This window comes from Chamaea fasciata, unplaced genomic scaffold (genome assembly GCF_029207755.1).
Source record: "Chamaea fasciata isolate MVZ Bird 193981 ecotype frontalis unplaced genomic scaffold, bChaFas1.0.hap1 SCAF_220, whole genome shotgun sequence".
In the NCBI taxonomy this organism is placed as follows: Eukaryota; Metazoa; Chordata; class Aves; order Passeriformes; family Sylviidae; genus Chamaea; species Chamaea fasciata.
The window spans coordinates 6,430-130,145 of NW_027094305.1; the positions used below are offsets into that span (position 1 = coordinate 6,430).

General features: G+C 50.0%; 3 protein-coding genes across 6 annotated transcripts; 2 read left to right on the top strand and 1 right to left on the bottom strand.

The window, feature by feature from the left end:
• The first annotated feature begins 14,660 nt into the window (after nucleotides 1–14,660).
• LOC136304923 (elongator complex protein 3) lies at nucleotides 14,661–73,286 on the top strand. Its single transcript, XM_066208341.1, has 8 exons — nucleotides 14,661–15,427; nucleotides 22,055–22,181; nucleotides 42,784–42,977; nucleotides 49,920–50,010; nucleotides 52,733–52,798; nucleotides 55,317–55,544; nucleotides 58,687–58,768; nucleotides 72,808–73,286. The coding sequence occupies exons 1-8, from the start codon at nucleotides 15,186–15,188 to the stop codon at nucleotides 72,882–72,884; spliced, it is 1,107 nt and encodes a 368-aa protein (XP_066064438.1). The 5' UTR covers nucleotides 14,661–15,185; the 3' UTR covers nucleotides 72,885–73,286.
• A 10,086-nt stretch (nucleotides 73,287–83,372) lies between these two features.
• LOC136304925 (serine/threonine-protein kinase pdik1l-B-like) lies at nucleotides 83,373–91,525 on the bottom strand. Of its 2 annotated transcripts, XM_066208346.1 has the most exons (5): nucleotides 91,345–91,525; nucleotides 88,095–88,662; nucleotides 87,091–87,307; nucleotides 85,848–86,092; nucleotides 83,847–83,929 (listed from the first exon to the last, which is right to left on the bottom strand). In XM_066208346.1, the coding sequence occupies exons 2-4, from the start codon at nucleotides 88,626–88,628 to the stop codon at nucleotides 85,857–85,859; spliced, it is 987 nt and encodes a 328-aa protein (XP_066064443.1). In that variant the 5' UTR covers nucleotides 88,629–88,662; nucleotides 91,345–91,525; the 3' UTR covers nucleotides 83,847–83,929; nucleotides 85,848–85,856. The 2 variants fall into 2 exon arrangements, with proteins under 2 accessions (XP_066064442.1, XP_066064443.1); XM_066208345.1 differs by lacking the exons at nucleotides 85,848–86,092; nucleotides 91,345–91,525 and having other exon boundaries at nucleotides 83,373–83,929; nucleotides 88,095–88,764.
• Nucleotides 91,526–100,142: 8,617 nt separating this feature from the next.
• On the top strand, nucleotides 100,143–121,366 carry PNOC (prepronociceptin). 3 transcript variants are annotated; one of them, XR_010724891.1, is made up of 5 exons: nucleotides 100,143–100,215; nucleotides 106,604–106,728; nucleotides 113,898–114,234; nucleotides 118,939–119,654; nucleotides 119,737–119,753. XR_010724891.1 is itself a non-coding variant. In XM_066208342.1 (4 exons), the coding sequence occupies exons 2-4, from the start codon at nucleotides 106,606–106,608 to the stop codon at nucleotides 119,190–119,192; spliced, it is 714 nt and encodes a 237-aa protein (XP_066064439.1). In that variant the 5' UTR covers nucleotides 100,143–100,215; nucleotides 106,604–106,605; the 3' UTR covers nucleotides 119,193–121,366. The 3 variants fall into 3 exon arrangements, 2 of the variants coding, with proteins under 2 accessions (XP_066064439.1, XP_066064440.1); XM_066208342.1 differs by having other exon boundaries at nucleotides 118,939–121,366; XM_066208343.1 differs by lacking the exons at nucleotides 118,939–119,654; nucleotides 119,737–119,753 and having other exon boundaries at nucleotides 113,898–114,469.
• Nucleotides 121,367–123,716: the final 2,350 nt, after the last annotated feature.

Here is a 123,716-nt window from a genome sequence, read left to right on the forward strand (position 1 = left end):
TTTACCCCGGAGCTGGTCTGGTCTCTGTTGCCTGGGGTGCTGCTCATTTCCTGCTGCATTTTCCAACTTGTAACTGCTGGAGTTGATGTTACTTGGAAGCTCTGTGAGCAAAAAAAGTCATTTAATCAGATCTTAATCTCGTGGCAGGGGAGCTTTCCGTTTTCTTTCCTTCCTCAGCCATGGAATGGGATTGCTTATCCCGTTATCTGCCCCGTGACCGTTCCTCCTGCACGCGACACGCTCCAGCTTGGAACGAAACGCACGGGGAAGCCAAACCCACGCCGCCTTGGCCGCGTGGGTTTGGGTTTTTCCAAGGGGGATGCTGGAACCAAACCCACCTCCCTCCGAGGATTCCGAAGCGTTTGCTCGGCAATCGGAGCCGCCCCCCCCCCCCCCCCCCCCCGAAAACCGGCGGAATTTGTGGATCCGCGTTTTACCCGGCGCTGGTGGAGAACAGCGTCGCGGCCTCAGCGGTCATGACATTGTCAGAGCTGAATAATGAATTTCCCCTGCTCTTTCCTGGACGTTTTCAGCAAATTACTGCTGAACACCTGCCAGAGGGAATACTCTGCTCGTTCCTGCCGCTCCGCCGCTGCGCCCGGGTAATTTGGCGAGGCACGACAAGTTCTCCGGTGACCCGCGCTAAAATGTTAATGGTGGGATGGGATCCGAGCGGCCAGCTGGGGTTGGTGGCTGGAGATGGAGCTCTTGGGTTTTTTTTTCAAGGCTTGGCCACCTGTGTGAGTTTGAACCCGGCCCCGGTGATTACACGGTTTCGATTCCGGTTGTGCCGGTGACCCAGAGGTGATGTCACGGAGAGAACGGGGTGCTGTGCGTGGATAAGATTTTTTGGGGGGTTAATTCCTTCGTCGTTCACACCATCCTTGGGTTAATCTCCTCGTCTTTTACACCATCCTGCGGCCTGCAGGAGCAGTCGCTGTTCTATTCTGACTTTCCAAGCAGGCACAAACTCAAATGATCAGAAATGATTTCCCCGAGCTGCGGGAGGACGGGAGCGATCCAAACCGATTCCCTCCCGCGCCCCGCGGCGCTGACAGGGGACCCGCGCTCCCCGTTTTTCCCCTGCCTGGCTTTCAGCAGAGATTGCTCTGCAGCCCGGCTGACAATGAGCTGGTGAGACGGGGAGATGGGGTTTATGGTTCCCTCAGCTGCGCTCTGCTCGCCTCATTGACGCTCTAAACCCGCCGCCGCCGCCTTTTCAACGGCGCTAAATTAATTCGAAAGAAAACTCATTTTCTGGTGACATGGTGGGTGCAGTCGGCGCGGAACGGGGGGAAAAAAGGGAAAAGAAAAAAAGAAAAAGAAGGAAAAAAGCTTAATTTTCATACTTTTCCAGGAGGGTGTCGAGCAGGGGTTTGGGGAGCTCTGTGCCAGGCAGAGCAGGGGCTGTTTGCTTTGAAATACGCCTGCGCTTTCCGTGGCTCGGAAGTTCGGGAAGTTGGATGCTCGGAAAAGCTGGGAACGCACAGCTGGGGGTGGGCGTTGGTGCAGCCTCGATTTGCTCACCCTCTGTCCGGGCCTTGGGCTGTGCAACGAGCTGGTTTTTTAACTCTCTCCGCACGACCTTGGCCTGCCCCGTCTCCGGAGACGGTTCTTGCGCCGCTCTGAAAACTTCGGGAATCGGTGGGAAATTTCTTCCGTGGGTAAAAAATAACCTCCCCCCCCCTTTTTTTTTTTTTTTTTCTTTCCCCCTCTGGCAGCTCTGGGGTGAGCTGTGGGTTCAGCTGGCGGGTTCAGAGCTCAGCTCAGATGTTCTGGCTGCCTGACGAGCCCTTGCAGGGGGTGAAATCAGCGGGGAGGGATCCAGCTCCTGCTCTGACCGCCGCGGGTGGTGAGAGGATCCCACCCTGAGAGCCTCGGCTCCCTCGAGGGCTGGGACAGGAGGAGTTTCCACCTCCACCTCCCGTTTCTAGCTCCTTGAGCTCCTGCCGATCCTCGCTTTATGGAAGGTGCTCCTGTGTCTCCCGGTGTTGGGTTCCATTCTCTTTTTCCAGGTCGTGGAATCGTGGAATAATTAAGCGTAGAGAGGACCTTTAAGGTCATCGAGGTCCAGCCGTCAACCAGCTAGCCCTAAAACCACGTCCCCCAAGTGCCACATCCGTGTTTTGGAGCACTTCCAGGCATGGTGACTCCACCACCGCCCTGGGCAGCTTGTTCCAACCCTTCTAGGGATGGAATTATTCCTAAGACTCGACCTAAGCCACCCGTCGAGGCCGTTCCCTGTCGTCCCTGTCACTCGTTCCTCGGGAGGAGAGGCCCAACACCCTCAACCTCTGCTTTTCCCCACCTCTGGGAAGGTCACTCACCTTCGGCTGTCTCCTCCCCGTGTATTTCTGATTAAAATCCGGGCTGTGACATTTGACGAAGGGGGGGTTTTTAGCCATGAGAGGAAACATTTCCCCTCGGCCCGCCGTCCCAGGAAGTTGCTCCTTGGGACAGCACATCGTCCCTGGAGCTGTGAGGGATGGATGGATGGATGGATGGATGGATGGATGGATGGATGGATGGATGCATGGATGGCTGTGCCCCAGGATGATGCCGTTCCGAGCGACTGCAGCAGCGGCTAAAAGCTGAAATCGTTTTCCAAACAGTGACTCAACCACCATTAAAAGTTGAATAAAATCATAAAAGTCGGCTTGGCCGGGGCTTTAAGGATCTCGTTCCAAGCCCGTGCCGTGGAGGAGGAGCTGTGGGCACCTTGGAGCTGCAGGAGGGAGCAAAAACGAGCTGGGGCACCCGGAGTTCCTGGAGCTGCTGCGGCAAACCCAGGAGCGTTTTTTGTGGGGAAAACGAGGGGTTTGACATTTTCCGCTTTCTTGAGCGCGATCCTATCGCAGCTTTATAGGTGAGGGGCTAGAGATCGGGACGAGCTGAGCCACGGCTCTCCACTGGCACTTCTGGCTGATGGCTGCTTTTTATTATCTCTCTTTATAATTTTATGGATACAATTCCTTCGTTTCCTCAGAGCAGCAATCAAGCTGTTTTCCTTCCTCGAGCTAAATGTTTTCCCCGGCGGAGTCAGACGGGGACGAGCTCAATCTCATTTTAAGAGGTGGATAAAGAAGCTAAAAAGCCAAAGGGCTGGGCTGGACGCTTTCTCCGTGCAGCAGCACTTTGAGGGAGTTGAGTTTGTGGGTGTTTTTCCCTCGGGAACGGCTGAGAAGTGGTTGTTCCTAAGGATATGCAGCTTCCCTCAGGCCGCAGCGGGTCGATATCAGGGCTGAGGTTGGAGCTGGGCGTTTGGAGAGCCCGTGCCAGTCTCACCCAGCGCCGTCTCCCTCGTCAAGGAGAAAAAACTCGAATCTCAGGGCGGATTTAATAAAAGAGGCTGTCTTGCCGTTTCATCCGTAATTTTAGATGTAAGGAAATTTTTTTTGGGTTTGTTTTTTTTTTTTTCCCTTCCTCTGCATCCTTTGTTAGCCCACGCCTGCAACTCGGTATTGACTCTTCCCTGGGAAACTTGTCTTTGTAATTATGACCTAATGGTTGATTGTATTGATTCGGCAACAGGCGGCCGAATGGGTTTTTTCTTTCAAGTTTTCTTCCTGAAGTAATTGCATGGCAAAGATGAGAAAAGCCAAGGACGAGTCTTGGGCATCTCCTCGTGGAAGTTTTCCACCAGGATTTGGGGTGGTTTTTGGTTTTTTTTTAGTGGCTGGGCAGGCTGAGAGTGCTCCACGTGTGGTGAGGAGCTGGCAAAAGCTCCTTTTCATTTTGAGACCAAAAAGAAAAACTGGCTAAATGCTGCCCAAACCTCCTGCTTTTCACTCCCTGAAAGGAGATGCTTAAAGCAGAGGGACACTCGTGTTTATCCTGCGCAGGAATTACTCCTTGGATGGAGTGAGGATGCCCTGGCGCCGTTTTCCCACAGAAACTGTGGCTGCCTCATCCCTAAAAAGTGTTCCAGGTCAGGTTGTTCAGGACTCGGAGCAGCCTGGGGTAGTGGAAGGTGTCCCCGCCCGTGGCAGAGGGTGGGGACAATTTGCTCTTTAAGGTCCCTTCCGACCCAAAACCTCTCCGCGACTGTGGGATTCTGTGAAATCCCCGAATGGTTCCTGAGAAAACGCGTTCGGTTCTTTCTGAAACACTCCCAAAGCATCTCCAATTTTCTCCCTTTGTGCTGGCCGTCATCGCTTTGTTCCCGGCTTGCCTTCTGCATCACGAGCCAGAAAAAAAAAGGGTTTGGAAAATCATCCTGGTTGGGGTTATTATCCCTCACAAATGGGATTTTTTTTTTTTTTAATTCCCTCCGGTTGGGCGTGGGTTTGGTAGCCTGGCGGGGCTGGTCATTACTTTTAAAAAGAAATCGGGATGGGTGCTGGGCTTGGCAGTGCTGGGTGCACTTAAAGGGCTTTTCCAAGCTTGGTGAATTCCTGATTCTCTGATTCCGGGCTGGAGGTTGGCACAGGGAACCTCCTGCTCGTCTGTAGCAGGCCGAGATCTTCCCAGGGCTCTCAAACTTCTGGTGCTCTGAGCCATTCCTTCCTTTTTCACGTGTCTCTGTCACGTCTTTCAGGATGACTTTTTGTGGCTTCGTCTCTTTGGGTGTCACTTTGCCGAGTGCCGTCAGCGGGAATTGAAGGAGGTGGGAAACCTCTGGGAGCAAGGACGGGAGCTTTGGGACGTCTGGTTGAAACCATCCCGTGGTTTCATCCGTGAGCTCTCTGTGCTGGCAGCAGGAAACCCCGGCTGGGATGATGGGTGGTGTGCTGGATCTCCCGAATCTGAGATGAATCGTTGGGGTTTTGTTTTTCTTTTGCTGACATTCACATACTGATCCGAGATTTAAACTCCCTGGCTCGCGGGGAAGCGAAGCGCGAGCCCTCCTCACCTGATGAATTGAATGTGGGGACGTTTTACAAGCCCTTTGTGCCCTTTTTCCTCTTCCAGACATGTTGCAAAACGTGTTTTGCTGACGTGCCGGGCCTCGGTCGCATTTATCAGGACAAGATTTTGTTTTCTTCGGCTGCTGAAACCCCAGAGCGCCTCCCTCCTTTACGTAGATGGAGTACAGAGAGGTTCTTGTTTCCGCAGAGCTCGTTCCCGTCGTGTGGCAGATGAATTCCTGCCCTCTGGCTACAAGAAATGCTTTCAACAACACATTCGGGTTGTAGCTTTCTCTGGAGCACTTTGACAAATCTCCGTGACTTTGCCTGGGTTTCTAAAAACCCTTCAGCCGGGTTGTGGGGATGACGGCGGAGGTTTTGCACGCAGAAATTGCTGAAAGGTATTAAGAGGTGGATTAAATGATGAATTAACACAAGAGGGAGGTCATTAGGGGTGTCCCCTGGCTGGGGCAGGTTGTTTTGACCTGTTGTGAAAGGGGCAGAGGGGGGAAAAAAAAAAAATTCAGTTTAGATATAAAGCATTGTTTATAATAAAGAGATTTTCCCCCGTTTTTACTACAGAGCAACGATCTCCAAGTTGGCTGATGCCACTCGGGAATAAGATGTTCAAGTTTTGGTTGATGACTGTGAGAAACGCAGCCCTGGCGCTTGGTATTAGTTAAGAAACCAGCTCAGTGTGAGGAATTACAGTGATGGGAATGGAGAGAAAACTGGGAGATGGTGTCTCGGAGCCGCCTCGTTCACAGCTTGAACCTTGCTCGTTCCTTCCCTTTTAAAAATCAGGGAGGGAGGAAAACGACGCTGCGGAAGCGGGGAAAAGATATTTGAGGGAGATGTAATAGAGATTTATGAGGTCCTGGGTGGCACAGAGAAGAGAAGGATGAATGTTGGTTTTTCTCTGGCGCGACAGGAGCTGGGGATATCTGGTGAAATGGGAATTAATTCCAAAGGACCGATTTCCATGTGCAGGCCGTGCTCGCGCTGAGAGTGGCCAAACAACGTTCTTGGGGAAAAACACGCAGTGGGAGCTGCCTGAGCGTGAAACGACCACTGAAAACATCAGGGGGTGCAATTAAAGATTCAGGTCTCCCCTTAATTTCAGCGTCAGGAATCTGGGACCTCGTGCCGCTGCTTTTCTGCTGGGAGGAACGTGAAGCCGTAATTTCCAAGCTCTAATTTGGCTCTGCTCACCGGGAGAAGCATAAGGGAGGAGGAGATAAGCACTGTTTTGCCTAAATTAGCCTTGTTTTGGTTTTGTTTCGGTTTTTTTGGGTTTTTTTTTTTTTTCCCCCTCTAAACATTTATTTTTTATGGGGGTGGTTAAAAAAGAAAAAAAAAAAAAAAGGTGTTGCGACCCAACTCCCGTTCCAGCCACGCATTTTCCTTGTCGGAAATGTTTCCCTCCAGCATATGCTAATTCATCCCGGTGTTTGCAGTTACAGCTGGCTAATAATTTGTTGCTGCCAAAGAAAGACGACCGAGAAAAAGTTCTCCGGATTGCCGTTGCCGTGAACTTGATGGATGGGGGAGCTCAGAAAACGCCGCGGGCTTGAAAAACCCGGCAGCCTGAGAAGGTCTTGTCAGGGTTTTTCTGTTCAGTGTCTCCTTTTTTTTTTGTGTTTTGTTTTGCTTCCTGAGCTAAGACAGAGCTCTCAGGACCCGCTCGGATGTCTCTGAGAGCACGCAGTGATTATGGCTTTTGGGATAATTGCGCATTTAGCGGCTCAGCGTGGCAGCGTGGCTCCGGCCCGCTTGTCAGGAGTGGCAGGAACCCTCCAGACCTTGCCCAGAGGTCCTTCGATGGAAGCTGGGAGGGAAATAAAAACCAAACCGAACCGCTCTTCCCTTCTCCTGCGGCCGCCGTTGCTGCCCCTCGTTACGGCCGGCTTGTTAATTAGTCCGTGCAAACACAGTCCTGCTTGGATTAGGCCTGAAGCGGCTCTTAATTGAGCCGCGCCTGCTCGTGGCATGCCGTTCTTTCGGTGGAATTCTGGGTGGCGGAGCCATTCCTTGGGGTTAAAATGTGATAAAAACGTTGAGAAAGAGGAAATAACTGGTGTGTTTTAGGGATTTTTACCTCAGGATGGATTATGTCTGACGTGTCTCTGAACGGTTTAGGCCTGAGGTGATCCATAGCTGAGCCACTTGTGCTCGAGCTGTGCCTTTTCTTCTTGCGAGGGATTTTTGGGTGGTGGAGCCATTCCTTGGGGTTAAATTGTGATAAAAACATTGAGAAAGAGGAAATAACTGGTGTGTTTTTTAGGGTTTTTACCTCAGGATGGATTAGGCCAGAAGTGTCTCATAACTGAACCATTTCTGCTCGTGTTGTGCCGTTTTTCCAGAGGGATTTTGGGTGGCGGAGCCATTCCTTGGGGTTAAATTGTGATAAAAACGTTGAGAAAGAGGAAATAACTGGTGTGTTTTAGGGTTTTTACCTCAGGATGGATTAGGCCTGAAGTGTCTGATAACTGAGCCACGTGTGCTCGTGCTGTGCCGGGTTTTTCCAGAGGAATTCTGGGTGGTAAAACCATTCCTTTGGGGATTAAAACGTGATAAAAACGTTGAAAAAGAGGAGAAAACGGGGCTGTTGTGGGGTTTTTACCTCAGGATGGATTAGGCCAGAAGTGTCTCATAACTGAACCATTTCTGCTCGTGCTGTGCCGTTTTTCCAGAGGGATTTTGGGTGGCGGAGCCATTCCTTGGGGTTAAAACGTGATAAAAACGTTGAGAAAGAGGAAATAACTGGTGTGTTTTAGGGGTTTTTATCTCAGGATGGATTATGTCTGACGTGTCTCATAACTGAGCCATTTCTTCGCGTGCTGTGCCGTTTTTCCAGAGGGATTTTGGGTGGCGGAGCCATTCCTTTGGGTTAAAACGTGATAAAAACATTGAGAAAAAGAAGAAGATGGGTGCGTTTTAGTTTTGTTTCGTTTTGTTTTCTTGCCTCAGAAAGGATCCCATTTTGGATTTTGAACCAAATGGCACACAGCAGGAGGGAGCACAATTAACCCGTCGGTGGCGTCTCATGGAGAAAAAAGTTGTTCTCCCTTATCTTCTAGCGGGCGTAGATCCTGTTACGTTATCGAAATCGGTGTGTGGTGTTTTAGTCGATAAATGGGGTTATTTTTAGTAACTTCCTTCAGGATTTGAAAGCTTGAGCCTCGGGAAGCTGATGCTGCTAAGAAACCAAGCTGCTCTGCCCTGGCGCCGGCGACAAAGCGAGCGCTGAAACGTCGTAATGAAAACGTTGCCATAAAAGAGGGAGCAGCGGCAAGTCAAAGAATCGGCATTTGAGCGCTCCGAAATGCCTGCTCTGGGCAATCGTCTCACCTTCGGCTCTTGAAACGTGTCAGCTGAGCAAGATGCCGCCCGCCTTGTCAGGATGTCCCCCGGTTCTGGGTTTGTCCGCGGGGAGTTGCGGACGCTGGATGAATTCTCGCTGGCTCCGTTTCGCGGGCTGCCCCGCGGTAAAGCAGAGCTGTTAAAGATCGGCGTCAGGGGAGGCGATTTAAGGAAGGGTTGAGGATGTGGTCCGTGAGATCCTCGTGGGTGGTAGTGAGTTTCCTCTTCAGAACGCCTGCGGGGTCGTTTTTGGACTTAATTCTACAAGTGCGGACGTCACTGAGCGGTGTCACTGTGCTGCTGGTGCAGGGCACCAGAAGGGATTTATTTATGACGCGTTAAATGTGTTTGAGGTGCCGGGTGTTCCCCGGCTTTGCTCTTCCCCAAGTTCAGACCAGGAGCTTCCCCTGGCCCAGGGCTCCTTAAAATTTCTTCGTTTTTCTCACCCAACCCTCCAAACATTCCAGTCTTTCCACAAGACTCTGAGGGTCTTTTCTAAGGACGCTTCTGTCCGTCCCCACCCCTCCAGAAGGACGTGGAGGGGCTGGAGCGTGTCCAGGGAAGGGTTTGGAGCACCAGGAGCAGCTGAGGGAGCTGGGAAAGGGGCTCAGCCTGGAGAAAAGAAGGCTCAGGATGGAATTGTCCTCTCTGCAATTCCCTGACAGGAGGCGACAGCCGCGTGGAATTGGGATTTCTCCCAGGGAACAGGATCAAAGTGAGAGGAAATGGCCTCAGGCTGTGCCAGGCCACGTTCAGGTTGAATATTGGGAACAATTCCTGCCTGGAAAGAGTTGTCCATCCCCGGGCAAGCAGGGCAGCGGTGGAGTCCCCATCCCTGGAGGGATTAAAAAATCCCTGTGGATGTGGCACTTGGGGACACGGATCGATGGTGGCCTTGGCAGTGCTGGGGGATGGCCGGACTCCACGATGCTGGGGGTGTTTTCAGAGTGAATTAATCCTGTGCTTCTGAGTTTGCAGACGTTTGCCGGTTCGTTTTTGTCCGGGGTTTTTCTGGGATGAGCGTCGGGGCCTTCTCCTGCCCGGCTGTGAGCACTCACCGTGCTGGATTTTGGGTTTGGAGCACCGCTTTTTTTTTTTTTTTTACGGGGAATGGAACCCAAAGCGTTAGCGTTGCAAACATTTGCGTCATTTATTCCGTCTTTGCCGCCACATAACGATGGGATGGTTTGGGCGGGAAGGGAGCTTAAAGCCCACTCCCTGCCACGGGCGGGGACACCTTCCACTGGACCAGGTGGAAGCCCAGCCCGGCCTTGGACACTTCCAGGGATGGAGCAATGCTGGAATATCCAGCAGGCAATTTTTTTGAGTTGGTTTAGATCCTTCTTTCCTAAACATTTTCTGGCGGTCGCTTCTCTTTGCTTCGCCCTTTCAGCCTCTTCTTCTTGCAGCTTGTGCTGCTTGCTGCACCTCTTCCTTCTCTTATTTTTCGGGTGTTTTTCTGTTCTCTGCCTCTCCAAAACGAGCAAATTGTTTTCCGGGTGTGATATTCGCCTGCTTGAGTTCCGTGCGCTGCTCCGGCGCCGCCTTGGCTCCCGTCCATCCCCATCCCGCCTGGGGATTTGGGAAGCTGCCCCGGCTCCGGCTGTCAATAATTGAGTCTTTGATCTTGGGATCTCTCAGCTGACGAGGCTTTTGTCCGGAGAGCAGAGTTTAATGGAGAGGCTTTCTTAACGGAGCTGGTTTGGTTTTTCTTTTTCCTCTTGAGGGAGAAAGAGTTCGGGACCCCGTGTCTGGCAGAGGAGTAGCTGCCTTCTAGATTCTAAAAAACAAAAAAAGAGTTTATTTAAGAGGCGGGTTCTGATCTGAGGCTCTGTGTAATGCGGCGGCGTTCTCCGCAGATCCGCTGGAAATAATTCATTACCTCACCTTTATCTCTGGCCGTAATCACCGAAATCTGCCTGCGCGGATCTTTTAAGGCTTTCTGTGGATCCTCATTTGCATGGCTTAGCAGCTGCCTCGTTTGCATAATGAACCTCGGTGGTCAGCCCGTTATTAAAATTGGCCCTCGCTCATCTCGTGCCCTTCTCTCCTCTCCATGCCTGATTATCCCCGGGGAGGATGCGCGGGATCCTCAGCGGCGCCAAGTACCGAATCATTCCCTCTGCCAGGGGAGCAGGAGGAGAAATATTCCAAGGGAGTTTGCCGGGGTTTGAGAAGGGGAAAATTGGTCTCCTCTGGAGCCGGGTTGGGAGAGCTGGGAATGTTCGCGTGGAGAAGGATCCGGGGAATCCTCGGAGCCCCTTCCCGAGCCGCAAGGGGCTCCAGGAGAGCTGGGGTTTGGGATAAAGGGCTGGGGGGCAGGGAATGGAATTCCCACTGGGAAAGGGGAGCTCGGGCTGGGATCTCGGGAAGGAATTCCTGGCTGGAATCCCTGGGAGCGTCCCTGCGTGGATTTGGATCACCCCGGGATCGTGGGAAGTGTCCCTGGGATGGGATTGAAGGTCCGGGGATCCCAAACCGTCCCGGGATTCTGGGATCCAGGACACTCAGGATCCATCCCGAGGGGTTTTTATGGAATTCAGGGATGAAAAAAGGGAAGGAAAAACCTTCCTGGAGTCCCCAATTCCCAGTGAAGCCCCTGGATCCCAAAATTCCCTCCTAGAGAGGAGCTGGGGCGGGGCTGGATCCATCCCAGGCTGGGAGAGCTGGGAATGTGCAGCTGGATCAGGGAGGGATCCAGGGAAATCTTGGAGCCTTTTCCAGAGGGAAAGGAGAGCTGGAGAGGGACTTGGGAAAGGGCTGGTGGCTCAGGAGGCAGGGAATGGAATTCCCACAGGGAAAGGGGAGCTGGGGAAGGAATTCCTGGCTGGGCTGGAATTCCCAGAGAATCCCTGGGGGTGTCCAGGGAAAGGTCGGAGCATCCTGGGATCATGGGAGGTGTCGGGGTGGGAATGGGCTGGGATTGAAGGTCCCTTCCCACCCCAAGCAGTCTGGAATTGCAGGATTCCATGGGCTGGGAAGCCACCAGGGAGGATGGAACCCCTGGGGGCAGGAATTGCTTTTCCAGGGGGAATCCTTCCCTTTGGGATAGCGGAAACATTCCGTGCCCGTGGAAGGGCTTGGAACGGGAGGAGCTCTGAGGTCCCTGAAGGAGGGGAGGGAAGAATTCCCACCCCAAATCCTTCCCTTCCCGACCTTTTCCCAGCACAGGGATGAAGCCCCGGAGGGAAAAGCGGGATTTGCACGGGGGGGGAAAAGCTCCTCTCCAGATTTTGGGGGAAAAATCCCAACTTAGCTGGGAAAGGGGAGCTTGGGAAGGAACTCCTGGCTGGGCTGGAATTCCCAGAGAATCCCTGGGAGTGCCCGAGGAAAGCTTGGAGCGCTCTGGGCCCGTGGGAGGTCTCGGGGTTGGAATGGGATGGGATTGAAGGTCCGTGGATCCCAAACCATTCCAGCATTCCACGATATCCCTGGCCATGGCTGGAGCTCTCAACTCGGGTCCGTCGAATCTCTCCGGGTTTTCTCTGCCCAATCAGTCGAGTTCCATCAGGAATTCTTCGAGTTCCGTCAGGAATTCTCCGTCAAGCCTTGACCTTTTGTGCGCGTGTATCCTCAAGTCCCTCCCTTCAGAGCTCTCCGTGTCCGCTTCCCAGATTTTCCTGCTCGGAAAGAGGCAATTCCCTCTTCCTAAAAGCACGGGATTACTGAGACGGGCAGAAACGTGGAATATCCCTAAAATTCTGCGGATTTGACCCGGAGCAGATGTCAGACACCAAAAAAAAAACCCAAAAAAAACCCCAACCAAGAGTCCGGGGCAATCCATGGATTTCCAGAGCAGGAAATGATTGTCACTGACCCCGCTGGTTTCTAATGGGATTCTGCTGTTCCTGCCCCCTGGGCTTGTGTTTAAAATTGTGTTCAAACCCTCATTTCTCAGGGCTGGCAGCATCCATCCATCCTGGAGCCGGGGAGAGCTCAGGGACAAATCCTGGGTGTTCTTTGGCAAACTGCAACGGGATGGGAGCGGGGGGAAAAAAAAAAACAAAAAAAAAAAACATCCGGAGGTTTTTCTAGGAACGGGGCAGGATTCTATTCCGAGCAGCGCCGAAATCTCTGGAAAAAAAACAAAAAACAAAACCCAACAAAACAACAACAAAATAAATAAAATATTTCGCGTTGAAGTCACAGAATCATGAGCTTTCTTGTATGATTCAGCCGCCAAATTACCCCGGGCTGCATAAATAGTGGGAAATTGGATGGGAATAGGCAAATCGTGTCCCAGCTGGATGCGGTGACGGCGCGGCTGCGGGGCCGGGCGGCTTTTTTTGGTAGCAGAAGGCCACAAAAAAAAACCTGGAGGAGAGCTGAGAATAGGGCTGGGGATGATGCAAGAATTCCCATCGGAGAGAGTTTTCGGGATGTGGGGTCGGGACGGGATGAGCTTTTAAGGACCCTCCCAACCCAAGCCTTCCCCGGGGTTTTGGGAATGATTGACGGCCAGGAGACAAAACTCCTTGGATCTGACTCCTTGATTCCTCCATGGCAGCACAGCCTGAACTTCAGGAGATTCCTGGAGGGGGTTTTGGTGGATTCTTGGCTCATGCGGAGAACTGGAGAGGGACAAGAGGGGGGGGAATGGCTTCCCACTGGGAAAGGGGAGGTTTGGGTGGGATATTGGGAAGGAATTCCTCCCTGTGAGGGTGGGGAGGCCCTGGAATGGAATTCTCAAGGAATTCGTGGCTGCCTCATCCCTGCGAGTGTCCAAGGCCAAGGTTGGAGCCACCTGGGATGGTGGAAAGTGTCTGAAAAGACCTTTAAAGGTCCCTTCCAACCCAAACCATTCTGGAATTTTTGGGATCCAGCTTTTCCCGCTGCTCGAGGTGTTGCTCCTAAGCACGCATCAGTTTTCCTGTGGGTTGGTTTGGGTTGGTTTTTTTTTTCCCCCCTGCTGTCTTGGATCTGGACGCGCTTTAAACTTAAGAGATCCTCACAATTTAGTTAAAAAAAAAAACCAAAAAAAACCCCCAAACCTTTAAATCCCATCCCGTCCTGATGTAAATCCGTGTTTAGGAGTTGCTCCTCGTCCGGCGTTACCTGCCCTTCCGAGCTCCGTTTCGCAGCTCACCCCTGGCGCTGGGGGAAATGTGGAAAACCGAATGTAAAACGGCGTCAGATTCTCTTTTTAAAATAAAAATATCGGATGTAATTTGGTCGTCTAATGCAGCTTTGTGCTGGGTGATAATACCCAGTTCAGCTTTCACGGGCGCTCCGGGATAATTCCCTGCAGAAAATGGCAGGTTATGTAAATCCTCTAAAGCTTTTAATTCGTGGCCGCTTCGGATGTTTCTTGTGTTTGGCCTCTGAACCGATGAGATCCCGGCCTTTGGCAGCGGGTTTTGAACGAAACGGGTTTTTCCTTTGGAAACAGGAGAGAACGTTGAAGATCCAAGTGAACCTTTCAGGTGGGCGAGCGGAGAAAAGACACCAAAAAAAAAATAATAAATCGAATTTCTCTTTCTTTCTTCTGCAAACCACGGCGATTTAATTATTTTTAGCTCCCCTCTGTATTTCTACCCCGATTTTTGGTGTTAATAGGAGCGGGTTCCTTTTGTCCCGAGTTATCTGAAGACTTTTTTTTTTTTTTTCTTTCTTCCCCCTCCCCGTTCTCTCTTTCGCTCCGATTTCTCTCTCTTTAATTTTTGCAACTCACGTCTTCCAAAGCGGGTGTTTGGGAGTCTGCCGTTAATGAATCACACTTTGGCAGTGGTTGCCCTGACGTGATAAACAATCGGTGCCGTTGGGCTGTCAGATTAGTGAGCCACAAACTTGGAAATGTTTTCACGTAGTTTTTATTGGGGGGGGGGGGTTTTTTGGGGGTTTGGTTTTTTTTTAATAAACGCTTCTCCTGACAGCCCGTCCCCCCAAATATCTCGATCTTTAAATAGATTTGAACACTTTGAAGGGAGTTAATATTTTTTTAATGAGTCTGAGCCCGCTTGGGGAATTTGTTTTGGAGGTTTGAAGGATTTTGATCGGGATTTTTTTGGTTTTTTTTTTGAAGAGGAGAACTGTGCTCCGTGCTGCTCTGAGAGCTTTTATTTCCATTCGGAAATTTCCAGCCGTGGGATGATGAATCTTCCCAGACTCCTAATAAAGAGCTGAACTTAGTCATCCTTTCGATTTGGCCGTGCAGGTTTGGGAGTAACATCCCTCTCTCCCTCAAGGTGTCCCCTTTTTTTTTTCGGCAGCATTTCCCGTCAACACCCAAAAATCATCGTTTTGGGACCATCAAAGAGACTGATGTCCCCTGGAATATCCTGGCTCGGGACTTATCCGGGTTCTCTCTGCGGTTCCTAAAGAATCTCCCCCTCCTCCTGCTGTAAATTTGTGCTGCGGTTTTCTTACAGAACCACCTTAAAGTTCAGGAGAAATGCTCCGGGGAATCGATTCCCCTGTGGAAAGGGATTTTTCTCCTCCCTGGTGGGGATCGATGGTTTCCTTTTCTGAACTTCAGTTCGGGTTCTTTTTTTCTTGTTTCTTTATTTTTCTTCTTTCCCCCCTCTCTCCCAGGGCAGTGACTTCCCATTTGTCATCGAGAGGGGAGCAGGGTTTTTTTTTTTACCAGCTGGAGTAATTAGTCTTCGTTAGACCTCCAGTGATAAAGGGCACAAAAGGAGAAAAAAAATCTAAAACAACGAATTCTGCTCCTGTTGGATTCCCTCAGCGAGGCCGGGAACTGCTCGCTCCCCGCGGGATTTTTGTGGGATTTTTTTTTTTTTTCTGGCGCTTCTCCTTGTGCATCCCCCCTCCAGGCTGCCACAGACCCGAAACAACCCCCAGACCGTATTAATTACAACCCCAATTAATTACCACAACCCAGATTGTATCGATGTGTGTTTTCACGCCAGAACACCGCGGCGAATTTTAACCTTTTGAAAAACCCTCCCCTGGAAGATGCCGGAAACTTTGAACCGGCTCGCTTTGAACCCAAAACCCGGTGGATTTTGAGCCAGGATGAGATTTTTTATTTTTTATTTTTTATTTTTTATTTTTTATTTTTTATTTTTTATTTTTTATTTTTTATTCCCTTGCAGGTACTCGGAGAGGAGCCTGACCAAGTGCGTGGGGATCACCATCGAGACGCGGCCGGATTACTGCCTGCGGCAGCACCTCAGCGCCATGCTGAGCTACGGCTGCACCCGCCTGGAGATCGGCGTGCAGAGCGTCTACGAGGACGTGGCCAGGGACACCAACAGGTCAGGGGACACCGGCAGGGGCAGGGACGTCAACGGGGGACACCACCAACAGGGCAGGGACATCAATAGGGGCAGGGACATCAACGGGACACCACCAACAGGGCAGGGACATCAACGGGGCAGGGACATCAATAGGGGCAGGGACATCAACGGGACACCACCAACAGGGCAGGGACATCAATAGGGGCAGGGACATCAACGGGGCAGGGACATCAACGGGACACCACCAACAGGGACAGGGACATCAGCAGGGGCAGGGACATCAGCAGGGGACACCACCAACAGGGACAGGGACACCAGCAGGGGCAGGGACATCAGCAGGGGACACCACCAACAGGGACAGGGACACCAGCAGGGGCAGGGACATCAGCAGGGGACACCAGCAACAGGGCAGGGACATCAGCAGGGGCAGGGAGATCAACAGGGGCAGGGACATCAATAGGGGCAGGGACACCAACGGGGCAGAGGACATCAGCGGGACACCACCAACAGGACACGGACACCAGTAGAGGCAGGGACATCAATAGGTGCAGGGACATCAACAGGGGACACCACCAACAGGGCAGGGACATCAGCAGGGGCAGGGAGATCAATAGGGGCAGGGACATCAACGGGACAGGGACATCAACATGGCAGGGACACCAACAGGTCAGGGGACACCAACAGGGCAGGGGACATCAATAGGGCAGGGACACCTGCAGGTCAGGGGCACCAATAGGGGCAGGGACATCAACACGGCGGGGGCATCAATAGGACAGGGACACCAACAGGGACAGGGGACACCAACAGGGACAGGGACACCAACAGGGACAGGGACATCAACAGGGACAGGGACACCAACAGGTCAGGGACACCAACAGGTCAGGGGACACCAACAGGTCAGGGACACCAACAGGTCAGGGACACCAACAGGGACAGGGACACCAACAGGGACAGGGGACACCAACAGGGACAGGGACACCAACAGGTCAGGGACACCAACAGGGACAGGGACATCAACAGGGACAGGGACACCAACAGGTCAGGGACACCAACAGGTCAGGGGACACCAACAGGTCAGGGACACCAACAGGGACAGGGACACCAACAGGGACAGGGGACACCAGCAGGTCAGGGACACCAACAGGTCAGGGGACACCAACAGGGACAGGGGACACCAACAGGGACAGGGGACACCAACAGGTCAGGGGACACCAACAGGGACAGGGACACCAACAGGTCAGGGACACCAACAGGTCAGGGGACACCAACAGGGACAGGGACACCAACAGGGACAGGGGACACCAACAGGTCAGGGGACACCAACAGGGACAGGGACACCAGCAGGGACAGGGACACCAACAGGGGCAGGGAACGAGGGCACTGCCGCAGCGGAGCACGAAGCGAAGGCGCCTGACTCCGGTGAGGAGGCGGCAGGAGTCAGAAGGGTTCGTTTCCAATTCCTTCGGCCCTTTTTACGACACGCTGGGCTAAAAAGTCACTTCCTCGGTCCCTAGGGCTGGCACCTCTCCCCTCGGCTCAGCAACGGAAATGGCAAACAACTCCTGCTGTCGTGTGGGAAAGGAACGTTGCTTGCGCAAGGTTGTTTTGGGAGAAAGAAAAACTGTTGAAAAGTTTCCCTTGAGAGGAGCTAGCTCTTCTCAAGCTCCGAAAATATCGGGTCCGCAGGGCAAAATTCCCGGGAATCCCGGCTGGGATGCACCTCAGATCCCAGCCTGTTCCAACCCTGCTGCCTCTCAGGTTGATCCAAGCCACGCCCAGGCCTTTCCTCGGGCACTCCCAGGGATTCTCTGGGAATTCCAGCCCAGCCAGGAGTTCCTTCCCAAGCTCCCCTTTACCAGCTAAGTTGGGATTTTTCCCCCAAAACCTGGAGAGGAGCTTTTCCCCCCCCGTGCAAATCCCGCTTTTCCCTCCGGGGCTTCATCCCTGTGCTGGGAAAAGGTCAGGAAGGGAAGGATTTGGGGTGGGAATTCTTCCCTCCCCTCCTTCAGGGACCTCAGAGCTCCTCCCGTTCCAAGCCCTTCCACGGGCACGGAATGTTTCCGCTATCCCAAAGGGAAGGATTCCCCCTGGAAAAGCAATTCCTGCCCCCGGGGGTTCCATCCTCCCTGGTGGCTTCCCAGCCCATGGAATCCTGCAATTCCAGACTGCTTGGGGTGGGAAGGGACCTTCAATCCCAGCCCATTCCCACCCCGACACCTCCCATGATCCCAGGATGCTCCGACCTTTCCCTGGACACCCCCAGGGATTCTCTGGGAATTCCAGCCCAGCCAGGAATTCCTTCCCCAGCTCCCCTTTCCCTGTGGGAATTCCATTCCCTGCCTCCTGAGCCACCAGCCCTTTCCCAAGTCCCTCTCCAGCTCTCCTTTCCCTCTGGAAAAGGCTCCAAGATTTCCCTGGATCCCTCCCTGATCCAGCTGCACATTCCCAGCTCTCCCAGCCTGGGATTGGATCCAGCCCCGCCCCAGCTCCTCTCTAGGAGGGAATTTTGGGATCCAGGGGCTTCACTGGGAATTGGGGACTCCAGGAAGGTTTTTCCTTCCCTTTTTTCATCCCTGAATTCCATAAAAACCCCTCGGGATGGATCCTGAGTGTCCTGGATCCCAGAATCCCGGAACGGTTTGGGATCCCCGGACCTTCAATCCCACCCCAGGGACACTTCCCACGATCCCGGGGTGATCCAAATCCACGCAGGGACGCTCCCAGGGATTCCAGCCAGGAATTCCTTCCCGAGATCCCAGCCCGAGCTCCCCTTTCCCAGTGGGAATTCCATTCCCTGCCCCCCAGCCCTTTATCCCAAACCCCAGCTCTCCTGGAGCCCCTTGAGCCTTTGGGCTTCATTTGGGCCGTTTCGGGGGCGAAAAGTGGGATTTTGTGGGTTCCCTTCCTCAGCCGGGGGAAATGGAATTGTGGTGCTTTCGCTGAGAGCCGGATCCTTTCCTTGGATTGCACATTTGGCCTTTTTAATCTGGTTGGGTTTTTCCAGCATTGTCCATCTCTCTCTTTTGCTTTTTTTTATTTTTTAAATATATCTCTTCTTTCCCTTTTGTCCGCTCTTTGTTTTGTTTTTTTTTTTCTTTAATTTAATAATTCTTTCCGTGTTTTACGCTTTTTTTTTTTTTTTTTTTTTAATGTATCCCTTCTTTCCCTGTGTTGAGCACCTCTTTTCCTAATGACGCCATCAATAAAATTCCATTTCGGGCGGTAGAACATTTGCCCAGGGAGAGCCTGCAGTTTCCTGTCCCACGTAAATCACAAACGTGTCATTTTTGGGAGCGTTTTCCACCTTTTTCCCCTCCTCCAGGTGCCTTTTTTTTGTTGTTTTTGGGGGAACAGGAGAGGTGGAACTGACTGAGAGATTCCCCAAAGTCATTCCAGGCATACAGAACCCTTCGGGATTGGGGAAAACGCATTTCCAGGAGGAAACGTGATTGGTTCCTCGTCGTTTTGAAGGGAAACGCGGGATATTTCCTTCACCCCACACCCTCCCCAAACAAACCAACCAATCCCAATATTTATTTATTTCAAGCCTGATCATTCTGAGATTTAAAAAAACAAAAAGAAAGAAAAAGCTTTTTTCTTTTATTTCCTCCTTTTTTTATTTCCTCCTTTTTTATTTCCTCCTTTTTTATTTCCTCCTTTTTTATTTCCTCCTTTTTTTAATTTCCTCCTTTTTTTTATTTCCTCCTTTTTTTTATTATTTCCTCCTTTTTTTTTTATTATTTCCTCCTTTTTTTTTTCCCCCCCCCAACTCCTGGCACTGGCTCCAGCTGTTCCTTCCAGCTGCACATTCCAGTGGCTTCCCAAGGCTTTTTAATCACCACAATCACAGGTAGTGGCAGGGAGATTCTGGCTGGGTGGGCAGAGCACGGTTTTGTTCATCCCCACCTCAAAGGCACCGAGGCAAAGCCAAAAAACCTTGGGCGTTTTCCTCTCAGAGGCTCCCAGGAGGAATCCCAAAGGATCCGACCGTCAGGATGTCACTGCCGTGGTCCCAAAAATCCCCCCCGCAAAAAATTAATTCATTAATTCATTCATTTCTTTATTAAATTCATTTATTCATTTATTTATTTGAAGCTGCCGTCTCGAGGTGGTTTCCTCCCCTTGGATGTCGGAGGATCCCCACAAGGAACGTGGCAGGGTCTTATTCCGAATTATTACACCTGTCCATTTAACAGTGAATCCCTCATCACCTCCTAAAATCTTCTCTTTCCTTTCGTTTCGTGTTTTGCCCCGCCTCAAATTCCATTTTTAAAGGCTCTTCCCGGGAGCTCCTTGCCGGATTCCTAAAAGGCTCCTCAACTTCTCCCGATTTTTAGAGCACCCAAAAAAACACCCCAAAAAAAAAAGAAAACACTTTAAGGAAAGGGCAGATTCCATTTTTTTCCCCCTGTGGAAACAACCTCGTTTTGCTCCCGTTCTTTGCTTTTTTTTTTTTGCCTGGCGGGCGAGGGGTGCGGTGGGATGTGGTTTTTTGGGGCTGGGAACTTTTTGATATTTTCGCCGGTAGCGAAATGTCAGATTACAACCAATTAGGGTAACTGCTTGGAAATGACTTTCTATTATGTTCCATAAGTCATTAGCGAGGTTTCTGAGCGCTTTTTTTCGGCGGCTGCGAGGCAGAAAAATATTCAAGAGCGGGAGCGAGGCGTCAAATAATCAAGTTATTGATGCGGCTCGGATTCCGCTTCTAATAAGAAAATAATTTTTATTTATGAAGCGAAGCTCCCGTTTGCTTCCCCCTCAGGCTGCTCGGGGTTCTTGAGTGATGCCGTCCTTGAACAGTCTCAGGAAAACGCTGTGAAAAACTCCTGGGGAAAGGGGGGGAAAAAAAAAAAAGGAATCATAAATAAAACCGGATTGAATCCTCTGGCAGAGAGAGAGAGAGGAAAAGATCCTTAAAAAAAAATTGGGAAGCAGCTGGTTTGGTTGTTGTGAGGGTCAGGATTCAGGGTGAATGAACACGTGGAGGGAGTTGGATTTTTTTTTTTTTTTCAATTTTTAATCCAGAGGGATTTATTCGGAGGAGAGGGAAAAAAAAAATCACCTGCAGAGCTCATCTGGGTGCCAGGAATTCCAGGAGTTGGGAGGAGAGCAAGGGGTTTGCTCCAGACCTGCGGGAAATTCAGCCCTTTTTAGGGCTCCAAACCCCAACCCAAGCTCCTGCAGCTCCAGGGCTGAAGAATCCTCCTGGAATCCCAATCCAGCCCCTCCCCGAAGTCGGGGAAATTCTGCGTTTCTCCCGAAGGAACTTTGCGGGTGATTTTCGCGTTGGCTGCTTTTCCTCGCTCCCGTGCCTTCTGTTTCCCTGCTGCTTTTATTCCCTGTTTATCCTGAGGGACGCAGCCCGTCCCTCTGCTGTGACACCGAGCTGGATTTCCAAACTCTGGGTTCCAGCAGCTCTCCCAAGTTTCCCCTCTCTGTGTCTGGAAAACCCGGAGCCTCGATGCCTGTGGAATGAACCATTATCAAATATTGAACCAAGCCCTTTTAGGTCCGATTTTCCCTCCAGACTCATCCTCCAAGGGGGATAATCCCAATTAAAGGTGGAAAAAAAATGCCTTTTCCTGCCTTTTCCTGCCTTTTCCTGATCCTTTTTCACTCCTTTCCCAGGGGTCACACTGTGAGAGCCGTGTGCTCCTTTCCTATGGAATGAACAATTTCAATATTTAAAAAACCCCATTTTAGGCCCAGTTTTCCCTCCAAACTCATCCTCCAAGGGGGATAATCCCAATTAAACGTGGCAAAATTTGCTTTTCCTGCCTTTTCCTGCCTTTTCCTGCCTTTTCCTGACCCGTGTTCCCTCTTTTTCCCAGGGGTCACACGGTGAGAACCGTGTGCTCCTTTCCCATGGAATGAACAATTTCAATATTTAACAAACCCCATTTTCGGCCCAGTTTTCCCTCCAAACTCATCCTCCAAGGAGGATAATCCCAATTAAATGTGGTAAAAATACCTTTTCCTGCATTTTTCCTGCCTTTTCCTGACCCTTGTTCCCTCTTTTCCCAGGGGTCACACGGTGAGGGCCGTGTGCTCCTTTCCTATGGAATGAACAATTATCAAATATTGAACCAAGCCCTTTTCGGCCCAGTTTTCCCTCCAAACTCATCCTCCACGGGGGATAATCCCAATTAAATGTGGCAAAAATGCCTTTTCCTGCCTTTTCCTGCCTTTTCCTGCCTTTTCCTGCCTTTTCCTGCCTTTTCCTGCCTTTTCCTGATCCTTTTTCGCTCCTTTCCCAGGGGTCACACCGTTAGGGCCGTGTGCTCCTTTCCTATGGAATGAACAATTTCAGTATTTAACAAACCCCATTTTCGGCCCAGTTTTCCCTCCAAACTCATCCTCCAAGGGGGCTAATCCCAATTAAATGTGGCAAAAATGCCTTTTCCTGCCTTTTCCTGATCCTTTTCCTGATCCTTTTTCGCTCCTTTCCCAGGGGTCACACTGTGAGAGCCGTGTGCTCCTTTCCCATGGAATAAACAATTTAAATGTTTCACAAACCCCTTTTAGGCCCAGTTTTCCCTCCAAACTCATCCTCCAAGGCTGAAAATCCAAATTAAACGTGGCAAAATTTGCTTTCCCTGCCTTTTCCTGCCTTTCCCTGACCCTCGTTCCCTCTTTTCCCAGGGGTCACACGGTGAAGGCCGTGTGTGAGTCCTTCCACCTGGCCAAGGACGCCGGGTTCAAGGTGGTGGCCCACATGATGCCGGACCTGCCCAACATGGGGCTGGAAAGGGACATGGACCAGTTTTATGTGAGTATTCCTTCAAAAAAACCTGTCAATTCCCACTTTTTTTTTTTTTTCCCCCGTGGAAAACTTCCTTTTTGGTTTGTTTGTTTGGGGTTTTTTTTGGTTTGTTTTTTTATGTTTGCTCAATTACCAGATTTCTTTCCAAAGGACAATTTAAAACTATTATTATTTTTCTTTTGAGAAGGTGAAAAAAAAACAAACCGGGGAGAGAGAGAGAGAGATTTGTTGAATTGTTGAACTACTTCATCCAGAAAATTACATCCCTGTCTCATGCAAGCCTGAGTCACTCGGGTCCCCGTGGAAAACAGCTCTTCCCCCTGTTTCCTGGGGCTCCTGCTTTTTTTTTTTTCCAAGGTGGTTTTCCCTCTTGGGTTTAGAGTAGGCCACAATTCCAAGTTGAAAAGATCCTCTCTGGAAGGTAATTAATTGCAAAATTAAGAGTGTTTGTGCGCGCGCGTGTGTGTGTGTGTGTTACAAAGCGTTTTGGCGCCGTTCAATTTCTTTGTCAGCGATCGAGCAGGAAATATCCAAAATTATTCCCGGGGAAAACTGGAATGAGAGGAATAAAGAGCAAATGGTGAACAGATTTTCAGGTTTGTTTTTTTTTTTTTTTTTCCTCCCGAGTCAAAATTAGGTGGTGGGTTTTTTTTTTGGTTTGGTTTGGTTTTTTTTTTGTTTAAAACAGTTCAGAAATTGGAGTCGTGACAGAGGAATTCCCGGGAGGATTCCTGGGGGAGGTTGGGCTGGGTGCTGTCTGGCGTTAAAAAATAGCGGTGTAATGAAATCTATCGATGAAAAATACAGGCGGAAAGCAAAAAAAGGCACATCTGGGGGGGGGGAAAAATAAAACCAAACTGGGAAATGCAGCTGGAAAGGAATGCTGAAACCTGGGGTAGGAACCTTTTTTCTTTTGAGGGGTTCTGTGCAGAATTCCTGGAGTTTTTCCCTAAGTGAAATCTCTCGGTTCTTGGCCGTGGTGAGAGACTGGAAGTGCTGAGCACAAAACTCCAAATTCCTGCTCCAGGTTCTGCTCCTGGATTATTATTTTTTTTTTTTTTTTCCATGTTTTGGGCAGCAGAGTGTGGACGTGACACTGGATTTCCATGGAATTGTTCCACGGCAAAACCTTCAATCCTTCCCTGGGTGTCTGGTGGAATTGCGGCTGGGCTTCTGTGGGATTGGGCTGGAATTCGTGGTGGAAAAATGGGAATAATGATCCCCCCCCACCCCCCAAAAAAAAAAAAATGGAAAGAGACCAGCCTGGGCAGGTTCAAAGAAAGACAACAAAATCCAAAGTATTTTCAAGGTGGAAAAGTGAGGAGGGAGGAATTAATTCTAAGTTTTCGTAACGAATTAAATTAATGATTATCCTTCGCTGCTAATTGGCAGTGAACGGTGACAAATCACGGAAAATTTGGGAATCTGTCGGGAAAATTTAATTCCTGGGCCGTGAGGGGAAGGGTGATGCCGTCCTGGGTTCCATCCCTGCGTGAATGGCAGTTCTCCCCGAAACTGGAGAGGCAGGAGGCGAAGTTTTGGGGATTGGGAGGCAGGAATGAGGCTGGAATTGGGAGGGGAGGAATTCAAATGAAGGTGGGGAGGAGAGCTGGGGAGCAGGAGGAGAAAGGCTCATTGCCCCTTTCTCATCCTCATTTAAATGCTTTATAATTCATTTTTTTTTTTTTTTAAATCTTTTTCAATCCCAGAGGATAAAACACCAAACCGAATTTATTGATCAGTTTCCCAGAGCCCCTCCTTGAACGTAGCAGAAATATCCAGACGGACTCCTAAAAAAAAAAAAAAAATTTAAAAATTCCCTTCATTCCCAAAGGTTCGGCTGGAGAGTTCGGTTCTCTGCTCCCTGCCTGAACGTTTTCCATCCTGGTTTGGGGTTGGGAAAACAACTTCTTGTTGTTACAAACCGGTGTTGGGCTGTGCAAACGTTGGTCCGGGCTGGTAAATATTTAAACATTCCTGCTGCAGCCAATTAACCGGGGATGGAGGGGAGGCGTCTTCCGGCAATCCTGGAATCCTGGAATGGTTCGGGATGGGATTCGTGGGTCTCCCATCCCATTCCAACCCCACGGTCTCGGGGTGCTCCAGCTTTTCCTCGGACACTGCCAGGGATCCAGGGGTTCTCTGGGAATTCCAGCCCAGCCAGGAGTGAGTTCCCAAGATCCCCCACCCCAAGCTCCCCTTTCCCAGGGAATTCCCTCCATTCCCAGCTCTCCCAGCCTGGGATTGGATCTATCCCCATCCCAAGTCCTACACCAGGAAGGAATTTCGGGAATTCCCTGGGAATTCAGGACTCCAGGAAGGGTCTCCCTTCCCTTTTCCATCCCCGAATTCCATAAAAACCCCTCGGGATGGATCCTGAGTGTCCTGGATCCCAGAATCCCGGAATGGTTTGGGACGGGATCCACGGACCTTCAATCCCATCCCATTCCAACCCCGACACCTCACCCAGGGTGCTCCATGCTCCATCCAGCCTTTCTTTGGACACTCCCAGGGATCCAGGGATTCTCTGGGAATTCTCTTCCAGCTCCTCCCCGGCCTCCCCGTCAGGAATTCCTTCCCAAGATCCCCCACCCCAAGCTCCCCTTTCCCAGGAAATTCCCTCCATTCCCAGCTCTCCCAGCCTGGGATTGGATCTATCCCCATCCCAAGTCCTACACCAGGAAGGAATTTCGGGAATTCCCTGGGAATTCAGGACTCCAGGAAGGGTCTCCCTTCCCTTTTCCATCCCCAAATTCCATAAAAACCCCTCGGGATGGATCCTGAGTGTCCTGGATCCCAGAATCCCGGAACGGTTTGGGATGGGATCCACGGACCTTCAATCCCATCCCATTCCAACCCCGACACCTCACCCAGGGTGCTCCATGCTCCATCCAGCCTTTCTTTGGACACTCCCAGGGATCCAGGGGTTCTCTGGGAATTCCAGCCCAGCCAGGAATTCCTTCCCAAGATCCCACCCCAAGCCCCCCTTTCCCAATGGGAATTCCATTCCCTGCGTGCTGTCCCTCCATCCCTTGTCCCCAGTCCCTCTCCAGCTCTCCTGGAGCCTCCTGAGGCTCCGGAAAAGGGCTCTGAGCTCTCCCTGGATCCTTCCCTTCTCCAGGTGAGCAGCCCCAGCTCTCCAATTCTTTCTTTTCTTGGCACAACAGGCCCGGGGCTTTCCAGGCATCTTCACAAACCTTCGATTTTGAGGTGGTTTGGACCAAACTATCCCCATTCCCTGCGAGTCCTCCTCCTCTCCGGCCGCATTCCGGCTCGGGGAAAGGTCGGGCACAAAGGAGGCCGGCTGACTTTCGGAGTCCTGAGCACCTTCGGCAGCGGTTAGAAATCATAAATCCCGAGGCTTCTCCTGGGAAGGGAATAAGTGCTGATGGTGCTGACCTTGTCCCGAAAACTGCTGGGCGGGTGATGGCAGCGCCGGGAGGGACGTTCCTCCCCGTCCCCGGCGACCTATCGATCTCCCCGCTTTTCCCGCTGCTCCCACCTCCCAGCAGTGACTCTGGCGGGCCGTGCGGGCTCAGCAGCTGGTGCCGTTGGCGATAATTCAAAACCTTGTGATAGGTAAGGGTGAAGGTGTTGTCTGGAATTTATTTTTTATTTGTTTTTTTAATTGTTGTTATTGGGTTGGTTTGGGTTTTTTTTTTTCGCCCGGAGAGGTTGTGGATTCCGTCCCTGTGGATTCCGTCCCTGGAAGTGTCTCTGCCCAGGGCTTGGAGCAGGCTGGGATGGTGGAAGGTGTCCCTGCCCATGGCAGTGGGATGAGCTTTAAGATCCCTTCCAAACCAAGTCATTCTGGGATTCTCCAATTCCATGACTTTTTTTTTTGTTCCCAGAGAGTGGCTTTTTTTCCCTGCCCTCCAGTGTGAAATCTTCCCTTTTTTCGCCCTGATCCCGTGTCCCAGTTCCACTCTGCTTTTTTCCCCCACCTCCTCCCCCCTGCTTATCGATCCTTTTTATATCCTCGGAGGATTTCCCTCCCTCCTCCGGGTCTTTTCCACCCCCATTCCACAGGCGAGGAAAACACCGCGGGAAACATCCCCGGAAAACACCAACGGACGCAAACCCTTAAAAAAAAAAAACCCTCCAAAAAAGCCAAAAAACCCAACAAACTCCTCTTCCCCAAAGCCAGAGAGAGCCTGACGAGGCAGGTGGTCGGAGCAAATAATTAGAATAATGGTCAGGGATAAATCAAAGGCTCAGCGGGAATAATGGAATTGTTACCGGAGCGGACACCTCATCCCGCGGAACGCGACGAGCGCTCGGCTCCGCCGCTGCCCCCCGGGAGAGAGGGATGAGGTGGCTCAGGGAGCCAGGAGAAGGGAGGGGGGGAAATGCTTGGGAGGGTTCGTGAATCACATTTGCCGAGCAGAACTTGGGATTGGAGCAGGAAAACAAAAAATAATTTAAAAAAAAAAAAACAAACTAAACAAAAACCTCCAAAACTTCGTGAGGCTGGAGAACTCCCGGGGTTGCCGGTGTTAATTCCTCACTCGGTGGCAGTTGGAGGATCCCAGCTTTGGGCTGCTCTGGGGTGAATGTTCCTAATAGTGCTTGAGGATACGCGCGTATCTGTTATTTATGACGTATTTTTATACGTTACGAATAGCAGATTTATCAGCGGAGAGGGAACGTTGCTGTGTCCGCCTTTATTTTATTTTTATGGGGTTGGCTTGAGTGTGGTTTATTGGTGCTCGTCCTCCTGGCTCGGCGCCCACCTCGAACAGATCCCTCCGGGGTGAAAGAAATCGGGGAAAAAGGGAAAAACAGGAAAGGGAGGCAGAAGATTGGGAGTTTCGAGGTGTCACAGGAGCCGCTGTGGCTCTGGTGGACCATCAGGTGGACCCTCAGTTGATAAAAAAGTTCTTTTTTTCTTTTTTTCCCCCCTGAGGAGATCCCCGTGTGTCCGTCTAGAGTGTCACAGAAATAAAATCACGACGGCAAAAACCCAGGCAGGGCCGGTTTGCTGGGGGCCGAGTATTCATCTGAGGAGGTTGTTTCGATCCCCATCTGCAGAGCCGCTCCTGCTTGCTTTAAATAAAACACAATCGCTGAATGAGTTCAGCCTGAAAATTCCTTCTCTTAGTCATGTGTCAAGATGGGGAATTTTTTTTTTTTTTTTTTTTAAATTTTAAATATATTTCTGGAGGAATTGCAAAATAAGCAATTTTCTCAGAAAATGAGCTAATTTTAGTGCCGGGCCTGATGCATCTGGGATCCGGGTGATGCGGAACGGGAGGGGGGGGGGAAAATGAGGGTGAAATGATCAGAGAGGGGAATGAGGGTGGAATAGTCTGGGGGAAAAAAAAAAGGTGGAATAATCTGAGGGGGAATAATGAGGGTGAAAGGATCTAAGGGGGGAAAATGAGGATGAAATGATTTTAGGGGAAAAATGAGGGTGAAATGATCAGGGAGAAAATGAGGGTGGAATAGTCTGGGGGAAAAAAAAGGTGGAATAATCTGAAGGGGAATAATGAGGATGAAAGGATTTTAGGGGAAAAATGGAGATAATCTGAAGGGGAAAATGAGGGTGGAATAATCGGAGGGGAAATAATGAGAGTGAAAGGATCTTAGGGGAAAAATGAGGATGAAATGATCAGGGAGGAGAATGAGGGTGGAATAGTCTGGGGGAAAAATAAAGGTGGAATAATCTGAGGGAAAAAGAAAGGTGGAATAATCTGAGGGGAATAATGAGGATGAAATAATCTAAGGGGGAAAATGAGAATGAAATTATTTTAGGGGAAAAATGAGGATGAAATGATCAGGGAGGAGAATGAGGGTGGAATAATCTGGGGGAAAATAAAGGTGGAATAATCTGAGGGGAATAATGAAGATGAAAGGATTTTAGGGGAAAAATGAAGATTAAATAATCTGAGGGGGAAAATGAGGGTGGAATAATCGGAGGGGAAATAATGAGAGTGAAAGGATCTTAGGGGAAAAATGAGGATGAAATGATTTTAGGGGAAAAAGGAGGGTGAAATGATCTGAGGGGGAAAATTAGGGTGAAATAATCTGAGAGAAAATGAGGGTGGAATAATCTGGGGGGAAAATTGAGGGTGAAATGATCAGAGAGGGGAATGAGGGTGGAATAGTCTGGGGGAAAAAAAAGGTGGAATAATCTGAGGGGGAATAATGAGGGTGAAATAATCTAAGGGGGAAAATGAGGATGAAATAGTCTGGTGGGATAAACGAGGGTGAAACGATCCGAGGGGGGAAAAATGAGGCTGGAATAATCTGAGAGGAAAATGAGGGCGAAACACTCCGAAGGTGAAACCATCGGAAGGAAAATGAGCGTGGAATTATTTGAGGGGGGAAAATGAAGATGAAGGGATTTTGGGGGGGAAAATGACGGCGAAATAATCCGAGGGAAAATGTGGGCGGAATGATCGGGAGAAAACGAAATTATCCGGAGGTGGAATTATCAGTGGGGAGAATGAGGAGGAAGGAATCAGAGGGGGCAAAATGAGAGTGAAATAATTTGAGGGGGAAAATGAGGATGAAATAATCGTAGGGGGAAAAACGAAGATTAAATAATCTCAGGGAAAATGAGGGTGGAATAATCAGGGGAAGGTGAAATTATCCGAAGGTGAAACAACCTGAGGGAGAAAATGAAGAGGAAATGATCCGAGGGGAAAAATGAGGGTGAAATGATCTGTGGGGAAAACGAGGATAAAATAATGAGAGGGGAAAATGAGGCTGGAATAATCTGAGAGGGGAAAAAAATCAAGGGGTAAAATGAGGGTGAAATGATCCGAGGGGAAAAATGAGGGTGAAATAATCTGAGCCTGGAATAATCTGAGGGGAAAACGAAGGCGGAATAATCTCAGGGCGGAATAATCTGAGGGGCAGATGAGGGTGGAACGATCTGAGCGTCGGTTTGTTTTTACGGAGCGGGTGAGGTTCCCTCAAAAACCTCAAATCTTTCCGGCTGTAAATATCGCTTTTTCCTGCGGGCTCTGGTTTTTTTTTCTCGCGGAGATGAAACCCGTAACGAAACTAAAATATTGCACCTCTACCAGGGGCTTTTAATAACTGTAATAAAAGACGGTTAAAGCGCTGATCTGCATTGATTTTTATTTTTTTTTTTTTTTTGCTCCTCTGGGAAGCCGGTTCCCGGTGTTTTTAAAATAGAGCTCTGAAGTGTTTGGTGGGCTAAACGATTTTCCTTTCAGCTCCTTCTAAACATCTCGGTGAAAAGCCGCGATTTGCGGGCGGTTTTGCCTCTTTTTAAATTTTATTTTTTTTTCCGCTGGGCACATGCCTGAGAGGGTGTTTAATGCTCCGTCCTGCAGTTCCCTCGAGCTTCTTTCTCCCGGAATCTTCAGGAAATATTCAAAAAGCCTGCCGGGCTTCGGGAGCAACGAGGGGCTCCGTGTGCTGTGACCCCGAGGCCGGGGTAATTTTTACGTTAACGAGGAGGAGCTGGGCTGTTTCTGGAAAACTCTTTTTTCTCATGTTTCTGTGGATAAAACACCCACAGAAAGAAGTCCCCCCGCCCCGGTCTGTGCCCACTTCTGCAGAACTGTGGGCTCAGAAACTTTTTAGGGTCCGGGTTTAAATCAGGAAAAGGCCGAGGGTGGGGTTTTGGTGGTAGAGAGGTATTTTTTGACGGTGCACGGAAGAGGAGAAATTTGGGATATCGTGGGCAGAGCAGGCTGGGAGAGCTGGGGATGTCCAGCTGGAGAAGGGAAGGATCCAGGGAATCCTTGGAGCAGCTTCCAGAGCCTAAAGGGGCTCCAGGAGAGCTGGGGTTTGGGAAGAGGGCCAGGATCCAGGAGATGGCTTCAAATGGGAGAAGGGGGAATTGGGGCGGGATATTAAGGAGGAATTCTTCCCCGGTGAGGCTTGTGAGGGATCGGGTAGGAATTCCCAGAGAAGCTGCGGCTGCCCTTGGATCCCTGGGAAGCATCCAAGGCCAGGCTGGAGCAACCTGGACAAAGCATTTGGGATTGCAATGGGATCGTCTTCCCACCCAAACCATTCCAAAAGCTCCGTGGCAGAGTGGGAGAAGCCGCCTTTGGTCCCTAAAAAAAATCAGGATTTGTTTTTCCTCCCCCCCCCCCCCGCACCCATTTTCCTGCGGCGCGCAGAGCCACGATAACGCCAGCCGCGGCCTGCCAGCAGCCTCCCATTCACAAAAAGCTCCTGCTCAGTAAAAAAAGAAAAAAAAAAGAGCAGTTCTGACCCTTTTTCCGCCTGAACCGAGCGATGATTTCACTTTGCAGCCCCCCCGAGACCCCGTGGGTCGCCGAGGCTCCTACATCCACTCTCTGCTCTGCGGCTTTTTTACACCAGAAAGAGCCAGATTTCTTTTCTTTTTTTATTTATTTATTTACTTCTTTTTAAACCATTCAGAAATTGTTCTCTCTCTTTTTTTTTTTTTTGGCTGAGGCCCCTTGCTGCTGAAGTCGATAACAAACATATGGCTGGGAACGGGCAGCCAAAAATAAAGGAACAGAGTGACAGAGAGTGCAAATTCCCCGGGCAGTTAGGCAAAGGGAGCATCGCTCAGTGAAACGCTCATTTTCGCGCAGATCACCGTCAGCGGCTGGGTGGTGACGCCACGAGGGCCAAATCGCATTTCTGAGGCCTTGATTGTGGTTTTGTGGGGGTTTGTAGCTTTGTTTTTTTAGATTTAAAAAAAAAGCAGAATGGTTTTGCTGTGAGCATTTTGGGGGGTGGGGAGGGCTGAGTGAAGTGGTGGGGGAGCAGAGCACGAGGTTGTTCTGATCCTCCTGATGAAGGAGGATTGGGTTGTCAAAACCAGGATGGAGCTGCTGGGTTTGGTTTTTTTTTTTTGGGGAGAGGAGGTGAAGAGGAGATTTTTGAGGGATCCAAGACAATGGAAAACGCTCCATTTCCCCGTGCTGAGCCCGAGGGCGACGCTGACCCTCCCGAAAAAAAGAAAACCAAAACAAAAAAAAAAAACAAAAACAAAAAAAAAAAGGCAAAGGGTGAGTCGTGCGCTGAGGAAAAAGCGAAGGTGGAACCGGAGAGCAGATTGATGGAGGAATTCTCCCGGGTTTTTTCCGGGATGGATGGATGGAGGCTGGCTCGGAGCACCTGCACCGCCGGTGCAGATGGGGCTGCTCGGGGCACTGAGCACAATCTGGAGAGATCTGTCTGGCCCTCCAAGGTCAGCCCGCTCCTGCTCCAGGAGCTTTTCCAAGAGTTCCCGCGTCTCTCCTGATCGTTGGGATTGCGTCCCAGCGGGGCCAGCATCTCCCGGGTTCGGAGAGAAGTGCTGGCCACCGTGGATCCCGATATTCCGGTGGGGGAACAAACCGTGGGAGGGCTGGGATGGGAGGCAGGAGCTGAACTGTTCCTGGGTTTAATGTGGAAAAACGTTCCGAATCTGGTGAGGATTCACCCCGGTGAGGATTCGCTTGGAAAAGCTCCCCTGGTTCCGAGGATTTGAGGATTTCGAGGCTGCTGGGGAAAGGAGGAGGTGGAGAAGCTTCCTGCAGCTCCAGGGTTTTCTCCTCTGACGCTCAAAACGTGGGAAATTCCAGAACGATCCGCGGGGTTTTGGGTGCCGGTGGCCCTCAGAGGGCTGAGCCTCTTCTGTCACTTCTTTCCTTGGCTTGGTGGTCTCCGTAACGGGGAATTTGGCAGCTTGGACGTGCCAGGAGGTCAAAGGGTTTCGCTTTGTGGCTGTGGACGGTCGGGAAAGCTGCAGCAATTCCCTGGAATGTCGTCCTCCCTCCCTTGGTCACGGGATATTTTACAGGAGGTGGAAATTTTTGGGGGTCTTTAGGAGTTTCTCCCCTCGGTCACATCCGTGGGAGGTTTTGCTGTGAGCGCAGACGTCAGGAGGAAGCGGTTTGGGATTGGTGAGGTTGGAAAAGCCCCCTGGAGATCGTTGAATCCAACCATTCCCAGCACTGCCAAACCCATGGATTTTTTATCCACGCCAAGGATCCGTGGATTTCCTACCCCTGCGGGATTGGAGACTCCGCTTCATCCACGTCCCCCCCAAATCCACATGGATTGAAATCCCTGCAGGGATGGGGACTCCACCATGGATCCATGGATTGAAATCCCACAGGGATGGGAACTCCACCATGGATCCATGAATCCCCAAATCCACATGGATTGAAATCCCTGCAGGGATGGGAACTCCACCATGGATCCTCAATCCCCCAAATCCACATGGATTGAAATCCCTGCAGGGATGGGGCCTCCACCATGGATCCATGGATTTAAATCCCTGCAGGGATGGGGCCTCCACCATGGATCCATGAATCCCCAAATCCACATGGATTTAAATCCCTGCAGGGATGGGAACTCCACCACGGATCCATGAATCCCCAAATCCACATGGATTGAAATCCCACAGGGATGGGGCCTCCACCATGGATCCTCAATCCCCCAAATCCACATGGATTGAAATCCCTGCAGGGATGGGGACTCCACCATGGATCCATGAATCCCCAAATCCACATGGATTGAAATCCCACAGGGATGGGGCCTCCACCACGGATCCATGGATTTAAATCCCACAGGGATGGAGACTCCACCATGGATCCATGGATTTAAATCCCACAGGGATGGGAACTCCACCATGGATCCATGGATTTAAATCCCACAGGGATGGGGCCTCCACCATGGATCCATGGATTGAAATCCCACAGGGATGGGGAGTCCGACACGGATCCACGAATCCCCAAGGCTCCACCAAAAGCCCTTCCAAGGAGGAATTGCTCCCAATATCCAACCTCAACCTCTCCGTGTGTATCTTGAGGCTTTTCCCCCTCTTGAGTCGCGCTCCTCGAGGGATTATTACCAGAAGCGTTGGAAAGGGGCAGGAAGCCTCGCTCCTGGAGGACGGAAATAAAGATAAAATAGTACAAAATCGACTTCCCGCCTCCTTAACAACCTGCCAGATAAATCCCCTGCCCTCTGCTCTGAAAACACCGCGTCTGAGGTCTTGAAAGATCCCGGCGTTTATGCGACTTTTTTGGGTTTTTAATGCCCATTTTCATCCTGCCAGGTGCCCGAGCGCTGCGCCGGGCCGTGGGTGTTCCCAAGCTGCTCCAAAGGCACGGCAAAGGCACCCTGGAATCCGCATTTCTCGGTCACCGGGCCATTGTCTGCACCCTCCTATCGCTGGGGGTTTTAATTAGCCCGGCGTTGACGGGAGGGAGGGAAGGAAGAAGAGGGGAAGGGAGGAAAGGGGAAAAAAAAAAAAAAAAATGCAAATCGGGGGGAGGGAAAAATGAAGCCGCTGGTTTTTTTTGGTGGTTTTTTTCTTTTTGGAGGCGCGAGCTGCCGTTAATGCAACGTAATTAAAGCGCTAAGTGATTGTTCCTTCCCCGCGGAGCTGGAAGTGTCACTCAAGGCAGGAGCTTTCAAGTGCCACCGGCATTCACGGCTATAAATAATCCCGCTGATGGAGATAAGGGATGGAGTATGGAGGGCTCAGATAATGCTCGTCTTATTCGGAATTGGAATTTAATCATCTCTTTCTCGCGGGGTGGAGGGAGGGGGGCCGCGGGCGAAGGAGCCGATTCAAGGGGCACGGCCCGGCTGCGGCCGCGGTGGTCGTTGAAAAAAAAAAAAACGGGTTTTTGTGACCTTCGCTCAGAACAAATCCCCACGTTTTTAGGAAATTGCTTTCAAAAAAATCGCCTCTGCTTTTTTTTATCCATCCCCGAGCCGGTATCTCCTGCGGCAGTCGGACGCCCGGAGAGCCGAGGAGATTAAAGGTGGCTGTGAAGTGTTCAAGTGGAATCCCATGAAATCACCTTGTGGGGTTGTTTTTATTTTTCTCTCCCCTTTTGGCTTTTTTTTGGGGGGTGTTTCTAAAGCAGGTTTCCCGTTCGCTGCGTGCCGAGCGCGGCGGGGAAAATCCGATTAAAACCTCCAGGTGGGAGCTTGGAACGTTGGCTGATGCTGAATTTGGGGATGGGGCCGTGGGGATCCCAAATCCTCAGGCCTTTCCCGTGGGTCGCTCGGGATTTTTGTGATTTAAAAGGTTTTTCGCAAGGGCGCAGGGACGGGAAAATATTCAAACTCGGAGGCGTCACCCTCCCGATTCCATCTCCCGTTACCTCCTTGGAATGGGAGGGTCTTTTCCCAAATCAAACCATTCCGCGATTCTGGGGATGATATCCTGGTCCAACCGAGGTTGGCTTTTGGTTTCCTGTAATCCCAATTTTCCTGGGCAACAGTTGCGATGTCACTGAAAGCTTTTGGTGGGAGTTGAAAAAAAAAAAATAAAAGTATTTACTGCGCAGAAATCCTCAGGATTTCTCTAATATCCCATAAATTAGTGAATGTTATGGGAAATGTTATTTTAAGGTAGGGAGGAGTCCATAGGAACCACCAAGTTTGAGTTTCGGCTGAGCTGAGCCGACTTTTTTTTTTTTTTTTAACTTTAATTACATTTAAATTTCGATTTTTGCTTTGAATAAATCGCTGCAATAATCTCTGCCCGTTGGCCGCGCCCCCAGATTTACATTTTCCTTCAGCATCCATCCACCTTCATCGTCTAAAACCTGCAAGATGCCCCGAGGGGAGAAAACTTCAAGGGGGATTGGTTTAGCAGCTTTCGAGTTGGTCGTGCTTCCAGTTTGGAATATTCTGCATCCTCGGGGCATTCAGAAACTTGGGATCTGCCCTCCCTGGGTCGTCTTTAACCTCTTCTCCCTGCGGAGCAGACGTGGATTAGCCCTGACTCAGCCTGGAGCCGATGGAAAACCTCCGGAGCTGCTATGGATGGTGGCCTCTGGAACAAACATTTTCGGGATTCAATTTGTCTTGGCAGGAAACCGGCTCGGAGGGGTTTTTATCAGCCCGAGACACCTTTTAAGGCGCCTAATTAAAAAAAGGAAAAAAAAAAAATTAAATTTAAAAAAAAAAACACCCCACCACAAGAAAAGGCTACAATTCCCCCTGAAGCTTGGCACGTGTTGGCATTTTCTACTCCCTTTGTTCCAGGAGAAACTTAATCAAAAGCTGTTTGTGAATGGGGAAAGGTTAAGCCGTTAAATATTGGGATTCGCGGGGCGGGGGAAGAACGGGCGCCGGCGCTCCCTTATCTCGTTGGAAATTAATTACTCGGGGAATCAGCTCGGGAGCGTTTTGGGGAAGAGCCTGAGGAATTAACGGGGAGATCTGTGGATTTCTGGAGGGGGCCAGCGGCGAGCGGAATTATCGGTTCTGACGTCAGGGGTGCGGAGGGAGGGGGGTGAAGGGACGGGATCCGCGGTGGGGCGAGCAACCTCCAGCGGTGACCTTGGCTTCGCCGCCTGCCCGGGGGAAAACAAATGGGAACGCTGGTGAATCATTCCCGCTTCGGCATTCGGGAATGACGGGAAATGTATGAACCAGGGAAATATTAACCCAGGAGTGGTTTATTTCTCCTGCCTGGAGTGGTTTGTTCATGCCCGTCCTCGCCGGAACGCCTGCCCCGCCTCACATCTCCTTCCTTCCTTCCTTCCTTCTCCGCGTTTTCCATCAACCTCCCGCAAAAGGTGGGAATTCTGCCCCTTTTGGGTCAGCCTGGATGGTTTTCCTGGCCCTTCGGGTCACAGCCCCTCCTCCTGCAGGGAGTTGGGTTTTTCCTCTCTCCCTTCTTCGCATCTGGAGCCGTCAGGGGCTCGCTCCAAGGAAATTGAATCGATCCGTAAATCCAGCGGAAGCCTTGGAGCCGCCCCTGGATCCCTGGAAGTGTCCAAGGCCGGGTCGGACGGGGCTTGGAGCAGCCTTGGGATGCTGTTGGGGTTGGAATGGGATGAGCTTTGAGATCCCTTCCCACCCAAACCGCTCTGATCCCACGTCCTGGTCCTCGCTCCAGACCTCGTTTTGTCTCCCAGACTGACTCCAGGCTGTGTCTGAGTGACTCTGGAACCTGGAGAACCATTTCCCAGCTTCCATTTTCCAGCTCTTGTTTCCCTGGAGCTCTCCAGGAGCGTGGATGCTCCAGGCTGGATCCAGCCCTGGCTTAGGCAGGGAATCAGCCGGGAAAAAAAACCCTGGATTATTGTGATCCCGGACTTTCTTCCCACCCTGGTGCCGGATCTGGTGTGCCTTGGAGCTGAGCTGATCCGTTCGGGGGGGGGGGTTTGTCCTGGAGAAGTTTGGGGTTGGGAAGCACAGGGAGCTGCTGGGAGAGCTGGGAATGTCCACCTGGAGAAAGGAAGGATCCAGGGAGAGCTCCGAGCCCTTTTCCGGAGCCTCAGGAGGCTCCAGGAGAGCTGGAGAGGGACTGGGGACAAGGGATGGAGGGACAGCACGCAGGGAATGGAATTCCCACTGGGAAAGAGGAGCTTGGGGGTGGGATCTTGGGAAGGAATTCCTGGCTGGGCTGGAATCCCCAGAGAACCCCTGGATCCCTGGCAGTGTCCCAGGAAAGGCTGGAGCACGCTGGGAGGTGTCGAGGTTGGAATGGGATGGGATTTAATGTCCCTTCCCACCCAAAGCATCGTTCGAATCAATTTCGTCGTCATTTAAATCCATTCAATCCTTGCTTGGCTCAGGGTGCCTTGCCCGGCTCCTCGATTTTACTTCTCCCGTGTCGGAACGATTTTATTTCAGCCGTCATTCCCCGAAAAATTGAGTCCGGGGGAAACCCAACCTGGGTGCTCCGTGTGGGATTCGGGCAGGGAAACCAGAGCTGTTCTCTGGGCTGAGGGCGGAGAATAACACAGAAAAACGGAATTCATTCGATCTCCTGTTTTCCCAACATTTGCGTTCCCTGGGTTCCTTGTGGAGCAGCCGCTCGGGAACTCGCGGGGAAATTCTGGGATCTGGCTCTCGGCTCTGCCGCATTCCGAGGAAAGGATTTTATTTCCTCATTTTTCCACCTCCCCGTCATCGGAGTGAGAGGAAAATCCATAAAAACACCAGGAAAAAAAAAAAATCCGTTTTTTCTCCGTTGCCGTGTCCCGGACACGTTGGTTAATCTGGGAACACTCACCCCTATTGTTCCAATTCCTCGCAGAGCCTGGGACAATGAACGGTGCGATATCCATGGAATTCATGCTGGAAAACATAAGGGAAGTGCAGATTTGCCTCCTCCTGGTGCTGCCTGGGGTTTTTTTTTTTTCCCCTCCCGTGGCCTGCTCTTCAAACCTAGAACGGAGTTTTCATTCCCCAAAAACGCCCTAAACCCGTAAATACTCACAGCTCACCCTGAGCCAGGAATTCCCAGGAATTCTCACATGCACAAACCCCTCTGGAAACGAGTTCAGCCGCGCCTCCCAACCCTTGGAAACGTTCGGGTTTCCCTTTTTTTTTTTTTCCCCAACTTTTTTTGGGCTCTTTTTGATTCGACTCTTTCTTGATTCGACTCTTTCATTCGACTCTTTTTGATTCGACTCTTTCTTGATTCGACTCTTTTTGATTCGACTCTTTTTTGATTCGACTCTTTTTGATTCGACTCTTTTTGATTCGACTCTTTCTTGATTCGACTCGTTCTTGATTCGACTCTTTCATTCGACTCTTTTTGATTCGACTCTTTTTGATTCGACTCTTTCTTGATTCGACTCTTTTTGATTCGACTCTTTTTGATTCGACTCTTTTTGATTCGACTCTTTTTGATTCGACTCTTTCTTGATTCGACTCTTTTTTGATTCGACTCTTTCTTGATTCGACTCTTTTTGATTCGACTCTTTTTGATTCGACTCTTGATTCGACTCTGATTCGACTCTTTTTGATTCGACTCTTTTTTGATTCGACTCTTTTTTGATTCGACTCTTTTTGATTCGACTCTTTTTGATTCGACTCTTGATTCGACTCTGATTCGACTCTTTTTTGATTCGACTCTTTTTTGATTCGACTCTTTTTTGATTCGACTCTGATTCGACTCTTTTTGATTCGACTCTTTGATTCGACTCTTTCTTGATTCGACTCTTTTTGATTCGACTCTTTCTGATTCGACTCTTTTTGATTCGACTCTTTCTTGATTCGACTCTTTTTTGATTCGACTCTTTTTGATTCGACTCTTTCTTGATTCGACTCTTTTTGATTCGACTCTTTTTGATTCGACTCTTTGATTCAACTCTTTTTGATTCGACTCTTTGATTCGCCTCTTTTTGATTTGACTCTTTTTGATTCGACTCTTTGATTCAACTCTTTTTGATTTGACTCTTTTTGATTTGACTCTTTTTGATTTGACTCTTTTTGATTCGACTCTTTTTGATTCGACTCTTTCTTGATTCGACTCTTTCTTGATTCGACTCTTTTTGATTCGACTCTTTTTTGATTCGACTCTTTTTTGATTCGACTCTTTTTGATTCGACTCTTTTTGATTCGACTCTTTGATTCGACTCTTTTTTGATTCGACTCTTTTTTGATTCGACTCTTTTTGATTCGACTCTTTTTGATTCGACTCTTTTTGATTCGACTCTTTTTGATTCGACTCTTTCTGATTCGACTCTTTCTTGATTCGACTCTTTCTGATTCGACTCTTTGATTCGACTCTTTCTTGATTCGACTCTTTCTTGATTCGACTCTTTTTGATTCGACTCTTTTTGATTCGACTCTTTGATTCGACTCTTTCTTGATTCGACTCTTTTTGTTTCGACTCTTTCTTGATTCGACTCTTTCTGATTCGACTCTTTTTGATTCGACTCTTTCTTGATTCGACTCTTTTTGATTCGACTCTTTTTGATTCGACTCTTTCTTGATTTGACTCTTTTTGATTCGACTCTTTTTGATTCGACTCTTTTTGATTCGACTCTTTGATTTGACTCTTTTTGATTCGACTCTTTGATTCAACTCTTTTTGATTTGACTCTTTTTGATTCGACTCTTTTTGATTCGACTCTTTTTTGATTCGACTCTTTTTGATTCGACTCTTTTTTGATTCGACTCTTTTTGATTCGACTCTTTTTGATTCGACTCTTTTTGATTCGACTCTGATTCGACTCTTTCTTGATTCGACTCTTTTTGATTCGACTCTTTTTTGATTTGACTCTTTTTTGATTCGACTCTTTTTGATTCGACTCTTTGATTCGCCTCTTTTTGATTTGACTCTTTTTGATTCGACTCTTTTTGATTCGACTCTTTCTTGATTCGACTCTTTTTTGATTCGACTCTTTTTGATTCGACTCTTTTTGATTCGACTCTTTTTGATTCGACTCTTTTTGATTCGACTCTGATTCAACTCTTTTTGATTCGACTCTTTCTTGATTCGACTCTGATTCGACTCTTTCTTGATTCGACTCTTTTTGATTCGACTCTTTTTTGATTTGACTCTTTTTTGATTCGACTCTTTGATTCGACTCTTTTTTGATTCGACTCTTTTTTGATTCGACTCTTTTTTGATTCGACTCTGATTCGACTCTTTTTGATTCGACTCTTTTTGATTCGACTCTTTCTGATTCGACTCTTTTTGATTCGACTCTTTCTTGATTCGACTCTTTTTGATTCGACTCTTTCTTGATTCGACTCTTTTTGATTCGACTCTTTTTGATTCGACTCTTTCTTGATTTGACTCTTTTTGATTCGACTCTTTTTGATTCGACTCTTTTTGATTCGACTCTTTGATTTGACTCTTTTTGATTCGACTCTTTGATTCGCCTCTTTTTGATTTGACTCTTTTTGATTCGACTCTTTGATTCAACTCTTTTTGATTTGACTCTTTTTGATTCGACTCTTTTTGATTCGACTCTTTCTTGATTCGACTCTTTCTTGATTCGACTCTTTGATTCGACTCTTTTTTGATTCGACTCTTTTTGATTCGACTCTGATTCGACTCTTTTTTGATTCGACTCTTTTTTGATTCGACTCTTTTTGATTCGACTCTTTTTGATTCGACTCTTTTTGATTCGACTCTTTCTTGATTCGACTCTGATTCAACTCTTTTTGATTCGACTCTTTCTGATTCGACTCTTTTTGATTCGACTCTTTTTGATTCGACTCTTTTTTGATTCGACTCTTTTTGATTCGACTCTTTGATTTGACTCTTTTTGATTCGACTCTTTGATTCAACTCTTTTTGATTTGACTCTTTTTGATTCGACTCTTTTTGATTCGACTCTTTCTTGATTCGACTCTTTCTTGATTCGACTCTTTGATTCGACTCTTTTTTGATTCGACTCTTTTTGATTCGACTCTGATTCGACTCTTTTTTGATTCGACTCTTTTTTGATTCGACTCTTTTTGATTCGACTCTTTTTGATTCGACTCTTTTTGATTCGACTCTTTCTTGATTCGACTCTGATTCAACTCTTTTTGATTCGACTCTTTCTGATTCGACTCTTTTTGATTCGACTCTTTTTGATTCGACTCTTTTTTGATTCGACTCTTTTTGATTCGACTCTTTGATTTGACTCTTTTTGATTCGACTCTTTGATTCAACTCTTTTTGATTTGACTCTTTTTGATTCGACTCTTTTTGATTCGACTCTTTCTTGATTCGACTCTTTTTGATTCGACTCTTTGATTCGACTCTTTCTTGATTCGACTCTTTTTGATTCGACTCTTTGATTCGACTCTTCTTGATTCGACTCTTTCTTGATTCGACTCTTTCTTGATTCGACTCTTTTTGATTCGACTCTTTTTTGATTCGACTCTTTTTGATTCGACTCTTTCTTGATTCGACTCTTTTTGATTCGACTCTTTTTGATTCGACTCTTTCTTGATTCGACTCTTTCTTGATTCGACTCTTTCTTGATTCGACTCTTTCTTGATTCGACTCTTTTTTGATTCGACTCTTTTTGATTCGACTCTTTTTGATTCGACTCTTTTTGATTCGACTCTTTTTTGATTCGACTCTTTTTGATTCAACTCTTTTTGATTCGACTCTTTTTGATTCAACTCTTTTTGATTCGACTCTTTTTGATTCGACTCTTTTTTGATTCGACTCTTTTTGATTCGACTCTTTTTTGATTCGACTCTTTTTGATTCGACTCTTTTTGATTCGACTCTTTTTGATTCGACTCTGATTCGACTCTTTCTTGATTCGACTCTTTTTGATTCGACTCTTTTTTGATTTGACTCTTTTTTGATTCGACTCTTTTTGATTCGACTCTTTGATTCGCCTCTTTTTGATTTGACTCTTTTTGATTCGACTCTTTTTGATTCGACTCTTTCTTGATTCGACTCTTTTTTGATTCGACTCTTTTTGATTCGACTCTTTTTGATTCGACTCTTTTTGATTCGACTCTGATTCAACTCTTTTTGATTCGACTCTTTCTTGATTCGACTCTGATTCGACTCTTTCTTGATTCGACTCTTTTTGATTCGACTCTTTTTTGATTTGACTCTTTTTTGATTCGACTCTTTGATTCGACTCTTTTTTGATTCGACTCTTTTTTGATTCGACTCTTTTTTGATTCGACTCTGATTCGACTCTTTTTGATTCGACTCTTTCTGATTCGACTCTTTCTGATTCGACTCTTTTTGATTCGACTCTTTCTTGATTCGACTCTTTTTGATTCGACTCTTTCTTGATTCGACTCTTTTTGATTCGACTCTTTTTGATTCGACTCTTTCTTGATTTGACTCTTTTTGATTCGACTCTTTTTGATTCGACTCTTTGATTTGACTCTTTTTGATTCGACTCTTTGATTCGCCTCTTTTTGATTTGACTCTTTTTGATTCGACTCTTTGATTCAACTCTTTTTGATTCGACTCTTTCTTGATTCGACTCTTTTTGATTCGACTCTTTCTTGATTCGACTCTTTTTTGATTCGACTCTTTCTTGATTCGACTCTTTCTTGATTCGACTCTTTGATTCGACTCTTTTTTGATTCGACTCTTTTTGATTCGACTCTGATTCGACTCTTTTTTGATTCGACTCTTTTTTGATTCGACTCTTTTTGATTCGACTCTTTTTGATTCGACTCTTTCTTGATTCGACTCTGATTCAACTCTTTTTGATTCGACTCTTTCTGATTCGACTCTTTTTGATTCGACTCTTTTTGATTCGACTCTTTCTTGATTCGACTCTTTTTGATTCGACTCTTTGATTCGACTCTTTTTTGATTCGACTCTTTTTGATTCGACTCTGATTCGACTCTTTTTGATTCGACTCTTTCTTGATTCGACTCTGATTCGACTCTTTCTTGATTCGACTCTTTTTGATTCGACTCTTTGATTCGACTCTTCTTGATTCGACTCTTTCTTGATTCGACTCTTTCTTGATTCGACTCTTTTTGATTCGACTCTTTTTTGATTCGACTCTTTTTGATTCGACTCTTTCTTGATTCGACTCTTTTTGATTCGACTCTTTTTGATTCGACTCTTTCTTGATTCGACTCTTTCTTGATTCGACTCTTTCTTGATTCGACTCTTTCTTGATTCGACTCTTTTTTGATTCGACTCTTTTTGATTCGACTCTTTTTGATTCGACTCTTTTTGATTCGACTCTTTTTTGATTCGACTCTTTTTGATTCAACTCTTTTTGATTCGACTCTTTTTGATTCAACTCTTTTTGATTCGACTCTTTGATTTGACTCTTTTTGATTCAACTCTTTTTGATTCGACTCTTTTTGATTCGACTCTTTTTTGATTCGACTCTTTTTGATTCGACTCTTTTTGATTCGACTCTTTTTTGATTCGACTCTTTTTGATTTGACTCTTTTTGATTCGACTCTTTTCTCCCCCACCGCCCCCTCACCCTTTTTCAATCTGGTTTCTCCAGGAGTTTTTTGAGAACCCCGCGTTCCGCCCCGACGGCATGAAGCTCTACCCGACGCTGGTGATCCGCGGCACGGGGCTCTACGAGCTCTGGAAAACCGGGAGATACCGGAGTTACCCCCCCAGCACCCTGGTGGATCTGGTGGCCAGGATCCTGGCCCTGGTGCCGCCCTGGACGCGCGTGTACCGTGTCCAGAGGTAAGTAATTCCCTCCTGGAATCATCTCCTCGCTGCCCCCGGGATGGGTTCTGGCTTTAATTCTTTAATTGCGGCCCAGGCTTACTCAGCCTTCGTTATCTCCTGGCCTTAATTGTTAATTAGGCGAAGGTCTTGAAGCTGCTGCCTCTCGGTTCAGGTGGGAAAGGCCAAGAGGGATGAGGAGCTTGGGAAGTGGGAAATTCCCAGGAATTTCTGGAGGTGCCGCTTCCGCCGGGGGCAGCACCCAGGGCTGGGGGGATCCGGAGGGATGATGGGGTGGATCCCATGGTGGGTAATTAATTGGATGGGTCCCACGGCAGATAATTAATCGGGTGCATCCCATGGTGCTTAATTGGGATGAATGCCATGGTGGATAATTGGATGGGTCGTGTAATGGGTAGTGGGATGGATTCGATGATGGATAATTAATTGGGTGGATCCCATGGTGGGTAATGAATTGGGGTGATCCCAAGATGGATGATGGGGTGGATCCCGTGATGAATAATTTATTGGATGGGTCCCCTGGTGGATAATTAATTGGGTGCATCCCGTGATGAACTGTGGGATGGATCCTTTGATGGGTAAATAATACGATGGATCCCATGGTGGATAATTAATTGGGTGGATCCCAAGATGGATAATGGGATGGATCCCGTTATGGGTAATTAATTGGATGGATCCCATGGTGGATAATTAATTGGGTGGATCCTGTAATGGGTAATGGGTTGGATCCTGTACTAGGTAATGGGATGGATTCAATGATGGATAATGGGATGGATCCTGTGATGGATAATTTATTGGATGGATCCCACGGTGGATAATTAATTGGGTGGATCCCGTGATGAATTATGGGATGGATCCCATGGTGGCTAATTAATTGGATGGATCCCGTGGTGGATAATTAACTGGGTGGATCCCAAGGTAGATAATGGGATGGATCCTGAAATGGGTAGTGGGATGGATTTGATGGTGGATAATGGGATGGATCCTGTGATGGATAATTTATTGGATGGATCCCACGGTGGATAATTAATTGGGTGGATCCCGTGATGAATTATGGGATGGATCCCATGGCGGCTAATTAATTGGATGGATCCCGTGGTGGATAATTAACTGGGTGGATCCCAAGGTGGATAATGTGATGGATCCTGAAATGGGTAATGGGATGGATTTGATGGTAGATAATGGGATGGATGGCGTGATGGATCATTAATTGGATGGATCCCACGGTGGGTAATTAATTGGATGGATCCCAAGATGGATAATGGGATGGATCCTGTACTGGGTAATAGGATGGATTCGATGGTGGATAATGGGATGGATCCCGTGATGGATAATTAATTGGATGGATCCCATGGTGGATAATTAATTGGGTGGATCCTGAAATGGGTAATGGGATGAATTCGATATTGGATAATGGGATGGATCCCGTGATGGATCATTAATTGGACGGATCCCACAGTGGATAATTAATTGGGTGGATCCCAAGATGGACGATGGGATGGATCCTGTACTGGGTAATGGGATGGATTCGATGGTGGATAATGGGATGGATCCCGTGATGGACAATTAATTGGATGGATCCCACGGTGGGTAATCAATTGCATGGATCCCGTGCTGCATGGTGAATTGGGTAGATCCCTTGATGGATAATGGGATGGATCCCATGATAGATAATTAATTGGATGAGTCCAGTGGTGGATAATTATCTGGGTGGATCCCGTGATGGATAATTAATTGGATGGGTCCCACGGTGGATCATGAATTTGGTGGATCCCAAGATGGATAATGGGATGGATCGCGTGGTGGATAATTAATTGGGTGGATCCCATGGTGGATAATGGGATGGATCCCATGATGAATAATTAATTGGATGGATCCCATGATGGATAATTAATTGGATGGATCCCACGGCGGATAATTAATTGGGTGGATCCCAAAGTGGATAATGGGATGGATCCCATGACGAATAATTAATTGGAGGGGTCCCATGGTGGATAATTAATTGGATGGATCCCACGGTGGATAATTAATTGGGTGGATCCCACGGTGGATAGTGGGATGGATCCCACATGATCCTCTCCCAGGAAGCCTCATGCAGGATTCCTCACCTGTCTGGACTGTTTTCCTTGGATTTTTGCCTGGAGTTGCGGCAGGGTGGGAATGAGCAGAGGGAATTCTCAGGGCAGGAAGGGACTGAAGGCCGGGAACACTGGGCGGCTTCGGGGAAGAAAACCGGGATTCAGGGATTAAAGCGGAGTTGGTGAATTATTTAAAAATTGATTTTTGCTCAAAATCGGGTTGATTTACAAGGACATGGAAATTAAAAGAGCTGGGAAGCAGCTTTGGAAAAGAGGATGCACCGGCAGGAAGCGGGAATGGGATGAGAGGGAATTCAGGGTTGTTTGAAATCTGGAATGAGAGGGAATCCGGGGATGTTTGACATCTGGAATGAGAGGGAATCCGGGGAAATTCGACATCTGGAATGAGAGGGAATCCAGGGAAATTTGACATCTGGAATGAGAGGGAATCCGGGGATGTTTGACATCTGGAATGAGAGGGAATTCAGGGATGTTTGGAATCTGGAATGAGAGGGAATCCGGGGATGTTTGGAATCTGGATTGAGCGGAAATTCGGGGATGTTTGGAATCTGGATTGAGCGGAAATTCAGGGATGTTTGACATCTGGAATGAGAGGGAATTCAGGGAAGTTTGACATCTGGAATGAGAGGGAATTCAGGGAAGTTTGACATCTGGAATGAGAGGGAATCCGGGGAAATTCGACATCTGGAATGAGAGGGAATCCGGGGAAATTCGACATCTGGAATGAGAGGGAATCCAGGGAAATTTGACATCTGGAATGAGAGGGAATCCGGGGATGTTTGGAATCTGGAATGAGAGGGAATTCAGGGAAGTTTGACATCTGGAATGAGAGGGAATTCAGGGAAGTTCGACTCCTGGAACGAGAAGGAATCCAGGGAATTTCAGCATCAGACTCAGGGATTTTGCTGTAAATCAAGAGATCTGAAGAACTCCTTAAAGTCTTGGTCTGGAATACAAACACGCCAGGAAAAAGCTTTTCCTATTTTTTTTTTTTTTTCGGGATAATTCCTTTCAGAGCTGGAAGCGTTGATGCTCTAGCCCGGTAAATCCTGGAATATTCCCCGTTTTCAGGAAAATAACTTGGAATTACGTGTGCTGGGCAGCATCAGTCTCTTTCTGGAAGGATAAATGTGGGCATAAACGTGAATCTGGGATGGAAAATGGAAAATCCCCGGATCGTGGAATCATCGGATGATTCAGGCTGGAAAAGACCTTAAAGCTCCTTTAATTCCACCCCTGAACCTTCTAAAAATAACAAAAAAAATAAATATTATGGAATATGAGCATTGATTGGAAAATAAGAAAACGAGGAGGAGCCTTGCATGGGATGAGGCAGGAAATTTGGGAATTCTTGATCAGGGCTGGGATCCCAGAGCTGCTTCCCTGCTCTCCTCACAAATTTTTTTTTTGTTGTTGTTTTCCCCACGGCACCATCAGGATCTAAATCCAGCAGGTTTATTCTTTGGGATGGCGGGAATCTTTTCCCTGAGGAATTCAGGCCTGGAAAAGGCTTTGCTGCTGCTGATTTGCTTCCATCCGAGTCGTGATATTCCCCTTTTCCTGCTGCCTGGAACTTTCTCGTGGAAATCTGGGATTTTTTATCTCTCCTCTGCAAAGTCCTGAAATTCTTGAGTTGCTTTTTGGTGACGCCGTGTGAGTTGGGAACAGGATATTTGGCCGAAGCCAAAACTCCCAAATCGTGGAGTCGCGGATATCCCAAAATCCCATCCTGAATCATCCGTGGGCTGCTCCTGGCACGGATTTGGCTGAACCAAATTTGAACTGAGAGCGGGTTTGGATTGAAAATGGGGACTAAACATTGGGAAATCCCAATTGTAGTGGGAAAACTGGGAAACGTTTGGATTCGATGTCGGGAAGGAGTTCTTCCCTGGGAGTGGGCTGGAATTCCCAGGGGAACTGAGGCTTGCTCCATGCCTGGGAGCGTCCAAGGAAAGGTTGGACGGGCTTTGGAGCACGCTGGGATAGTCGGGATTGGAATGGGATGGGATCTAAGGCCCCTTCCCACCCAAACCCTCCAGAATTCCACGATCCCCAAGCTCTGAGAGCCGCTCTCTGCGATCCCTGTCCCCTGGGACCGGATTTTGGAGGAAAATCCCGGTGTTTGTGTCCATCCCAAACCCAAAACAATCCGTTTATTGAGCAGGGGCGGGACGTGGGAGGCACCAATGAGAAAACACCGTGAAAAGAATCTCCCTGCTCCAGGAAATCCAGGGAAAATGGCTTGGGAAAGGTGGAATCGCCATCCCTGGAGTTGTGTAAGATCCCGTGGACGTGGATCCCCTGAGGCCGGGATTTAACACCCGTCCTCGGTGATCCAAAGGTCTTTTCCAACCTTACCAATTCCGTGGTCCCGTGAAATCGGCGTTTTTATAAAAAACGAGCTGCTGCCCGCGAGTGCCTGGAGGAGGAGACAACTCTCAGGCCGATCCTCAATCCCAGATTTATTTATCCCAAATACTCCTGAACATTCCCCCAAAAATACCCCGTTTATCCCAAATATTTGGGATCCTCGTCATCCCCGGGAGGAGGCGTCACTCACCTCCAGGGGTTTTTTGGTTTTTTTCCCTCGGATTTCGGTGGTTTCTGTGGATTTTCCCCTCACTCTGATGACTGAGAGACGAGGAAAGGAAATCTTTTTCCTCAAAAAAGGGGCGGAGCCCCGAGCCAGATCCCAGAATTCCCCCTGGGAGCTGCTCCCCCGAGAAACCCCAGGAAGGCAAATGTTGGGAAAAAAAACCAGGAGGTGGAATAAACCTGGCTGGCAGATTGCTCGTTACCTTTAATCGAGCCAGCATTTAACCCCCCGCGTCCTTAATTAATTTAGCATTTAAATGAGCTGGCATTGTCCGGGGGAGGGGCTGGAGTTGGTCTGGATGATCCAAAGCGGGCGCGGAAAACCCATCCCTTGCTTTTTTTCCTTCCTTCGGAATCTCCTTTCCCCCCGTCGTCGTTTTAATTCCCTTCGCTCCCCAGCAGGCGGGTGAGCGGCTCTGGGTTGTAATCCACCTTTGATCAGCGGGATTTTGGTTAAAATTCCCTGGATTTAGCTGAAAAACCCCGGGGCAGGAGCGCGTCGGGATTATTTTATCCGCGTTCCCGGAGGGAAAATCCACCCGGCCTGATGTTTTTTTGGAAGCCGCTCCATGTTATTCCCTGGATTATCCCTGCGGATCCGAGGTTTTTCCCCGAAATTGCGGCTCTTTGGAGGGAATTTTGTGGCCTCTGCAGGGTCTTTGTTGACTCAAGAGGAATCCCTGGATAAACGCCCTGCTGGAGGAATTTTCCTCGGAGTTCTGGGCAAGACGCGAGGAATTATTCTCCCCAGATCCTGTGGGTTTGGGAGGGAAAAAGAAAAAATAAACAAATCCTTTTTTTTTTTTTTGGTTTTTGTTTTGTTTTTCCCAGGGAAAGCTTGGAGGGACGGGACACAGGGAAAGGATTTCCCCCGGAGGGCGGGGATGGATGGGATTTTGGGAATTGCCATCCCTGGAATTGTCCCAGGAGAGGTTGGATGGCGGCTTGGAGCAGCCTGGCATCGTGGGAGGTGTCGGGGTTGGGATGGGATTTAAGGTCCTTTCCAGCCCTTTATTTTTGTTCGACAAAATTAAAGAAAATTCCTTTTTTTTTCTTTTTTTTTCCCCTTTTTTTTCTTCCCTCTTTCCCTCCCAATGGATGGGGTTTGGGAACAAGGATCGGGTTTGGGACCCTTCGATTCCTTTATTTCTTTTTACCCAGCTCCTGCCAAACCCAGAAGCTGCTCACGGGTGGGAAGGGAAATCCACCAGGACTTGAACAGATCCGGCACTGATTAATTGATTAATTAATCAATTCCTCAATTTCATTAACGGCCCCAATTCCCTGAGCATCCCGAGCTCCAGGTGGGATTTTGGGGATATTCAGCTGAGGGAAAAAAACTCACCCAGGAATGTTTGGGGCCAACCTGGTGCACAGCTGGATCCCGTGTCCCCGAATTCCCTGGAAATCTGAGAGATTTTGGGGGGATGAACAGGTGGGATTTTATCGGGGTGGGGCGGGAGGAGCCAACATCCCGAGCCCGAAATCAGAAATCCTCCTTTCCCTAAAAAAAGAAATAAAAAAAATAGGGATCCCAATTTGTCACCTCCGTGGGACAAAAACCACCCGGGAGGCCAAAGCTGCTCCCAATTTTTCCTTTTCAGCTCCTTCCTTGGGGATCTTCGGATTCCTGCCGTCCTCGGGCCGGGGATTCCCATTCCCGTGGGAACAGCCCAGAATTCCCGGCAGGATTTCTCCCGGCTTTTGAAGTGAAACATCAACAATCCCACTGTGGAAAAGTTGTCATTCGGATGGATTTTCCCCTAAATTTCCCAATTTCTCCAGCACCAGATATTTACGAACATCTGGATGATCCCTTTTTTTTTTTTTCGGTTTTCTTCCCAGATTCCCACGTGAAGAACCGAGGGGGAAAAAAAAAAAAACAAACAAAAACATTTTTTTTTTAGGATTGTTAAAGATTTATATCCAGGTGGTTTTTTTTTTTTCCTCCTCAAATCTTCATCTTTTCGTTTTTTTTCTTCTGCTTTTCCCTTCGTTTGTTTGGGGTTTTGTTTTTTTTTTTCCCCCCTTCTTTCAGTCGTGTTTTATTTCCAATCCAACCAAAAAAACCTCGACGCCGAAGGAATTCGGAGAATTTGGGCATTCGGCGGACTCGGGGATCGAGCAAATTCGGGATTTTTGGCCCGATGGCGTTTTTTTGGTGAATTCCCTGCTAATCCAACTGTTTAAAATTTTGGATTTTCCTCTTTTTTTTTTTTTTTTTTATTCCTTTTCCTATTTGCAGGGATATCCCAATGCCTCTGGTCAGCTCCGGGGTGGAGCACGGGAACCTGCGGGAGCTCGCCCTGGCCAGGATGAAGGACCTTGGGACGCAGGTAGGATTCCTCGAAAATAATTAATAATCATTTAAACCGTTTCACGGAACAATTTTCTTTTAATAAATAATTCATATTCCTTTTATCGTGAAGCCTCATAAAATGCCCTAAAACGAATTTTTTAAAAAAGAACTTGTAAGCCGTAACAAAAAAAAAATCACTCATCGCCATTTAAAACTTTTTATGAGACATTTTTGGTAAATAATTTGTATTCCGTTAAAATAAAACGCCGTGAAATACTTAATAATTATTTTAAAAAAAAATAATCAATAATGGAAGAAAAAAAAAAAAACCCCAAAAAACCAAATTAACGACTGAAAAGCGGAAAAAAGCACCTCGCTGAAGAGCTGCTGTTGTCTCGGTGAATTTCGGTGCTGCTCTTCCACCCCTCTCCGGAACGCACCTGGGAACTGGGTGGTGGAATCCCGGGGTTTTTTCCCCCATTTTTCCCATTTTTTCACAATTTTTCCCCATTTTTTTCACAATTTTTTCCCATTTTTTCCCAATTTTTCCCCATTTTTTCACAATTTTTTTCCCATTTTCCCCCATTTTTTTCACAATTTTCCCCCAATTTTTTCCCATTTTTCCCACAATTTTTTCCCATTTTTTCCCAATCTTTCCCCATTTTTTCTGATTTTTTCACCATTTTTCTCAATTTTTTCCCGTTTTTCCCCTTTTTTCCAACTTTCCCCCATTTTTTCACCATTTTTCCCAATTTTTTCCCATTTTTTTCCAAATTTTCCCCATTTTTTCCACAATTTTTTCCCCATTTTTTCCCAATCTTTCCCCATTTTTTCCGATTTTTTGCCAATTTTTCCCCATTTTTTCACCATTTTTCCCAATTTTTCCCCATTTTTTCCCATTTTCCCCTTTTTTTCCAACTTCCCCCATTTTTTCACCATTTTCCCATTTTTCTCCCCAATTTTTCCCCATTTTTTCCCCTTTTTTCCAACTTTTCCTCATTTTTTCACCATTTTTCCCAATTTTTTCCCATTTTTTTCCAAATTTCCCCCATTTTTTCCACAATTTTTTCCCCATTTTTTCCCAATCTTTCCCCATTTTTTCCGATTTTTTGCCAATTTTTCCCCATTTTTTCACCATTTTTCCCAATTTTTCCCCATTTTTTCACCATTTTTCCCAATTTTTCCCCATTTTTTCACCATTTTTCCCAATTTTTCCCCATTTTTTCCCATTTTTCCCCTTTTTTTCCAACTTTCCCCCATTTTTTCACCATTTTCCCATTTTCCCCCAATTTTTCCCCATTTTCCCCCCTTTTTTCCAACTTTTCCTCATTTTTTCACCATTTTTCCCAACTTTTTCCCATTTTTCCAACTTTTTCCAACTTTTTCCCATTTTTCCCCATTTTTCCCATTTTTTCCCATTTTTTTCCAACTTTTCCCCATTTTTTCCCCATTTTTCCCCAATTTTCTCCCTTTTTCCCATTTTTCCCCATTTTTTCCCCATTTTTCCCCAATTTTCTCCCTTTTTCCCCCCAATTTCTTCCCATTTTTTCCCCATTTTTCCCCCATTTTCCCCCCATTTTCCCCCCATTTTTTCCCCATTTTCCCCCCAAATTTTCCCCTTTTTTCCCCCATTTTTTCCCCTTTTTCCCCCATTTTTTCCCCATTTCCCCCCCAAATTTTCCCCTTTTTTCCCCCATTTTTTCCCCATTTTTCCCCATTTTCTCCCCAATTTCTTCCTATTTTTTCCCCCAATTTTTTCCCATTTTTTCCCCATTTTTTCCCCATTTTCCCCCCAATTTCTTCCTGTTTTTTCCCCATTTTTCCCCCATTTTCCCCCCATTTTTTCCCCATTTTCCCCCCATTTTTTTCTCCATTTTTTCCCATTTTTTCCCCATTTTCCCCCCATTTTCTCCTCAACTTTTTCCCAAGTTTTTCCCATTTCTTGAGCGGAATTGGAGCCCTGGAAATCAGAGGGAAAAGGGCGGGGGGGGGGAAAATTCCTTTTTGGATCCTCCTGCCTTTCTCTGAGGGAACAATTGGAGAGAGAAACTCCCAAATCTGAATCCCATCCCAAACCGTTCCGGGATTCTGGGATCCAGGACACTCAGGATCCATTCCGAGGGGGTTTTATGGAATTCGGGGATGGAAAAGGGAAGGGAGACCCTGCCTGGAGTCCTGAATTCCCAGGGAATTCCCAAAATTCCTTCCTGGATGGGGCTGCATCCAATCCCACTCCCAGGCTGGGAATGGAGGGAATTCCCTGGGAAACGGGGGGCAAAAAAATGGGATTTGGGAAGGAATTTCTGGGCTGGAATTCCCAGAGAATCCCTGGGAGCATCCAAGGAAAAGCCGGAGCCCCCTGGGATGGTGGGGTTGGGATGGGATATTTGGGATTTCCGGAATCGTTTTTTTCCTTGAAAATCAAGAAGTTCGGTGAAATCCCAAACCTTTTTCTTCCAGGATTCAGATCTTCCCCATGTTCCGCCTTCCCAATCCCGAAATCTTTTTTTTCCCCTGGATATTTCCTTTCCCTCCAGGCCCTGCAGCTTGGGAATTTTATCCTCTGGGATTGATTATTTTTTTTTTTTCCTCCCCTCTCATTTTTCCCTTCACCATTCCAACCTCTCCCGTTGGGAATTCACCCCTTGCAGCTCTCCCAGGAGGTTTGGAAGCCAGGGATTTTCTGGAATTTTCCATGCTCGGAGCTCCACCTCCTTCCCCTCCCATTCCCATTTATTTTTTTGCTTTCCTCCTCCCAGTGCCGCGACGTGAGGACGAGAGAGGTCGGAATCCAGGAAATCCACCACAAAGTCAGGCCCTACCAGGTAAAAAAAAAAAAATTCCCTTTTTTTTTTAAAATTCCCCGGAATTTTTTTTTTCATTTTTTTTTTCCCGAGGAAATCCGGGGATCACGGTGTTGAACAAAGCGACCGCCGCAGCGGGTTTGGCGTGTTTGCGCTTCCGGGAAATAATCCACCTCCTCCCCTTTTTTCCCCTCCCCGTTCCAATCCGGATTTTGGGAAACGCAGCAAACGCCCCGTGTCCGTTGGGAATACGAATTTAGAGCTTTTTGGGGGTTTTTTTCGGGTGAATTCGGACATTTTTCAGGCAAACAGAATTTATTTAAATCCGCGTTCATCCGGGTGGTTTCCGTTCCCAAAATCCTAAAACCGTCCAGGAAAAAAAACCATGGTTGGGCTCGTGGGAGAGGAGGAAAAAAAAAAAAACAACGGTTGAGGAGATTCCAGAATCCTGGAATGCTTTGGGTCGGGAGGGATCAACCTGGGAATATCCCTGATTTGGGAATATCCATGATTTGGGAATGCCCCGTATCCCGGAAATTTCCTGTCCCTTTGCTGACGTTCCGGAAGGAGCGGAACGATCCTGGATTTTCGTCCTTTTTCGCTTCCGACGGAGCTGAATTCCAGCAGGAATTGTTTGGGGGAAAAGCTGGATCAGGGAGCCGCTTCCAAACCACCTCCCACCCTTCTCCTGATCCGAATTCCCAAAGCCGGCCACAAATTCCGGCGAATCTGGAAGTGTCAGCGCCCAGAAATTCCCAAAGTTCTCGTTCCTCAGGCTTCAAGGAGCTCGGTTGGCAGAGTCTGGAGAATATTCCCGGAGTTCAGCGGCTGGAAGGTTTTTCCAGTCGGAGATTCCTGGGAATTTTATTCTCCTTTTCCCCTCCGCGACGAGTGAAATGCTCCCCGTTTTTACAAGAAACGCACAAAAATCCCTCCCCCCGAAAAAAAACCCCAACCCCGTTCTTTCCCCAGATTCCTGCAGATTCCCGGGAATCTCTTCCCGAGTTTTTTTGGTTGTTGTTGTTGCCCGAGGCGGGCGCTGATCTAAATTGTAAATTTGGGGAGGGAGCCGACGGCAAATCGCTCATCCCGGGCTTTTCCAAGCGGAAAAATTCCCTTTGTTCGGCTCCAGCGGGGCTGAGTGACGGGCAGGAGCAGAAATCCCGGGAAAAAAGAAAAAAAAAAAACCAAAAAAACCACGTTTTCCATGGAAATCTGTTGGGGCTTTGCAAACGAACGAACGACATCCCCCTGTCCGGAGAGGGGATCCAGGCTCTGCCTAATTAACCACCGCCCCAAATTAACGACGTTAATTTCTGTCCCGCGTGGGGTTTGGTTTGGTTTGGTTTGGTTTTTTGGTTTTTGTTTTGGGTTTTTTTTGGTTTTGGTTTTTTTGGGTTTTTTGGGGTTTTTTTTCCTACCAAAATCCGATTTTTCCGGAGCGGATTCGAGGCGGTTTTCCCCATCCTGGATGTTTCCGGTGCCGCCTTTTCCATCCGGAGCGTTGGGAGGTGTTGGAAAGGCTCGAAAATGAAATTACTGCTGCGAGGAGACGTCGGAGCGACAGCTCTGAGAGGGGGCTGATCCCGATTTCCTGGAAAAAAAAAAGGGGAATTCTGTCGGGATGAGGAGGAATCAAACACGTTTTGGAGCTGGTCTGGGTTAGAGCTTTCATCCCCAGAGGGGTTTTCCAGATAATTTCCACTCATTTAACGGGATTTCACCGGGAAAAGGGAAACCCAGGGAGGGTTTAGGGACGGGGAATTGTCCCTGAATTGTCCCCACGTTCAGCTCGGATGGGGTTTGGAGCAGTCTGGAATACTGGGAGCTGTCGGGGTTGGAATGGGATGGGATTGAAGGTCCGTGGATCCCAAACCGTTCCGGGATTCTGGGATCCAGGACACTCAGGATCCATGCCGAGGGGTTTTTATGGAATTCGGAAAAGGGAAAGGAGACCCTTCCTGGAGTCCCCAGTTCCCAGGGAATTCCCGAAATCCCTTTCCCAGAGAGGAGCTGGGATGGAGACGGATCCAATCGCAGGCTGGGAATGGAGGGAATTCCCTGGGAAAGAGGAATTCGGAGAAGTGGGATCTTGGGAAGGAATTCCTGGCTGGGCTGGAATTCCCAGAGGGATGGGATTGAAGGTCCCTTCGCAGCCAAGGCGTGATTCTGACTCCGGAGGTCACCACGGGGGATCCCGGCAGCGGGATTCCCGTCTGGAATTCCCGTGGCTTTAGGGAATCCCTTCCTCTTTGCTCTGGACGATGCGAAGGATTCCACGGAACCAGCTTTGGTCTCTCCGCACATTCCCCTTTGTTTTTTTCCCTCCTTTTCCTCCTCATCCCTCCCCTCCTGGATCAGGTGTGGATCCGTCGGGATTACGTGGCCAGTTCCAAATTCCCGCCCGGAATTAAACTGCCTTTAGGGAAGAGCCCATCCTGGAAGTTCGCTCTGATTTGTCAATCCACGGAATCGGCTTCGCTCTCAGATTTTCCCCTTTTTTTCTTTCCCTGCTTTTTCCTCCTCGCCCCTGGGCCAGGTGGAGCTGATCCGTCGGGATTACGTGGCCAACGGGGGCTGGGAGACGTTCCTGTCCTACGAGGATCCCGAGCAGGACATCCTGGTGGGGCTCCTGCGCCTCCGGAAGAGCTCCCCGGAATCTTTCCGGCCGGAGCTCAAGGGCGGCGTCTCCATCGTCCGGGAATTGCACGTCTACGGCAGCGTGGTGCCCGTCAGCAGCCGGGATCCCTCCAAATTCCAGCACCAGGTAATTCCCAAATTCCAGTGCCAGGTGTTCCCAAATTCCAGCCCCAGGTAATTCCCAAATTCCAGCCCCAGGTATTCCCAAATTCCAGCCCCAGGTAATTCCCAAATTCCAGCCCCAGGTGTTCCCAATCCCCCCAAATTCCAGCACCAGGTAATTCCCAAATTCCAGCCCCAGGTAATTCCCAATCCCTCCAAATTCCAGCCCCAGGTAATTCCCAAATTCCAGCCCCAGGTGTTCCCAATCCCCCCAAATTCCAGCCCCAGGTATTCCCAAATTCCAGCACCAGGTAATTCCCAAATTCCAGCCCCAGGTAATTCCCAAATTCCAGCACCAGGTGTTCCCAATCCCTCCGAATTCCAGCACCAGGTAATTCCCAAATTCCAGCCCCAGGTATTCCCAAATTCCAGCCCCAGGTGTTCCCAAATTCCAGCCCCAGGTGTTCCCAAATTCCAGCCCCAGATAATTCCCAAATTCCAGCCCCAGCTATTCCCAAATTCCAGCCCCAGGTGTTCCCAAATTCCAGCACCAGGTGTTCCCAATCCCCCCAAATTCCAGCCCCAGGTAATTCCCAAATTCCAGCCCCAGGTGTTCCCAATCCCTCCAAATTCCAGCCCCAGGTGTTCCCAAATTCCAGCCCCAGATAATTCCCAAATTCCAGCCCCAGGTATTCCCAAATTCCAGCCCCAGGTGTTCCCAAATTCCAGCCCCAGGTGTTCCCAATCCCCCCAAATTCCAGCCCCAGGTATTCCCAAATTCCAGCACCAGGTAATTCCCAAATTCCAGCCCCAGGTAATTCCCAAATTCCAGCCCCGGGTAATTCCCAAATTCCAGCCCCAGGCATTCCCAAACCTGGATTCAAATAACGGAATAACGTTTGGGAGCTGCGCTGGGTTAGAGGTTTCACCCGCACCGGCGTTTTCCAGGGTTTTCCGTGCTTTTAATGGGATTTCACCGGGAAAAGGGGAACCCAGGGCGGCTTTAGGGGCGGGGAATTGTCCCGGAAAGTTTCCCGGTTCAGCTCGGATGGGGTTTGGAGCAATCTGGAATACTGGGAGCTGTCGGGGTTGGAATGGGATGGGATTGAAGGTTCTCCCTGATCCCGATTCCTGGAATTTAATGGGATTTCACAGGGAAAAGGGGGAGGGTTTGGAGCTGTCGGGGTTTCCCTCCTCCTTCCATCTCTCCCCTAAAGAAATTCCGGATTTCAGTTCATTTCTCTCGGCTGCTCCGAGTCACGAGAGGCCCGGGGTGGGACCTGAGCTCCTTTTTGCTGGAATTCTGGCTCTTCCAAGGGGTTTTTGGCTGGATTTTTTCCCAGTGGGATCACATTCCAAGCCGTTTCGGGGGCTCTGAGATTTTTTAAAAAGAAAAAAAAAAGCTTTTGTGATTTAAAAAAAAAAAAAATCTTTTGAGATTTAAAAAAAAATCTTTTGATATTTTTAAAAAAATCTTTTGAGATTTAAAAAAAAAATCTTTTGAGATTTCAAAAAAAGAATCTTTTGAGATTTAAAAAAATCTTTTGAGATTTTTAAAAATAAATCTTTTGAGATTTAAAAAACAAAAATCTTTTGAGATTTTAAAAGAAAATCTTTTGAGATTTAAAAAAAAAGAATCTTTTGATATTTTAAAAAAAAATCTTTTGAGATTTTAAAAGAAAATCTTTTGAGATTTTTAAAAAAAATCTTTTGAGATTTAAAAAAAATCTTTTGAGATTTTAAAAGAAAATCTTTTGAGATTTAAAAAAAAAGAATCTTTTGATATTTTAAAAAAAAATCTTTTGAGATTTTTTAAAAATAAATCTTTTGAGATTTTTTAAAAAAAATCTGAGATTTTTAGAAAAAAATCTTTTGAGATTTAAAAAAAATCTTTTGAGATTTTAAAAGAAATCTTTTGAGATTTTTTAAAATATAAATCTTTTGAGATTTTTTTTAAAAAAACTGAGATTTTTAGAAAAAAATCTTTTGAGATTTTAAAAGAAAATCTTTTGAGATTTTTAGAAAAAAATCTTTTGAGATTTAAAAAAATCTTTTGAGATTTTAAAAAAATCTTTTGAGATTTTTAAAAAAAATCTTTTGAGATTTTTAAAAAAAATCTTTTGAGATTTTTAAAAAAAAATCTTTTGAGATTTTAAAACAATTCCTTCCCGGCTGCTGCCGGAGCTGTTCCGTTCCCAGCCCTCGGGAGCTGCGGTGCTAATTGGCCTCTGCTCTTCCTTTGTTCCTTAATTCCTGCTCAGGGGAAGGAATTCCGCTGGAATTCCCAGGAATCCCTGGATCCCTGGGAGTGTCCCCGGAAAGGCTGGAGCACCCTGGGATCGTGGGATGCGCTGGGGTGGGATTTAAGGACCCAAACCAGGCTGGAATTACAGCACCCCAAATTCCTTTTCTTGGACGCTCCCAGGGATTCTCTGGGAATTCCAGCCCCTCCCCGCCCTTCCAGCCGGGAATTCCTTCCCAAGATCCCACCCCAAGCTCCCCTTTCCCAGGGAATTCCCTCCATTCCCAGCTTGCGATTGGATCCAGCCCCATCCCGACTCCTATTCCGGGAAGGAATTTTGGGAATTCCCTGGGAATTGGGGACTCCAGGAAGGGTCTCCCCTTTTCCATCCCCGAATTCCAGGAAAACCTCTCGGGATGGATCCTGAGCGTCCTGGATCCCAGAATCCCGGAATGGATCCATGAGCCTTCAGTCCCATCCCATTCCAACCCCACCATCCCAGGATGCTCCAACCTTTCCTTGGACGCTCCCAGGGATTCTCCGGGAATTCCAGCCCCGCCGGGAATTCCTTCCCCATCTCCCACCAGTCCCAGCCCTCCGGCGTTGGGAATTCCCAGTTTTCAAATCCCAGGATGAATTCCCATCGGGGGATCCATTCAACCCCATCCCCTTCCTGCCCGTGGAGAACCAGTCGGACACTCGGGGAGCTCCAGTGAAGAATTCCGCGACGAGCGGCAAAAACGCAAAAATTCCCTGAGGAATTTATCGTTGATCCCAACCCCCGCAACGTTCCTTTCCCCGTCCCTGGGTCATTCCCAAAAATCCCCGTCTCTTGGAAGTTGATTTTCACATCCTGACCTCGCTCTCGGCTTCTGTTTTGACGGAATTTCCCCTTTTTTTTTTTTCGTCGTTCCCGCCATTCCAGGGCTTTGGAATGCTGCTGATGGAGGAGGCGGAAAGGATCGCCAGGGAGGAGCACGGGGCGCGGAAAATCGCCGTAATTTCAGGTTAGGGGTTGTTTGGGGTTTTTTTTTTTTGCTTTATCCCTTGGGATTCAGCTTTTTTTTGGGAATTTTTTGGGGGGTTTTTTGGGATATTTTTTATCTTAATCGGAAAACAAACCCCCGGTGCGTCACGGCCACCGTTGGGAGCGCTCCTCCAGCCGGGGGAGGACGCATCCGGAATTATCCCGGAGGCAAAAAAAACAAAAAACAAAAAGCTGGAGCCTTTCCTCCTCTCCCGTTTTTTTTTCCTGACCCTGGGGGGACAGCGAAGGGAGAACTTTGGGTTGGAATTGGTGGGATTTGGGAAGCTTTTCCGGGCGGGTGGAACCGTGGGATATCGGGAGCCTCGGGAACGTGGCCGTTCCCTGCGGAGCTGTTCCACCCTCCGGACGTGTCATCGTTTAATATAAATTATATCAATGGAATGATTCGATATAAATTGTGTCACGGCAGAGCTCTGATCCAGAGGGGGAAGGTTTTTTTCGGGAAAACAAAAAAAATCCTCGTTTTCTGCTGCCCCACCCAAAAAAAAAACCCCAAAAAATCCCCCAAAAAAGCAGGAATTCACAGCTTGGATCTGAGCAGCTCCCTGTGCGCTCCCAGCTGTAAAATCCCGGGATTTTCACGGATCACTGATCTCATGCTCCAAGAGAATCCTCGGGATTTTCTGGATTCTGTTCGCCTGTCGTTCCCGGAGCAGCTGTGGCTGCTCCGTCCCTGGAAGCGTCCGAGGAAAACTTGGAACAAGCGCGGGATTGCTGGAGGTGCCGGGCTTGGAATGGGATGGGATTTAAGGTCATTTCCCACCCCGTGGGAAAATGGGAATGATTCCTGGAGCTGGGAATGATTCCTGGAGCTGGGAATGCTGCCCGGAGCCATCCCAGCTGCTCCCAGTGTTCCCAGTTAAACATCCCTTCCTCAGGAGAGGACCGCCGGGAGAACTGCCTGTGCCGGGCCCCGGAGCGGCGGCAGACGGGCTGGGAATGCCTTTGGAGGGAAAACGAGGATTGGGGAGGTTGGGGAAGGGGTTTGGGAGTCAGGGAAGTTAGGGATGGGAACTGGGAGCCGCCGGGGGTGTCTGGTGTGATGCCAGCGGCACCTCGGGCGCGGATAAAGCTTGGACGCTGATATCCCGGGATTCCAATATCCCTGCATTCCGTTATCCCTGGATTCCATTGTCCCTGGATTCCAATATCCCTGGATGCTCTTTTCCCTGGATTCTGTTATCCCTGGATTCCATTATCCCTGGAATCCGTTATCCCTGGATTCCAATGTCCCTGGATTCCGTTATCCCTGGATTCCGTTATCCCTGGATTCCGTTGTCCCTGGATTCCGTTGTCCCTGGATTCCAATATCCCTGGATGCTCTTTCCTGTGGATTCTGTTATCCCTGCATTCCGTTGTCCCTTGATTCCATTATGCCTGGATTCCGATATCCCTGGAATCCGTTATCCCTGGATTCCAGTATCCCTGGATGCTCTTTTCCCTGGAATCCCGTTATCCCTGGATTCCGTTATCCCTGGAATCCGTTATCCCTGGAATCCCGTTATCCCTGGAATCCGATATCCCTGGAATCCATTATCCCTGGAATCCGCTATCCCTGGATTCTGTTATCCCTGGAATCCCGTTATCCCTGGAATCCCGTTATCCCTGGAATCCCGTTATTCCTGGAATTCCGTTATCCCTGGAATCCGATATCCCTGGAATCCATTATCCCTGGAATCCGCTATCCCTGGATTCTGTTATCCCTGGAATCCCGTTATCCCTGGAATCCCGTTATCCCTGGATTCCGTTATCCCTGGATTCCGTTATCCCTGGAATCCGTTATCCCTGGAATCCCGTTATCCCTGGAATTCCGTTATCCCTGGAATCCGATATCCCTGGAATCCATTATCCCTGGAATCCGCTATCCCTGGATTCTGTTATCCCTGGAATCCCGTTATCCCTGGATTCCGTTATCCCTGGATTCCGTTATCCCTGGAATCCGCTATCCCTGGAATCCCGTTATCCCTGGAATCCCGTTATCCCTGGAATCCGTTTTCCCTGGAATCCGTTATCCCTGGAATCCCGTTATCCCTGGATTCCGTTATCCCTGGAATCCGTTTTCCCTGGAATCCCATTATCCCTGGAATCCCGTTTTCCCTGGATATTCTGAACCCTTTAGACCTCACGGCCCATCCTTCTCCCCCGTAACACGCCCAGGCCTTCCCCTGACCCGCTGCGGTCGGACATTCCCAGCCAGGAGCCGGGATCGGGGCCCTTTTCCCGGGATTCCCGGCTCTTCCGGGCAGGAAGCAGGAGGTGTCCCCTCCCCTGCTGAGGAGCGGAGATTTTTATTTTTATTTTTATTTTTTTTTGATTGATTTGCTCGTTTCGGGTCGTTTTCTGCTCGAGCGGAGCCTTTGTGCCGCGGGGCCGGGGGCTCGGGGTCGCTCCGTTATCCCCAGCCCTGAAATCCCGTTTTTCCCTCTGCCAGCCGTTGGGATTGCCGGGGCTTTGCTCCGCCTTTTCTTGGGATGGTTTTTTTTTTGGAAGGTTGTTGAATTCCGGTTTCTCCTGCTCTGGATTTGCTTCTTTTTGCTCTTTTCAAACCCCTTCCCCCCGAAACCTCGATGGAACAGTTTCAAAATTTGTTCCTCTCGCGTCCACAAGGTGTTGGAAGTACAAGGGATGTGGGGAATCCTTGTGGAATGTGGAGAATTCCTTCCTTCCTTCCTTCCTTCCTTCCTTCCTTCCTTCCTTCCTTCCTTCCTTCCTTCCTTCCTTCTTTGGGATTCCTTCCAGTTCCTTCCTTGGGGTTCCTTCCTTGGGATCTTTCCCTTTTTCCTTTTTCCTTTCCTTTTTCCTTTCCTTTCCTTTCCTTTCCTTTCCTTTCCTTTCCTTTCCTTTCCTTTCCTTTCCTTTCCTTTCCTTTCCTTTCCTTTCCTTTCCTTTCCTTTCCTTTCCTTTCCTTTCCTTTCCTTTCCTTTCCTTTCCTTTCCTTTCCTTTCCTTTCCTTCCCTTCCCTTCCCTTCCCTTCCCTTCCCTTCCCTTCCCTTCCCTTCCCTTTTTCCCCTTTCCCCTTCCCTCCCCTCCCTGAGGAAATGAAGGAGTTTTCCCTCCTGGGCGTTTGGAATTCCCAGCAGTGGCAGCGGGCTCGGATCAGAGCCACGTGCATTTTCCAGGGATTTTTTTTTTTTTCCCCTCCTGCAGAACTCCTGAGCGTCCCTCCTCATCCCTTCCCGTGGAATTCCCACGGATTTTCCGCCCTGCCTCGAGCCGGGGAGGAGGGATGACGGAATAACCTCTGGATGAGGGTGAAGGGGGACGAAGGACAACCCTCTGTCCTTGGAGCCTTTCCGGCCGTCCCCCTCGATGGCATTTCCACTTTGAGCCGTGACATCCCATAATTAGCCCCGTCTGACCCGAATCCCGGGAGCAAACACTTCCAGCTGTTCCCTGAAAACAGCGCCGGCTCGGGAAGCGCGGGAGCGGATCCGGCAACGTTGGGAATGCCGCGCCCCTGCCTCCCCGAGCGCCCACAAACCCAAATATTCCAGAGATCCTTCGTGATCCCGGGATCTGGTGTCACCCTCGTGGTCTGGGGAGCTGGAGGATTCTGGGATTCCTTGGAAATTCCGTGAGATGACAAAATCCGGAAAAACCTCGGGGGGGTTTTTTCAGGGATGTTGGTTTGTCCTTCCTGGTGAGGCCTGGTGGAGATTCCAGGATCCACCCGGGATATCTGGAGGTGGCCGGCTGGAGATTCCAGGATCCACCCGGGATATCTGGAGGTGGCCGGCTGGAGATTCCAGGATCCACCTGGGATATCTGGAGGTGGCCGGCTGGAGATTCCAGGATCCACCCGGGATATCTGGAGGTGGCCGGCTGGAGATTCCAGGATCCACCCGGGATATCTGGAGGTGGCCGGCTGGAGATTCCAGGATCCACCCGGGATATCTGGAGGTGGCCGGGATGATCCCGAGGGATGGAGGGACAGGATGCGGGGAATGGGTTTGAAGTGGCAATGGGAGATTTGGATGGGATATCGGGAAGGAATTCCTGGCTGGGAGGGTGGGCAGGGGCTGGGCTGGAATTCCCGGAAAAGCTGCGGCTGCCCCCGAATCTCTGGAAGTGCCCGAGGCCGGGCTGGACGGGGCTTGGAGCAGCCTGGGATCACTGGGAGGTGTCAGGGTTGGAATGGGACGATCCATAAGGTCCCTTCCGGCCCAAACCATCGCTGTGATTTTATCCCACCGATTGTCCCGGGCTCCCCTGGGCAACCCCGGGTGAGGGAATCCAGACTGGGATTCAGGGAATCCACACTGGGATTCAGGGGATCCAGACTGGGATTCAGGAAATCCAGACTGGGATTCAGGGAATCCAGACTGGGATTCAGCGAGTCCAAACTGGGGTTCAGGGGATCCAAACTGGGGTTCAGGGGATCCAGACTGGGGTTCAGGGGATCCAGAATGGGATTCAGGGAATCCAGACTGGGGTTCAGGGGATCCAGAATGGGATTCAGGGAATCCAGACTGGGGTTCAGGGGATCCAGACTGGGATTCAGGGGATCCAGACTGGGGTTCAGGGGATCCAGACTGGGATTCAGGGGATCCAGACTGGGATTCAGGGGATCCAGACTGGGGTTCAGGGGATCCAGACTGGGGTTCAGGGAATCCAGACTGGGGTTCAGGGGATCCAGACTGGGGTTCAGGGGATCCAGACTGGGGTTCAGGGGATCCAGACTGGGATTCAGGGGATCCAGACTGGGATTCAGCGAGTCCAAACTGGGGTTCAGGGGATCCAGACTGGGGTTCAGGGGATCCAGACTGGGGTTCAGGGGATCCAGACTGGGATTCAGGGGATCCAGACTGGGATTCAGCGAGTCCAAACTGGGGTTCAGGAAATCCAGAATGGGATTCAGGGGATCCAGACTGGGGTTCAGGGGATCCAGACTGGGATTCAGGGAATCCAGACTGGGATTCAGGGAATCCAGACTGGGGTTCAGGGGATCCAGACTGGCGTTCAGGGGATCCAGACTGGGATTCAGGGGATCCAGACTGGGACACGGCAAATCCAGACTGGAATAAAGCAAATCCAGACTGGGACTCAGCGAATCCAAACTGGGACTCAGCGAATCCAAACTGGGACTCAGCGAATCCAGACTGGGACTCAGTGAATCCAGACTGGGACTCAGCGAATCCAGACTGGGACTCAGCGAATCCAAACTGGGACGCAGGGAATCCAGACTGGGACTCAATGAATCCAGACTGGAACTCATTGAATCCAAACTGGGACTCAGCAAATCCAGACTGGGACTCAGCGAATCCAGACTGGGACTCAGCACATCCAGACTGGGATTCAGGGAATCCAAACTGGGACTCAGCGCATCCAGACTGGGATTGATCGGGAGAAGCTGCGGGGGCTCCCCCAGGGGCGAGGGGCGGCCCCAGCCCGCCCATCCCGTCTCCGGCAGCGCAGCCCCGCTCGGTAAACCCCGGGCTCGGCTCCGCGGCTCCGCGCTGACGTCTGTCAGCCTTTTCCGTCCGGCGGGAGCAGCCGGCCTTGGCGTGTTCCCACCGCTCTGCGCGTCCTTATCTCCCGCCGAAGGGCGCGATCCAATCCCCTCCCGCCGCGCCTCAATCCCAGCCACCGGCAGCGTCCTTTCCTCGCCTTCCCCTCGGAATCCTTTTATCCCCTCAAACCGGGCCCGGCTCCCGAGGAGGCTCCGAGCGGGGTCTGATCCGCCTGGCTTCGTCCCGGCGCCTTCCAGGAGCTCATTTCCATGGAGCCGGGGATGGTGACGGCGTTCTCCCGGCCCAGGCCGCCCATCCGGGGGCTGTCATGGAGAAAATTGCCGCGGCCGCGGGTCGGGGATGTGTCACGGCCCGGTGACGGCGCCGGGGGGCGAGGCGGGATGGATTCCTCCTCCGGGGGAGGCAGCTCCAGCACTGCTGGGATCATCCCGGGAGTTGGGAAAAAATAAACATCCAGGGCTGGGGTGTTCCTCACCTGCTCCGCTCGGAGCAGGAGTTTGGAAGAGCTGGGATGGGTTTAATTCTGTGAATTCCTGCTTTGTCAGGAAGCTCCAGCTCCATCACTGGGATCATCCCGGGAGCTGGGAAAAGCTGGGGGAAAACCATCCAGAGCTGGGATTAATTTATTTTAACTCTCTGAATTCCCGCTTCGTTCCCTGCGTTCCGGAGCTTCCCAGGGATCCAAGAGGAGCTGCTGCCCCAGGGGAGCGCGCGGGCTCGGAGCGTCCTCAAATCCCAAATGGTTTGGGTTGGGAGGGACTTCCAAGCCCCCCGTCCCACCCTCTGGATGAGGTTCCACCTCCCACCGTCCCAGCCTTTCCTCGGACACTTCCAGGGATGGGAATTCCAAGGAGGAGCGCTGTCAAGAGGGGCGACAAAGCAAACGCAGAAGTTGTGGAGGATTTTTCCCCTCCTCGCTCCTTTTTAACCGGCAGCGTTATCCCTGTGAACGTTCTGAGGCGCCCAAAGTGGATCCCTGGCACAGAATTCCCGGAGGATTCGTGGCTTCCCCATCCCTGGAAGTGTCCGAGGTCAGGTTGGAGCCACCTGGGGCAGGGAAGGTGTCCCTGCCGGTGGGGAAGGACATCCCAAGGTCCTTCCCAAGGCGAGCCGTGCTGTGATTCCCTGGGCCGGCTCTCGGGATCGCGGAGTTCATCATCCCAGAGCCCACAGGAAAGAACAAAAGTGACGGATCACGGATGCCTCGCGCGGCTCGGTGACTCATCCCAAATCCATCTCCCGGGCCGGATATTCCAACCGCCGCCTCTGGAGAAACCTCAGGAGCTGAAAACCTCCCGAACGCCGGCATTGTGACAGATTTGGGGGTGAGGAGCTGACACCTTTCCCTGTCCCCGCGTCTCCCGATGGCCCAGGGCCACAGCACGGCAGCAGGTCGTTAAATCCTGGCGGGAAGTTACGGAATTACCTCCTGAATCTTTGGTTTTGTTGGGATTGGAGGCGGGAGACGGGCCGGCTCTGCCTTTTCCTGGTGTGGGCATCAAGGAGATGTTGCCGCCATCATAACGGGGTCGATGAGACGGAATCTTCCGGAATCTCTGGGATGGGTCTCACCCTGCAGACTCGGCCTTCAGCAATCGGTTGTCGTTCCACTTTTATTTCGTTCCGGGTTTTTCTCCCCTCCCCCCTCCAAAAAAGAAAAAAAAAAGCCGTTCGGGTGCTGTGGTTTCTTTTTTGTTTTTTATTTCTCCGGCCGAGAAGTCGGAGCGGCCCCATGGGGGAGGTTCCAAATCTCCATATTCCCGCCAAATCCAGCCCCGTCAGGAAGGTTCTGCGTCTTTTATGCACTCCCATCAAATCCAGTCTGGATTCAAGTGGAGCGGGGGGATTTTTTTTTTTGGGAGGCTGGAGGGCGATCCCAGGGCTATTTCTGCCCGTGGCTCAGGGCTCGCAGATGATCCCGTCCCGGATCTCCAAGGCCGCCGGCGCTGTGCCGTTGCCGAGCTGATGGAACGACGGCCAGGCTCCAGAAAACTCCTCATGTTTTGAATCTGCGATTTCAAATTACCCCAGCTACGGCATCGTGGCCGCTCGGGGCCGTGCCGTGACAGAACCTTCCCTGCCAGACACACAGGGGCTGTGAAAACAGTAATTTAAAATCTCCGGGAAGCGTTCCAGCCAGGAAAAAGAGGGAGAGGAAAGAAAAAAAAAAAAAAAACCCACCCAAACAAATCCTGACTTGCGTTTGAGATTAAAAACCGGAGGATTCCGGGGGCGGGTTCCTCCCGCAGGTCCAACGAACGGCGGCTCTCAGGGCTTGGGCGCAGCTGGGGGGTTGATTCCGCTGCCGGTTTTCGGGAGGATTCTCATTCTGGGATCGTCACTCGGTGAGCGCTGAGTCCCGGCCCGAATTAGCTCCTGGCGGCTGCTGAGGCGGGAGGAGGTCATGGAATACTCGGCTCTCTCCCGTCGCTGGGATTCAATCCCTCCGGGAATATCGATCCCGCTGAGAGTCGCTCTGCAGGGAAGAGCTCCGGGCCCCGGCGCTCGTGGGCGAGGAAAAAATATCCAAAATCGCTCCCGGAGCGCAGATTCGGTGACGTTAAATGGGGTTCTAATTATCTTTTCAATTAATAATGTTGGATTCCTGTTTTCTCAGAGGGGGATGAGGCCCTGGCTCAGGTTTCCCGGAATTTGTCCCTGGAAGTGTCCAAGGTTGGAAAAGGCTTGGGACAACCTGGGATAGTGGGAAGGTGTCCCTGCCCGTGGAAGAGGGATGGAACTGGATGAGCTTTGAGGTCCAACCCAAAGCGTTCCCGGGGATACTGGGGGACATTTCCGAAATCCTCCAGTTTTCCAGGGATTTTTATCTCCTCAGTATCTTCAGGAACTTCCGGAAAATCCAGTGCCAGTTGTCTGATTTTAAATACAAATCTTTGCTGCAGGGATCGTTCCTTGGTTCCTTAAATTCAGAACTTCTCCGGGATTGCTCCGACGTGCCCCGGCTTGCTCAGGACTGTTAGAAAATCGGGATTTTCCCGTTCCCTCGGTGCTGATAAGTCAGGGTTTGGTTATCTCTGATCCTTTGCCTGCTCCCCGTTGTTCCCATCTCCGGCGGAGGATTTGTTGGGATTCACATGAAACAGCCTCGTGTTTTCCCAGGAGATAAATCCCGGCCTTGTGGGAAGCGGAAATGCCAAAAGAAACTCAACGGAAGATGGTGGGTGGAGCTGCTGCGCATTCCCGGCTCCAATTCCCAAATCCGCGGACTTTCCATCAGCGTCCAGAACACAGCAGACAAGGAAAAAATCCTCCCCCTTCCCGTTCTCCTGCATTTCCATGGATCGAAAGCCTGAAGAGTGAGGTCTCGCTCCAAAGCAAACCCTGGAATGTCCACAAGTGTCGGTGGCATCCGTGTCCTTGGAATGCCGTAGGTGACAGCCAAAGCTTTTGTCACTTCCTTCTCCGTGACTTTTCCATAAGAAAGTGAAATTCCAGCTGCGGCAGAGCGTTCCCCTCGCACGGCACCGACACGGCCTCACTGGTGCCAAGGGAAATGCCTTAGGCCATCCCGAATCCCCGTGGCCATCCCAAATTCCTGTGGCCACCCCGAATCCCCGTGGCCATCCCGAATCCCTGTGGCCATCCCGAATCCCCGTGGCCATCCCGAATCCCCGTGGCCATCCCGAATCCCCGTGGCCATCCCGAATCCCCGTGGCCACCCCAAATCCCTGTGGCCATCCTGAATCCCCGTGGCCATCCCAAATTCCTGTGGCCACCCCGAATCCCCGTGGCCACCCCGAATCCCCGTGGCCATCCCGAATCCCCATGGTCATCCCAAATTCCTGTGGCCACCCCAAATCCCTGTGGCCATCCTGAATCCCCGTGGCCATCCCAAATCCCTGTGGCCATCCCGAATCCCCGTGGCCATCCCAAATCCCCGTGGTCATCCCGAATCCCCGTGGCTATCCCGAATCCCCGTGGCCATCCCGAATCCCCGTGGCCATCCCAAATCCCCGTGGCCACCCCAAATCCCCGTGGCCATCCCGAATCCCCGTGGCCATCCCAAATCCCTGTGGCCATCCCGAATCCCTGTGGCCACCCCAAATCCCTGTGGCCATCCCGAATCCCTGTGGCCATCCCAAATTCCCATGGCCACCCCGAATCCCCGTGGCCATCCCAAATCCCTGTGGCTATCCCGAATCCCCGTGGCCATCCCGAATCCCCGTGGTCATCCCAAATTCCTGTGGCCACCCCGAATCCCCGTGGCCATCCCAAATCCCCGTGGTCATCCCAAATTCCTGTGGCCATCCCAAATCCCCGTGGCTATCCCGAATCCCCGTGGCCATCCCGAATCCCCGTGGCCATCCCGAATCCCCGTGGCCATCCCAAATCCCCGTGGTCATCCCGAATCCCCGTGGCTATCCCGAATCCCCGTGGCCATCCCGAATCCCCGTGGCCATCCCGAATCCCCGTGGCCATCCCAAATCCCCGTGGCCATCCCGAATCCCTGTGGCCATCCCAAATTCCAGTAGCCATCCCAAATTCCCATGGCCACCCCGAATCCCCGTGGCCATCCCGAATCCCCGTGGCCACCCCGAATCCCTGTGGCCATCCCGAATCCCCGTGGCCATCCCGAATCCCCATGGCCACCCCGAATCCGCGTGGCCACCCCGAATCCCTGTGGCCATCCCGAATCCCCGTGGCCATCCCGAATCCCCATGGCCATCCCGAATCCCCGTGGCCATCCCAAAATTCCTGCGTCTGGCCTGAGACTCGCTGCTCATTCTGGGTGAAATCTGTAGCATTTTTTGAGATCCTTCTCCCCTAGAATTCCCGGACGAGTTGGGTGGGAAAGGACCTGAGACCCCCCGTCCAGCTCCATGGGCAGGGACACCTCCCACCATCCCGGGTTGCTCCAAGCCCCATCCAGCCTGGCCTGGAACATTTCCGGCCACGAGGAATCCACCGATTCTCTGGAAAAACCATTTCCTGTCCTGTTGGCTGATCCTTGAAGGACAGTCTTCCCGGCGATCCCACAGATTATCCAGGTGTCCCCCTGGGATGTCCAGCCTCCCTTTCCCACAGGCAAACCTCTGATCCACGTGGTTACTCCCCCCCCAAAAAAAAAAAAACCTGGAAAACCGCAGCTGGCGCCTCAGTGGGGGGCGAGGCATTGGGCAAGCTCAGGTTATCCCCGGAATATTTGGAGTAGGGGGGGGAGGAATCTGCGAGCCGGGATGCGCCCGGAGTCCGCATCCCGGGAGAAGATTCCGGCGGCTGCCAAGAGAGACGCGGAGATGAAGTCCCCGGTGCGTCTCGGCGAGCCTCTGCCGCAGAAATTTTATGAACTATTAGCGGGTCGTTAATGGTGCTGAAAACGATCTCATTTTCACTCAGCTCCGTGCCCGGCGAGCCGTGGCCGAGGGATCTTGGAGGATGCTCGGATGCCGTGTCGGTAATTCCGGCGCGGCAGGGCTGAGTCAGAGACGGGGATTGATGTGATTTATGGATTTACGGGATGGTTCTGCCACGCTCCCCTGCCCGTGCCCGTCCCTCTGGGCCACCGGTGTGTTTCTCCCCGGTGCGTGAGCCGCTTCCCTCTGTCCCCGGCTCCGGGCAGGCTTCAGAAATGTATTTCGTTCATTTTCGGGATGCAAATTCCAAGGTTTTTGGGAGGTTATCAGCGGCTTCCGCCGCGGTTCGGGTGCTCCCAAAAGGGGATTAAATTCGCCGCTGTCAGATGGTGCGTCACTCGAAGGCCGTGGGGAGGGGACAATCCCAAAAAAGCCTCACCTGGCTCCTGGGTTTCCATCCAGGCAGGTGGGATCGGAGCCTCTGTCCTCCTGCCGGATCTGGATCCGGATGAATCCTGCTCAGCCTGAGCTCTGGCACGGTTGGATATGGAACATTGCACATTAAATCCCTGTCCCAAAGCTGCCGGGCGAGGAATTCAGCCGGTTCTGGCTTGCAAAGCCAGGGGGGTTTTGGGTCTTCTTCCAATCCTGCGGGATAGTTCTTTTGGGAAATTTCTTGGAGGGTGTTTTTCCCCGGAAAACAGCTGGGAGCAGTGGGAAGGGTTCTGCCTGCAGAAGTGCCGCCGGCTGTGGGGGTGTGTTCGGGGTAAATCAGAGCGGCGAGGATTCGGGAAGAGATCCTGCTCCGTGGAGACCTTCCAGGTGTGTTGGGCATTCCAAGGTTCTTCCCCAACTCCGGCCTCTGGAATCGCTCTCTCCATGAGGGACACAGGTCCTGCCAGGACCCTGCTCCAGTCCAGGCTTCCCTACAGGGGTCACGGCCTCCTTGGGGACGTCTCCAGGGAAAGATTGTCCCGCTGGAGGACATTTGGTGGAAGAAGTTACTGCCACGAGCAAGGCTGGCACGGCCATGGAGACACCTGGGACACGTCAGCGTCATTGATGGCCTGAACCCAGAGAAGAAGACCTGGCACTCAATTCCTCTTTAAAGTTCTGTGGGATTCATGGAAGCAACCGGAGATGTTGCCTTCGAACCCCTCCCGTTTCCCAAGGGATAAAGGAAAAAGGGGAATGGTTAAAGGACTCCGATGGAGGTGGTTTTAAAACCAGCAGTTGAATTATTTGGTTGTCCTTCATCTGGAGGTGTTGCTGAGCCTTCATCCGAGTTGTTCGGGGCTGTGGATGATCTTCCAGAGCCAAAATTTGTGTTTCGGTATTTCCCGGTTTTGTAATCTTCGGCGGCTTTGTGATATTCCAGAGCCAAAATTCGCGTTCCAACCTTAAATGTTTTCGTGATCTTCGGTGGTTTTGTGACCTTCCAGAGCCAGAATTCATGTTTCGATCGTTCATGTTTTCGTGATCTTCCAGAACCAAAATCCGTGTTTCGGTATTTCATGGTTTTGTGATCATTACGTCGTTTTGTGATCTTCCAGAGCCAAAACTCGTGTTTCGATATTTCTTGTTTTCGTGATCTTCGGTGGTTTTGTGATCTCCCAGAGCCAAAACTCGTGTTTTGATCTTTTGTGTTTTCATGATCTTTCGTGTTTTCATGATCTTCCAGAACCAAAATCCGTGTTTCGATATTTCATGGTTTTGTGACCATTACGTGGTTTTGTGATCTTCCAGAGCCAGAATTCGTGTTTTGATCTTTCGTGGTTTTGCGATCTTTCGCGTTTTCGTGATCTTTGGTGTTTTCGTGATCTTCCAGAGCCAAAATCCGTGGTTTGCACCCCAAGTGCTCTGCTCATGACCGCAGGGGATGTTTTTTGGGCAGGATGTTGATTCAGGCCGTGGTCCCAGCCCTTGCAGGCAGAGCTCAGGAGAAGGGGAATGGACGTGTTTGCAGTGCGCTTGGGCTTTTCCTTCATTTCAGGTTCCGAAGGTGGGGTGAATTTGGGTCCCTCCGGGCTGTTCTTGCTCCTGCCTCTGCTGTGACATCACAGGGACTTGGAAGGGAATTTGCTCCGGTGTCTCCCAATTTGGGGCCCTTTGTGGTTTTCCAGGGTCTTCCCAACTGCTGGAATGAGGGAGGGACGCGAGGACATTTCGGGCCTGGGGCTCAGGTGCCTTTCCCGCTCCTTAAATCGATCCAGTTTGGGATCGTGGGATGAATCCAAGAGTGGTTGAGGTTGGACGGGACCTTAAGGACCATCCAGGTCCAAGCCCTGCCGTGGGGACGCTGGATGGGAATTCGTTGGGATCTTAAACCCTTCAGGAACTCCTGAAATGTGCGTTTTGGAAACAGCCCCGAGGGTCATTTTAACCAAACCTGCCCGAGCAGCCGCAAGGGCAGGAAAGGGTTACCAGGGTCATTCCCTGCCCGTTCCAGCCGATTCCTGGAGAGCCCTGGAGTTTCCGGGAAGGCTGGAGAGGGATCAGAGGAAAGAGGAGCCGCTCTTCCTGCCGGAGAGCCGAGTCCTCTCCATCCTCCGAATCCCTCCTCCGTCCCCAAGGAGTAATTACCGCACCTGCGAGTAATTAACTGAGGTTAATTAGCTGAGGTGGGCAGGATGAGGAGCTGCGCCCGTCCCGCCTTTCCTGCGGGAAAAGCTCCTCCTGGGGCAGCCTCCTCAAGGGAGGAAGGACAAGGGAAGAGGCTCCCGGAGGACGTTCGGAGCCGTCCTGCTGGAGGAGGAAATTGGATTGCGCCCACTCGAGCGCCTGGAGTGGAGCTGAGCTCATTCCCGGGAGCCTCCGGAATGGCTCCGGGGGGGTTGTAGGGTCCTTCAGCCCCCGGCGATGATCCCACAGCTGGGCCCTTGGGGCTTTTGTTGTGCCGGGGGTTCGCATTCCCCGTTCTTCCGTGCCGCTTCCTTTTCCCTCTCGGAGCTCGCGGCCTTTGCCGAGACAAAGGACGCGGGGCACAATCCAGGGCGGATGGAGCAGCTGCGGCTCCTGCCTGAACAACACCGTAATTAGTCCAGCTGTTAATGAGCAAACGCCCCCCGCTCCGGCACGGCAGCCGAGTCTGGAGAGGCCGAGCTCCTTCCAGCACCATTCCGCCTTGGAAGGGCCCGTCCTGCCCAGCCAGGTCTGGCTTTTCCAGCTTTTTTCCCCAAGGAATTTTAACCCCCTTGTTCTCCTCCTCGCAGGTGTCGGCACCAGGAATTACTACAGGAAGATCGGCTACGAGCTGGAAGGGCCCTACATGGTGAAAAGTCTGGAATGATGCTCCCGGAGATCCTCGTCCTGGAGGAGCGGGAAGGACACAAGGCTTATCCCGGGAAAAAAAAAAAAGCCCAGGAATTTGCTTCTGCCAGAGCCCGCAAAGAGCTCCAGAGTTGGACTTGATGATCCTGGCGGTCCCTCCCATTCCCAGGATTTTATGGAATAGGCCATCATCTCCCCTGGGAAGAGCAGCCCTGGGATGATCCCGTTGCCCCTGGGGACGCTCCAGGTGTCTCATCACCTGTGGGGATGGGCTCCGAAGGTTGCATTTGAGGGGTGAAATTTCGGGATTTGGAGACCCTTTGGAGAGGCCTGGTGGGAAAAACGCCTCTTTTCCTGGCGCCGTGGGCTTTTGTAGGGCTTTGCATTAAAACCGGGAATAAATGCTGTGCTTATTTATTTACCACCGGGCTCGGCTGCTTCTGTCCATCCCAAACAATCCCAAATCCCATCCTTTCCCGGGAGAAGGCTGCGAGGATTGGGAAGCCAGGACCTTGCTGGTGGGAAGAACCGAGATTCCTCAAAAACCCGAATCGTCCCTCTCAGGTGACGCGACCAGGGAGGAACTGAGGGTGGGAGGGATCTCGGAGTTCTCCGCTCCAGGCAGGTGGGGATGGTGATCCCTGAGTATCTCCCAAGGGTGCCACCGTCATCCCATCCCAGCGGGAATTGGGATTGCTCCGGCACCGCCTGCCCGTGGCGGATCCCTCCCGGCTGCTCCCAGTTCTCCATCCCTGGTCCTGGGGAGGGTTTGGTCCCAGGGCGGAGGAGAAGGTGGATCCTGTAGATCCTCAGATTCTCCTCGTGGATCTCCTTGGAGAAGGCGTGGAATTGCCTTTCCTGCCGGGAATTCTCCAGTGAAAGCTCCTCAGCACCTCCCTCGTCTCTGTTCATCCCAGGAACCCCAAGGGCAGGTGGGTGTCCTTGGGCATCCACGATTCCAGACTTCCGGAAGCCGCATTCCCACGCTTGGCTTCAAACCAGGAGTGCCTGGAGCTCAACCCTTTTCCCCCTCTTTTTCGTGGGATTTCCGTCAGGAGCGGGGCTGAAATCCAGCGGCGACGGTGGCATTTTGGGGAAAACCCGAAGAGGAGGAGGAGGAGGAGGAATTCCGTGAGGAAGGCTCTCGGTGATGGCGGAGCGCGGGCTCGCAGCCAGGGCACGGAGAGACGACCAAACACCCAGGGATGTGGTTAGCGCACCCCACGCCCAAACTGGGGAAGAGCTCCGCTTTACCCTCGGACGCTTTAGTTAGTCTAACTCGGAAAGTTCCGCGATTTTCTCGTCCCAGCTGGCTCGGAGCCAGCGCAGGGGCGCGGATCGGGGCTCCGGAGCGTGCCTCAAATCCCGTTGTCCGTTTCTTTAGGCCAAGAGCCAAAGAACCCGCCTCCGCTCCTGAGTGCTAAAGAGAGAGAGCAAAGAAACTCCAGGCTTTCCAAGGTGGTGTAAGCAGGTAGGAGACTGGTCTCTACACCTGCGTTGTTTTCTTCCTTTGTTAAAGCCTTGCGGATCTTTCGAGCCACGCTCGCGTCGTGCCGTCCCGCTAATCGATTTCAGCCGCTTCTCGGCGAAGGCTGGACCCCCTAGAGGGTTATGGGAAAAACCCACCTGGGGATAATCGAGTAGCGATGATCCAAGGAAAAAAAACCGGTCCCGCCGTTGGGAAAGCCGTGTCGGATTTCGATCCGGGCCAGCTGGATTTGTGGGAGCGGGATTTTGATTTTTCCACCCCCCGGAAGAAGGGCCACGCTCAGCCGTCGACACAGTAGAAGCGAAGGACGAAGGCGGCGTCCCGGAGGAGATGCAATTCCCGCTCGGAACGGGTGAAATCTTCCGGAAAACTTGTCGTCCTGTCAGGGCTGACACAATTACGGATGGCGCTGACGTCGGAGCCGTGACAGCCTCGGCTTTTTTTTTTTTCCAGGGCCGGCCGAGCTCACGCCTTCCGCGCATCCAGGAGCTCGGCCCTCCGGCAAGAACGGGAAATATTGGATCCATTCCCTCTTTTTATTTTGTCTGAACCCAATCCGTCCGGCAGCTTTATCAGGAAATAAAGCAATTTTTTTTTTTTTTTTCTCCGCTCCGGGTTTATTTTTAGCTTCCCCATTTCCCAGCTCGTTCCGGGCTCGTTTCGTGCTGCGCCGGCTCAACCGCGGAGAAACTCTCGGGGCTTGTCTGCACAAGCTCAGGGATGGTTGGAAGTCGGATGGATTCGTTTGGATGTCAAGTTGTTCCCGCTGTTTCGTGTGCTGGGATTGGGATAAGGGCAGGGAGAGCGGGGCTGGGAAAAAAAATAAAATCAAATAAAAATCGGGGGAAATTTGGAAAATTTCCAATTCCAAGCTCCCCTGGGGACGGCTTGAGGCGTTTTTCTCATATCCGGCACGGGCGGCACTCCAAGGGATTTTCCAGCCGTTTTTTTTTTTTCCAGCACTCTGGAATTTCGGGGGGGGGTTGGGTGGTTATTGAAGGTTTTTGCTCGGTGAGAAGAGGAATTCCGACCCTTAGGAATTCCTGGCTGTAGGAGATCAGCCTGGAGCTGCTGACAGCCGAATTCCAGCCCCCCCCCCCTCCTCCTCCTCCTCCTCCTCCTCCCCACTGATGGGAAAAAAGTGGATTTTTCACACGAGATCTCCCACGACTCTTCAAAACATCGGAAAAGACCAAAAAAAAACCCCGGGTAGTCCCTAAAACCCAAGGGAGCACGGGATGTGGCCAATCCCAAACCTGCGGAAGTGAAACCTGGGGTTGGGAAGACCCAAAATTTCCAGGCTAAAGGTTGGAATAGAGGGGAAAAGGGGGGAGAATTTCCCAGAAATTCCGAAGAGCACCAAAATTCCAAGGAGGTGAGGTCAGGTATCCAAGGAAGTGCGGGGTGATGGGAATTTGATCTTCTCCCAAGGATCCGTCCCCTTTCTCCCGGCTGGAATTCTGGATTTCTCCTGCCATGAGATCCTTGGGATCGTCTCCGGCCCTTTTCCAAATGGGATAAACGGGTTTGGTCCCTTTCAACGCCTGCAGCGGCCACTCGGCTTTGGGGTTTTCTCTCCTCCTTTTTCCAGTTCGTGGGGAAAAAATTCGGGAAAACTGAGGTCCACGGAGAAGCTGTGGCTGCCCCTGGATCCCTGGGGGGGTCCAAGGATGGATTTTGGATCCTTGATCCACAGGGATCAGGAGATATCCCAGGATAAGGAGCCCGGGGATGTCCCCAGCAAGGAGGAAAGGCAGAATTCCCGAGGTTTCCCCGTGGATTTGGGAGAAGCCAGAGCTCCCGGAGGAGCGGGAATGTCGGCACAGGATCGGGAATTTCGGCGCACACGGAGACAATTCCAGAGGAGAGAATCAGGGATTTGTGCTGGGATTCATGGAACAGTGGGAAGAGGAGGGATAAATCCAGGAGATCCAAGGAAAACAGGGAGGGGAAGAGCCCCAAATCCCGGCAGGGATGGAATTCCAGAGGTGGAAAACGGCGGGAATCTTCCGCAGGGGCTCCGGGAGAGCTGGAATTTGGGAAAACAGGAGGCAGGGAATGGAATTCCCAGTGGGAAAGGGGAGCTCGGGGTGGGATCTCGGGAAGGAATTCCTGGGCTGGCTCAGGGGGCACCAGGGCCAGCGACTTCCTCCTTCCAGAATTTATTGAATTCCCAAAAAAAAAAAAGAAAACAACCGCCCTCACTTCCAGCAGCCGGAGGAGCTGGAGGATTTCTGATTCCTGGATCTGCTCAGGAATGATTTGGGCGATCCATTTCCGAGGAAAAAACGGGATTGACGGAGTGGATCCCGCCAGTGGATTTGGGCTTTTCCCTGGATAAATCCAGCCCCTGGATCTCGGGGAGTTCGGTTTGGTTTTGTTGGGGTTTTTGGGGTTTTTTGTGGTTTTGTGGGTTTGTCCCCACGGAAAAATAAGAACAGGTCATCCTGAATCCCAAGGAATCCGTTTCGTCACCCCGAGAGCTCCGGCATTTCGGGAAGATCCAAGGAAGGAAAAAAAAAACCAAAAAAATTCCCCCAAAAAACCATGGAAAAACCGGAAAACTTACGGGATTTTTTTTTTCCCTACCAAAGCAGGAAAAAAGCTTCACCTTCACCTCGGGATTCAAGGAATCGCGGAGCCACGTCCCGCTTTTTCCTTCGGGAGAGGGGAGGCTGCGGAGAAAAACGTGGAATTACATGCTGAATCATGGAATTTCATCCTGAAAATGGGATTTCACCCACCTCCATCACCGTCCTCATCTCGAAAAACCTGGAATTCCAGGAGCTGCTCCCGCCAGGAATCGCCTTTCTCGAGCCCCCTCGAGGCCCAGCTGTGACGGCGATTTTGGGGATTTGGGGTTCCCAGCAGCTGGAAGTGAAACCGTCTCCAAAAATCCATCGTTTTTCCAGGTTTCCCATCCCCCATTCCCAAATGTCGGATTTCCCCGGGGGTTTTTTTTCCTGTTTTTTTTTTTTCTGAGTCGTTATTAACGAGCCGCCGTCGGCTTTTGAAAAGGAGGAAAAAAACACCACGGAATCATCTCCTCTCCCATTTTATCCCCATTCCCCCTCCGCCTTCGGATCAATCCTGACTCTGGAGTTGTTCTCAGGGATTCTTTCCCCCCCCCGGGAATTACTCCCTGGAAATTACAGGTTGTCGTTGCATCCGTTCGTTTCCCAATCGGCGAGGCGTCGGAGTGAAAAAAAAAAAACCGGGGGAAAAACAAAAAACTTGGGAAAACGACAAAAAAAAAGAGGAATTTTGCAAATGATTCCAAGGAGATGCTCGGTGTTCCTGCACTTCGCAGTAAAAAAATAAAATAATAATAAAAAAATTAAATTAAAATTCGGATGTTTCGTTAATTTGTGGAGTTTCGAGGAATTAAAAATACGGAGAGGCTAAAAATATCCGGCAGCTGGGAGGGAACGAGCCCAACGCAGCAGGAAAAAAAATTTAAAAAAGGAAAAGGAGGAAAAAGCCATTCCTGAATCCTGGAATTCTCTCGTGTGGGGAGAGGGAGGGAAATCCTAAAATTATCCCAGAAAAATGGGGCTGGGATCAGGACCAGGAGAGGCAGCGGGATGGCGTGGGCTGGATGCGGGATTGGGGATAAAAGGATGGAGGAAATTCAGGGGAAATCTTAATTAAGGATGGGGGAGTGTTAATTCAGGACGGGAAAAAGGATGGAGGAATCGTAAATTAAGAATGGGAAAAGGATGGGAAAATCTTAATTCAGGAAAAATCTTAATTCAGGGTGGGAAAAGGATGGGAAAATCCTAATTCAGGATGGAAAAATCTTAATTCAGGGTGAGAAAAAGGATGGGAAATCTTAATTCCAGATGGGAAAAGGATGGAAAAATCTTAATTCCAGATGGGAAAAGGATGGAAAATCTTAATTCAGGGTGGGAAAAAGGATGGGAAATCTTAATTCCAGATGGGAAAAGGATGGAAAAATCTTAATTCAGCATGGGAAAAAGGATGGGAAAATCTTAATTCAGGATGGGAAAAAGGATGGGAAATCTTAATTCAGGATGGGAAAAAGGATGGGAAATCTTAATTCAGGGTGGGAAAAGGATGGGAAAATCTTAATTCAGGATGGAAAAATCTTAATTCAGGGTGGGAAAAAGGATGGAAAAATCTTAATTCAGGAAAAATCTTAATTCAGGGTGGGAAAAATATGGAAAAATCTTAATTAAGGATGGGAAAAAGGATGGGAAATCTTAATTCAGGGTGGGAAAAAGATGGGAAAATATTAATTCAGGATGGGAAAAGGATGGAAAATCTTAATTCAGGGTGGGAAAAAGATGGGAAATCTTAATTCAGGATGGGGAAAGGATGGAAAAATCTTAATTCAGCATGGGGAAAAGGATGGAAAATCTTAATTCAGGGTGGGAAAAAGATGGAAAAATCTTAATTAAGGATGGGAAAAAGGATGGGAAAATCTTAATTCAGGGTGGGAAAAGGATGGAAAAATCTTAATTCAGGGTGGGAAAAAGATGGGAAAATCTGAATTCAGGGTGGGAAAAGGATGGAAAAATCTTAATTCAGGATGGGAAAAGGATGGAGGAATAGTAATTTGGGATGGGAAAAGCAGGGAGAAATCTCAATTCGGGGTGGAGAAAGAATGAGGGAAATTCAGGGTGTGAAAAAGGATGGGAAAATCTTAATTCAGGATGGGAAAAGGATAGGGAAATCCTGATTCAGGGTGGGAAAAGGATGTAAAAAATCTTAATTAAGGATGGGGAAAAATGGATGGAGAAAATTCAGGATGGAAAAAAGGATGGGAAATTTTTATTCCGGGTGGGGAAAAGGATGGAGGGATCTTAATTAAGGTTGGGAAAAGGATGGGGAAATCCTAATCCAGGGCGGGAAAGCAAAGAGGGGAACTCAGCACACGGATCCTGTTGTGACCCGCCCCCCCCCGGAATTCCGGGATGAGTTTTGTTCCCGCAGCGGTGCTTTTCCAAGGACAATTCCTGGCAGGAATTACAGGGACAGAGGCGCCTGGGCAGGTGGGAAAGGGAGGAGGAGGGAAGGAAAATGAGGAGGGAAAAAAAAGGAGAAAAAAGGGGAAGGGAATAAAGGGGGGAAAAGGGGGGGAAATGGGAAAGGAAAATGGGAAAGGAAAGGAGAAAATGGGGGAAGGGGGGGGAAGGGGAAAGGAAAGGGGGAGGAAAATGGGAAAGGAAAGGGGGAAAAGGGGGGAAAAGAAGAAAAAAAGGAGGGGAAAGAGAAAAACGGGGGGAAAGGGGGGGAAATGGGAAAGGAAAATGGGAAAGGAAAGGAGAAAAGGGGGGGAAGAGGGAAAAAGGGGGGGAAAGGGGAAGGAAAAGGGGGAGGAAAAGGAAAAGGGGCAAGGTGGAAAGGGGGAGGGAAAGGGAAAGGGGAAAGGAATGGGAAAAGGGGGAAAAGGGGGAGGAAAGGGGAAAGGAAAGGGGGAAAAAGGGGGGGGAAGGGGAAGAAAAGGGGAAGGAAAAGGAAAAGGGGAAAAGAAGGAGAAAAAAGGAGGAAAAGGGGGAGGAAAAGGGAAGGGAAAAGGAGGAAAGGGGGAGGAAAAGGAAAGGGAAAAGGAGGAAAGGGGGAGGGAAAGGGGAAAGGAATGGGAAAAAGGGGGAAAAGGGGGGGGGAAAGGGGAAGGAAAAGGGGGAGGAAAAGGAAAAGGGGAAAGGAAGGAGAAAAAAGGAGGAAAAGGGGGAGGAAAAGGAAAGGGAAAAGGAGGAAAGGGGGAGGGAAAGGGAAAGGGGAAAGGGAAAGGAATGGGAAAAATGGGAAAAGGAAAGGGAGGGGAAATGGGAAGGGGGAGGAAAAGGAAAAGGAAAATCCTCTCCATGGATTTGTGCTTCAATCAGAGCTGGCAGCGAGGGGGGAAAACCCCAAATTTCCAACCCAAATTTCCAAGCCATTCCTGCCCCAACACGCGGAATTTTCGGGAGCGGCTGCTCCTTCCCTTCCCTCTGGAAAAGGGAAGGATCCTTCCCTGGTGGGAAGCCAGATCTAATTTAAAAATCCATTTAAAAATCCAATTTTTTTTTTTTTTTCCCCCCAAGGAAGGGAAACACCATGGAAGGTTTTGGGTTGAGCTGAGAGAACATTCCAGAAAATTTGGTGGAATTTGTTCCCCCCACCCCCCTCCGCCAGCTCGGAGTTTTGGCGGGATGGCAGAGTCCAGGAAATTCCAAGAAACACCAAAAATGAACACCAAAAAAAAATGCGGTTAGATACCAAAAAAAAACTCCAATTAAACACCAAAAAATTGCAGGTAAACACCGAAAATGAACACCAAAAAATTGCAGGTAAACACCGAAAATTAACACCAAAAAATTGCAGGTAAACACCAAAAAAAATCTCCAATTAAACACCAAAAAATTCTAATTAAAACCTCAAAAATAAACACCAAAAAACCTGCAGTTAAACACCGAAAATAAGCAGCAAAGAACCGCGGTTAAACGCCGAAAATGAACACCAAAAAACTCCAATTAAACGCCGAAAAACCCTCCAATTAAACGCCAAAAATATACACAAAATAAACTCCAATTAAACCCCCGAAAATTCCAATTAAACCCCCCCAAAAACTGTAATTAGACACCAAAAATTTCCAATTAAACACCAAAAAAGCTCCAATAAAACGTGGAAAAAATTCCAGTTAAACACCGAAGAAACTTCAATTAAACATTGAAAAAACTTCCAATTAAACACCAAAAAACGCCGCAATTAAACCCCCCCAAAAAATTCCAATTAAAGAAAAAACTGCAATTAAACACCAAAAAAACTCCAATTAAACACTGAAAAAATTCCAGTAAGTGCCGAAAAACTGCGACTAATCATCAAAAATAAACCCCAAAAAACCGCAGTTTAAAACTGAAAAAACACCGATTAAACACTACAAATAAACACAAAAAAACCTCCAATTAAGACCCCCAAAAATGCCAATTAAACACCAAAAAAACTCCAATTAAACACTGAAAAAACTCCAATTAAACCCCCCAAAAATTCCAATTAAATCCCCAAAAGAACTCCAATTAAACCCCCCAAAAATTCCAATTAAACCCCCCAAAAAACTCCAATTAAACCCCCCAAAAATTCCAATTAAACCCCCCAAAAAACTCCAATTAAACCCCCCAAAAATTCCAATTAAACACCGAAAAATACTCCAATTAAACCCCCAAAAAAACTCCAATTAAACACTGAAAAAACTCCAATTAAACACTGAAAAAACTCCAATTAAACACTGAAAAAACCACTCCAATTAAAACACCGAAAAAACTGCAATGAAACCCCCCAAAAATTCCAATTAAACCCCCAAAAAACTCCAATTAAACACCGAAAAAACTCAAACACTGAAAAAACCCTGCAATTAAACCCCCAAAAAATTCCAAATAAACCCCAAAAAACTCCAATTAAACACTAAAAAAACTCCAATTAAATCCCCAAAAATTCCAATTAAACACCAAAAAAACTCCAATTAAACACTGGAAAAACTCCAATTAAATCCCCCAAAAATTCCAATTAAACCCCCCAAAAACTCCAATTAAACCCCAAAAAAACTCCAATTAAACCCTCCAAAAATTCCAATTAAACACCAAAAAAACTCAAACACTGAAAAAAACCCTCCAATTAAACCCACCCAAAAACTCCAATTAATCCCCCCAAAAATTCCAATTAAACCCCCAAAAAACTCCAATTAAACACCAAAAAAACTCCAATTAAACACTGAAAAAACTCCAATTAAACCCCCAAAAATTCCAATTAAACCCCGAAAAAACTCCAATTAAACACCAAAAAAACTCCAATTAAACACTGAAAAAACTCCAATTAAACACTGAAAAAACCACTCCAATTAAAACACCGAAAAAACTGCAATGAAACCCCCCAAAAATTCCAATTAAACCCCCAAAAAACTCCAATTAAACACCGAAAAAACTCAAACACTGAAAAAAACCCAAACACTGAAAAAAACCCTGCAATTAACCCCCCCAAAAATTCCAATTAAACACCGAAAAACTCCAATTAAACACTGAAAAAAAATTCCAATTAAACCCCAAAAAAATTCCAATTAAATCCCCCAAAAAACTCCAATTAAACCCCCCAAAAACTCCAATTAAACCCCCCAAAAACTCCAATTAAACCCCCCAAAAATTCCAATTAAACCCCCAAAAAACTCCAATTAAAAACTGAAAAATACTCCAATTAAACACCGAAAAAACTCAAACACTGAAAAAAACCCTGCAATTAAACCCCCCAAAAAATTCCAAATAAACCCCAAAAAACTCCAATTAAACACTGAAAAAAAATTCCAATTAAATCCCCCAAAAAACTCCAATTAAACCCCCCAAAAATTCCAATTGAACACTGAAAAAACTCCAATTAAACCCCCCAAAAAACTCCAATTTAAACCCCCAAAAAATTCCAAATAAACCCCAAAAAATTCCAATTAAACACTGAAAAAAAATTCCAATTAAACCCCCAAAAATTCCAATTAAACACCAAAAAAACTCCAATTAAACACCGAAAAAACTACAATTAAACCCAAAAAAACTCCAATTAAACCCTCCAAAAATTCCAATTAAACACCGAAAAAACTCCAATTAAACACCGAAAAAACTCCAATTAAACGCCCCAAAAAATTCCAAATAAACCCCAAAAAAATCCAATTAAACACTGAAAAAAAATTCCAATTAAACCCCCCAAAAAATTCCAATTAAACCCCCCAAAAAATTCCAATTAAACACCGAAAAAACTGCAATTAAACCCCAAAAAAATCCAATTAAACCCCAAAAAACTCCAATTAAGCCCCAAAAAATTCCAATTAAACACCGAAAAATTCCAATTAAACACCGAAAAAACTCCAATTGAACACCGAAAAAACTCCAATTAAACCCCCCAAAAACTCCAATTAAACACCGAAAAAACTCCAATTAAATCCCCCAAAAAACTCCAATTAAACCCCCCAAAAACTCCAATTAAACCCCCCAAAAACTCCAATTAAACCCCCCAAAAACTCCAATTAAACACTGAAAAAACCACTCCAATTAAACCCCCCAAAAATTCCAATTAAACACCAAAAAAACTCCAATTAAACCCCCCAAAAATTCCAATTAAACACCGACAAAACTCCAATTAAACGCCCAAAATCTCCATTGAAACACCCCCCGGGCCAAATTCCACGCCAGGATTGAATCCAGGGCTGGAAATTCCATTTCCAGGTGGTTTCTCCTGGTTTTGGGGGAGTTTTTCTTTTGCCGTCGATGGGAAGAGAAGGGCCAAAAAGCGGGAAATTTTTCATTCTTTAGAAGGGATTTTCAACGTCTCCGCGGAAAAGGAACAGAAACATAAAAACCACCAAAAAGTTTGGGATAAAAGATTTTTTTTGGGGTTTTTTTTGTTTTTTTTTAAAGAGGGAGTTCTCCTTTTAAAAGTTCCTGTACAAATAAATAAGGTGGCGTCCGTATAAATAGAACCGCGGCGGGAAAGAAATCCGGGATTTTCCATGGATTTTCCAGGTGGAGAATTCCAGGGGAGGACGGAGATCTTCGGCACCTCCAACAGTTCCGGGTCCAGGTGGGAATCGACCCCTGGGGAGGAAAAAAAAAAAGGCAAAAAAAAAAATCCGGAATTTTATCTTTGGTATCTTTGGGAATTTCGGGAAGAGCTCAGGGCAGCAGGGGCTTCCCAGGGGGAAAATTCCAAGTTTTTTCCTTCTCCTGGGGTTTAAATTTATGGAAAAAAAGAAAAAAATCCCAAGTGGGTGGATTTTAAACCCGGAATGGTTGGAGTGAACAGTGACCTTCAATCCCATTCCGTTCCAACCCCACCATCCCAGGATGCTCCAACTTTTCCTTGGACGCTCCCAGGGATTCTCTGGGAATTCCAACCCAGCCGGGAATTCCTTCCCAAATCCCATTTCCCAGGGAATTCCCTCCATTCCCAGCCTGCGATTGGATCCAGCCCCATCCCGACTCCTATTCCAGGAAGGAATTTTGGGAATTCCCTGGGAATTGGGGACTCCAGGAAGGGTGTCCCCTTCCCCAAATTCCATAAAAAACCCCTCGGGATGGACCCTGAGTGTCCTGGATCCCAAAATCCCGGAATGGATCCACGGACCTTCAATCCCATCCCTCCTTTTATTCCCAAGAGGAAAAAGAACAGGATCATTCGGGAAGCAGGAGGCTGCAGCAAAGTTTGATTGCTATTGGCACTGCCTCCTTTAATTAACTGGCTCAATTAGCAGCACGCTAACGAGAGCTGGAGGGACGTGGAAAAGGAAACATTCGGGATCATTCCCACTTTTCCTCACTGGGAGCTGGGACAGAAATCCGGGAGCAGAAGGAATCGTTACAACCCGGAATTCCCGTGGAGAGATCGGCTTCAAAACTGGCTTTGGGATCCAGATTATGGATTGAGAGGGTCGGGAACGATCCCAGAGTGCACCAGGAGGAATTTTCCAGGTTTTCCAAGGAATCCTGGCGCTTTACAAGATGAAAAGACTTTTTTTGAGGTGGAGGAAGCAACCCAAAAAACCCCGGGGACGAGGAAATGCTGGGGAAAATCGGGATTTCTCTCCCAGAAAAACGAATTCGGAATTGGCGACAGCCGCGAAGGAGAAATTTTGGAGCTGAAGGAAAAACCTAAATAGATTCTGGGATCTTGATGGACAAAAAGGCTGGAAAACCCTGGGAAGTCCCTCCTGAGTTTCCCTGAAGTTTGGGCTTTCGAACTTCCATCCAGGATCTAAAACCCATCGGGAACTCAAAAAAAAAAAATTGGGAAAATTTATTGGTTTTTTTAAACTCATTGGAGGACTCGGGATTTCCAATCCAGCCTTTTCCGAGAGATTTCCGTGGTGGAGAATTCCAGAGGGAAACTCCCAGCCCGGAGAGGGTGTGAATTAAAATAAACCAATTTTTATAATACTAAAATATTCAAATGACCAAAATAAACCAATAATCAATCAATTGATTATTCTCACACCAGGATTTGGGTGATTAACTCCAAATAAATGGGAATTTTTGGGGATGAACAGCTCCAAATAAACGGGAATTTTTGGGGATGAACAGCTCCAAATAAACGGGAATTTTTGGGGATGAACATCTCCAAATAAATGGGAATTTTTGGGGTGAGCAGCTCCAAATAAACGGGAATTTTTGGGATGAACAGCTCCAAATAAACGGGAATTTTTGGGATGAACAACTCCAAATAAACGGGAATTTTTGGGGTGAGCAGCTCCAAATAAACGGGAATTTTTGGGATGAACAGCTCCAAATAAATGGGAATTTTTAGGGTGAACAGCTCCAACTAAACGGGAATTTTTTCCCGCCCTCCCAACTTTTCTTCACCTATTGAAGGTGAAAAATTCTGAAAACTCAACCAAACTTTTGCCGAAACCTTTTTCTCTCAGTTTGGATTTTTTTTTTTTTTTTTTTTCCCCATGGATTTTCCCAGGATTTTGGCCTGGGGTTGATTCCCAAAAACCCCCGGGAAGCTCGGACTCACCCTCCCGCTCTAGGAGCCGGAGCGCGGCCGCTTTTTCCCGTAGGAAATCCGCTGGATCTTCACTTCCAGCTGGAAAGCATCCAGCCTTTCCTTGGGATTGAAGGCCAGCATGTGGTGCAGGAGCTGGCAGAGATCCTCTGGCAGGGATCCCTCGTCCTTCAGAGGGATCTGGAGCTTCAGTTTGGGATTTTCCAGCAGAGCTTCTCCCAGCGGGATCAGCTCCTTGCCTCGGCGGACGTAAGTGCCTGCGCGACGGAGAGCTGGGTTAGGCTGGGAGAACCCACCGGAAAAAAAACCCCAAAAATCAATGATTTGGAGGAAAAAAAACCGTTGGGAATGTTGTTGGGAATGTTGTTGGGAACTCTGCTCAAGGCAGGGATGAAGAGTCGGACACAAAAGTTTGCTGAGTTTAAAAAAAAAAAAAAAAAAAATCCCCGAGTGAAATTCGATTTCTCCGCCCAAGGCAGAGCAGGGGAATGGGAATGAGGGGATTCCCAAAGAGGGAATGGGCTGGGTGGAATTCTTGGGATTCTGAGGAATTGTCTGGGTGGAATTCTTGGATTCTGAGGAATGATCTGGGTGGAATTCTTGGGAATCTAAGGAACAGCTGGGTGGAATTTTTGGGATTCTGCAAAAATGATCTGAGTGGAATTCTTGGGATTCTCAGAAATGATCTGGGTGGAATTCTTGGGGTTCTCAGAAATGATCTGGGTGGAATTCTTGGGATTCTGCAAAAACGATCTGAGTGGAATTCTTGGGGTTCTCAGAAATGATCTGGGTGGAATTCTTGGAATTCTGAGGAATGATCTGAGTGGAATTCTTGGATTTTGAAAAATTATCTGGGTGGAATTCCTGGGATTCTCAGAAATGATCTGGGTGGAATTCTTGGGGTTCTCAGAAATTATCTGGGTGGAATTCTTGGGATCCTGAAAAATTATCTGGGTGGGATTGCTGGGATTTTAAAGAATGATCTGAGTGGAATTCTTGGGATTCTCAGAAATGATCTGGGTGGAATTGTTGGGATTCCTGGGAAAAGCCACATTCAAAGCATCTTGGAATTTATGGAGCGGCTCAGAATGGACCTTGAGGATCACCCAGGGAAAACCTTTGCCACCATCTCAAAGTCGCTCCAAACCCGTCCCCCCTGAGTAAATTCCAGGGGGTGGAAACGCCCCGGGAAAAAAAGTAAATAAATAAATAAAAAGAATCAGAGAGGATCCCAAAAAAAAAAATTATTCCTAACCCAGCAATTCCTTTTTGGTGTCCCCGTCCTGGAAGGTGATCCTCTCCACCATGGCCCAGAAGATGACGCCCAGGGCGAAGATGTCGGCCTTGGCCGTGTAGTGCCCTTCCCAAACTTCGGGGGCCATGTAGAAGTTGGATCCGCAGGCGGAGGAGAGGCACAGCTGGTTCACGTTCCCCTTGCCCTGGCAAACCTTGCTCAGGCCAAAATCCGCCACCTGGAATGAGGGGAGAAGGGGGGGGAAAAAAAAAAATGGGATTTGGCGGGATCGCGCTCGGGGTTTGGCGGTTTGCGGATGGAAGTTGTGGGGATCCCGAGGGAGGAGGCGGGCGGGGTTCTTGGGATTCTGAGGAATGAGGTGGGTGGGATTCTTGGGATTCTGAGTTGGGTGGAATTCTTGGGATTCTGAGGAATGAGCTGGGTGGGATTCTTGGGATTCTGAGTTGGGAATGAGTTAAATGGAATTCTTGGGATTCTGAGACATGAGCTGGGTGGGATTCTTGGGATTCTGAGTTGGGAACAAGCTGGGTGGAATTCCTGGGGATTTTGAGCTGGGAATGAGCTGGGAGGAATTCTTGGGGTTTTTAGTTGGGAATGATCTGGGTGGAATTCTTGGAACTCTAAAGAATGATCTCGGTGGGATTCTTGGGATTCTGAGGAATGAGTTAAATGGAATTCTTGGGATTCTGAGACATGAGTTGAGTGGAATTCTTGGGATTCTGAGCTGGGAATGATCTGGGTGGAATTCCTGGAAATCTAAAGAATGAGCTGGGTGGGATTCTTGGGATTCTGAGCTGGGAACGAGCTGGGTGGGATCCTTGGGAATCTGAGGAACGAGCTGGGTGGAATTCCTGGGGGGATTCAAACTTGGGTAGAATTCTCGGGAACACCGAGTTAGGAACGACCCGGGTGGATCCTTCCCTTCTCCGGGCAAACTCCCCCAGCTCCTGGATCCTTTCCCATCTCCAAGAGCCCCACGGCCCCACCACGCCCCGTCTCCCCACCTTCACCACGGGCCCGTCGGCGCCGTGAGCCACCAGGATGTTGTCGGCCTTGAGGTCGCGGTGCACGATGCGGCTGCGGTGCAGGAAGGCCACGGCGCCGCTCAGCTGCCGCATGAAGCTGCGGTTGAGGCGGGCGTCGGGGCGGCGCGCCAGCAGGAACTCGTTCAGGGTGCCGCCGCGGCAGAGCTCGGTGACGAACCACAGCGAGCAGGCCGAGCGCGGGTCGGCGCAGCCGCGGCCCTTCAGGCACGTCTCCACCAGCGGGCAGGGCCGGCCCTCCAAGGGCTGGAAGAGGCGGCCGCGCTGCAGGACGCACTCCTCCAGCTGCAGCACGTTCCGGTGCCGCCGCCGGACGCTGAGCAGGGCCCAGAGCTCCTGCAGGGCCAGCTCGGCGTTCTCGGGCGCGTGGCAGCGCATCCTCTTGACGGCCACGCGCCGCCCGCTGAGGTTGGCCACGGCCTCGTAGACCACGCCGTAGCTGCCTCGGCCCACCTCCCGCAGCAGGCTGTACTTGGGGGGACCCTCCTCGGCCATTCCCGATGGATCAGGGGCTCATGGCAGGGAAAACCTGGGAGAGGATTTAAAAAAACAAACAAACAAAAAAAAAAATCAACTTTTACGCACCGACTAAACTCAAACTGAACGGTTTCCTGAGGGGAGGCAGCCGGAGTTGCCATATCCGTGGCACAGGGAAAACCCCTCAAATTGTCCTGGGGGGCTCCGGGACCCCTGGCGGGAGCCCAGGAAAGCCTTTGACCTCAGCCCATGGGGAAAACTGCCAACGCTGGTGGAAGAAACGAGAACAACAAAAATTTAAATTCAGATAGCGGTTGAGTTCGTCACAGGGTGAAAATTTGTAGGTTTGGGGTTTATGGGATGGAAGTGGATAGAGGCAACGTGGAGAATTTTGGGCGGTGTCCTAAGCTCTTCTTCTTCCCGCTCCATCTTCTGCTGTGACGGCGGCACAGAGACGCTGGTGGAATACGGGCGACGCGGAAAACGGCGTGCCTGGAATTGGCAGCGATTACCGGCACAAAACTGTAAATATAGTGCGGTTCAAGAGTTAACTGAATTAAAAACTTCTTTTAGCAAACTTTAGAGACCGGGTCTGGTGCTCTTGGCAGCCGTGTCTTTCAGCACCCTAAGCCTGGCGCTGAGCGGGTGCACTGGCCTTCAGATAAAAAATTTAATAAACACCTTTCGAGACCAAGCTGCGAGTTCCGTTCTTCTTTCAAACTCTAGCGCAGAACTTTGAAAAAGAAAAAAAAAACAAAACAAAACAAAACAAAAAAACCTAATTAAGGGGATCTTGAAGTCGAACTACAAAACCATGGTAACTGGGAGCCGGCTCTCCGGCACAATCCCGGCGGCACAGCGGGATCCGGCCGCCCGGGGCAGCGCCATCGATCCGCTCCCGGTGAGGGGGAGCTGGGTGAGGAGGGAAAAGGGCTCCGCGGGCACGTTCTCCTGCACGGGGGGGCAGAGGGAAGGCAGGACCTCCTGGGTCACCTGGATCGACTTTCCGATAAGATGAAGTTGGCCAGGAGCGCTGGGTTTGGCACTGAGGCTTTTTTCCCTGCTCGGAATTTTCACGGCTGCGTCACGTCCCTGCGCTTCCAGCACCGATTTCCTGCCTCATCCCTCTCCCCACGCCCTTCACGAGCTGACCCCGAAGTTCACCTCAAGCTCCCTGTCCCGCTCCCAGACCCCTCATCCCAGATAATTCCTCTCTCTCCGTAATCCAGCGCAAATTCCCACTGCAGTCCTACAGGTCCCTCATCCCCTTCTCCCCGTGCTCCTCCACACCGGCCCAGATTTATCCCTAAACTCACATTTAATTCCTTCCCCCCCCCCCCCCCCGCGCCTCAAACCTCCTACCCCACCTGCTGCTGCCTTCAAATCCGCCTCCCTCCCCAAACCCACAGCCCAGCTCCTTTCCCAAATCCCATCTTCTCACCCAGCCCTCTCCCGGCTCCTTTCCGGAGCAGCTCCAAACCCCGACCTCCCCACGCACCCACTGCAATAAAAACCCACTCGCTTCAATCCTTCTCCCTTCCCTTTCCCATCCCCTCAGCCCCAGCCCCTCCCAACACCTCCAGACCCCTTGCTCACCTCAACCTCAGCCCCTTTTCCCATCCTCTGCCCCACTCCAAGCCCAGCTCTTCCCCACTTCTCACCCAAGCCCCCTTGGACACCTCACCTCAGCCTCTTTTCCCACCCTCACCCGCCATTCCCTCACTCCCGGCTTTTCCCTGCTCCTTTGCCTGAGGCTTCCCACCTCAGACCCTTCTCCGCACCCTCAGGCGGAGCCCCTTGGCCGCCTCAGCCCCTTCCGTAGTCCCGGCGCCCAGAGCCGCTCGGGCCGGGCCGGTTCCCCTCACAACTCCGGCGCTCAGAGCCGCTCGGGCCGGGCCGGTTCCCCTCACAACTCCGGCGTTCAGAGCCGCTCGGGCCGGGCCGGTTCCCCTCACAACTCCGGCGCTCAGAGCCGCTCGGGCCGGGCCGGTTCCCCTCACAACTCCGGCGCTCAGAGCCGCTCGGGCCGGGCCGGTTCCCCTCACAACTCCGGCGCTCAGAGCCGCTCGGGCCGGGCCGGTTCCCCTCACAACTCCGGCGCCCAGAGCCGCTCGGACCGGGCCGGTTCCCCTCACAACTCCGGCGCTCAGAGCCGCTCGGGCCGGGCCGGTCACAACTCCGGCGCCCAGAGCCGCTCGGACCGGGCCGGTTCCCCTCACAACTCCGGCGCCCAGAGCCGCTCGGGCCGGGCCGGTTCCCCCTCACAACTCCGGCGCTCAGAGCCGCTCGGGCCGGGCCGGTTCCCCTCACAACTCCGGCGCTCCTTGGCCGCTTGGGCCGGGCCGGTTCCCCTCACAACTCCGGCGCTCAGAGCCGCTCGGGCCGGGGCCGGGTTCCCCCTCACAACTCCGGCGCCCAGAGCCGCTCGGACCGGGCCGGTTCCCCTCAGAACTCCGGCGCCCAGAGCCGCTCGGGCCGGGCCGGTTCCCCTCAGAACTCCGGCGTTCAGAGCCGCTCGGGCCGGGCCGGTTCCCCTCACAACTCCGGCGCCCAGAGCCGCTCGGGCCGGGCCGGTTCCCCTCAGAACTCCGGCGCCCAGAGCCGCTCGGGCCGGGCCGGTTCCCCCTCAGAACTCCGGCGTTCAGAGCCGCTCGGGCCGGGCCGGTTCCCCTCAGAACTCCGGCGCTCAGAGCCGCTCGGGCCGGGCCGGTTCCCCCTCAGCCCCTGCACTCACCGCCGCTGCCCCGGCAGCCGCTCGAACCGGGTCGGTTCCCCTCGGGTCGGTTTCCCCTCGGGTCGGTTCCCCTCGGGTCGGTTCCCTTCAGCTCGGTTTCCCCTCGGCTCCGTTTCCCCTCAGCCGTTACCCGGCCTTCCTCTCGCTGGTGCCGCTCGCGCCGAATTCGCCGCCGCCGCAATTCCCGCCACGGCCTCTAGCCCCGCCCACCACCCGTCTCTCAGCCAATCAGAGAACGCCTCCGCCAAGGGGCAGTGCTGCGCGTGCGCGGTGGCTGCGCTAAGCGGGGGAAACTACCATTCCCGGCAGCCTCTGCGGTCTCCGACGGGTGCGCGCTGAGGGCAAACCTCGTCGAAACGCGGGGAGCGCTGGGCTGTGATTTCCCCATCTGTCCGTCCTTCTGTCCCTCCGTCCCTCTGTCCCTCTGTCCCTTTGTCCGGCCACGCGAATGGACAAGGCAGGGGATCCCCACACCTCCCAGGGTGCTCCAACTTCTCCTTGGACACTCACAGGGATTCTCTGGGAATTCCAACCCAGCCCGGAATTCCTTCCCAAATCCCATTTCTCAGGGAATTCCCTCCATTCCCAGCCTGCGATTGGATCCAGCCCCATCCCGAGTCCTATTCCAGGAAGGAATTTTGGGAATTCCCTGGGAATTCAGGACTCCAGGAAGGGTCTCCCTTCCCTTTTCCATCCCCAAATTCCATAAAAACCCCTCGGGATTGACCCTGAGTGTCCTGGATCCCAGAATCCCGGAATGGTTTGGGATGGGATGCACGGACCTTCAATCCCATCCCATTCCAACCCCACCATCCCAGGCTGCTCCAAACTTTTCTTGCCCACTCCCAGGGATCCAGGGGTTCTCTGGGAATTCCAGCCCAGCCAGGAATTCCTTCCCAAAATCCCCCCCACCTCTTTCCTCCGGACTCGGGATCTGCGCTCCAGCGGGACAAACCTCCATCCTCATCCGCCCTCCAGAGCTGGAATTCCCAAAAACCAGGGGGGAAAAAAAAAAAGATCCAAATTCGGACAAAACCTCATTTCTCCGCCCCACAGTGTCGGAAGAGGCCGTGGAGATTTTCCAGAAACCCGATGGATACGGGGAGGACACGGAATTCCGAAAGAATTCCAGATGGGAACGAGTCACCGGCTCCAACCTGGTTCCCGGCCAGCCTTTCCCTCACACGGAGCAGATTTTTTTTCCTTAGGGAATGATTTTATTCTTTTTCCCATGGGAAGCAGGAGACCTTGGAGGAGCCGCAATCCCAAATCTGGGAGAAGGCGGCTGGAATTCCATCTTCCCCGTCTTCCAAGGGCTGGACGCGAATGCAGCAGGAATTTGAGATCAAAGCAGCTCTTTCTCCACCCCGGAATATTTGGTTTTAATTTTTTAGGGAAGTTTTGCCGAAATCCAGAGTTTTCCCCCCCAAGGAAATGGGGCTGATGAGGTGATTTTTCCACACTGGGAAAATTTCCAGCTGGATCCGGGATGAGCTCTGGAAGTGCCCGTGGCAGGGGGCCGGAACGGGATGATCCCGAAGGTCTCTTCCCACCTGAACCATTCCAGGATTCCAGGATATTTGGGCTCGGATCCATCGTTTTCCATCATTTGAACCAAAAAAAAAAAAAAAGTTCATCCCGTCCCCAACCCCGTTCCAATCCCACCATCCCAGGTGCTTTCCTCGGACATTCCCAGGGATTGTCTGGGAACATTCCCAGGGATTCTCTGGGAATTCCAGCCCAGCCGGGAATTCCTGCCCAGATCCAAATTTTTTCCCCCTTTCCCAGGGAATTCCCTCTATTACCAGCTTGGGATTGGATCCGGCCCCATCCCGACTCCTACTCCAGGAAGGAATTTTGGGAATTCCCTGGGAATCGGGGACTCCAGGAAGGGTCTCCCTTCCCTTTTCCATCCCTGAATTCCATAAAACCCCCTCGGGCTGGATCCTGAGTGTCCTGGATCCCAGAATCCCGGAATGGTTTGGGATGCACGGGCCTTCAATCCCATCCCTTCCCCTATCCCAGGCTGCTCCAAACCCACGGGACCACGGGAACGCCAAATTCCGGGGGAACGATTTTCCTGATTTTCCCAAATCCCACATCCCAAACCTTTTCCCGCCCAGGCTGTGGGTTCTGGCACGGATCCCAAAAAAACCCCAAAACCTGGGAACGCTAAAAAACAAAAGGATATTTTTCCTCCTCGTCACCAGCTCGGATCCCTTTGTGCAGATTCGGGGAGAAAAGGTGGTTTTTTTGGCAATAAAATCACAAAAATGGCAATTTTGGGAATGAAGCCTGGAGACGTCGGGAAATTATCCCGGGAAAGGGCAAAGCGTCTCCCAGGCCTAAAATCCAGGGAATTCTTGAAAATCCGGGCGTTTCAGGGAAGACCGGAGCAAGGTTTTCATTAAAAACCAGATTTTTTTAAATGAAAAAATAAATGTTCTGTTTTCCCTAAAAATTCCTCAGATCCAGGCTCTCATCCCGCCCCATTTTCCCTAAAAATTCCCCAAATCCCAGCTCTTATCCCACCCTCCAGACACTCCCAGGTTGTTCCACCTCTGGTTTGGGGCACTTTCCCAAATTTTGGGCTTTTCCAGGCTCCAAGCACATCCAGGGTGGTCCCAGCCGGGGGCACAAACTCAATTCCCGAGCGGAAAGATGCTTCCAGCCCTTCCCGTGGAATCATTCCAAGGAATTCCTGAGATGGGATCGTGGCGCCGGATTTAATTAATTCCTGAGGTGGGGCAGGGAGAGGCATCGGCAGGGATGAGAATTCCAAAATAAAACGGGGGGGGGGGGGGGGGGGGGGAATGGGGATGGGGGGATTTTTGGGAGAAACCAAAGGTTTTGGCCATTCCCATTACCCATTCCCATTCCCATTCCCATTCCCCATTCCCCATTCCCATCCCATCCCCATTCCCATCCCCATTCCCTATTCCCATCATTCCCATTCCCATTCCCATTCAGCATCCCCATTCCCATCCCCATTCCCTATTCCCATCATTCCCATTCCCATTCCCATTCCCCATTCCCCATTCCCATTCCCATTCCCCATTCCCATTCCCCATTCCCATTCCCATTCCCATTTCCATTCCCATTCCCCCTTCCCATCATTCCCATTCCCATTCCCATTCCCATTCCCATTCCCATTCCCCATCCCCATTCCCCATTCCCCATTCCCCATTCCCATCCCATCCCCATTCCCATCCCCATTCCCTATTCCCATCATTCCCGTTCCCATTCCCATTCAGCATCCCCATTCCCATCCCCATTCCCTATTCCCATCATTCCCATTCCCATTCCCATTCCCCATTCCCATTCCCCATTCCCATTCCCATTCCCATTCCCCATTCCCATTCCCCATTCCCATTCCCATTCCCATTTCCATTCCCACTCCCCCTTCCCATCATTCCCATTCCCATTCCCATTCCCATTCCCATTCCCATTCCCCATTCCCATCCCCATTCCCCATTCCCCATTCCCATCCCATCCCCATTCCCATCCCCATTCCCTATTCCCATCATTCCCATTCCCATTCCCATTCCCATTCCCCATTCCCCATTCCCTGTTCCCATTCCCATTCCCCATTCCCATCCCCATTCCCCATTCCCCATTCCCATCCCATCCCCATTCCCATCCCCATTCCCTATTCCCATCATTCCCATTCCCATTCCCATTCCCATTCAGCATCCCCATTCCCATCCCCATTCCCTATTCCCATCATTCCCATTCCCATTCCCATTCCCATTCCCCATTCCCATTCCCATTTCCATTCCTATTCCCCCTTCCCATCATTCCCATTCCCGTTCCCATTCCTCATTCCCCATTCCCATCCCCATTCCCCATTCCCATCCCCCATTCCCATTCCCATTCCCATTCCCATTCCCATTCCCATTCCCATTCCCCATTCCCCATTCCCATTCCCCATTCCCCATTCCCCATTCCCATTCCCATCCCCATTCCCATTCCCATTCCCCATTCCCATTCCCATTCCCATCCCCATTCCCCATTCCCTATTCCCATCCCCATTCCCATCCCCATTCCCATCCCCATTCCCATTCCCCATTCCCATTCCCCATTCCCATCCCCATTCCCATTCTCATTCCCATCCCCATTCCCCATTCCCCATTCCCATTCCCATTCCCCATTCCCCATTCCCATCATTCCCATTCCCATTCCCATTCCCCATTCCCATTCCCATTCCCATTCCCATTCCCATCATTCCCATTCCCCATTCCCCATTCCCATTCCCATTCCCCATTCCCATTCCCATCATTCCCATTCCCATTCCCATTCCCCTTCCCCATTCCCATTCCCATTCCCCATTCCCATTCCCATTCCCCATTCCCCATTCCCATTCCCATTCCCCTTCCCCATTCCCATTCCCATTCCCATCCCCATTCCCCATTCCCCATTCCCCATTCCCATTCCCATTCCCATTCCCATTCCCATCCCCATTCCCATCCCCATTCCCCATTCCCCATTCCCATTCCCATTCCCATTCCCATTCCCATTCCCCATTCCCCATTCCCATTCCCATTCCCCATTCCTCATTCCCATTCCCATTCCCATTCCCCATTCCCTGTTCCCTATTCCTTCTGCTCCTCCAGCAAATCCCAAATCCATGATTCCCACTCTCACGCTCAGGAGCGGGATGGGGGCGGGATGTGGGAGGGGCTGAGGTTGGAAAATCCCCTTTGGGAAGAGTTTGGGATTGATCTCGGCTTCTCCTGATCCGGGACATGGCGGGAAGTGGCTCCAAGGATGTGAGGAGGATGTGGGATGTGGGATTTGGGATGTGGGGTGTGGGATTTGGGATGTGAGGTGTGGGATTTGGGATGCGGGGTGCGGGATTTGGGATGCGGGGTGCGGGATTTGGGATGCGGGGTGCGGGATTTGGGATGTGGGGTGCGGGATTTGGGATGTGGGGTGCGGGATTTGGGATGTGGGGTGCGGGATTTGGGATGTGGGGTGCGGGATTTGGGACGTGGGGTGCGGGATTTGGGATGTGGGGTGCGGGATTTGGGATGTGGGGTGTGGGATTTGGGATGTGGGGTGTGGGATTTGGGATGCAGGATTTGGGATGCAGGATTTGGGATGTGGGATTTGGGATGTGGGATGCAGGATTTGGGATGCAGGATTTGGGATGTGGGATGCGGGATGTGGGGTGCGGGATTTGGGATGTGGGGTGCGGGATTTGGGATGTGGGGTGCGGGATTTGGGATGTGGGGTGCAGGGTGTGGGATGTGCGATGCAAGATGGGGGATGAGGGATGCAGGGAAGATGCGGGATGTGGGATGAAGGATGCGGGACGAGGGATGCGGGGAGGGTGTGGGATGTGGGGTGCAGGATACGGGATTTCTGATTCGAGATGCGGGCTGTGGGGTTGGGATGCGGGATGTGGGATGAGAGATTTGGGATATGGGATGCGGGACGTGGGATGCGGGATCTGGGGTTGGGATCTGGGATGTGGGATGTGGGTTGTGGGATGTGGGATGAGAGATTTGGGATATGGGATGCGGGACGCGGGATGCGGGATCTGGGGTTGGGATGTGGGATGTGGGATGTGGGTTGTGGGATGTGGGATGAGAGATTTGGGATATGGGATGCGGGATGCGGGGAAAGATGAAGGGTATGGAATGTGGGGAGGATGCGGGATTCAGGAGGCGGGATGTGAAATGCGGGACGCGGGGAAGACGCGGGACGCAGGAAGGATGAGAGACGCGGGGATGAGGGATGCGGGGAGGATGAGCGATGTGGGATGAGGGATGCAGGATCAGGGACGCAGGGAGGATGCGGGGTGAGCGATGAAGGACGAGACGCGCGGGGAGGATGCCGGTGGCGGGGAAGGCGCGGGGTTCAGGATAAGGGACGCGGGCTGCGGGGGCAGCCAGTCGGTCGGTCCGTCCGTCCGTCCGTCCGTCAGTCTCCCGGAGCCGCCCGCCCGGCGGCAGCCCCGGGGGTGGGTGGGCTCAGGCGCGCACGTGGCCGGGGCGGGGGGCGCGATCCCGGCTATAAAAACCCCGCTCGGCTCCGGCACAACCGGCCAAGTCACGGAGCCGAGCGGCCGCCAGCTCAGCTCAGCGCAGGTAGGAATTCCTCTTTCCCGGGATGCTTTTATTCCCCCCCCACCACCCACCACATTTCCCCGATCCTCTTTTATTTTATTTTATTTTATTTAATTTTTTCCCCCCCACCCTTCATCCACGCTTTCTCTCCGCGTCCCGCTCCCGGCGCTCCCGCGGAGGCGATCGGAGCATCCCCGACCCCGCTCTCCCGGCGGAGGAAAAGTTTGCCTCTCCAGCCCCAAAATCCAGCCGAGTGGAGCCGCAGGGATGGATGCAACAAGAGGCGGCGTTGGCCTGCCCGGAGCCGGGGAGGGCTGCCGCGCTTCCTTCGGGATAACCGGGAATTTTGGGGTTTTTTTTTGGGAGGGGGGGGAAGGAATTTTTACAGGTTTGCCCATGCCGGTTTTTTCCCCACTACATTCCCCTTTCCCCGGGATTTTTCCCAGCTGCTGGGATCACCCCTAAAATCACGGAAAAAAAAAAAAAACGACGAGCGTGGGATATTTTAATTTATTATTTTGTTGTCGCTTTGTTCGGTTCCGAGAACACCCCCCCCCCGCAAAAAAAAAAGGAAAATCAGGAGCGAGCGGCTGAGGAGATGTGGATGCGAGGGGGGGAAAAAATGTTATTCCCGGTTTTATTTTCCCCCTCTCCGAGCAGCCTTTTCCCGGCTCCCATCTGCGTTTTCCAGTCGCACCGCGGCGCCTCATTTTGGCCAATTATGGCCAATTACCTGATTGAGGGGCACCGCGAAAGAGGCAAGCGATGATTTTTTTTTTTTCCTCCTCTTTTTTTTTTTTTTTTTTTTTTTTTTCCGCCGAGGATTCTGTAACCACCACCTCCCACCCCATCATTCCCAAATCCTTCTGATTTTTCCCTGAAATCCCCTCCAAAAAAAAAAAAAAAAAAAAACCAACCAAAAAACCCGGCAGGGTTTGGGGGAGCAGGGCAGGGGTGCGGTGGTGAAGGCAGAGGAGACTCTTGGATAATGATTTTCTTTTGAAATGGGGAAAAGCTTTCCCTCTTTCCCATGGATCCTTCCCGGCCGCCTCTGGATCACCCTCTGGATCAGGCCTTGGCTTCGAGCAGGGTGGAAAAAAAAGGAGGGAAAAAAAAAATTTAAAAAAAAAAATCAAAAGATTTGGGATGGGTTTATCTCCCGAGCCCGGGAAATGCCGGAGCGTCACCGGCCGCTTTTGGGGTGTTGGGAGCCATCCCAAAAGCGGGAGAATCCCATGGGAAGAGGGGCTGGGAAGCGTCTCCACGGCCCGGATCGCCTCAAATCGAGCGGATCAAAAAAGAAAAAAAATTCCCATCTGAGGCAGCACCTGCTGCCCCTTCCCCCGGCTCCTCTCCCGGGGTTTATTCCCATCCCCGCTGCTCCCACAATGGATCCGCCAGAGCTTTTCTTCTTCTTCTTTTTTTTTTTTTTTTCCCCCACCTCATCCCATTAAAAAAAAACAACAAAAAAACCAAAAAAAAAAACCCCGGCTCGTGCTGATGGATAAACCCGCCCTTATCTCCACCGCAGGCTGGATTCCCTGGGAAAGAAAAAAAAACCAAACAAAAAACCCCAACAAAACAGCAAAAAAAAAAAAATAAATAAAACCCACCCACCCTCATTTATATTTTTTTTTTTTATTTTTTATTTACCATTCCTCCCCTGCCCGAAATGGATGAGGGTAATTCCAACCGAGCGTGGAATTCAAGAAAAAAAAAAATAATAATAAAAAATAGATAAACTCCGGATTTCAGCCTCGGGGGCAGCGGGGATGGAGCGGCCGCGTCCCGGCAAAGCCCTCCGGGATGGATGGGATTTTGGGAAGGGGGGGGGGATGTGTTTTTTTGGGGAGGAAAAGGGAGATTTTGGGGCCGGGAGGAACCCTAAGGCACCAGGGGAGTGGGAGAGGAGGGAAAATCCTTTGGCAAAGAGGGCCCAGGGTTTTTTGTGGTTGTTTCTTTTTTTTTTAAAAAAAAAAGATATTTTTTAAATGGGAGGTGGAAAATGTGGAAGAAATGGGAAAGGATGAGGAGGGGGGGGAAAAAAAGGGAGAAAAGGGGGAAAATGAAGGAGGGGGGGAAATTGTTGGGAAATGGGGAAGAATGAGAGAGGAAAAAAAAATGTGGTGGGGAAAAAGGGAGAGAAGGAGGGGAAAAAAAAAACCGCGTAGGAAAGAATGAGGGGAGGAAGAAAAAGTGGGGGAAAGAATGAGGCGGAAAAAAAGGGGCAAAGGGAAAAAAATGGGGAAAACAAATCCTGGGGGGAAACGGCGAAAGAACGCGGCTTTTCTGGGGGGTTTTTGGGGTTTGTTTGTTGGGGTGTTGTTTTTTTTTTTCCACATGGATTTGTGGCTGGGAAACTCAGGAAGGGACTCGAAGCCGTCACCACCCAATCCCCCCCCTAAAAAAATAACCCCAAAAAAAGCCCCAAAATCCCCAAAAGCGTCCTGAGAGGATTTTGGGGCGGGGGGCTCACAAAGCGCGATCCTCTCTCGGCGTTTCCCACCCCGATCCCGTTTTCCCGCGGACCTCCGGGACCCGGAGCCTCTTGGGGACACGGCGACAGTGACAGGGGGGTGGCAGCGCCGTTCCCATCCCGGTTTTTTTGGGTTTTTTTGGGATTGGGGAGGGGGGGGGGGGGTTTCGGGCCGTGACTCACCCGGGATGAGTCGCTGGAGATCAAAAGCTCCGTTCCCGCTCCTTCCATCAGCGTCCCCCGGAGCCTGCGGCGGGTGACAGGCGGGTGACAAGGCGGGTGACAAGGCGGGACGTGTCACCGCCCGCCCGGCGGGGACAAAAGGTGACCGTCATGCCGGGGAAGGGACCCCGCGGGAGGGTGAGGGTGGCCTTGGGAAAGGGAGCGGCGGGGATTTGGGGGGTGGCCTCGCTCCGTGTCGCATCCTCATCGTGGTCCTGTCTGTCACCTCGGTGGGGGTCCTGCAATTGTCCCCTGTGCCTCATCCTCAGCTCTGTCACCTCCCTGAATTGTCCCCAAACCCGGTGCCACATCCCCACCTCTGTCACCTCTTTGGTGTCCCTGAATTGTCCCCAAACCCGGTGCCACATCCCCACATCTGTCACCTCCCTGAATTGTCCCCAAACCCGGTGCCACATCCCCAGCTCTGCCGCCTCTTTCTGGTCGTTTAATTGTCCCCAAACCCGGTGCCACATCCCCACCTCTGTCACCTCTTTGGTGTCCCTGAATTGTCCCCAAATCCGGTGCCACATCCCCACATCTGTCACCTCCCTGAATTGTCCCCAAACCCGGTGCCACCTCCCCATCTCTGTCACCTCTGCCTGGTCCCTGAATTGTCCCCAAACCCGGTGCCACCTCCCCACATCTGTCACCTCTTTGGGGTCCCTGAATTGTCCCCAAACCCGGTGCCACATCCCCACCTCTGTCACCTCTGTCACCTCTGTGGGGTCCTTTAATTGTCCCCAAACCCGGTGCCACGTCCTCATCTCTGTCACCTTTATCTGGTCCCTGAATTGTCCCCAAACCCGGTGCCACCTCCCCATCTGTCTCCTCTGTCACCTCCCTGAACTGTCCCCAAACCCGGTGCCACATCCCCATCTCTGTCACCTCTGCCTGGTCCCTGAATTGTCCCCAAACCCGGTGCCACCTCCCCATCTCTGTCACCTCTGCCTGGTCCCTGAATTGTCCCCAAACCCGGTGCCACATCCCCAACCCGTTCACCTCTGTCACCTCTGTCTGGTCCTTTAATTGTCCCCAAATCCTGTGCCACATCCCCACCTCTGTCACCTCTTTGGGGTCCCTGAATTGTCCCCAAACCCGGTGCCACGTCCTCATCCCAGTCCTGTCCGTCACCTCTGCCTGGTCCCTGAATTGTCCCCAAACCCGGTGCCACATCCCCATCTGTCACCTCAGTTTGGTCTCTGAATTGTCCCCAAACCCGGTGCCACATCCCCACCTCTGTCACCTCTGTCTGGTCCTTTAATTGTCCCCAAACCCGGTGCCACCTCCCCATCTCTGTCACCTCTGGTCCCCGAATTGTCCCCAAACCCGGTGCCATCTCCCCATCTCTGTCACCTCTTTGGGGTCCCTGAATTGTCCCCAAACCCGGTGCCACGTTCTCCTCTCTGTCACCTCTGTCCCTTCTGCCTGGTCCCTGAATTGTCCCCGACACCTGTTGGCCAAGCCAGGTGGGGCACGGGATTCTGTGGGAATTCTGTGGGAATTCTCCGGGAATTCTCCGGGAATTCTCCGGGAATGGGGCTCAGATCCCGCAATCCCTGCTGGTGGCAAGGACCGAACCCTCCCGGGACGGGGACAGGGACGGGACAGGGACAGGGACATGACAGGGACAGGGGTGGCAGCTCCCCAAAACCAGCCTGGAGCAGGTGGGAACTGGGAACAGCTGGGAATGTGCTGCCCCACCGAAACCCCAAAACCAAACAAACCCCATTGAAAATAAACCCCAATAAATAAACAAACCCCACTGAATAAACCCCCAAAAATTAACAAACCCCACTGAAACAAACCCCAATAAACAAACCCCATTGAAATAAACCCCTTTAAACAAACCCCACTGAATAAACCCCAATAAACAAACCCCACTGAAACAAACCCCATTAAACAAACCCCACTGAATAAACCCCAAAAATTTAACAAACCCCACTGAAACAAACCCCAATAAACAAATCCCATTGAAATAAACCCCATTAAACAAACCCCACTGAATAAACCCCAATAAATAAACCCCATTGAAATAAACCCCAATAAACAAACAAACCCCACTGAATAAACCCCAATAAACCAATCCCATTGAAATAAACCCCAATAAACAAACCCCACTGAAATGAACCCCAATAAACAAACAAACCCCACTGAAATAAACCCCAATAAACAAATCCCATTGAAATAAACCCCAATAAACAAACCCCACTGAAATGAACCCCAATAAACAAACAAACCCCACTGAATAAACCCCAATAAACAAATCCCATTGAAATAAACCCCATTAAACAAACCCCACTGGATAAACCCCAATAAATAAACAAACCCCACTGAAATAAACCCCAATAAACAAATCCCATTGAAATAAACCCCATTAAACAAACCCCACTGAATAAACCCCAATAAACAAACAAACCCCACTGAATAAACCCCAATAAACAAACCCCATTGAAATAAACCCCATTAAACAAACCCCACTGGATAAACCCCAATAAACAAACAAACCCTACTGAATAAACCCCAATAAACCAATTCCATTGAAATAAACCCCATTAAACAAACCCCACTGGATAAACCCCAATAAATAAACCCCATTGAAATAAACCCCAATAAACAAACCCCATTGAAAATAAACCCCAATAAACAAACAAACCCCACTGAATAAACCCCAATAAACAAATCCCATTGAAATAAACCCCATTAAACAAACCCCACTGGATAAACCCCAATAAATAAACAAACCCCATTGAAAATAAACCCCAATAAACAAACCCCATTGAAAATAAACCCCATTAAACAAACCCAAATAAACAAACCCCACTGAAATAAATCCCAATAAACAAACAAACCCCAATAAACAAACCCCACTGAAACAAACCCCATTAAAAATTTTACAGGATTTCACGGGGTTTTGCGGGATCTTGCGGGGCTTTGTGGGGTTCTGCGGGTTTTTATAGGATTTTGTGGGGTTTCACGGGATTTCATGGGGTTTTGGTGGATTTTGCGGGATTTTGGCGGATTTTGCGGGGTTTTGCGGGATTCCATGGGGTCTTGTGGGATTTCACGGGATTCGGGGGGGAGTTTGAGGGGTTTCACAGGATTTTGTGGGATTTTGTGGGATTTTGTGGGATTTTCCACAGGGTTTTATGGGATTTCACGGGTTTTGTGGGATTTCTCGGGGCTCTGCGGGACTTCGTGGGATTTTCTGGGATTTCGTGGTATTTTGCAGGGTTTTGTGGGGTTTCACAGGATTTCCCAGGATTTTGTGGGATTTCCCAGGATTTTGTGGGATTTTGTGGGATTTCACAGGATTTTGTGGGATTTTTGCAGCATTTCCCAGGATTTTGTGGGATTTCCCAGGGTTTTGTGGGGTTTCACAGGATTTCCCAGGATTTTGTGGGATTTCCCAGGATTTTGTGGGATTTTTGCAGCATTTCCCAGGATTTTGCGGGATTTCACAGGTTTTAGTGGGACTTCATGGGATTTTGCGGGATTTTGCAGGATTTTGTGGGATTTCACAGGATTTTGTGGGATTTCGCAGGATTTTGCAGGGTTTTGTGGGATTTTTGCAGCATTTCACAGGATTTTGTGGGATTTCACAGGATTTCCCAGGATTTTGTGGGATTTTTGCAGCATTTCCCAGGATTCTGTGGGATTTCGCAGGATTTTGTGGGATTTTGTGGGATTTCGCAGGATTTTGTGGGATTCTGTGGGATTTCGCAGGATTTTGTGGGATTCTGTGGGATTTCACAGGATTTTGTGGGATTTTGCGGGATTTCGCAGGATTTTGTGGGATTTTGCGGGATTTCGCAGGGTTTCGTGGGATCTCACGGAGTTTTACAGGATTTTTGTGGGATTTCCCAGGGTTTCGGGGGTTTTCAGGGGTTTTGGGGTCTTTCCTGGGTTTGGGATGGTTCTCAGGGCCGTGTCCCCGCGGTGCTGCCACCGTGAGGGCCGTGCTCTGGTTTGGGGTGTTTTGGGATGTTTTGGGGTATTTTGGGGTGTTTCTGGGGTATTTTTGGGGTGTTTTGGGGTGTTTTGGGGTGTTTTTGGGGTTCTGAGGCCGCTGTCCCCGCAGCCATGAGGGCCGTGCTCTGGTTTGGGGTATTTTGGGATGTTTTGGGGGTTTTTTTTTGGGTGCTTTGGGGTATTTTGGGGTGTTTTTGGGGTGTTTCTGGGCTATTTTGGGGTGTTTTGGGGTGTTTTTGGGGGTTCTGAGGCCGCTGTCCCCGCAGCCATGAGGGCCGTGCTCTGGTTTGGGATGTTTTGGGGTAATTTGGGGTATTTTGGGATGTTTTGGGGTAATTTGGGGTGGTTTTGGGGTGTTTGGGGGTGTTCTGGGGTGTTTCTGGGGTGTTTTGGTGTTCTGAGGCCGCTGTCCCCGCAGCCATGAGGACCGTGCTCTGGTTTGGGGTGTTTTGGGATGTTTTGGGGTATTTTGGGGTGGTTTTGGGGGTTTTTGGGGTGGTTTTCGGGTATTTTTTGGGGTGTTTCTGGGGTATTTTTGGGGTGTTTTGGGGTGTTCTGGGGTGTTTCTGGGGGTTCTGAGGCCGCTGTCCCCGCAGCCATGAGGGCCGTGCTCTGGTTTGGGGTGTTTTGGGATGTTTTGGGGTATTTTGGGGTGGTTTGGGGGGTTTTTGGGGTGTTTCTGGGGTATTTTGGGGTGTTCTGGGGTGTTTCTGGGGTGTTTTTGGGGGTTCTGAGGCCGCTGTCCCCGCAGCCATGAGGGCCATGCTCTGCTTTGGGGTATTTTGGGGTTTTTTGGAGTATTTTGGGGTAATTTGGGGTGGTTTTGGGGTGTTTGGGGGTGTTCTGGGGTGTTTCTGGGGTGTTTTGGTGTTCTGAGGCCGCTGTCCCCGCAGCCATGAGGACCGTGCTCTGGTTTGGGGTGTTTTGGGATGTTTTGGGGTATTTTGGGGTGGTTTTGGGGGTTTTTGGGGTGGTTTTCGGGTATTTTTTGGGGTGTTTCTGGGGTATTTTTGGGGTGTTCTGGGGTGTTCTGGGGTGTTTCTGGGGGTTCTGAGGCCGCTGTCCCCGCAGCCATGAGGGCCGTGCTCTGGTTTGGGGTATTTTGGGATGTTTTGGGGGTTTTTGGGGTGGTTTGGGGGTATTTTGGGGTGTTTCTGGGGTATTTTGGGGGTGTTTTGGGGTGTTTTGGGGTGTTTCTGGGGGTTCTGAGGCTGCTGTCCCCGCAGCCATGAGGGCCGTGCTCTGGTTTGGGGTGTTTTGGGATGTTTTGGGGTAATTTGGGGTATTTTGGGATGTTTTGGGGTAATTTGGGGTGTTCTGGGGTATTTTTGGGTGTCTTGGGGTGTTTTTGGGGGTTCTGAGGCCGCTGTCCCCGCAGCCATGAGGGCCGTGCTCTGGTTTGGGGTGTTTTGGGATGTTTTGGGGTATTTTGGGGTGGTTTGGGGGGTTTTTGGGGTGGTTTTGGGGTATTTTGGGGTGTTTCTGGGGTATTTTTGGGGTGTTTTGGGGTGTTTTGGGGTGTTTCTGGGGGTTCTGAGGCCGCTGTCCCCGCAGCCATGAGGGCCGTGCTCTGGTTTGGGGTGTTTTGGGATGTTTTGGGGTATTTTGGGGTGGTTTGGGGGGTTTTTGGGGTGTTTTGGGGTATTTTGGGGTGTTTCTGGGGTATTTTTGGGGTGTTTTGGGGTGTTTTGGGGTGTTTCTGGGGGTTCTGAGGCCGCTGTCCCCGCAGCCATGAGGGCCATGCTCTGCTTTGGGGTATTTTGGGGTTTTTTGGAGTATTTTGGGGTAATTTGGGGTGGTTTTGGGGTGTTTGGGGGTGTTCTGGGGTGTTTCTGGGGTGTTTTGGTGTTCTGAGGCCGCTGTCCCCGCAGCCATGAGGACCGTGCTCTGGTTTGGGGTGTTTTGGGATGTTTTGGGGTATTTTGGGGTGGTTTTGGGGGTTTTTGGGGTGGTTTTCGGGTATTTTTTGGGGTGTTTCTGGGGTATTTTTGGGGTGTTTTGGGGTGTTCTGGGGTGTTTCTGGGGGTTCTGAGGCCGCTGTCCCCGCAGCCATGAGGGCCGTGCTCTGGTTTGGGGTATTTTGGGATGTTTTGGGGGTTTTTGGGGTGGTTTGGGGGTATTTTGGGGTGTTTCTGGGGTGTTTTGGGGTGTTTTGGGGTGTTTCTGGGGGTTCTGAGGCCGCTGTCCCCGCAGCCATGAGGGCCGTGCTCTGGTTTGGGGTGTTTTGGGATGTTTTGGGGTAATTTGGGGTATTTTGGGATGTTTTGGGGTAATTTGGGGTGTTCTGGGGTATTTTTGGGTGTCTTGGGGTGTTTTTGGGGGTTCTGAGGCCGCTGTCCCCGCAGCCATGAGGGCCGTGCTCTGGTTTGGGGTGTTTTGGGATGTTTTGGGGTATTTTGGGGTGGTTTGGGGGGTTTTTGGGGTGGTTTTGGGGTATTTTGGGGTGTTTCTGGGGTATTTTTGGGGTGTTTTGGGGTGTTTTGGGGTGTTTCTGGGGGTTCTGAGGCCGCTGTCCCCGCAGCCATGAGGGCCGTGCTCTGGGACCTGCTGCTGCTCTGCCTGTTCGCCCGCGCGCGCGGCGACTGCCGGGGCGACTGCCTGCACTGCGACCGCCAGCTCTTCTACCGCGACAGCTTCGACGTCCTCGTGAGTGTCACCTGCCGGCCCCCGTCACCGCGGGCACGCTCATCCCTCGGCCGGCGTCTGGGGACATCGGGAGCGTCCCCACCGCTGTCCCCTGGGCGCCTTCAATCAGAGAGGGGCTGGGCTCCGGGGGGATTCGGGCTTTGAGGAGAAGGTGCCACCTGCTGTCGTTGTCACTCCCAGGTGGGCACCGGGATGGTCCCCAGGGAGGGCGAGGATCCCGAATCGGGGCGAGGATCCCGAATCGGGGTGAAAATCCCAAATCAGGACAAAGATCTCAAATCAGGGCGAAGATCCCAAATCAGGGCGAGGATCCCGAATCGGGGTGAGGATCCCAAATCAGGGTGAAAATCCCAAATCAGGACAAAGATCCCAAATCAGGGCGAGGATCCCAAATCCGGGTGAAGATCCCAAATCAGGGTAAAAATCACAAATCAGGGCGAAGATCCCAAATCAGGGCGAAGATCCCAAATCAGGGTGAAAATCCCAAATCAGGACAAAGATCCCAAATCAGGGCGAAGATCCCAAATCAGGGTGAAAATCCCAAATCAGGACAAAGATCCCAAATCAGGGCGAAGATCCCAAATCAGGGTAAAAATCACAAATCAGGGCAAAGATCCCAAATCAGGGTGAGGATCCCGAATCGGGGTGAGGATCCCAAATCAGGACAAAGATCCCAAATCAGGACAAAGATCCCAAATCAGGGTGTGATCCCAAAGCAGGGTGAAGATCTCAAATCAGGGTGAAGATCCCAAATCAGGGTGAAGATCCCAAATCAGGGTAAAAATCCCAAATCAGGACAAAGATCTCAAATCAGGACAAAGACCCCAAATCAGGGTGAGGATCCCAAATCAGGATAAAAATTCCAAATCAGGGTAAAAATCCCAAATCGGGGCGAGGATCCCAAATCAGGGTGTGATCCCAAATCAGGGTGTGACCCCAAATCAGGGCGAAGATCCCAAATCAGGGTGAACATCCCAAATCAGGGTGAAAATCCCAAATCAGGGTGAGGATCCCAAATCGGGGTGAAGACCCCAAATCAGGACAAAGATCTCAAATCAGGGTGAAGATCCCAAATCAGGGTGAGGATCCCGAATCGGGGCGAGGATCCCGAATCGGGGTGAAAATCCCAAATCAGGACAAAGATCTCAAATCAGGACAAAGATCCCAAATCAGGGCGAAGATCCCAAATCAGGGTAAAAATCACAAATCAGGGTGAGGATCCCAAATCGGGGTGAGGATCCCAAATCAGGGTGAAAATCCCAAATCAGGATGAGGATCCCAAATCAGGGTGAAAATCCCAAATCAGGATGAGGTTCCCAAAGCAGGGCGAGGATCCCAAATCAGGGTGAAAATCCCAAATCAGCACAAAGATCCCAAATCAGAGTGATCATCCCAAATCAGGGTGTGATCCCAAATCAGGGTGAAAATCCCAAATCAGGGTAAAAATCACAAATCAGGGTGAGGATCCCAAATCGGGGTGAGGATCCCAAATCAGGGTGAAGATCCCAAATCAGGGTGTGATCCCAAATCAGGGCAAAGATCCCAAATCGGGGTGAGGATCCCAAATCAGGGTGAAGATCCCAAATCGGGGTAAAAATCGCAAATCGGGGTGAGGATCCCAAATCAGGGCAAAGATCCCAAATCAGGACAAAGATCCCAAATCAGGACAAAGATCCCAAATCAGGACAAAGATCCCAAATCAGGGTGAGGATCCCAAATGGAAGTGAAGACCCCCGACCAGGACGGTCCCAGGACCCCAAACATCCCCGTCTCCCCATCCCGAACCCCAAACCCCTCCTGCGGATCCCCCAAAATCCCGCCGGGAGCCCCAGAAAGGGCGGGCCGAGCCCGGAGAACCCACAACTCCTCCAGCTCTCCACGCGGGTCGGGAAGAGCCGTGGAACCGAAATTTTGGTTTTTTGGTGGTTTTTTTTTTTTTCCCAGCCCCTAAATCCTCTTTTTTTCCCCTTCTCGTGTCCCGGGATTTTCGATCACCTCTCCCGATTTTTTGGGATCATCCCAAAATGCCGAATCCCACCAGGTGTCCCCGTCCCCGCCCGTTCCCGAAAGGAGCCGGCAGCTTGGAAACCCTCAGGGTCGGGAAATCTCCTCCCCCCAAAAAAAACCAACCCAGGAAGAACCAGAAAGCTCCAGGTGCCACCAAACTTTGGGGAGCCGCCAGCCCGCTTCGGCCCCAAAAACGTTTGGGTTTGAAGGCACCAGAACCGGGGTGGGACCCCTGGGGCAGGTCCTGTCCCAAAGCCACAGCGGCTCCGTGGTGGGATCTGGGGTCTCCTGGACCTCGTGGTGGGATTTGGGATCTCCTGGACCTCGTGGTGGGATTTGGGGTCTCCTGAACTTCATGGTGGGATTTGGGGTCTCCTCAGCCTCGTGGTGGGATTTGGGATCTCCTGGACCTCGTGGTGGGATTTGGGATCTCCTCAGGATCTGTTCAGGCTGGAAGAAGCCTCGTGGTGGTATTTGGGATCTCCTGAACCTCGTGGTGGGATCTGGGGTCTCCTGAAATTCATGACAGGATCTGGGGTCTCCTGAACCTCGTGGTGGGATTTGGGATCTCCTGATCCTCGTGGTGGGATCTGGGGTCTCCTGATCCTCGTGGTGGGATCTGGGGTCTCCTGAACCTCGTGGTGGGATTTGGGGTCTGCTGAACCTCGTGGTGGGATTTGGGATCTCCTGATCCTCGTGGTGGGATCTGGGGTCTCCTGGACCTCGTGGTGGGATTTGGGGTCTCCTGAGCTTCATGATGGGATTTGGGGTCTCCTCAGCCTCGTGGTGGGATTTGGGGTCTCCTCAGGATCTGTTCAGGCTGGAAGAAGCCTCGTGGTGGGATTTGGGATCTCCTGAGCCTCATGGTGGGATTTGGGGTCTCCTGATCCTCGTGGTGGGATTTGGGGTCTCCTGAGCTTCAAGATGGGATTTGGGGTCTCCTGAACCTCTTGGTGGGATTTGGGGTCTCCTAAGCCTCATGGTGGGATCTGGGGTCTGCTGAGGCTCCTGGTGGTATTTGGGGTCTCCTGAACTTCGTGGTGGGATTTGGGATCTCCTGAGCCTCGTGGTGGGATCTGGGGTCTGCTGAGGCTCCTGGTGGGATTTGGGATCTCCTGAACTTCGTGGTGGGATTTGGGATCTCCTGAGCCTCGTGGTGGGATCTGGGGTCTGCTGAGGTCCAGTTTGGGCTGGAAGAAGTCTGGTGGTGGGATCTGAGGTCTCATTTGGATCAGAAGAAGCCTCGTGGTGGGATTTGGGGTCACCGCCGGGGCTGGTGGCACCTTCCTGGTGGCCGAGGTGACAATGACGAGAGGTCCTGCCGAGGTCTGGTGGCCTGGAGACCTCCTGGGTGTCCTCCAGCTGGCTCGGGGTGTGAGCAGGTCCCCGCCGTCCCATCCGCACGGGAATTCCGTGGATTTCTGGGCCAAAAAAAAGGAGGTTTTGGTGCATTTCCAGGAGGAAATCCCGGATTCGTTCCAGTGGGGAGGAGCTCGGAGGGGGAAAAAGGGATAAAACCCCAAATTTAGGGTTTGAGGGAGAGAGCGGGATCAAAACCCCACAACAAGGCCGGGTTTGGTGACACCAAAACCCCACAGCGGGGTCAGGTTTGGGGTCAGGGACACCAAAACCCCACAGCGGGGTCAGGTTTGGGGTCAGGGACACCAAAACCCCACAGCGGGGTCAGGTTTGGGTTTGGGGACACCAAAACCCCACAGCGGGGTCAGGTTTGGGTTTGGGGACACCAAAACCCCACAGCGGGGTCAGGTTTGGGGTCAGGGACACCAAAACCCCACAGCGGGGTCAGGTTTGGGTTTGGTGACACCAAAACCCCACAGCGGGGTCAGGTTTGGGGTCAGGGACACCAAAACCCCACAGCGGGGTCAGGTTTGGGTTTGGGGACACCAAAACCCCACAGCGGGGTCAGGTTTGGGGTCAGGGACACCAAAACCCCACAGCGGGGTCAGGTTTGGGGTCGGTGACACCAAAACCCCACAGCGGGGTCAGGTTTGGGTTTGGGGACACCAAAACCCCACAGCGGGGTCAGGTTTGGGTTTGGGGACACCAAAACCCCACAGCGGGGTCAGGTTTGGGTTTGGGGACACCAAAACCCCACAGCGGGGTCAGGTTTGGGTTTGGGGACACCAAAACCCCACAGCGGGGTCAGGTTTGGGTTTGGGGACACCAAAACCCCACAGCGGGGTCAGGTTTGGGGTCGGTGACACCAAAACCCCACAGCGGGGTCAGGTTTGGGGTCGGTGACACCAAAACCCCACAGCGGGGTCAGGTTTGGGGTCAGTGACACCAAAACCCCACAGCGGGGTCAGGTTTGGGGTCAGGGACACCAAAACCCCACAGCGGGGTCAGGTTTGGGTTTGGGGACACCAAAACCCCACAGCGGGGTCAGGTTTGGGGTCAGGGACACCAAAACCCCACAGCGGGGTCAGGTTTGGGGTCAGGGACACCAAAACCCCACAGCGGGGTCAGGTCTGCGGTCGGTGGAGAAGATTTGATTCATGGAGGAGAAGAGGGCTTGGCCTCCATCCCGGTGTCCCGTGACCTCCGGGAGGACAATCCCGGCGCGGCCAGACCCCGAGGGCCGGGAATTCCTCAGGAGATCGGGGCGGGAGAAGCTCGGCCGGTGCTGCGGAGCTCTCAGGGCTGGTGGGACCTCGCGGGGTTCTGCTGCCACCCAGAGGAACGTTCCAGCTGGAGGAACCTCGGGAGGAGCAGCGAAGTTCTGTCCCCGGCTCCGGGAGCCAGGGCGTGCCCTGGGGACGGGACAGAGGTCCTGTCACACCTGCGCTGTCCTGGCCCACCTCCAATGTCCCATCCCTCCACTCTCCTGCCCCACCTCCATCCCGTCCCACCTCCATCCCGTCCCACCTCCATCCCGTCCCACCTCCATCCTGTCCTGTCCCACCTCCATCCCACCCCACCTCCATCCCACCCCACCTCCATCCTGTCCCACCTCCATCCCGTCCCACCTCCATCCTGTCCTGTCCCACCTCCATCCCACCCCACCTCCATCCCACCCCACCTCCATCCTGTCCCACCTCCATCCCGTCCCACCTCCATCCTGTCCTGTCCCACCTCCATCCCACCCCACCTCCATCCTGCCCCACCTCCATCCCATCCCACCTCCATCCCGCCCCACCTCCATCCTGCCCTACCTCCATCCCGTCCCACCTTCATCCCGCCCCACCTCCATCCCATCCCACCTCCATCCCGCCCCACCTCCATCCCGCCCCACCTCCATCCCATCCCACCTCCATCCCGTCCCACCTCCATCCTGTCCTGTCCCACCTCCATCCTGCCCCACCTCCACTTCCCGTCCCACCCCACCTCCACCATCTCGTACCTGATGATGTCTGGGGTGAAGGTCCCAGCAGAGCTCAGGGCGGGCGCGTGGAATTCAGGGAGGAATCGGGATTGGTGCCGCTCCCAGCAAAGGCGGCCTGGGGCAGGGAGGTTGGAGAGGGACACTGATCATCTCCACCACCCTCGGCTCCTCTGGGAGCTCAGCACGGGACCGGGGAGGAGACACCTCTGGGGACAGGAGGTTGGAGAGGGACACTGATCATCTCCACCACCCTCGGCTCCTCTGGGAGCTCAGCACGGGGCCAGGGAGGAGACACCTCTGGGGACAGGAGGTTGGAGAGGGACACTGATCATCTCCACCACCCTCGGCTCCTCTGGGAGCTCAGCACGGGGCCAGGGAGGAGACACCTCTGGGGACAGGAGGTTGGAGAGGGACACTGATCATCTCCACCACCCTCGGCTCCTCTGGGAGCTCAGCACGGGGTCAGGGAGGAGACACCCCCGGTGATGGGACCAGGGGAGCGCTGAGGAACATCTCCTGCACCTTCAGTTCCTCTGGGAGCTCAGCACGGGGTCAGGGAGGAGACACCCCCGGTGCCGGGGCCCGGGGAGCGCTGAGGAGCTGCCGGCCCCTTTTCCCGGGAGCGTTTCCCAGTGTGGGCTGCGGGCGTGGGCCGGGAGCGGTGGGAACGCCGGGAACCGACGGCGCTCTGCGCCATCCCTTCCCACCCAACCCTGCCACCACCCTGGCCCGGCCAATCCATCCCCTGCTGGTGTCCCTGCTGGTGTCCCTGCTGTCCCCGATGATGTGTCTGATGATGTCCTTGATGCTGTCCCTGGTGATGTCCCTGGTGATGTCACTGGTGATGTCCCTGGTGACGTCCCTGCTGTCCCTAATGATGTCCCTGGTGACGTCCCTGCTGCTGTCCCTGATGTCCCTGCTGTGCCTGACAGTGTCCCCGACGATGTCCCTGATGATGACGGTGTCCCTGACGATGCCCCTGATGTCCCTGTTGTCCCTGCTGATGTCCCTGAGGACGTCCCTGGTGACGTCCCTGCTGCTGTCCCTGATGTCCCTGTTGTGCCTGACTGTGTCCCTGACTGTGTCCCTGATGATGACGGTGTCCCTGACGATGTCCCTGCTGCTGTCCCTGACAATGTCCCCGATGTCCCCACTGTCCCTGACGATGCCCCTGATGATGTCCCGGATGTCCCTACGATGTCCCTGCTCTCCCTGATGTCCCTGCCGATGTCCCTGCTGTCTCTGATGTCCCTGCTGCTGTCTCTGATGTCCCTGCTGTCCCTGCTGATGTCCCTGCTGATGTCCCTGGTGATGTCCCTGCCGTCTCTGATGTCCCTGCTGATGTCCCCACTGATGTCCCTGCTGTCCCTGCTGATGTCCCTGCTGATGTCCCTGCTGATGTCCCCCACTGACGTCTCTGATGTCCCTGCTGTCCCTGGTGATGTCCCTGCTGATGTCCATGGTGATGTCCCTGCTGTCCCTGCTGTCCCTGCTGTCCCCACTGATGTCCCTGCCGTCCCTGCCGATGTCCCCGCTGACGTCTCTGATGTCCCTGCTGATGTTTCTGATGTCCCTGCCGATGTCCCTGCCGATGTCCCTGCTGTCCCTGCCGATGTCCCTGCCGATGTCCCTGCTGTCCCTGCCGATGTCCCTGCCGTCCCTGCCGATGTCCCTGCTGTCTCTGATGTCCCTGCTGCTGTCCCCACTGATGTCCCTGCTGTCCCTGCCGATGTCCCTGCCGACGTCCCCGCTGACGTCCCTGATGTCCGCCGTGACCGTCCCTGGTCCCCGCTGACGCTGTCCCCTACGTCCCTGGCAGATCTGCGTCCTGGAGTGCGAGGGCCAGGCGGTGCCCAGGGCCACCTGGGAGCTCTGCGCCGCCGCCAGCCGAGCCGCCCCTCGGCCGCGTCCCCTCGCCGCCCGCGCCTGGCCCGGCGCCGCGCCCTCGCGCCGTCCCGACGACGACGACGACGACGACGACGACGGCGACGACGGTCAGGACATTTCCCGGCGGCCCGCGGAAAGCCGGGCGGCCAAGGGGGTGCAGAAGAGGTACGGGGGTTTCATCGGGGTGCGGAAGTCGGCGCGCAAGTGGAACAACCAGAAGAGGTTTAGCGAGTTCCTGAAGCAGTACCTGGGCATGGCGCCGCGCTCCAGTGAGTACGGCCCCGGCCCCGGCGCCGGCCGTGACAACGAGATCTGAGCCGCGGTCACCGCGGCCGTCGGGGTCACCGGGGTCACCGAGGCCTCACCCCCACCACCCCCCACCCTCCCCGCCCGCCCGTCACATCCCATGGGTGCCATCCCACCACCACGGGGGCCATCACCTGGAGAAACCGTGCGGAAAACGGCTCGGGAACCGCCGGGACGGCGACCGGGAGGGACGCCCGCCGGGACATCTTTGGGGTTGCCCCTTGGGGTCACCTTCGAAGTTGTCCTTGGGGTCACCCTTAGGGTCACCTTCAGGGGCACCTTTGGGGTGGCCCTTGGGGGTCACCTTCGGTGTCATCATTGGTGTCGCCCTCAGGGTCGTCTTTGAGGTCACCTGTGGGGTCACCTGTGGGGTCGTCTTTGAGGTCACCTTTGGGGTCACCTTTTGGGCCACCTTTGGGGTTGCCCCTTGAGTCACCTTTGGGTCACCTTTGAGGTCACCTTTAGTGTCACCTTTTGGGTCAACTTTGGTGTCACCTGTTGGGTCACCTTTGGGTCACCTTTAGGTCACTTTTGGGTCACCTCTGGGTCACCTTTGGTGTCACCTTTGGTGTCACCTTCAGAGTCACCTTTGGGTCACCTATGGGTCACCTTTTGGGTCACCTTTGAGGTCACCTTTAGGTCACTTTTGGGTCACCTTTGGTGTCACCTTCAGGGTCACCTCTGGGTCATCTTTGGTGTCACCTTTGGTGTCACCTTTGATGTCACCTTTGGGTCACCTTTGATGCCACCTTTGGGTCACTTTTGGTGTCACCTTTGGTGTCACCTCTGGGTCATCTTTGGTGTCACCTTTGATGTCACCTTTGAGGTCACCTTTGATGTCACCTTTGGGTCACCTTTGGTGTCACCTTTAGGTCACCTTTGGGTCACCTTTAATGTCACCTTTGGTGTCATTTTTGGGTCACCTTTGGTGTCACCTGTTGGGTCACCTTTGGGTCACCTTTGATGTCACCTTTAGGTCACCTTTGGTGTCACCTTTAGGTCACCTCTGGGTCACTTTTGGGGTCACCTCTGGGTCACCTTTGGTGTCACCTTTGGGTCACCTCTGGGTCACCTTTGGGGTCACCTTTGGGTCACCTTTGGTGTCACCTGTTGGGTCACCTTTGAGGTCACCTTTGGGTCACCTTTAGGTCACCTTTGGTGTCACCTGTTGGGTCACCTTTGAGGTCACCTTTGGGGTCACCTTTAGGTCACCTTTGGTGTCACCTTTAGGTCACCTCTGGGTCACCTTTGGTGTCACCTTTGGGTCACCTTTGGGTCACCTTTGGTGTCACCTTTGGTGTCACCTTTGGGTCACCTCTGGTGTCACCTTTAGGTCACCTCTGGGTCACCTTTGGTGTCACCTTTGGGTCACCTCTGGTGTCACCTTTAGGTCACCTCGGGGTCACTTTTGGGGTCACCTCGGGGTCACCCTCCCAGCCAGGGAGGAGGGGCTGCAGGGTTTGGTTTCCCCCAATTAAAAAAAAAAAAAAAATTGGGAAAAAAGAATTAATCAAAATTCCAAATGAAATAGGAAAATGTTTTTTTTTTAAAAAAATAATTTTTTCCTTTTTTTAATTTCATAAAACTGAAAAGATTTAAAGTAGAAATTTTTTTAAAAAATTACATTAAATAAAGAAGAAAATGAAGTAAAAAATTTAAAGTTTCCATCAATCAAATCATTTCAAGAGGCTTAAAGATAAATGAAAAACATTTAAAAGAAATTTTTCCAAAAAGAAATTAAAAGTTCAAAATATTTAAAAGAAATAAGGAATAAATTTGAAAATATCGCAAAAAAATAAAAGACAAACGTCAAAACTATTTTCGGAGGAATAAAAAAGAAAGTTTCCAAAGGAATAAAGATTCAATTTCAGAAGCATTAAAAAAGGAAGAAAAAACAAACTTCAAAAACATTTCAAAGGAATAAAAATGAAATTTCAGAAGGATTTCGACGGAATTTAAAAAAAAAATATAAATCTCAAAACTATTCCAAAGAAATAAAGAGCAAATGTGAGAAATGTTTCAAAGGAATAAAGAAATCATCAGAATTCTTTTTAAAAAATGAGTTTAGATATTGAAAGTCAACGGAGGGAAAGCGTCTAAAAAAGAAAATTAAAATGAGAAGAAATGAAAAATACAAATTTCTACGAAAAAAAAAATTAAAAGAAAGAAATAAAAAAGAAAAAAATGAAATTCAAGAAAATCAAAATGAACCAATTCCTGCCCGGAAGGCTCCGCCCCCAAGGGAATTATTTGGGGAATTTCAGAATTCGGGAATTTGGGGAATTCGGGGAATTCTCGCAGCCCCCTCAGCCCCAAACCTCAATTTTGGGAGGATTTTCACCTTTTTTTTTTTTAAACTTTTTTTTTTGGTTTAAATTTTTCCTTTTTTTTTTTTTTTTGCCCCTCCCCGAATTCCGGGGGAGAATTTCCCGCTCTCGGCTCTGCCGCTTTTGGGGGTTTTTTTCCTTCTTTTTTAAAATTTTTTTTTTCCTCTTTATTTCCCCCTTTTTTTTTTCTTCCCCCCCGCTTTTTTTTCCTTTATTTCCCTTTTCCCCCTTTTTCCGTTTAATTTTTCCCCCTTTCTTTCCTCCATTTTATTTCCTATTTTTTCCATTTTTCCCTTTCTTTCCTCCATTTTATTTCCTATTTTTTCCATTTTTCCCTTTCTTTCCTCCATTTTATTTCCTATTTTCCCCTTCTTTTCCATATTTTATTTTATTTTATTTTATTTTAATTTATTTAATTTAATTTAATTTAATTTAATTTAATTTAATTTAATTTCATTTCATTTCATTTCTTTCCTTTCATTTCTCCATGTTATTTTGGGTTTTTTTCCCCTTTCTTTTCTCTCTTTAAACTCATTTTAATTTATTTTTCCCTTTCTTTCCCCCATTTTATTTCCTACTTTTCCCCTTATTTTCCATATTTCATTTTATTTAATTTTACTTCATTTCATTTCATTTCATTCCTTTCATTTCTCTATTTTATTTTGGGTTTTTTCCCCTTTCTTTTCTCTCTTTAAACTCATTTTAATTTTTTCCCCTTTCTTTTCCCCATTTTATTTCCTATTTTTCTTTCTTTTCTCCATTTCATTTATTTTTTAATATTTTTCCCTTTCTTTGCCTAATTTTATTTCTTTTTTTAAATTTTCTTTCTCCCTTTCTTTTCCCCATTTTATTTCCTATTTTTCTTCTCTTTTCTCCATTTAATTTATTTTTTATTATTTTTCCTCCCTTTCTTTTCCCCATTTAATTTTTTTAAAATTTTCCTCCGTTTCTTTTCCTCATTTTATTTATTAATATTATTTTCCCCTTTCTTTCTCCCATTTTTTTTTTAAAAAATTCTTTTTTCTCCCTTTCTTTCCCCCATTTTATTTTTAAAATTTTTTTTTCTCCCTTTCTTTTCCCCGTTTTATTTTTTTCTTTCCTTTCTCCCCCTTTTTTTATTTTTATTTTTCTCCCTTTCTTTTCCCCATTTTATTTTTTAAAATTTTTCTCCCCTTCCTTTCCCCATTTTATTTTTTTATCATTTTTTCTCCCTTTCTTTTCCCCATTTTCCTTTTTTTATTATTTTTTCTCCCTTTCTTTTCCCAATTTTTTTCTTTTCTTCCCTTTTTTCTCCCCTTTTTTTCTTTTAAAATTTTTCCTCCCTTTCTTTTCCCCATTTTCTTTTTTTTTTCCTCCCTTTCTTTCCCCCATTTTTTTTATTTTTTCTCCCTTTCTTTTCCCCATTTTCTTTTTTTTAAAATTTTTTTTCTCCCTTTCTTTTCCCCGTTTTATTTTTTTCTTCCCTTCCCCCCTTTTTTATTTTTATTTTTCCCCCTTTCTTTTCCCCATTTTCCTTTTTTTATTATTTTTTCTCCCTTTCTTTTCCCAATTTTTTTCTTTTCTTCCCTTTTTTCTCCCCTTTTTTTCTTTTAAAATTTTTCCTCCCTTTCTTTTCCCCATTTTCTTTTTTTTTCCTCCCTTTCTTTCCCCCATTTTCTCTTTTTTTATTTTTATTTTCCTCCCTTTCTTTCCCCCATTTTTAAAATTTTTTTCTCCCTTTCTTTTCCCCATTCTCTTTTTTTAAAATTTTTTTTCCCCCTTTCTTTTCCCCATTTTCCTTTTTTTATTATTTTTTCTCCCTTTCTTTTCCCAATTTTTTTCTTTTCTTCCCTTTTTTCTCCCCTTTTTTTCTTTTAAAATTTTTCCTCCCTTTCTTTTCCCCATTTTCTTTTTTTTTCCTCCCTTTCTTTCCCCCATTTTCTCTTTTTTTATTTTTATTTTCCTCCCTTTCTTTCCCCCATTTTTAAAATTTTTTTCTCCCTTTCTTTTCCCCATTTTCTTTTTTTAAATTTTTTTTCCCCTTTCTTTTCCCCATTTTCCTTTTTTTATTATTTTTTCTCCCTTTCTTTTCCCAATTTTTTTCTTTTCTTCCCTTTTTTCTCCCCTTTTTTTCTTTTAAAATTTTTCCTCCCTTTCTTTCCCCCCATTTTCTCTTTTTTTATTTTTATTTTCCTCCCTTTCTTTCCCCCATTTTTTTTATTTTTTCCTCCCTTTCTTTTCCCCATTTTCTTTTTTTTAAATTTTTTTCCCCCCTTTCTTTTCCCCATTTTCTTTCTTTTTTTTCAAATTATTTTTCCCTCCCTTTCTTTTCCCCATTTTATTTTGTATTTTTTTTTGTAGCGTTCCGGCACCGCCCTCCCAGCCCGGCACAGGCAAAATTAAATTCCTGCTCCTGCTCCGTCCTCTCTCTCTCTCTGCCGGACCCCAAAGCGCTTCAGACTCGAAAAACAAAACAAAACAAAAATCTCCAAAAAAAAAAAAAAAAAAACCAAACCAAAAACAATTTCTCTCTTTGTTCTTCTCAAAAATTCCACATTTTCCCCCACCCCGGGAGCCGACGAATTCCAGAGGGACCCGCGCGGAAGTCGACGTGAAATCGACGCGAAATCGGGGGGAAAAATACGGAATTTGGGCAAAAAAAATTTTGGATTTTTTTTTCTGTTGGTTTTGGGTGGGGTTTTTTTGTAGTTCTTTTTTTTTTTTTTTTTTTTTTTTCTCCAAAAAAAAAATCAGCCTCGAATTCCCAGAGAATTTCCCGGGATTTAATTCCCGACTTTCAGGGGGTCGCAAAAATCCCCCAAAAATCCAAAAAAAAGAGAAAATCCCAAAAATGTCCCAGAATTCTGGTAAATTTTCATTTGGTTTGATTCCCCCTTCTATTAATTTTGTTTTCTTTTGATTTTGTTGTCGCTGTTCCCACTTTTTTCCCCGAGCGTTTTCCTCGGAATTTCGGAACCTTCGCGCCGCGCTCGACTCCTTCGCTCCGCGCCCGTCGCGTCCCAAACCCAAAAAAGTGGGATTTTCCAAAAAAAAAAAGTGGGATTTTCCCAAAAAAAGTGAGATTTTCCCCCCCAAAAAGTGGGATTTTCCAAAGAAAAAGGGAGATTTTCCCAAAAAAAGAGTGGGATTTTCCCATAGAAAAAGTGGGATTTTCCCCAAAAAAGTGGGATTTTCCCATAGAAAAAGTGGGATTTTCCCAAAGAAAAAGGGAGATTTTCCCCAAAAAAATGGGATTTTCCCAAAGAAAAAGTGAGATTTTCCCAAAAAAAAAAAGTGGAATTTTCCCATAGAAAAAGTGGGATTTTCCCAAAGAAAAAGGGAGATTTTCCCCCAAAAAAGTGGGATTTTCCCATAGAAAAAGTGGGATTTTCCCAAAGGAAAAGGGAGATTTTCCCCAAAAAAGTGGGATTTTCCCAAAGAAAAAGTGGGATTTCCCGAAGAAAAAGTGGATTTTTCCCAAAGAAAAAGGGAGATTTCCCCAAAAAAAAGTGAGATTTTTTCCAAAGAAAAAGAGATTTTCCCCAAAAAAAGTGGGATTTCCCAAAAAAAAAGTGGGATTTCCCAATGGAAGAGTGGGATTTCCAAAAAACCCTGCGATTTTCCCAAAGAAAAAGTGGGATTTCCAAAAAAAAAAAGTGGGATTTTCCCCAAAAAAATGTGGATTTTCCAAAGAAAACGTGAGATTTCCCAAAGAAAAAGTGGGATTTCCTGAAGGAAAGTGGGATCCCCCCCCTCCCAAAAAAAGTGGATTTTCCAAAGTGGGATTTCCAAAGAAAAAGTGGGATTTCCCAAAGGAAAAGTGAGATTTTCCCAAAAAAGTGGGATTTCCCAAAGGAAAAGTGAGATTTTCCCAAAAAAAGTGGGATTTCCCAAAGGAAAAGTGAGATTTTCCCAAAAAAGTGGGATTTCCCAAAGGAAAAGTGAGATTTTCCCCAAAAAAGTGGGATTTCCCAAAGGAAAAGTGAGATTTTCCCCAAAAAAGTGGGATTTCCCAAAGGAAAAGGGAGATTTTCCCAAAAAAAGTGGGATTTCCCAAAGGAAAAGTGAGATTTTTCCAAAAAAAGTGGGATTTCCCAAAGGAAAAGGGAGATTTTCCCAAAAAAAGTGGGATTTCCCAAAGGAAAAGTGAGATTTTCCAAAAAAAGTGGGATTTCCCAAAGGAAAAGTGAGATTTTTCCAAAAAAAGTGGGATTTTCCAAAGGAAAAGGGAGATTTTCCCAAAAAAGTGGGATTTTCCCCCCAAAAAAGTAGCATTTCCCAAAAACCCCGTGGGATTTCCCCAAAAAAGTTGGATTTTCCCACTTTTTTTTTTCCCCCAGGAGGAAACGACCCAACCCAATCCAATCCCTCCTTCCCGATTTATCCCCAAAATCCCGAGCCAACCCCTGTGTTAAACACCAAAATTCCCGGGAAAAAAAAAGGGGGAAAAAAAAAAAATCCCGACGGGAAGAAAAATTCCATGTGGGGGAGGGGGGGGGGGAAAATTCCCGGGAAAATTCCCGAGGTTTTTTTTTCGTTGTTGTTGTTGTCGTGGTTTTTAAATGGTTTTCCTCGTTTTCCTACCGAGATTTCTCCATTCAACTTGTACATAACCAAAACAAACCAAAAACCAAAACGAACAGAAAAATGGACCGAAAGGGAAAAATAAATCGATTTACGGTTTCTACGACCTGATCGCGACTCGTCCGCGCGGAATTCCACGGATTTGAGGGGGGGAAAAGAAAAAAAAAAAAAGGGAATTTCCGGGAGGGAAAAAAAAAAAATAAAATCTGGGATTCGAGGAGAAGAGAAAGAATGGGAAAGATGGGATGGAGAGAAGGGAAAATGGGATTTAAAAAAAAGGGATTTTCGGGGTTTCGAGGGAGAAAAAATGGGAATTTTGGGGCTTCGTCACGTCTTGTTTTATCCATAGGGAAAGCAGCGGGAAATTTGGGATACGATTCCTACGGGTTTGGGGTTGGGGCGGAATTCCGACAATCGGGGTGAAATTCCTAAAAATTTGGGGCTTGGGGTGAAATTTCTACAGTTTTGGGATTGGGGTGAAATTCCGGCAAATTTGGGGTTGGGGTGAAATTCCGACAATTTTGGGGTTGGGGTGAAATTCCTAAAATCTTGGGATTGGGGTGGAATTCCAACGGTTTTGGGATTGGGGTGGAATTGCCTTCGATTGGGGTGAAATTCCTAAAATTTGGGGGTGAAATTCTTAAAATATTCCGGTGAAATTCCTAAAATTTTGGGGTGAAATTCCTAAAATTTTGGAGTGAAATTCCTAAAATATTCCGGTGAAATTCCTAAAATTTTGGGGTGAAATTCCTAAAATTTTGGAGTGAAATTCCTAAAATTTTGGAGTGAAATTCCTAAAATTTTGGGGTGAAATTCCTGCAATTTGGGGATTAGGGTGAGATTCCCAAAATTGGAGTGGAATTCCCAAAATTTTGGGGTTTGGGGTGAAATTCCCACAATTCCCGGCCCCGCAGGATTTGTGGGACATTCCATTGGGGGAATTGTTGTTCCTGGCAGGAGATTTTTGGGGGGGGATTTTCCCTTTTTCCCGCTCCTTTTCCATCCATCCCCAAAAAAAAAAATCCCAATTAAACGAAATTATCCCGAATTTTTTTTTCCTCATCCCGGGGCGCCTCGGATGGAAGGGGAGGGCTCCAGGCCAGCGGGGGTTAATCCCTGGGAATTCCAGGATTTTTGGGGTGGGGGGTTTTTTTTTGGGATATTGACTCCCATGGAATTGTCCTGGGGGTCGGATCCATGGGATGAGGTGGGATTTGGGAATTCCCGAGGGATCAGGGACGTTTCCAAAGCCAAATCCTGGGAATTTTTTTGCCCCCACAATCCCATGGAATTCTCCAGGATGGAAACTTTGGATTGGTCACGGAGTTGGAAGAGCTGAGCCCGGAGAAAATCGGGAATTTTCCCCTCTGGAATTCCGGTGGGATCGGGATTCTCCCAGGGAACAGCAGGAACGGCCTCCAACCGCTCCAGGAAAAGTTTCAGGTTGGAATTTTGGGAATTGCTGGGCCAGCCTGGAATTCTTTCCCAATCCCAAAAATTCTGGGATGCCGGGATAAGGACTGGATGGATTTGGGGATTTTTGGGGGTTTTTTTTTTTGGGAAAAGGAACGTCAGGAAAAGGAGGAGGGAGGGATGGAAAGAGGAGGGAGGACAACGCGACCTGGTGGTGACAGCGGCGATGACAGCGGAATTCCAGAGGGAAAATGGGAGGGAAAAGTGGGAAAAGAGGGAAAAGGAGGAGGAGAAGGAGGGGGAAAGGAGAAAGGAGGAAAAAGGCGGGAAAAGAGGAGGGGAAATGAGGGGAAAAAAAGAGGGAAAAGGAGGAAAAAAGGAGGAAAAAGGAGGGGAAAAGGAGGAAAAAGGGGGAAAAAGGAGGAAAAAAGGAGGGAAAAAGGAAAAAAAGAGGAAAAAGGAGGAAAAAAGGAGGAAAAAGGGAAAAAAGAGGGAAAAAGGAGGAAAAAAGGAGGAAAAAAGACGAAAAAAGAGGAAAAAAGGAAGAAAAAGGAGGAAAAAAAAAGAAAAAGGAGGAAAAAAGGAAAAAAGAGGAAAAAAGAGGAAAAAGGAGGAAAAAGGAGGAAAAAGGAGGAAAAAGAGGAAAAAGGAGGAAAAAGGAGGAAAAAAAGAGGAAAAAAGAGGGGGAAAAGGAGGAAAAAAGAGGGGAAAAAGGAGAAAAAAAAAGGAGGAAAAAAGACGGAAAAGGAGGAAAAAAAGGAGGAAAAAAAGAGGGGAAAAGGAGGAGAAAAGGAGGAAAAAAGGTGGAAAAAGGAGGAAAAAAAGGAGGAAAAAAGAGGAAAAAAGGAGGAAAAAGGAGGGAAAAAGGAGGAAGAAGGAGGAAAAAAAGAGGAAAAAAGAGGGGAAAAGGAGGAAAAAAGAGGGAAAAAGGAGGAAGGAGGAAAAAGGAGGGGAAAAAGAGGAAAAAAGGAGGAAAAAGGAGGAAAAAGGAGGAAAAAAGGAAGAAAAAGGAGGAAAAAAGAGGAAAAAGGAGGAAAAAAGGAAAAAAGAGGAAAAAAGAGGAAAAAGGAGGAAAAAGGAGGAAAAAGAGGAAAAAGGAGGAAAAAGGAGAAAAAAAAGGAGGAAAAAAGAGGGGAAAAAGG

Coding starts and splice junctions, on each gene's coding strand:
- PNOC (XM_066208342.1), top strand. CDS start 106,606: ATGAGGGCCGTGCTCTGGGACCTGCTGCTGCTCTGCCTGTTCGCCCGC. Junction 106,729..113,897: donor GCGACAGCTTCGACGTCCTC/GTGAGTGTCACC, acceptor CGTCCCTGGCAG/ATCTGCGTCCTGGAGTGCGA. Junction 114,235..118,938: donor GGGCATGGCGCCGCGCTCCA/GTGAGTACGGCC, acceptor TTTTTTTTGTAG/CGTTCCGGCACCGCCCTCCC.
- LOC136304925 (XM_066208345.1), bottom strand. CDS start 88,628: ATGGCCGAGGAGGGTCCCCCCAAGTACAGCCTGCTGCGGGAGGTGGGC. Junction 87,308..88,094: donor CCGACGGGCCCGTGGTGAAG/GTGGGGAGACGG, acceptor CCCTCATTCCAG/GTGGCGGATTTTGGCCTGAG. Junction 83,930..87,090: donor CACCAAAAAGGAATTGCTGG/GTTAGGAATAAT, acceptor TTTCCTCCCCAG/GGGTCGATTCCCACCTGGAC.
- LOC136304923 (XM_066208341.1), top strand. CDS start 15,186: ATGAGATTTTTTATTTTTTATTTTTTATTTTTTATTTTTTATTTTTTA. Junction 15,428..22,054: donor GTGGCCAGGGACACCAACAG/GTCAGGGGACAC, acceptor CTCTTTTCCCAG/GGGTCACACGGTGAAGGCCG. Junction 52,799..55,316: donor ACAAAGTCAGGCCCTACCAG/GTAAAAAAAAAA, acceptor CCCCTGGGCCAG/GTGGAGCTGATCCGTCGGGA.